The sequence below is a fragment of the Pseudorca crassidens genome, chromosome 7, assembly GCF_039906515.1.
Source record: "Pseudorca crassidens isolate mPseCra1 chromosome 7, mPseCra1.hap1, whole genome shotgun sequence".
Taxonomy (NCBI): Eukaryota; Metazoa; Chordata; class Mammalia; order Artiodactyla; family Delphinidae; genus Pseudorca; species Pseudorca crassidens.
This window is the reverse complement of record NC_090302.1, coordinates 19614683-19736578: the sequence shown is the minus strand read 5'-3', so window position 1 is coordinate 19736578 and position 121896 is coordinate 19614683. Positions and strand designations below refer to the sequence as shown.

General features: G+C 49.4%; 1 protein-coding gene across 4 annotated transcripts; it reads right to left on the bottom strand.

The window, feature by feature from the left end:
• Nucleotides 1-2189: 2189 nt before the first annotated feature.
• On the bottom strand, nt 2190-90964 carry WHRN (whirlin). 4 transcript variants are annotated; one of them, XM_067743548.1, is made up of 13 exons: nt 89478-90964; nt 66452-66670; nt 56647-56772; nt 24500-24702; nt 23378-23414; nt 21997-22209; nt 20991-21200; nt 18170-18202; nt 7828-7899; nt 6056-6593; nt 4001-4182; nt 3359-3481; nt 2190-3071 (listed from the first exon to the last, which is right to left on the bottom strand). In XM_067743548.1, the coding sequence occupies exons 1-13, from the start codon at nt 90096-90098 to the stop codon at nt 2889-2891; spliced, it is 2760 nt and encodes a 919-aa protein (XP_067599649.1). In that variant the 5' UTR covers nt 90099-90964; the 3' UTR covers nt 2190-2888. The 4 variants fall into 4 exon arrangements, with proteins under 4 accessions (XP_067599649.1, XP_067599650.1, XP_067599651.1 ...); XM_067743549.1 differs by having other exon boundaries at nt 4001-4179; XM_067743550.1 differs by lacking the exon at nt 18170-18202.
• Between the last annotated feature and the right edge of the window lie 30932 nt (nt 90965-121896).

Here is a 121896-nt window from a genome sequence, read left to right as displayed (position 1 = left end):
AATTTTTTTAAGCTTAAAGTTCTACTGGGAGGGGAACCCTCATACCCAATGGCCTACAGCCCCGGAGTCAGACCCAGGAATTTCAGAACCAACAGTTGCAGAAACTCATTCTTGTCCTTTTTTCAGAGGACAAACTTGGAAGGGTGGGCAGCAGCTGCCGGGAGCTCCCCGACCCCTGGGGTTGGATGGAGTGGGGAGATGGCTGGTATAAGACACCGGAAGTCACGAGTTCATAGGGCAGGCCAGTAACTGGCCTGAAATTCACACAGCAAGTCAGTAATAGACGAAAACCTCTTGATTCAGAACAGATGCACAAGGACTTGGGCCTGGAAAAGCTGTGGTGTTTATGAGGTCAGATGGCTCCTTTGTTCACCAGCATCCCAACTGCAATCGTCTCCCTGGGGCTGACTCCAAGCCTGGAGTCTGGGCCCACACGCAGCATCCCAGCCTCCACCAGAAGCAAGTAGCAGTATCCCCATTGTATTTATTTCCTGTGGCTTCTGTAACAGATTGCCACCAGTTCATGGTTTAAAACAACACTAATTTGTTCTTACAAAGAGAGGGCTGAAGCCCCAAATCAGTTTCACCTTGCTCAAGTCGAGGTGTTGGCAGGGCAGGTTCCATCCGCAGGCTCGGGGAGAATCCATGTCCTTGCCTTTTTCAGCTTCTTTATAAATGGCCACCTGTATGCCTGGGCTCATGGTCCCTTCCTCCATCTTTGAACTGCATCCCTCCAACCTCTGCTTCCATCATCACAACACCTTTTCCTCTGCTGTGCCAAATCTCCCTCTGCCTTCCTCTGATAAGGACCCTTGTGATTACATCGGGCCCACCCAGATAATCCAGGATAACCTCCCCGTCTAAATGCCTTGATCACATCTCCCTTTGCCATCTAGGTAACACTCACACGCAACAGGAATCTGGATATCTTTGGGAGCCATTACTCAGCCAACCACACCCATTTTCTACATTGGGAACTAGGGTTTAGAAAGGTGAAATCACCTGCCCGTGACCGCACAGGAGTTGGAGTCTGATGCCAGGAGATCTGGGGCCTGACAAAGCCCTCTTGCAGCCGGATGAGGGTTATTCCCTGCAGGGGTACTAGCGCTGGAGAGGAGCATACAGAGTCCCACGGGAGGGGCTGGGGCTTTGGGGGAGACTGGCTGCTTCAGAGGTCCAGCGGAATCCAGGGCTCTGGCCTCAGGTGGTCTCCTTAAGCTGGGGAGGGGACAGGAGCAGCTAAGAGCCAGATGTGGTACAAGTCTGGGGAATCGACTGCCCCCAGCCCACTTCTGGCAGACCCCTGGACACAGGGCTGGACAAAGCAGGGCTTCTCAAAGTGTTCTTGCGCCACAGTAAGACTGGGGTGAAGGAAATGGGCACTGGGGCTGGCAGCGGGGCAGTGTAGCAGACCATTTTTTGGCCCCCTCCCCTCCCCGCTCCCTCCATGGGTTTTTGCTTCTTACACCCACTGCCCTTGGCTCCTGGACCAGCGTGGTCTGCACAGATAGAGGGTGGGAAGTGATTGGGAATTCACCGCCTCCCCCCTCTCCCCCCAGACCTTGTCCAAAGACTGACAACTTGAAAGCCCTGTCCCCTTGCCCTGAGTGGGGACAACTCTAGGCCAAGCTTACACTCCAGTGTCCCCCATGGGATCAGGCTGCCACTGTCCTCCCAGGACTTTGCCTGTAATCACATCCTGCTTGGCTTCCTTTCCTTCCCTTCTGAGTCCCCCATTGCTATACTGGACTCTCCACCACACTTCCTTAATGAATCACCTGCACACACATCACCATCTCAGTCAGTTTCTGGGACCCGCCCTGAGATAGGCCACCTCTCCGTGTTTTAAAACATTCATGCACATGGTGCATTCTGCCTCATAACATAAATGTGCGCTTAAGATATTACTATGGAAGTTTCAGGGGTACAGCGTTACAGTTGAACAACTACATATACCTGTGCGTTTTGAGCTAAAAATACCTGTAAATCACCTTCAAGGACGGTGTTCCAAGGCTGTGGCTGTGGCTCCAGCGCCCCTGCGTACCCGCTGTGTGACCCAGATTGAGCCGGGGGGGGGCGGGGAAAATGTGATATTCTGGGTGACTCCATCTGTCCTACCATCCCCCCTCCACGTCAAGCACTCAAAACGCCAGCCACACAGGCAGGGCACATAGCACGCTGGGTCCTAATCTTGTTCAGATCTCTTTATTGAAAAATTAAAGTCATAAGCTCTGTATATAAATACACTGACGACGCTGGTCACCTGCAAGGCCTCTGGGATAGGCCAGGGGTGTGGCGGGAAGCTGGGGTCCCGGGGTACCCAGGGGTGTGGGGTGGAAATAAATAATAAATACTATGGGGAATGAGGAGCTAGGAGGAACGGGGTGTGAATGGGGGGTGCTCGATACTTATTTGTGGCACTGAAGGTCCTGCAAGATGCTGCCCTGGCTGGGGGCTGTGTCTACGAATTCTCACGTCACTTCACTCCAGACAAAAGCTCGGGCATCTGGGGATGGGCCAGGTCCTAGCTGGCCGGGGAGCAGCAGGGCCTCCACGCAACCCAGAGTTCCAGGCCCTGGGAGGCCTCAGGTGAAGACACAGGCGCTCTGCCCTTCCCCTTAGTTTCTTCCCTTCCTGAGGTCTCATGCTTATACTGAGTGCTTACTGTGTACTGGGCATTGCACCAGACCCCGACCTGACCTTCTGTTTGCCTTGCCCAGCTGTTTTTTCCCGGTTCTGGTCCAGTGGGCCAGGAAGGAGTGGAGGGATGTCTTCCTGCTACCCTGGCCATGCAGCCCCGGCCCCTGAAGGAGCTCAGTAGTGCCAGGAGGGAGGAAGGACCAGGGCCAGGGGCTGGGCAGTGGTGGGAGGCCCTCGGGCCTTGGCCCCTAGAGCATCACATTGAACTCGGTGACCAGGAAGTCGATGTAGTCACGCTCCTTGCTCTTGAAGGCCTCTGCGATGATGCGCGCGGCCTCGCGGTGCTCCTTGCCCCGAAGCGTCACCCCGTTCACTTCCAGGATCACGTGGCCCACCTTGAGCTGCCCGCAGTTGTGGGCTGAGCCGCCTCGCTGCAGGAGTGAGACACAGGGCATGAGCACATGGGGTGCCTGAGGGCTAGGCCAGCCTGGCCTTGACCACCCACCAGGGTAGGCCTGCCACCGCCAACCAGGTAGCCACAATCTGGTGTCCGCTGCCCTGATTAGGAAAACTGTGGCTCAGCGAGAGCAAAGGCGGTATGAGCCTGGGTCTGCCCTTGGGTGCTGGGGCATCTCTGGGCATGGCAAACCCCTGGGATGCTGAGACGGGGACCTTCAGGGGTAGGGAGACGCTGTCGGGCAGGTCCGTGGAGACGTACCTGAATCGTGACGATCCTAGGCAGGGGCTGGCGGGTGTTGGCGCCGCCCTCGATGGCGATGCCCAGGGTGGCTGCACTTTTCTTCACGCGGACCAGGGTGGAGGTGGGCTCCAGGAGTCCGGGCTGAAGGTGTGAGAAAAGAAACCAGTGACAGGCCTCCTGGGTGGACAGGCCTGGCCTGGGGGCTGCACCAGCCATGACAGGCCTCTGGGTCAGCAGGGTGCAGACTCCAGCCCTGTGTCGGGAGCCTGCAGTGTGCTAGCACTAAGCACAGCACTTGGGGTTCTCAGCTCTCTAATTCTGAGGCTCGGGAGCTTAAGGGGCTGGCCCAAGGCTGCCTGGGGGTGACCCCAGGACCTGAACGCAGCCTGACTGCCTCACCACCACATCGTGTCAGAACTGAGCTTGAAGGTCCTTGAGACCCACCTTGAGCACTTGGCTTGTCTGTGTCAGTGGCCAAGGGAGGGCCTTCAGACTCTGAATACAGCCGTCTTTCCAGACACCCACACCCCCCCTCCAGTGACGGGGGGCTCACTACCTCCCCTGTGGTTACTAGTCAAGTTGAACCCTGCTCAGGACGTCCTGTTCTTCACCTGGGGCCGGCCTCCCCCTCCCCCTCTGCACCCCCGGCTCCTCGCTCACCGGTTTGGCGGCCCCCTCGGCGGTCCTCTCGTTCCGAGGCGTCTCCTTGCTACTCCTACTCTTGGTGGACACCACCTGTCTGCCTCGGCCCGGGGCGCTGGCTTCTGCCTCGCCGGCGTCCACGCCACTGTCCTCGCTCAGGGTCTGCCCGCTGTCCGAGAGCTGGGAGAGTGTGGAGGCTGCTGGGAGTGGGGACAGGAGGAGAGGCGTGGTTTACAGCTGGGCTGGTGAGGGCTTCCTGGAGGAGCTGAGCGGCAGGCTGGAAGGCTGGGGATTCTCTGGGGAGAGACTCCCTGCCACCCTCCCACCTACTGAGACCTGCCCTTCCAACTGGGCCTGGCCCCAAAGCCACCACTTCCAGGATGTCCGCTTTGACTGCCCCTGGCATAATGATTAAAACAGAGCTTAGGAGGCAAACCCAGCCCACAGATACGGGCTTTGTTTTGCTTTATTTTGTTTTATTTCTTTTAACTCTCACAGTGTTGTCAATTTTTAATGAAGGGCCAACACATTCGAATTAGGAGATTTCACACAAAAATTAAATTCCAGGCTTCTCGGGAAAAAAAAACGAAGGTCTGCCATGCTTGGTCTGTGCCCCTGCTGACCCCACCTGGCCTGGGCTGAGTGATGGGCACACGCCCTCTGGTTTAACAATCAAACTGAAGCCGCTTCACTATGTGTGTAACGGCTTGGCCCCTGAGATTGAGACACTCTGGAGTCTGGCAGGTGGGGTTTGAATCCTCTCTGACCAGCTGTGCAATCCTGGGCGACTTACACAGCCTCTCTGAGCCTCCATGTTCTTGTTCTAACCCAGGAGCAGCGATGCCTATCCCATGGGGTTATCATAAAGACTAACAGACACGATGTGTTGGGTGAAGCAGCTAGATTGCCTGGCTCCACAATTACATTGTGTCTCAGTTTCTTCATCTGTAAAATGGGGATAATAACAGTCCAGCCTCACAGAGCTGTTGGGAGGATTAGATGAGTTACTAATATCGGCAGGGTCCCTAGAACAGTGTTTCTGGCACACACAGAGTGCTGTACACCTGTTAGCTTTATTATCATGTGTGTCCGGCTCAGTGCCAGGTCTAGAGTGATCCATCTATGATAGCTCAGGTTTCTCTCACCGCATCCTGCCTGCTCTTCCCTTAGCTGCCTTCCGTCAGTGAGCTACTGAATGCAGGGACCCCGCATTCTGCATCCTAGTCTGCCCGCTGCTTGCATACAGCAGGTGCTCAGTAAACGTCCCCTGACCTGGCTGGCCACCTTCCCTGGCCAAGGCTGCCCCGCGCATCACCTTCGCCACAAGATGGCAGCAGAATCCAACAAAACGTACCCAACTCACTAGGAGGGAGGGGGTCCAGGGCCTGCGGAGGGCTCAGCCCTACCGAGTGGAAAGCCAGCTCTGCCATTCCTGCCACCTCCCCAGCTGGACAACCTCTGGAAGCTCAGGGCATGCGGCCTCGGGCTGGCCTCCCAGGTGTCTGGAAGGTCGAGCCCGCACTCTGACCCTGCAGCCCCACGTCAGGAGACCTCCAGGGGTCCAGAGACTGCAATTTCAATGCCCACCTGTCCCCCAGCACCTGCTCTGTGCCTGGCACTGGGGGACAGAGATCACAGAAGCCACCCCTGCCCTGCACAGGCTCAGTCTTCTTGGGGAGACTTGTAGGTGAGTGCAGGATGACCAGGTCTGGGGCCCCTGGAGGAGGAGCCCGACCCTCACAGCCACCTGGCAGGACTGTCACCGTTATCTCCAGTCCCCATGGGAAAGCATGGCAGCCGGTCCACAGTCACACAGCCAGTAACGGCAGAGCGGGGACTCACATTCCCGCCTCTGCCTCCGAAGCCCCTCAGTGTGGGCTTGGGCTCGGGACCCTGTTCCCTGGCCCCCCTGACCCTGAGGGGGCAGGCCTGGGCTCGAAGGCCCCTCACTGGGCGAGCATCTGGCCCCACCTTGGCTGTGCTGATGGGCAGGTCAACGTAGGGGGGACAGGGAGCCCCTAAGATGACACAGCAGCACCCTGAGCCCAGCCCGCCAGGGTCTGCGGTACTCACTGCGTGTCTGGGGCAGCGCCCTCACTTCATTCACGTCGGGCTCGCTGTCTGGGCGGTGCACCTCCACCATGACAAAGTGCTGGTTCGTGCCCGTCTGGTCTGGGTGGCCGGAGGGGGAGGGTGGTGGAAGGCTGCCCCCCGCCAGCGTGGCCTCTGCAGGGGGGCTTTTCAGGTGCGGGGGTGACTGGACCCGCGGGAAGGGGCCAATGGGGTGCTGGTTGACCAGGGCCAGATGGGCGTCCAGCGGCCTCTTGGAGCCGGGGTTGGCCGGGGAGATGGAGGCGTAGATGGGGGAGGAGGGCGAGTCCTGTGTTGAGGAGGCCTCTGGGGTGGGGGAGGTGCCCGCCGGCGGGCTGCGGTTCCGCAGAGCAGAGAAGACGATGCCCGCGTGGGAAGACACGGAGGAAGGCGGCTGGAGGTCCTCTCTGCCCGGCTTCCTCGTCTGGGTGATCAGGTGGTCGTTGCCTTGGGGCAAAGGTGATGGGGGAGGCGGTGGCTTGTAGCTAGGCAGTCCCTTGGAGGTGGACTTGACATCATCCTGCCAAAAGACCCAACAGGAGTAGGAGTCAGAGCCCATCGTGCCTGTTAGCGGGGAGACCTGAGCGCCCCAGTGCACCAGGCCCTGGCTGCAATTCCGTCCCTGCTCTATCAGCTCTTGGCCACGCTGCTCTGAATAATGCAACACCCGAGTGGAAAACTTCTCCCTGCATCTCAGCAGCTGATAAGCATCGGGATCTTGGCGGGAGTCTCTGGGGATGGCATCATTACCTTTGGGAACTGAAGTTCTTGGCATTAGCCAGGGCTTGTCACAGGGCACGGGACTTAATTAGACGCAGGATGCAGAGATGGAAAACAAAAAAGGCCTTTCTTTGGCTTTTCTTTTTAAGGGATTATCATAGCTTCTGGAGACAGGAGGTGTGACAGGACTGATGGGAGAGAGTGGGTAGAAGGTGGACAGACATGGGCTGGGGTGCTGTGTGGCCCTGGGCAAGACACAGCACCTCTCTGAGTGCACCTCTGGACAATGGGGAAAACTGCACCTACCCAGCAGAGTCGTGGCGGGGGTGAGGAGCAGAGTGTGTAATGCATTAGCAAGGGGCCTGTGACCCGGCAGGTGCTTGGTGAGTGGCAGATCCTGTCATCACTATGCCCCCCTCCCTATGCCAGCATCCAAAATTGGCACAGCTCTGATGGCCTTGTGGGCACTGTTCCAAATTCTTTACTTAGTTTAATTAATTTACTCCTTGCCACAAACTTATGGGGTAGTACACTATTATTACCCCCATTTTTACAGATGGGAAAACCGAGGCACAGAGAAGTTAAGAAACTTGCCCAAAGTCACACAGTCAGTGGCAGAGGGTGGCATTTGAGCCCAGGCAGTCTGGCTCCAAAGCCCAGGACATTCAAGAGTTATGTGGGTCAGATCACAAGGCAACGCTACCCAGACTGCTGATGCGCGCGTGTGGGCATGAGGTCACGTTTAATTCCCTTTTCCAGTGCAATCACAGGGCCTCCTTGAGGAGCTCTCGCCACACACTTCATGCTTCAGTACTTGCTATGACAACGTTCAGATAACACATCAAAAGTTCACACCAACTCGGCAAATAGTCAAACAGCCCGACAGCCCTGCCTAAAACCCCCGGAACTAGCTGAGAGCTCACAGCTGAGGGCCTCTGTCTCCTCCCTGTGGCTCTCACCAGGGAGCCAGCCCCCAGGGTCTCAGGCAGACCCGGGAGGGCAAAACACAATGAAAGGGCCAGAGAGGGTCTTACCAGGGAAACGTCTGAGAGGGTGTTCATATTGCCCTGGACGGCCTCCCCAGTCTCCTCCAGGTCCAGAGTGTTCTAGAACAGAGAAGAAAGCCATGTGAGCAAATACAAACTGAGAGGGAAAAACCACTTTGCTCTCTAGGACACCAAACCTACGTGCCCTGAGACACCTTTGTGCTGTGGTTTAAGTTCCTCCTGACCTGCCCCACTCCGTGGGAATTTACTTTACACATTAAAATTAATGTCGATTTCATTTGAAAATCAATTTCAAGGATGTCTGTTTCTTGGAGACTTTCCAAGCCTCTCCTGAACTACCTGCGGATGCTGTGGCGTGGCTCTGGCCTCGACTGGGATTTCCTGTAGCTCAGCCTGTGCTCAACACTCTCAACGCCTCCAAAACCCAAGGGTTCTCTCTCCACTGCTCCCGTCAGGATCCCAGGGAGGTGTGAAAGTGGCAAGATGCAGATGAGAGGCGGATGGGGAAAGTCTCTCTTTTAATGGTTTTGTGCTGTGGGGGAAGGGGGAGAGGGTTACGGTTTCAATGGAGCTTATTTTGCAAAGATGCTCATTTCTTCCTTTCCTGCCTCACCGGAAGCCTAACGCTCCCTCAGGTGACACTGAGCTTCCATCTCCAGCTACCCCGGGACGCCCAGCAGTGCTCCTCTCTAAGCTGGGCTCCTGAGGCCTCAGCAGAGCCACTTCTCTCCACCTCACCGGGCCCAGGATGGCAAGGAGCCTCCACGACCATCACCCGGCTCAACTCTCAAGTTCAGCGACTGATACTGAGCAGTCTCAGTGCTCCAGACCGAGGGCCTGGGGACACAGAGGACGTGAGACACCGCCCCTGCCTTCAATAGCTTAGGGAGAGTGGAGTGGACGCAAATAAGCAAGGAGGAGACTGCACAGGGTGAGGAGGGGTCATCCGGGAAGGCTTCCTGAAGGAGCGAGCACGGCTTACAGCTGGGCAAAGGAAGGAATGATGGGTGTTTCAGAGGGAGGGGTGTGCATGAAGCAGGAAGGATGGAGGATGGTCGAGAATCTTCGGGTGGCTCCACATGAGTTAAGAGCTGCTTAGACCTAAGCCTGAGGGCAGTGGGTCACCATGGAGATGTGGTCAGGTTTGCCTCCTAAGAAGATCCCCTTTGCTCACTTCCTCTCCAGCCACGCTAGAGCCATGCAGGCATGTCAGGGCCTTTACATTTTACACTGGCTGTTCCTTCTGTCTGGAACATGCTTCCCCAGGACTACCCACAAGGCGTGATCTGTTTGCTCACCTCCTTCAAGACCTTACTCAAATATCACCTCCTCAAAAAGGTCCACGCTGACAACCCCCACTAAAATCACAACCCCCACCCCTGCCCTGCTTTATTTTCCTCCTTTGCACTGATCACTATTCTTCAGCCAGCAGCCAGGATGTAATCTTGAAAGGTAAATCAGACAGTGTCTCTCCCCAGCACATAATCCCTCCAGGGTCTTTCCATTTTACGCAGAGGAAATTCCAAACTCTGCCTTCACTGTGCCCTTTCTTGCTACTCTTCCAACAGGATGGGATGGTTCCTGCCTCAGGGCCTTTGCACTCACTGCTCTGCCTGCACTACACTCCTGGCTCACCTTCTCACTTTATTTAGTTCTGACCTTAGTGAGGCCTTCCCTGACCAGCCCTGTTTTCAAACAGCGCCCCTCTCCAACCCCCCCATACCACCTCTGTCTAACCCTTGACCCTGCTTCGTTTTTCTGTGTAAGATTTATCACCACCTGATCGGATACTATTGATTTGCTTATGTTTGTCTCCCCCCTAGGATAACTCCTCAAAGGCAGGACATGTGACTACCTAGTCCCTACTCTATCCTCAGTGTTCAGGATAGTGGCTGCTTGGTAAATATTTACTAAGCAAATTAATTAATCCACGAATCAATCAGTGGGTGAATGAATTAATCAGTGACCCTGGCTGTCACAGGGAGGAGGCCCGAGCAGGCAAAGAATTGAGCAAGGTGGCTACGGTAGGTCACGGAGAGCAGTAACGGTGGCTTGAATGAGGGTGAAGGCAGCAGGTGGGTGGGAGGAGCCCCCTGACCCCATACCCCTAGGGCAGAGGCTACCAAGTCACTCCACACTGACCCCCATCTCAAATGAGCCTCCTGAAGCCTTGAACATTCTGGGTGGGCACAGGGCACGTGGTCAGCCATGGGAATCCACCAACCTACAAGATGCCCCGCCCACCCGGCCCTGAGCCTTTCTCACCCAGGGCTCCTCATCTGGTCCTGTGAAGCCTCCGGGGCAACGTCAGGCCAGGACAACTGCCTTGTTTTATCAACAAAGCTGAGGCTTACGTGCAAACCTCAGCTTCCTGACCTCTCCCGCTCTCTCCAGCACTGTCTCCCGCGCACCACCTCACGGGAAGACGCCCCGACAGCTTTGGTGATGCAAGGATGGGGGGATCCTTGAGGAGGGGAGGCTGCCCTTTCACACACTGATTAGTGGTTCTGGCTTTTCGGAGGTCGCACCCAGCTCTGCTACTCACAGGTGAGTGACGCTGGGCAAACCACTGAACTGCTCTGTGCCTCAGTTTCCTCATCTTTAACATGGGTAAACGGCAGTTCCTCCCTCATGGAGTTGACGCATTAACACCTGAGAGATGCTCAGAACAGAGCCTGGCGCAGTATGAGAGGGGAGCTTATCAGAAGCCTGGAATCTTGCAAATCTGCCCTGGGAACCAAATGGCTACACGACGTGCCCTGGCCCACGTCAGCACTCCGATGGAAAGAAACAGTAATCCTTTCACATACCGCCCCCCTCCTCCAAAAGCGTAATGAGTCCAGTGCTCCCAGGAAACGGTCCAGCTGGGCGACACAGACCACCTAGGATGAAGGTGAATGGCGAGGCAGGTTACGTGCAGTGACTTCCCAAGACTCGGCAGTTACTGCCTTGGCCTCAGCAGGAGGCCCCAAGGGGGTCATGGACCTGGAAGGTGCCTACACCGAAGACAAGAGGGGCTCCCATCACCTCAAATGTAGCCACTGCCACCTGCCCCCAAATTCACCTTGTAGGCTCCCTGGGGGCTTACACGGCAGCCCACGGTTGGACAGAAGCCATGGGATTCTGTCCTGTTCTGGCACATCAGGAGCTTTGAATAGTCATTTAGTTGATCAACAAGCATTGATCAGGCAGCCTTGACTTATGAGGAAAGCTCATGGGGGTAGAAGGTGAGCAGGCCACTGTGTCCCCAACACCCAGCAGAGGGCCAGGCATGAAGGAGCTGCCCACAAACTCTCGTTCGGGATCACTGATGGGGCTGGTGTTGTAATAGGGCCCACGGGAGGGGGCAAGGAAGGGTCCCGATCCTGGCAACTCAGGCATGTTTTGCCGAGCGCTACAGGGAGGGCGTCACTTTCTCTCAGAGAGAAGGACATCGGAGAACTCCAAACTGTGGAGGGCCTACTGCAGGCCAGACCCCTGCTGGATGTTTTCCTTACGTGATCTCATTGATTCTCCCAACGACCCTGCAAGGCAGGCACTCCGACTGTCCCCGCTCACGTCTTTTACACTTAAGCTCAGAGAAGGCAGTGACTTGTCCAAGGCCACAGGGCCATTCTACAGCAGATCAGTTTTCTAACCCATGTCAGGGTGACCCCAAAGCCCGTCAAAGGGCCCCAGGAGGACCCTCTCTGAAACGAGAGAAAGCAGCCATCGCTGGCCCCTGGCCTCAGTCATTCCCTGCTGTTAGCAGCATCCTGGAGCCAAGATGGAAGGAGGGATGGAGAGGTGGGAGGGTGAGGGTGGATCAGGGACAGACATCCGGCCCTGGGAGGAAGGCCTGAAGTGGAGCAAACGGCAGACGGGCTGGAGCCCAGCCCTGCCAGACTCCATCTGCTGAATCCAGACGCTCAGGAGCCCCGAGTCCCCGAGCCATGTTCCTTGTGCATCTGAAATAGCTGCAGACAGCAGGCTAAGAACCCGGGGGATGCGTCAGCAGAAACGCTTCTGGAACAGCCTTCGAGAGGAGGATCAAGGTCGGAGCTCACGAAGGAGCCCGTGCGTCCTGGCCTCCTCCCCACTCCCCTCAGCCCCAGCTGCTTGGGCTGCCCTCCTCCCGCACCCACTGAGGCCAGAGACTAGCTAAGGGTGTAAACCTGGTGGCTCAATTAATCCTGCCGGGTGGGACCCTTCATCAATTCTACAGCTGAGGTGACTGAGGCTCAGAGAGGGGAAGCCACCTGCCCAAGGTCACACAGCAAGGACGGAGCAGGAAGCTGAACCCTATTCAAGGTCTGAGTCTGTTATTCAGACTACTTCCCATGAGAGCCAGGATGCCCTCAAGACCTGCTGCCCTTGCTCCCCCGTCTCCTTCCTCCTCAAATCTGTGGCGGTTCAGAAAATCCCCTTCCTTTCAAAGAGAACTCCTTTTCATCTGAGTTTGCCCAGTCAGGGCTCAGATACCCCAGGGTCTGGTTTGAGGGAACTGTGGGGAGAAAATGAAATGAAATCATAAGGGGCAATCACCTGTGCTTGCCTCTGCCACATGGACTCGTGATCCTGGAAAGGGAGGCCCGTGCGTGGCCCGGGTGCCACCTCAGCAAAATGAGGCCCTCCCTCCCCTCTTTCTCTCCCTTCTCTCCCCTCCCCTCTCTACAGCCCAGTTCCGGGGTTCCTCTGCCCCCACCCTCTCATTACAATGGGAGGGCTCTTACATAAAGGTGCTATTTTCAGCTCTTCATTCTTCTTGCTTCTTTACTCTGATGTCTGGACTACAGGCTCCCCCCACCTCCACCCCAGAATGCACCAGTGGCCTGAGGCTGGGAGTGCCCTCCCCTTTCTGTCAATGGGCAAACTGAGGCACAGAGTCATAAAGGCTTCTGGAAGGTCGGCAGTGGAGGCTGCTGAGAGGAAGAGGACAGCGGGAGAGACAGAAACTAGAGAGGGAGGAGTGAGAATAAGAGGGAAAAAGAGAAGGGAGAAGCCTGGGGAGAAAAGACCAAGAAGAGGAGAGCAAGGGGAGAGAGAGGAAGGGAACTTGAGAGAACAGCAAGAGGCGGTACCCTCTCCAGACCTGGGGAAGAGGAGCTTGTCGCAGCCGGTAGAGCCAGAAAGTCCTGGTGTTCCTGGGGGGCAGGGGGCTGCCCAGAGTGAAGGGGACAGGTCTGGGGGTCCAAAAGGATCAAGTGGCTAGACCCCAGGGTGATGGCCGTGCTGGTGGAGACAGATCATGCTGTCCCAGCCTCTCCGAGCCGGGGCTCGGGTGGAAGTCTGGAAGCTGGAGGGGAGGACAAAGGATAGGACAGCGAGAGAAACAATCCTCAACACAGAGGGCTGGAACCTGCACTCGCTGGCGAGGCTGAGGCCATGGGAACTGGCACTGGGCCTTTTAGCAGCTTGTCCACTCCTGCTACCACGTTTGGCCACCAAACCACAGAAGCAGAAAAGCCCCCGGGAAGATGGTGCACAGAGCCCTCCCGAGAGGCAGGTGTGACTGCCTTGTCCCAGCACAGCCCGTGCTTCCTTCTGCCTCCATGCATCTCCCTCCCAATGGTCTTAGGAAGAGGACGTCATTCAGTGGACAGAGAGGGTGACCCAGAATCTCCGGGTCAGGGACAGAAGAGCCCGTAGGACAGGCACTGGAAAGCAGGGCTCCAGGAAGGAGGCAGAAGCCGGTGAACCTGGCTGGGGGAGAACCCTGCATCTTTTATTTTCATTAACCTCTAACCGAAATGTAGCATCTCCTTCCCTTATGAACGGAGGCAACACAGCCCAGCAGAATCAGCAGCGCCTGTGACACGGTCACGGATCTTTCGTAGCACGTGGCGGAGGCTGCAAAGTCCCATTTATGCTCATCACGGCCTGACAATTACAGCTGTTACCGACCTGCTGTCAGACCTTGTTACTGGGCGTGATGATAAAGAAGCACACGTTTTACCATTTGTTTCCATATTTGAAAAAGGCATTTCATCATCTGTTTCCTTTGTAATCTGTGAGTTTTAGTTTTAAACATTTAAAACTGTTATCCTGAGAACGGGTCCCAGGACTTTGCCAGCTTGCCAGAAGGGTCCGCGGCACAGAAAAGGTGAAGCCCCCCCACCCTACAGTCCTACGTCAGTGTTTAGTCCAGCTCTCCTAGGTTATAGCCGGGCAAACCTGGGCTCTGAGGGGAGCAGGGGCTGGCCATGTTCCAGCAGGCTCTGACCTCCACGGACTTGGTTCTATTTGGTGGAAACAGCTTCCAGCACTCGCAAGTCCCCACACAGGGAGGAGAATGCTCCTCAAAGCACTGGGAGGAATGGTCCTTATTTCAGACACCGGCTGAGGCGAAGCTGCAGCCACCCTGAGGGTCACTAATGCCTCCGGTGAAACTATGGTTCTATGCTCTCGCACCACCCTCTGACCCACTTATCAAAGTGTGAATTATGGAGATGATTTGATTCGAGGCTGCCGTCCTCACTGCCCTTGCTAAGCTTCGTGAGGGTGGGCGCTGTTGTCTCTTGTTCCTGGCTACCAGTGCCCCGCTCAGAGCCTGCATGCGGGAGGTGCTGAGCGAATGCTTGCCACATAAACAAGGAGCGGCAGAATGACTGAGTAAATAGATGGGCTCCTTCCTGCTCCCCCGCTAGGGAAGAACTTGCCCAGAAGAGGACTCCTAAACTCACCCGGGCTGGACCGGAGGCACATGCAGCAGGTGGGATGTGTACCTCTCATCATTTGCTCCCTGTTTCTGGAAAGAGCTGCCTTGACAGTCAGGGGTCTCTGCAGCTGTAGGCGTCTGACACAGGCCTGAGCGCCTCCGCCCTCCTTTGGCCCCGGATGAAGAGGAAAGGCAAGGAGGCCATGGGGAGGAGGCTGACGCTGCCAAGTGCTGACAGCCACGCCCTGCACCCCCTTCTCACCTTACTGCAGGGGAGACGGCAATGGCCTTTAGAGGCAGGGGCCCCACCTCCAGCACCCTTTAGCAAGCCTGGGGAGCCCCTTTCCAGGTACATGAGAGGCCTAGAGTCAGAACCTCTCAAATCCAGGAGGAAGAGGGCTGTGGGTAAGGCCAGGGCAAGTTCCACTGCCACCCCGACCTCAATAGCATCTGCTCCATGGGTACAAGGCTGGCTTTGGCCTTTCAGCCCCTTTTCCTCTGCAGTGCCCTTTGCCAGCCTTTAGAGTACCAACAGAATCGGCTCCTATATAGTCCACACCTGTAAGTCCACCCCTACTCTCAATCTCCACAACAACCTGTAGACGGGCGGCCTTACCAGCCCACTGTACAGATGCAGAAACTGAGGCACCCAAAGCTTAAGTCGCCCGCCCAAGGTGACACGGCTACTAGTTGGGAGAGCCAGCCCTGGTGTGTGGGATTCCAGAGCTTGTGCACTTAAGCCCCTCCCCCACAGGCCTGCTCACACCAGATGAGGAATTCAAGAAATGTCGGGCAGGCCTTTCTTCTTTCACGCAGCTCTCCTGGCCGACATCTTTATGGGAGGGGAATGATACCGTTTGGAGGCAGCCAAAAATTCCCAGGGCTGACTCTCTATTAGACAAATGGAAAATAAACACAATTTGTTGAAGGGGGAAGGCTGCATCTGATTTCCTTTGATCGATTGTGTCTGGTTTGAGGGAAAATGGCTGCAGAATGAGCCACGTTTAGCCTGGGATTGATAACCGTGCAGCGCGATCCAGGGAATTGGGGTTAAACGGGAACCGGCTCCAGCTGGGGCATCCGTCTGCGGCATGTGGGTCACGAGAGCCAGCCGCCCGCCCGCCTGCCCGTCTGAACGCCAGAGCAGAGGACATTTTCCTACGATGTGGGAGGTAACTGTCCAGGAGGCTGGAACGTTAGAAGATGATCCTGGGTGGCCAGGGAATGAGGTTTCATTTCGGTTTCTGCTTCACATTTCCTTGAACTCTGCTCTGTGCCAAGCCCTGGGCTGGCAGTGGGGACACAGACAGGAGAAAAATGAGGTCCCTGTCTGACCCCACCAGCTTCCCCTGTGTCCTGGGGAAGACACTCAGGCAGAGGTTAAAGCAACATGGCGGACATTTTAATGGAGATGTGAAAAGCACGCGTGCGCCACGCGGGAAGGGATTTTGGCCATGAGCAAGAAATGTTTTTGGTTGTTGTCCATCCAGATTGTGGGGCATGTTTGTTACTCAGCATCCCTGCAGCAAAAGCTCACTAATACATGGTGGTGTTGCAGACCAGTGCCTGGCACTTAGCAGCAAATGAATTAATATTATTTTAAGCTCTCTCTCAGGAGGAATGATGCAGCCCTTGTTCAAATACACAGATAAGCGGTGGGAACACAGGGCTGCCATTCCTTGCCGTGCCTCCCCTGGAATATTTTCCAGACTCTCCTGACAAGAGGACTCTCAGAGTTGGAGGAGACTTGGGGGTCTGCCTGCATCGTACAGATGGGGAGACTGAGGCTGACGGTGAGTGAGGGGCTTTCCTGAGGGTGCACTGCGTGGTGGCGCAGAGAGGAGGAAGGGTGTGGGCTCCTGACTCCCCGGATGGGCCTGGTGCCCTGCATTCCTGCATAGAGGGGCTTCCAGGAGGAGGTTTCTGTCCTTGGCTCCGCATGCAGGCAGCATGCGGTGTCCAGTCTGAGACCTGCTGTGGGTGTGGAGGGAGGGTGTTCCCAGGAGACACTGAGGCCAGGGCTGACCAGGCAGCAGGAAGAGCTGGCACCTGCAGAGCCCGTCATCACGTCTCTTAGCAGCTCAGGCTGCACGACCTCCCCAGGCCCTTCCTGGGAATGAACCTGTTCTTGGTTCAAACCCATCCCCGTCTGTTCTCAACAATCAGCGGCATCCTGGTGAACTAAGTCAGATCATGGCAGCCCCTGCTCTAACCTGCCAACGGCTCCCATCTCACTCAGACGCGAAGTCAAAGTCCTCAGCACATAATCCACCACTGCCCTTCCCCTTGCTGACTGCTCCAGCCTCATGGCTTCCGGACTTTGCTCAGACACTCCAGACCTGCTCCCACCTTAGCGCCTTTACATTCGCTGTTCCCTCTGCTGGAAACACTCTTCCCCAGCTGCGGGCAGGACCATCTTCCTCACCTTTTTCAGATCTTACGCAGGCGTCACTTCCTGACCATGCCGCCCCCTCCCCAAGTCCGCTTTCCTGTTTCATTTTTCTCCTTAGCACTTTTTACCGCGCAACATACCGTGCACTTCAGTAATTTATGCGGTTTAGTCTGTCATTCCTGCTCCACCCTAAATTCCCTAATGCAAAGAATTTCTTTGTATTTCTTTCACCACTGTATTCCCAGCACCTAGAACTGGATATAGCACATAGCAATCACTCAATTGATATTTGGTAACAGAAGGAAGAAAAAGAGGGAGAGAGGAGATGATAGATGATAGATAGATAGATAGATAGATAGATAGATAGATAGATAGATAATGCCTAGCAAGCATCTGGTGAGCTGCTTCAGGGAAGAATCACAACCAGACTGCAGTGTTAACAGCTCCAGCTCAGAGGTAAGCAGGCCTGGGTTTGAATCCACATTCCACTGTTCACTAGCTGAGCAATCCTGAACAAGTCACTTCTCTCTAAGCCTCAGTTTTCTTCTCCGTAAAATGAGGATCATAGCAGTACTTGCCACACCTAGTCACGGGGCGGGTCAAAGAAGATACAGTTGGAAAGCATTATCACAGTGTCCTGGAGATGCTTGACAAATGCCAGCCAATATTATAAAGGCCCAAATTATTAATATGGACCAGGCTCTATGCTGAGCACTAGGGATTTGATGGTAACTCCAGACACAGCTGTTGCCCTCAAGCAGCCCACAGTCAAGGCGGGTAACCAGCCAGTCTTGTACAAATTATTGGAATATAATGACACAAGAGCCATAACAGCAAGAAGCCCAAGGGGCTGAAGGAGCCAGAGGCTCAAAGTCACCCTCCTTGCGAGGATCAGGGAAGTCTGCTTGGAAGAGGTGGCATGTGAGCTAAGGGCTGAAGCACACACAGGAGCTAGCCAGGCCATGTGACGTGGGAAGGAGAACACTCCAGACAGACAGATTGTGTGGCATATGTGAAGGCCGAGAGGTCTCTCAACAGCTCCATGGCACAGAAATTATCATCCTCATTTTATAAAACTGAGCTCAGAGAGGTGAAACTACTTCTTGAGGTCACACAGCAAGGAAGTGGCAGAGCTGGATTTGAACAGAGGGCATTCTCACTCCAGAGCCTGAAAAACCTGATGAACTGGCAAACAGGAGAGAGAGTGAGCACCCCGAAGAAGCCCAGCTCCCCACCAGGGCTGGGTGCGGGTGTAAGGAGGTGGGGGGAAGGACCACAGCCCCCTGCCTCTGCCCCAGCTAAGGCACTCCCACAGCCCCCCTTGGCAGGAAGGACAGTACCTCCATCAGGTCTATAAGCCACAGCAGCCGCTCCTGGGGAGGAAGGGTGGGCAAAAGGCAAAAAGAAAAATACATCAAATAAATATTAGGGATGGAGTGGGCACAGCAAACCCCCTTCCCAAACACCCCTCCCCACACACACAAAAAGGCAAAATAAACAAAGAGATTCTCCAAGTCCCTTTTTTCTTTACTTGGGATGCTGTGGGCAAGAATAAAGAAGGGGTGAGGAAACCCCACTGCTACAATCAGCATGGCCTCGTTCTAACTGCCTCCTTGAAGGAAACCAGGGGTTCCTCACTGCTCTGCAGAAATGACACGTGTCCTTAAAAAGGGTCTTCAGGAGATGGTCATGCCCCTGGAGGCAATCCTGGGGCTCTCTAGCAGTTGAGGCTAGGGTCATTATTCCCACTTGGCAGATGGGAAAACTGAGGCTAAGCAAAGGGAAGTGACTTGTCCAAGGTCACACCTGCAACTGAAAGGCAGACCTGAAGGAGGACCCTGTTCAGAAGCCTCGATCAGAGAAGACCCAGATTTCAGGGAGGCCCAGGCCCCGTGGTGGCAGAGAAGCTCAGCGTCTGCAAACTGGAGCCCTGGGCTGTGCGTGTGGAGAGCACCCAGGGGGGATGAAGTTTGGAGGGGCAGTGGCAGGTCCTCAGCCCAGTGCTTTCCAGAAGCCACCAAGTGCCTGCAAGGCCCCGGATACAGGGTGGTTTTTCCGGCCAGGCTGGGACGGGTCAGGAAGAACAGAGGTTTCCTCTGCCCTCGGGCTGTGGGCAGCACGTCTGGGATGTTACTCATCCTTTACTCCTCCCAACCAGCTGCCCCAACGCGAGGAGGGAGATGGAGCCACTGCAGATGGAGGCAGCCTTTCCACGTTGCCTCTCCTGCCTGTACGATGTTCTCTTAGCACCCACCTCCAAGGGCTCGCCCTGGTCTTGGTTAGCCCTGATCTGACATGCCCGAGCTATCCAGTGGGTCTCAGACTCATGGTTATTCCCACTTCAGAAGCTGGGAGACCCCTTCCATCTGTCCCATGAACTCCCTGCTCAAAATCATCCCGTGGCCTTTCTGAAGTCTGCCTTTCCCAGGGTGCTCCAATCCACAGAGAGGGTCTCTCCGGCAGGGCAGGGTCAACTGCCACAGCTGGGGCTCAGATGGCCAGGGTCAGTGCTCCCCAGGTGCAGGAGAGACCCCCGGGCTGGGACAGGGTCATGGGAGGCCAGTGCTGAGCTGGGGCCGGGACCCCTGCCCAGAGCCCTTCCTGGGTATAATAGTTACCCTGAGGCGTCTTAGTGCTGCAGCCTGGCCTGCCATCAGGGCCTCGGGCTGCCGTGGCCAGGGCCACCCAGGGCCTCAGGTGATTTAACCTAAACCTCTTGCCTCCCAGGTTAGAACACACCCCATCCCACCCACTGGATTTCTCATCCCTGATTCTAAAGGGACCATCCCAGAATTAGAGTCGGCAATCCTCCAAGTTTTAGAGCAGTGACTGATGTGAAGCCAACACATGGACATCATCTCGCCAATCTCTGTGGAGTTGGACCCAGAGGGAAATAAACCCTCGGGCCAGGGCCCCCACAGCCTGAAACCAGCTCATCACCTGTGTGCTACATCAGAGCCAAACATGCAGCCCCAGGCAGGAGGCAGCCTCCTCCCTGCCCCAGAAGTGATCTGCTCATCCTGAAGCATGACATCGCCTCCACTGCAGCTGCGTCCAGAGCCAGGAGGAATATGTGGCAGCTTCCTGGTCGCCCCAGGAAGGACGAGGACTCTTGGGGGATGAAGGTGACTTGGGATGGTAGGGATAGGAGGTAGAGGAGTAGAAGTTTCCCCAGAAACTCAGATCCCCAGAGCTAAAAAAAAAAAAAAAAAAAAGCTATATTGGGAGCTGGAGTCCCCAAGGGAAAGGCGCACATGCTCCAGGGCTGTCTCCTGGTGGCTGCAAGCTCACCTCTGCCCACTTACCACCTGTGTCTGCAGGTGGACGTCACTGCACTCTCAGACCTCCTGCTCCCCCAACAGGACAACGAACACAGTCTAACAGAGATTCCACCCGTAAGAGCTCCCAGTTCAGTGTCTGGGAGTAACGGTGTTTAAGGAACCCGACTTCCCCACTCCCTTTCCGCAGCAGAGAGGTGCTGAATGACCGACAGACAGGAAAGGAGAGGATGGGGCCAAGCCGGCTCTCCTGACCTCCAGCTCCGGCTCTCCCGAAGGCACGGACCTTAGTAACTGGCTGTTCCCCATGATGGATAAGAAGGCATTTCCTCTGCCCTTTCCTTGCAAAGGCCTCCCGGGGTTAATCTGCCTCTGAGCATGTTGGGGGCAGAGTGACACCATGAGATGGACCAGATGCTTTTCTAGGGGCTGGCGAGTCTGGGAAAAAGTCAGGCTGGGCTTCGGGGCTCCAGAGAATCAGGAGGGTGTGTCTCAGGGAAGATCCCAGTCACGACCACGACCACGAATGCGCTGTGTGGTCTCTCGTGGCATCCTCGCATGGACTGGCATTATTTTTTCTATTTGTCTCATAACCTGTGTTTTTCACCTTTCTCCCCCAGCCTGCACCCTATCCCCCAGACTCTGGGCGCCTGAGGCAGGGCCACAGCTGCCTTGTTCACCTGCTGGCATGCAGCAGGCCCCCAACCATTAGGAGGTTTTCACAGGTGAAAAGACAGGCTCGGAAAGGCAAGAGCTGGCAAGGGCTCGAATCCCAGCACAGACGCCCAGTGCCGGGATTCGAACCTGGAGGGGTCTCACTCCAAAGCCGTTATCTTAACGCCCCTGCTGGCCAGCATCCGGGGACGGGGCAGGGGCAGCTCACCCTGGCTGAGCTGACAGTGGTGGAGGTGCCGTGGCTGCCCGTGGACGAGCCTGTGTCGCTGCAGGAGACCATGGAGTAGGTGTCCCCGGCCACAGGGCTGGGGGGCTGCCGTGCCTTCATTGACTCGATCTCCCGCCTCAGCACCAGGTGGTCGAAGCGGTCCAGGTCTTGCGGGGAGATGGTACCTCTCACCTCAGACAGGAGCAAGAACTGGAGGCAGGGACAAGGCGGGCACTCAGTGGGGAGCTCCACCAGCAGGTGGGACGGCCCCCTGCCACCCCAAATGACCCGCATGCAAACCTGGCCACTGGCCTCCCCTCCTTCACCCTCGGGGCTCCCCACTGTGCTAGGAGAAAAGTCCAAGCACCTTCGCCTGGAGGCCGGGCCCAGCATCATCTGACCCCTGCCTCCATCTCACCACTTCCTCCCCGGCATCTCAGCCTGCACATACGCCTGCAAGTCCCTGAACAGGAAGCCCCTGGCTGTCCCTTCCCCCTCCTCTCCAAACTGCATTTCCTCTGTTAAGTCTTCCCAAATGTAACCTCCCAGTGGATTTAATCACTTCTTCCTCCATGCAGCTTTTGAACCTCAAACAGACTTCCACTAGAGCAGGGTTCTCAAAGAGGGCAGCATGGCACAGTCACTTGGGGAGCTCGTAAAAATTACTGGTGGCCGGCTCCCATCCACAGAGGTGTGCGGTCAGCCGGCCTGCGGTGGGGCTCGAGCATCGCTCTTTAAGAGCAGTCCAGACGCTCTTAAAGCCGCTGTGTTAGGGCCCCAATCACAGGGGACCTTAACTGACAGTTTCCCCAGGAGTCTGCGGGCTCCCCCAGGGCAGGGTCTCTCTCGGTCACCAGCCTCCGCCTGGGGTTCAGTTTGGGCCTGACTCTTTGTGGGCTCTCAGGAGAGGAGTGGGGGACAGAGGGCGGCAGGGAAGGATGCGGAGACCCTGAGAGCTGAAGCCAGGCACCCCCAGCCCCGCCTTGCCCGAGGAGGTGCGGGTCACCTTGGCATGGGTGTTGAGCAGCTCAAACAGGGCCATGACGAGGGCGTCCACGGACACGCTGCCGCCGCGGTACTCCTCCAGGTAGTAGGCCATGGTGGCATGCTCCCGCGCGCTCAGCAGGTGCCGTGCCTGCGCCTCCAGCAGCACCCGCGTCTGGTTCCCCAGGCTGCTCAGGGTCACCTGGGAGCCGGCCGGCCCCTTGTAAAACCCCAGCTGAAAGACAGCAAGACAGAGGCCTGGGAATTCAGCGCTGCTCTGGAGGCAAATGGCCAGGCCCAGCCAGCAACCCCCCTGCCGAGGGATGGGGTGGGTCCCTCTGAGGTCTCGGCCCGCATGGGAAAGCTGCAGATGTTACCGCTGTGTTCCCAGAGCACGCGGCCTCGTGCAGTTGCAAAGTGCTTTCACGGCTCGTGTAGCACGTTTACATATGTTATCTCATCAGAGCCTTGTCACCATTCAGAGTCGAGCAGTATTATTTTGGTGCCCATTTTACTCTCTAGGTTGAAATATCTTTCTTGGTATGGGGATAATAGTAATTTTATTTCCAAAACATAGCTCAGATCTGCACCCACACACTCCACCCTTCCCGGCACTGCCTCTGCCACCGTCAGCTGTGTCTAAGACGCCATCCGGTCTCCCTCCTTGTCTTTTCTGCCTCTCTCTGTCACCTACACGGAGCTGCTGAGAGGACCTCGTAAAAACACAGATCTCCTCACCTTGCTCCCCTGTTTAAGCCCTTCAGAGGCAACCTATCATTTTAGGTTAGCAGGCCAATCTCCGACACGACCCACTGAGTCCTGTGTGATCTGGCTGTCCCACCAACAAGCCAAGTGTGGCACCTGCCTCAGGGCTCTGGCACATGCAGTGCCCTCTGCCTACGCCATCCCTCTCCTGCTCCTGCCCAGACTTTGATCTCACTAACCTCCACTTCTCGTTCGGTTTACGGCCCAGACACCGTGTCACTACCTCACAGAGTCTTTGCCCTCTCCCTCTGGCCTCTCCCCCAATGTAAACTAGGTGTCTCTGTCATTCTCTCTCATCAGACGCAGCACCTTTCCTGGATGGCACTGAAAGTCTTTTGTGATTAGATACATGTGCAGTTTTGTTTTGTTTTGATGTGTGTCTCCTTCACTGGGGATAACCTCCACCGGGGTGGGGACCTGATCTGTTCCGTTCGTGCCGTTAACCCAGGTGTCCAGGGAGGTACCCAGAACCCGGTGGCACTCACAGACGTGTGTAGGATGGAGGATGGACAGTCAGCGGGCTGACCAAATGAAATGAGATCGTGTCCGTGAGTCTCTCAGCCCCCCTGCCAGGCCCAGAGCTCCCCGCATGGGGAGCTGTGAAGAAGCTGAAGACACCCAGACAGAGAGCAGCCTACCTTGCTGGTCCCCTCTGCTGTGAGATCCCCAGGAAAGCTATGAAGAAAGACAAGCATGTTCAGCCTCATGTCTGAGCGGTTCAAACAGGCACGGGGAAGGGAACAGCTGCTTTGCTGCGGGACGAGCAGAGCTTCGGGAGAACTCTGGCCTGCACTCGCCGGGGCCACTCAAGGGAATATCAACCCCTGGACAGACGGGCAGCTTCTGTCCTCCTGACCGACCATGTGGATGGCATTTCTAAAACCATGCAAGGTGGCATCCTGAGTTGTTTCCAACCCTACAGGGGCCAGGGAGGTAACAAGGAGAGGAGAGACTAGACGGCAACTGCCTCGTGGCCTCAGGGTCAGGCCAACGTTAGGGAGGGTGGGGATGGGGTCAACTGGAGGTGCTGAAGTGCAATGCGCAGGTGCAGCTTGGTTCCCGTCTATTTTCACAAAAAAACGGGGCTCAAGCTGCCAGGATCCCTGATTTTCAAGAAGCAGCCAGAAATCCAGTTTTTTTTCATGGGAAACCAGATGACCTTTTAAATGTTGGTAACTAATTTTTTAAAATGATAATACTGTGCAGGTGAAAGGAAGAGAGGAAGAAGGGAGAAAGAGATGCTCTGGGTGTGTTTGGCTTGGGGGCCACCAGCCAGTCTGAGACTTCTGATGGAAGTCCAAAGGTGACACTTTACATTACTAGCAGCTGCACAGCCACCTGGCAACTGTATCTCACTTTGTGACTCCCAAGGCCCTTTCACCCAAGTGACGCATGGGACCCTCATCCACACACCTGAGACGGGGGCTGGGGTTGTGATTCCCACTCCTCAGACAGAGCAACTGAGGGCCCAAAAGTAAGTTATGTGATTTGCTGGGGGGCAAATAAAGACCGGGAGAGCCGGGTCCTGTGGCTCAGCTTTCCAAGGGAAACCAAGGCCAGGAGGGGACAAGGGATGTGCCCGAGGTCCTGCCCGGCAAACGGAAGGGACCCCGGGGCTGGGACCACAGGCTCTAGGAATCAGCGCAGTCTTCACAGGTCAGGGCATGGTGCATGGCGAAGAGGTGGGAAGGGCTGTTACTGGCTTTCAGAAATGGCCCTGGGGTCCTGGGGCTCAGAGCGAGAGAGCAGGGCAGCCACACCCTGTTGAGTTCGTGGCGGTGTCCCCGATCCGGGAACTGGCAATCCACTTGGTCTTGTCCACGGTGGTTCGGGCACGGGGCAGCCTCCCGACATCCTTCACCGTCAGGATGAGGTGCTGGGATGACTTGAGCAACCTGACCGCTTCGTCGTGCAGGATGTTGAGAAAGCTCTGCCCATTCACCTCCAGAATCTGGTCCCCAACCTGCCAAGACCACAACACAACACAGTCACCTGGGCTGTCTGCAGGACACCGAACGTCAGGGCTTCAGAGCCCCGATCCCAATTCTCCTCCTGGGTAGCCTACCAAGGAGGTCACCGAGCCTCAGAGAGTCTATGCGGGTGCTGGAGGTCATACAGCAGGAGGCTCGAAGAGGTTATGTGAATTCCTGAGGGCCACACAGCAAATCAATAGTAGAACCAACTGTCCAATCCTGATCTTCAACTCATGTTCCTGTCACTGGAAAGGGCCACCTCCCCTCAACTTAGCAATGGCTTTGAGGGATGTGTCTGTGAGATTCCCAAGGGTCCCCTGATCTAGAAAACAAAAGCCATTTCAGAGGCCTGGAGGTGGGTGGAATTGGGGGTAGGATGAGGTGTGAAGGCAGAGTTCCATTATTTTCCTTTTACACTTCTACACTGTTAAAATTTTTTTTTACAAGCATTGTAAATTTTTTTACAAGCTTGTAAAATTTTTACAAGCGTGCATTCTTATATAACCTTAAAGTGTAAACATCATTTTAAGTTACTCAAGAAAAAAGCAATAAATGAGAAAACTAGCCTTCCGTTAAAGGGATAAATATATTGCTTGGATTCTTATGACAAGAAGGCGGTTTGGGGGCTTCCCTGGTGGTGCAGTGGTTAAGAATCCGCCTGCCAATGCAGGGGACACGGGTTCAAGCCCCTGGTCTGGGAAGATCCCACGTGCCGCAAAGCAACTAAGCCCGTGCGCCACAACTACTGAGCCTGCACCCTAGAGCCTGCGAGCCACAACTACTGAGCCCACGTGCCATGACTACTGAGCCCGCATGCCACAATTACTGAAGCCCGCGCACCTAGAGCCCGTGCTCGGCAACAAGAGAAGCCACTGCAATGAGAAGCCCGCGCGCAGCAACGAAGACCCAACGCAGCCAAAAATAAATAAAATAAAATAAATAAATTTTTTAAAAGGCAGTTTTATTTTGTAATGTAAGAACATATTTTTTAATGAAAGGAGTAAAAAACAGAGAGAAAACACTAGCCTTCCAATAAACATAAGTATGTGACAAAACCAGAAGAGGTTGGCTGGGAAGCTCTTGCAGTGTGACCTGGAGCATGTCAGAAGGACGTGCAGCATGTTTAAACTCGGAGGTTCACTGCTTTTCCTCTGTTCACCGATGGGTGACCAGAGGGGGCTGCCCAGGGTCAAAGCCCACCGTGGCCTTGAAGGGCAGCCCCATAATGCCAATTATTTTTTATATTTGTTTATTTATTTATTTATTTGGCTGCGCCGGGTCTTAATTGCAGCACACTGGATCTTCATTGCTGTGTGTGGGATCTTTTAGTGTGGCAGGCAGGCTCCTTAGTTGAGGCTCACAGGCTCCTTAGTTGCGGCTCACCAGCTCCTTAGTTGCAGCACGCATGTGGGATCTAGTTCCTTGACCAGGGATCAAACCCCGGGCCCCCTGCATTGGGAGCGTGGAGTCTTAACCGCTGGACCACCAGGGAAGTCCCCATAATGCCAATTATTCCTGGCCGCTTTTCCTTCTCGCCCCGTCCCAGCCTGCTGATGGCACGTGATCACCCCCAGGGGCGTTTTCCAGCGTTTTTCAAAGCAGAATTTGGAAAAGGTGAGCCAATTGGGAATTTGGAAGAAAAAGAGAATAAGATGTGATGATGAGGCTGAGAACTGAAACCCTGGTCCCCATTTTCTCATCTTTTCTTGAACCCCTCACCTGCTGTTGGGGAGTTTCCAGAACAGAAAGTGGTTACAAATTCAGACTTTCCGACCCTCCTCTGCACCAGCGTTGATGTGCTCAGAGAAGGCCCACTGCATCTTTGCCTCCACAACCCCATTCAACATTTCCTGCACACCTACTACGTGCCAGGCTCTGAGCTGGGGCACCACCCACAGCCAGACAGATCACATCCTGCTCTCAGGGTGCTCAGCGGGCTCCGTTTTGTGCTATAATTGGGTTTTCCCACCAGCCTCTCCACGCTATGTCCCCAAGGCCCGGCACACAGTGGGAATGCAATAAAAATTCATCAAATGAATGAAGAGTCAGACACCAGTCCCTCCATTCCCAGATCCAGGACCATCTCTGCTGCAGCTCAGTGGGGACTAACACATGACACCAGCCCGGGGCCCCAAGTTTCAAACCACTTTTAACCAGATGCTGACTGTATGTCAAGAACCTTGTCTGTCCCTTTACATAGTTTTCCTTATTTAATACCTTCAGTATCCTGCCGAGTAGGTGTCATTGCTCTGCATCTCACCAGAGAGAAGACAGAGGCTCAGAGAGGTTAAGGAAATAGTTTGTGGTCACAGAGCTAGTGAAGAGGACAGCTAGGGTGTAAACCCAGGTCAGGTCCCAAGGCCCTAGTGCTTTCTACTACTGGGCTGCTCTCGGGCTTCAGATCCAGCATGTCCAAAGCCTGCCATTCCTCCCTACACCTGCAGCATCCAGCTCTGAACACCCACCCCCATCATAAACTCTGCCTTTATTCCCTGAGTAGACTCTCCAGGAAGTCTCACCTTCCTCCTCTCCCATCGGTCCCCTAACCTGGGTCCCCACCTGCTCATACCTGAGCTCCTGAGCTGGCATCCTCCTCCGTGCATTAACTTCTAAACTGGCCTCAGACCTAGCACCCGATTAATGTTTCTTCAACTTTTTGCTTTCATGATATCCTTCCTGGCTTAAAAACCTCAACAACCCCTACAATCCAGGAGGCAGCGTAACGCTATGGTTAAGGGTTTCAAAGACCATCAGATTCAGGTCCAAATCCTGGCTCTGCTACTTTCATGCCACATGAGCTCAAGCAAATTCCCCAATGAGCTTTTGTCCCTTAGTTTCCTCTGGTGTAAAATGGGGAATCCTAGCCCAGGATTGCCCTCCAAAATCTCTATAGTCATCAGCATGTGTTTCCCAACGCCACCAGCAATATCAACAAATTTTTTCTCTCTTTCTGCATCTTTGAGCTCCCTAGTTGAGAAACTGGGGTCCCTGAGAACTTAGGCAACCCCAGCTGGTTTCCTTGTAAAGAGCTAGAGGTGAGACCCAACACCCGATTCGGGGCTTGGCACACAGCAAGTGCTCAATAAGTGCTTGTGCACGGAGGTATGGATTTCGCCACTTCCCACTGTGCCTCTCTCCCAGCTGGTGTTCCCCGATGCTGAGAAGCAGAGCTGTGTCAAAGGAGAGCTTCGCAGGCAGGCATTCGGGCATTACTGAGGGCGGAGGGATGCTCTCAAGGCAAGGACGGCCCCCTCGGCCCACATCATCACAGTCTCCCTGAGTAGCGGCTCTACCTCTCCCCTCTGCCCCTGGTTGTCCCCCCACAGATCCGAGCTGGAGCCAGGCTGTACTTTTCATCTGCTGAAGTGCTCTGTTTCCTTAAGTATCCCTCTCAATAGCTTTGGCTTTTGTTAAGCTAAGGAAGTCCATTTCAGTCTTTTCCACACACTTTATTTCATCCCAGCAGTTTAATTAAAGGAAGTAACATCTGAGAGACCAGATAAGTGAGGGCATCCTTTCGTGAGCAAGTCTCTCCCTACAGGTCCAGGCCTGGGGGAAGCAACTCAATTCTACAAGCACCTACCTGGCCCCTCACAGCGAGGCTGGAGAAGCAGGGAATGTCCCAAATATTGCATGGGACGTATGCACACTAAAAAAGGTATTCGCTCTTCAGCTGGAACTCAGATTTAAACGGTGGCCTGTATTTTTATTCGCTAAATCTGGCAACACTGAGGTCGGGGTGTCAGTAGCCTCTGGGGGCAATGGTTCTTGGGGGTGTGTGTACCGATTTAGTGCTATGGTTTCCAAACTTCAGTTACTCTCCCTTCCCTAAGCCGGGCACCTGTTATTTATGCAGTGCTGTGAATCACCGGCACACGTTTACTGCAGCCTCCTCGTAAACATTAACATCCACGAAATCAAAGGTCTGCTGTGCTAATCACATTTCCCCCTAATGTCTGCTGAATAAATCCCTACCCGATCTGTGAGTCAGTGTGGGGTTCATGTGCAATCCACTTGGGGAACAGGTGTGAAGTAGGAGTCACACTCTGGAAACCCCAACTTAATGGGGGGTTACGTGAGCCCATCTTCCCCATCTCTTTCCATCCTCTCCTATCTTTCTTCTTCTTTCAGAGCCTGTTTTAAAACTGAAGCTCTAGACGGGGCTGTCTCCACGCAGCCCTCTGCAGCATCTGAGCTGGTCTGAGTGACTCCCATTTCTGTGTCCAGCTCTCTCTCTCATTCCCTCTACTTGTTGAAAAGCTTCCCGAGGTCCGGGAGCCCTGTCAGAACAGGCGTCTGCACGTTCACTGTCATTCAGAATTCACAAGCCACGTTCAAATAAATCCAGCGTCTCACGTGCTGCTCACAGCAGCCCCAGGCCAGCAGGCTGTGGAGTCCCGTCCCTACGGTCCAACAGAAAGATGCCCGTCGTTCTGAAGCCAGGCAGCCATGACACAGGGGCTGTGCGGTCCTGCACCGCTCAAGTACACTCCTCGTCTGTAAAAGGCACATGATACTGCCCGCCTTTTCCAGGTCTCTGAGAAGCAAGTGGGACCACTCAGCACAGAGCCTGACACTCGAAAGGCTTTCGAGAGATTTTCATTCACTTCCCTTCCAAATGGCGGGGACAGGTTGACATGTCAACTTGCTCAAGGTCATGGTCACACGTGGACGGTGAGCCAGCATTGGAGCCCAGCCTCTGCCCTATTATCCCCCAACCCTGTGCCACCTTTATCCCACACAGTGTCTGGCACGCAGAAGGCATTTAGTAAACGGGAGGGGATTGCAGAGACCCCTCCTCTCTACTCTCCCATGCTCACTTCCACTTACTTCCCCTTTTCCTTTGGTTTGTGCAACGTGAAGTCCAGGTGGAGTGTTTAAAGGTCTTCATCTGGCTCTTCTCCTAAAGCACTCCCCCTCCCACACACACAAAAAATACCTAAGAGCTCTCCGTGTTCATTCATTGAAATGTTACTCTCTCCTTCCCACGGTAGCCAGCTCTGAGTTAGATAACCCGGGCGGGGGAGGGGGAGGGGAGGGCAGATTTAAGGCAAAAAGGAAAAAGGAAAGCGTGGCTACTGTCAGGCCTCCCAAGGTCCCCTACATATGGGGAGACAGACAGCACAGGGACGTGTCAGGGACCACAGAGCGAGGCAACAGCAAAGCCCAGACCCTGAGGCTGATTAACCAAGAAAACACCCACCAGCCCAGAGCTGTCAGGACGCAACCCCCTGGAGAAGGGAGAGACAGGAGCAGAGTGTGACTGAGTGTCTAATATTTGCTCAGCTTTCCGACAGGCGCCGTGGGGAGGACGTAGAAGGATGAACAAATAAAGGAGTCTTTCTTTTATTTGTCACCACGGGCGTCCTATTCATCACCAGTGATGAAGGAGCAGAGGGTGGAGAGCGGGAGTGCTCTTCATTTTAAGGCAGAGGAAAGACTCCTCCAACATCCACAGCCATCGAGTGACAGGCTCGGGTCCGGGATGCTCCGAGGAGAGAGCAAAGGGACTTTAACGAGGACAGGACACTGATTTTCCCCTGAACTTGGCCAGCCAACCACCAGGAAGCAGGAATTCACTCCCCCTGGGTCTGAGGCCCCTGGAGCAGTGGAAAGAGCTCAGCAGGCTTAGGAGTGAGCTGGCCTTGGTAATGACCCCCTCTTACTCCTTAAGAGACTTGGGGAAAATAATGTTACCGCTCTAGGCCTTGCTTCCCTCAAAACGGGATAAGACCAGCATCTGTGAAGAGTGGTACACCAACTAAATGAGAAGCCATTTGCCGTGTGGTTACTGAGCACAGACCCAGGGGTCTTGTCCTCGGGATCTAATTCCAGGCTCTGCCACTTCCCAGCTGTGTGACCTCGGGTAATTTCCCTGCCCTCTCTGTGGCTCAGTTACCTTCTCTGGAAAATGGGAAAAGCATCAGTGCCTACCTCATAGGTCTGAGGATTAAATGAGTTAATACCCTCTCCACTGGATCCCCAGCACCTAAAACAGCACCTGGCACATGGTAGGTGCTCAATGAATATTTATGGAATGAACACATACAAAGCAGATAAAACAGTATCCAGCATACAGTAAGTCCTCAATAAATGTTAGCTGCGTTTTTGAAAACCATGTTTACCCTTAAAGTGACCCTTGGTCACTCACCAACCAAATATTGCAATTCTGCCTCCTCTGAGTCTCTCAAAGCCATACCCTCCGCCTTTCCACCTTCCCTGTCAACACTCACACGTGATGGCCACACCCACGAGGCACATATTTTTATCCCCATCTTACAGATGAGGGGCTGAGGCCAGCAAGTGAAGTGACAAGAGCTGGGATTTGGCCTTCGTTCTGCCAGGCTGCCAAACCTCTGCTCGAACCAGTATTGGCTCCTCCTCGAGGAAAAACCAGCCTATCCTTCCACCTCTGACATGACCTCTCAGGCCCGGGCATTCTGACATGCACACAGTAGGTGCTCCGTTCTTGCCTGCTGCAAGGAACAAACGAGCCCAACGAACCCATGGAAGGATGGCAGCAGGGCTGAGCTCTCACATCAGAGGGAGGCAGGGGAGAAACCTGCCAACCACTCGACCCCTGTGCTGAGCTGGCAGGCAGGAACCCATCCTCTCTGGATGTGCACACCGGTGGGAGCCTTGCTGGGCCAGGGCCTCCTTCTTCACCACCTTCCCAAGACTTTATTGAAATGTGTTTTGCGGCTTCAAATGAGGACCCCGCTGACTGTAGCATTACCACAACGAAAATTCAAATTCTACTGAAGAGTTTTATTGCAATTATGAATCTTTAATAGTCTTCCATGTCAGGTTTAAAACTTTAATGGGCTTGTTTTCTTTCTTGCTTTTTTTTTTTTTTTTTTTTTTGGTGAGCAATGCAGTTTTAATGAGATAACATTAGTTTCTTCCAACAGTTCAGAAGTCAGTAAACCTTGTCTGTATTTTTTTGAAAAAGGTCAAGGTAAATGCTCAGAAGGTTCCTAGAACAAGCAAGCTGTGGGTGAGGGCTGGGTCTGGGTGAGCTCATCACACAACCCTCTCTGGTAAACCTTGCTCTCACAAGGCAGAACCCACTCGGACATGCCACGGATGGAACTGGCGGACCTGGTGCCTTCTGACTTCCTTCTGGTTCCTTCTTCTCACACTAACACGTCCATTGTCAGTCCTTGCTTACTCTATTCAGGACATGGGCAGCCCTCAAAGAAGGCCTGCTCTAACCCCCAGGTCATCAGTGGAAAAACTGAGGCCCAGAGAGGGGAAAGGACTTGCCCAAGGTCATACTCTGAGTCAACGGTGGAATGAGGGCAGAGAAGCCACTCCTGAGCTCTTCTCACAGGACAGTTTGGCTTTCAAGCAAACACATCAGAGCACTTACAACGGTCAAACCCAGGAGGAATAACAGCTATGGAACCCCTTGAGCACCTCGCTCAGGCCAGTGGCCTCGTACAGTTTGGCTCTACACTTAATAAGCACCACCTGAGGCATGGAATGGTCTAGCCTGTTCTATAGATGAGGGCAGTGAGGTTCAGAGAGGTGAAGTCACTTGCCCAAGGACACCCAGCAGTCAAATAGCAGAGCAAGATATGAACCCAGCCCAACTGCTATTCTGAGCCTGACTTGTATCTGCCTGCTCAACATTTCAACTCAGGTGATGCAAAGGCACTCTAAACCAGCACTGTCCGAAAGAACTTTCTGCAGTACCAGCCCCAAAGCTCTCATCATAGCTCGAGACCATGCTGGGCTGTAAGCACTGAGTTCAGGGCCAGAGTCCTGCACCCCCCTTGCATGGCACATGGGAGGCACCCCACCAATGCCTGACAGAATCAGTAACTTGTGAATAAACAATTAGATGAATGGATGAACAAATACACGAACAAGCAAGCTAGTCCCCTTGCCCTTTCTGGTTTCTGTAGACAGGCAAGAGACATTTTCCATTTACGTAAAGGTCTAGTTTGACAAGGCCAGGGCATGGAGGGAGGCTGGGTACTTGCAGCAGCCTGGCTCTGCACTGCAGCAGGGAAAAAACATCCAATTTGTCAATCACAAGTAAGGGAAAGAGGTAAAAACACAAACCACAATTTAGTTTTGGCTGGAATTTCACTCTGGGAAATGGTGCGCATGTATCCAGCCCTTCATTTTGGAAGAGAGAAAACTGGGGTGAGGGGTAGAGAAAATATGTCATGGGTCTGAGGCCTCCTGGTAAGTTGGGGTAAAGCTGGCCTGGAACTAGCCCTCTCACCTGCGTTGTGCTGTTCCACAGACCTGTAAAAATCAGTGAGTTCTCAAGTTCAAGCCTTCATATACACAGAGTGACCAATCAGAAGAGGTAGAGTATATGCTCTGTGCTCTATACTCTACATTTATAATGGTGACAGAAGAGAGAAAACAGGAATCAACTTAACAGGAAATGTGCAACACACATGTGAAGAAAACTTATAACACTCAAAATGGACTCAACAAATAGGAAAAGAAAAAAAAGAGATGGCCTGTTGTTGGAAAGGATTCAGCATCATTAGGATGTTAATTCTCTCTCATTTGAATATTTAACATTATCCCCATAAAAACACAACCAAGCTTTTGTTAGATAAGCTGACATAAAAAGTTCATGTGAAAAAATAAAACTGCACATGGAAGAACCCAATCTGAAAATGTTACATAGTGTATGATTCCAACCACGTGACATTCTGGAAAAGGCGAAACTAGAGACAGTAAAAAGATCAGTGGTTTGCCAGGGGTTTGGGGACGGAATGGCGGGATGAACAGGCAGAACACACAGGATTTTTAGGGCAGTGAAACTATTCCTATGATACTGGAATGGTGGATACATTTCAGTATACATTTGTTGAAACCCATAGAATGTACAATACCAAGAGTGAACCCTAATGTAAACTATGGATTTCAGTTAATAATAATGTATCATAATGTGGCTCATCACTGTAATAAAAGTACCACACTCATGAAAGATGTTAATAATAAGGAAAATTGTGTGTGAAAAGGGTGGATGGAGAAGGGGTATATGAAAACTCTATACTCTCTGCTTAATTTTTTTTAATCAACCTAAAATTACTGTAAAAATGAATCTGTTAATTTTTAATAATAATTTTTAATTAAAAAATCAAACTACGAGAACAGCTATGAAAACCCTGATACGGAATTGCTACAGGAGGAGGTACCAGATGCTAAATCCTGCTCTAAAGCCTCTGCAATTAAACTGTGGGGGACTGACCCGTGAGCAGATGGACAGACAGGGAAACAGGCTAGAAATAGGCCCAAGGACACACAGGAATGTAGTACATGACAAAGGTGGCATCACAAATCATTGTGGTGAAGATGGGCTTTTAATACATAGCACTAGGATAACTATGTAGCCATTTGGAAACAGATAAAATTTGATCCATATCTTATTCTGCACACAAGAATAAATCAGATCTGCATGGAGTTCAGGGCCAGTGTGCTAATCAGAGCTTTAAAAAGAAAAATGTATTTACAAGTATTAAAAGAAAAAAAAGGATAAAATGCTCTATACCTAAGAAAGGTTTTCTAAAGAGACCTCAAATTCAACAGAAGAAAGAACTGGTAATTAAACTAAATGATAATTAAAAAAACTTGCACATTGGGGGAAAAAAAACCTCTATAAGCAAAGTTGAAAGAAAATGACAACCAAGGAGAAAACATTTGTAATACATGTCACAGATAAAGGGCTAGTAAGCCTTAATATATAAAGAATTCTTAAATTTTAGGGGGAAAAGTCCAAAATCTTGACAACAGAAGGATAATAAAAGACACATCCAAGTTACAAGAAGACATAAAAATGGTCCATAAACATATTAAAAGATGTTCAATTTCACTCATAAGAAAATTACAAATTAAGCTACATCAAGATACCCTTTCTCACCTATCAGATAGGAAACAATTAAAAACTTGACAGCACCTGTCGGGCATGCTCAGACAAGGCTGGTGGGAATTCAGGATGGAACAACTCTTATGGAGTGGGATGTTGCAATATTGACCAACTATATATGTATTTACCCTTTGACACAGAAATCCCAACTCTAGAAATTTACCCTGAAGATACACTTCCCAAAGTGACAAAATACATATACATGGAGTTACCCACTGCATCATTGTTTGTAACTGTAAAATACTGAAAACAATCTAAGCTCCCAGACAGAGGACAACAGTTGAATAAAGTACAGCAAAGCCACACAGTGGAGTACTATGCAGGTGTAAAAAAGAATGACAGAGACTTCTGTGCAATGACATGCAGTGACTTCCAGGATGCTAAATGTTTAAAAATTAACTGAAAAAGAATATCTATCGCATACTACCTTTTATATAAGAAAGGCAAAAGAACATATACATGTATCTGCTTATTCTTGCACAAAGAAACAGAAATAAGCCAGAAATTAGCTTATTTAGTTGTCTTGCGAGAAGTGGTGGGGGTGGGTAGAAGGGATGTGCGGGAGAAGTAATACTCTGAGTATGTTTTTTAGGTACAGTTTTGATGTTTTTGTTATTCAAAAAGTAAAATTAAATCAATAAAGATGTGGGGAAACCCTACTGAATTCCAGCAGAAACAAATGAACCTATTTCAAATCAATAACAGAACTAAGGTGAAGGGGAAAAAGGAAATAACCCAAGTAACACAGTACTTTGACTATAAACACTCAGTTTACAGACAAAATGTACTGCAAACAAATCAGAAACACAACTTAGTGGGTTCGTTTTCCAGTGGTATGTATGTGGCAACTGCAAAACTACTTTTGTATCTTGTGCGACTGGGCAAATGATAAATATAATGCACCATCTAGACAAGAACCAAGAACCTCCCTCAGGGCCAGCACTGTGCTAGGTGTTGGGGATACAGTATGTACTGGACTGTATTAGTACCCTATAGCTGCTGTGACAAATTATCACAACCTTAGTGGCTTAAAAGGACATAAATTTATTATCTTACTGTTCTCAAGGTCAGAAATCCAGCATGGGTCTCACTGGACTAAGACTAAGATGTCAGCAGGGCTGAGTTCCTTTCTGGAGGCTCTAAGACACAATCCACTGCCTTGCCTTTTCCAAGCTTCTAGAGGTCACCCACATTCCTTGGCTGTGGCCCCATTCCTCCATCCTCAAAGACAGCATCTTCGTGTTAAATCCTTCTCATACAGTCATCTTCCTTGTTCTCTCTTATTATTCTCTCCTCCACTTTTTTTTTTTTTTTTGCGGTACGCGGGCCTCTCACTGTTGAGGCCTCTCCCGTTGAGGGGCACAGGCTCCGGACGCGCAGGCTCAGCGGCCATGGCTCATGGGCCCAGCCGCTCCACGGCATGTGGGATCTTCCCGGACTGGGGCACGAACCCGTGTCCCCTGCATCGGCAGGCGGACTCTCAACCACTGCGCCACCAGGGAAACTCCTCTCTCCTCCACTTTTAAGGCCTCTTGTGATTACACTGGGCCCACCTGGATAATCCAGAATCATCTCTCTATGTCAAAGTTAGCTGATCAGGAACCTTAATCTCATCTGTAATCTTAACTCCCCTTTGTCATATAACCTAACATATTCACAGGTTCTGGGGATCAGGATGTAGACATCTTTGGGGCTCATTATTCTGCTTACCACATGGGTGGCACTCAAAACACGGTGGCACTCATGGTTAGCCAAAAAGAACCAAACACTAAAAGGCTTTCACCAGCCCATCTGGGTGAGAAAGTGTAACAGGGCATCTGGCATTTTGCCAGCTGGAGCACACTGGTTCAAACTTGCTAAGAAGTATTTGACAAAGTGGTACAAAACTTTTGCAACTCTACTTCTAGGAATTAACCCCAAGAAAATCATCAAGACTATGCAAAACAAAAAGTTTCAAAAATAATTTGGACCCCCCCCCCTTAAATGTCTATGAATGTCTGTGATTCATAGATATACCCTATGGTATATCCATACAGTGATGCTATAAAGTCATAAACAATAATGTTGCAGAATATTTAATGACATATAATTATTTTTTCCAATTAAACTTAAAATTGCATCTAATAGAAATGGGCAAACAGTAAAAAATGGGTATATACACAAATTGTAAAACTCCTGCCTCCCCAAAGCTCCCTTCCCTTAAAAACACGTCTCAGGCCCCCAGACTACTGAAGCCACAGGCCCCAGGACTGAGACGAAGAAGTAACCACCATTATACATATATAATGGAGTACTACTCAGCCATAAAAAAGAACAAAATGTTGCCATTTGTAGCAGCATGGATGGACTTGAAGGGATTTATGCTAAGTGAAATAAGTTGGACAGAGAAAGACAAATCTATGACATCACTTATATATGGAACCTAAAAGATACAACAAACTAGTAAATATAACAAAAAAGAAGCAGACCCACAGACATAGAGAACAAACTAGTGGTTACCAGTGGGGAGAGAGGGGGAGGGGCAATATAGGAGTGGAGGAGTGGAAGGTACACACTATTAGGTATAAGATAGGCTCAAGGATGTATTGTACAACATGGGGAACATAGCCAATATTTTGTAATAACTGTACATGGAGTGTAACCTCTAAAAATTGTATAACTGTAGGGCTTCCCTGGTGGCGCAGTGGTTGAGAGTCCGCCTGCCAATGCAGGGGACACGTGTTCGTGCCCCGGTCCGGGAAGATCCCACATGCCGCGGAGCGGCTGGGCCCGTGAGCCATGGCCGCTGAGCCTGCGCGTCCGGAGTCTGTGCTCCACAACGGGAGAGGCCACAACAGTGAGAGGCCCGCGTACCGCAAAAAAAAAAAAAAAAAAAAAAAATTGTATAACTGTATAATTTTTTCAAAAAAAGTAACCACCATTAACAGTTTCTTGGGCATCCTCCCAGGAACTCTCTTCACATATATAAGTATGTACAAATATACTTCTCTTCTTAAAAAAAAATGGAATCACATAACACCACTCTGTACCTTAATATTTTGCAAAGGTCTTTCTGAAATGGAAAGATGTTATGGAGGATGGCGGAAAGCAAATAGTCTGACCCCAACTTTGCTGAACTATTTTTGTCCATATCCTATGCCCTGTGAGCGTAACACTCTGGAAGGACAGACACCTAGACTGTTGCATGAGGTTTTCCCTTAGTGTAGGATTTTTTACACCTTCTACAGTGGTCATGCTTTACTTGTGAATTCAGGTTTTTTAATGTTATCTTAAAATTGCCCAACGAATGTGGTCTTCAAATGTGTTAAAGAGACTGGGAAGGAATATGCCAAAATGTTCACAGGAGTTGCCTCCGAGAGGTGAATTCCAGGCAATTTTCATTTCAAGCTCTTTATTCATTTTCTCGGCTTTCCAGACTGCATATGAAGACTATATTGTTGAGGGTAAAGAAAATAAATTCAGAAAAGAAATGTAAACATTTGCCAGGGGGCCTGATATAAAGCTAACATCTCCCTTGACATCTGGGGGTCTGGGGAAGAGCGGGCCTGGGTCCTCGGCAGATCTGCTATGCCACCCTGGAGAAGAATCTTTTTTACACCATCCAGTCCAATCCTTGCCTCTTAGTAATCTGGGATAAGTCATCCTCGTCCCTCTCTGGGCTCAGCAGCTTGCTGGCACAGATAGGCTGGGAGGCGATTTAAGCTCTTCTGGAAAGATCCCCTGAGGTTTCTCTCATCTGTTGCTCCTTTTAAAATCTTACTTCAATTGGAAACAACTAAACGCCTGACTTCAAGGGAACGGTTAGGTAAATTATAATTCGGCCAGAAGATGGAGTGTTATCATGCAGCTATTACAAATTGCACTTATGAGAAGTTTTAAATCACGTGGGAAAACGCAAGTGAAAATGTGGGACGCAAAATGGTATATACTGTATAATATCATTGTGTAAAAGTGTACAGAGAAAGGAATAAGAAGCTACATCAAGGTGCTAACAGACGGAAACAACCCAAATGTCCATCAACTCACAAATGGACAAACAAAATACGTTATAGCTACACAACAGAATATTATTTCACTATAAAAAGGAATTTACTGATATCTGCTACAACACTATGTTAAGTGAAAGGAGTCAGACACCAAGGCCACATATTCTATGGTTCACTGATACGAAATGCCCCAAATAGGCAAATCTTTAGAGACAGAAATAGGGAGTGACTGCTAAAAGGGTACAGGAATTTTTTGCAGGAGGTGGGGGAGATGATGAAAATGTTTCAAAATTAGATGCTGGTGATGGTTGTGCAATTCACTGATTTGCATACTTTGAAAGGGTGATTTTTATGGTATGCGAATTATATGTAAAAAAATAAAAGATGTTAACAAAGGTTGTCTTTGGAAGGTAGGACATCTGGGTCCTTCTACTGTCGCATGTTTTTGTGTGTGTATTACATATTGAATCTATTCCTTTAATAGCTGGAAAAAATAAACAAAAAGGAAACGAAGTCCCCCAAAGGGTGTGAGTTAATAGTTCTAGTACACAGCCCCACCCAGGCCTCTGGACTCCCCAGCCTCTGAAAGCTTTGGCCTCCTTCTGTCTGCCTTACAGCAAACAGCTCCTTGATTCTGGAGTGAATGCAATCAGTCCAAGTGCTGTGTGTCTCTCCAGGTTTGTCCAGCCATCGGTGAGGCCTGGGAAAAGCCAGGGTCTCCTTCCGCGCCCCATGCCCCCTCGCCCTGCCTCTCCTCTCGGTCAGCCCCCAGGTTCCCCTCAGCACACCTGTGAGCCCCAGCCCATGTCTCTGTGCCTTTGCTCTTGCTAGTACCTCCCTGAAGATCCGTTCCTTCACTTCTCTACCTGGTATAACTGTCCACAGTCAACACCCCAACCAGCTTACACGAGGGCAGAAAGCACGTGTCTTTTGGCTCCTGCTTTTGCGTGAGGCACACACACACGTTTAGCAAATCTCAGGTGCCTGAGTGAATACCCTGTAAGGCCCAGCTAGGCAGCTACTTCCTCTCTGCAGCCACACTGGCTCTCCTCCCCTGGGCTGATGGCTCCCTCCCGAGGTCCCAGCCCAGGCAGGGGACTGCAGTAGTAACTGCAAGGATTTTGAACCAGCTCTGCTTGGGTTCAAGTCCTGGCTCCACCACTTCCTGGCTGTGTGACCTTGGTTAAGTCATTTAACCTCTCTGAGCCTCACATCCGTGAACAGGGACAAAAACCTTTTTAAAAGGTGGCTGTGAAGGTTTAAAGGAGCTAATATATGTCAAGTGACTGTACATAGTAGATGCTGTGTGTTATTCAAATATTACGTGGCTTTAGTATTAATATGGTGCCTAGCTTGCTATTTACTCCTCCCTCCTCCTCAGTAGACTGAGATTTGAGAACAGTAGCCTGTATCTTTGTCCAGCAGTATCAACAACTTGGAGCTTATGAGAAATGCAGAATCGCAGTCCCCATCCCAAATCTTCCAAGTCTTATACGCTCTCCTAGAACCTTGCCACTCTCCATCAGGAGCTGTAGTGGGTTGAAATGTGTCTCTCCCCCCAAAAAAGTGATGTCCAAGTCCTAACCCCCAGTACCTGTTGAATGTGACCTTATTTGGAGATAAGATCTTTGCAGATGTAATTAAGTTAAGGATCTTGAGATGGGATCATCTTGGATTTAGGGTGGGCCCTAAATCCAATGATTGGCATCCATAGAAGAGGAAGGAGAGAGAGATGTGAGACCCAGAGACATGCAGGGAAGACCAAGTGACGAAGAGGCAGACACTGCAGGGATGCTGCCACAAGCCAGGGAATGGCAGGAACACCACAAGCTGGAAAAGGCAAGGAAGGATCTTCTCCTAGAGCCTTCAGAAGGAGTATGACCCTGTCGACACCTTGATTTGTGGGAGAATAAATTTATGTTGTTTTAAGCCACTAAGGTTGTGACGATCATTTGCTACAATAGCCCTAGGAAACTGATACAGGAAGTAAGAGTTATTTCCTTCCCCTTGAACCTGCCTTCTGAGGCTGGGTCACAAAAAGAATACAGCTCTACTTGTCTCTCTCCCAGGACCCATGCCCTCAGAATCCCTTTCTAAGCCACCACGCTTAGAAGAAGCCCAAACTAGCTCTGTGAGAAGATGGCACAGGGAGGCCCGTGCAGGGAAGAGCTGGGGGCCCCCGGCCAGCAGCCAATGCCAACCTCCAGACATGAGACAAAACAAGCCTCCCAGTGGCTCCGGTGCCCAGACTGAGTCTTCCAGCTGTAACCTGAGGATCACGGAGCCGAGACAAGCTGCCCGGCTGTGGCCTGTCCACTTCCTGATCCGCAGCAAGGCTGAGCAGAATCTGTGGCTATTGCACACCTCTTGGTTTTGGGATAGTTATGAGGCCATAATAACTGCAGCACTTGCTGAATCATAACCTGCACTTGACAAGGTCCCTGATAATTTGTATGCATGGTCAAGTGCCTGAAGCACTGCCCAGCATGGTTACTGACCTCTCTCAAAGCCCGTCACGTGTGCCCTATCCCACAGCAGGGGCTAAGGAAATGCTCGCTGATCACCGTTTCCCTTATGAAACGGCAGAACAGGCTGACCTCAGATCCAGCGAACCATGCACATCCTCGATATACAGGCACCGAACTTGGCATGGCCACACGTGGAGGCAGAGGGCAACTGACGACCCTCCCGTGCCGGTCAGTCGCTGCCCAGCTCCTCGGGCCCTTCCTTTGGCCACCTGGGACAGGGATGATAAGGAGAGCCAGCCCCTGGAAGTCCAGTCTGCCCTCCTGTGGACAGCATGCTCATGGGGGCCATGGGCACCTGAACGAACGCTCTCCCCTTTTGCTGTGACCAGGGCGAGCCACAGCTGGGCTCCTGCTTCACAGTGGCCTCCCTGCAGAAACTAAGTGTTACTCTTTTTGGCAATAGCCTGCCTGGGAGCAATTACTACCCTAGCAGGGGCCCCTTTAAAAGTCAGGAGGTAGGACTAAGCAACTCGGAACGTTTGCAATTTACTAAACACACATTCAGAGGCTAGTTCACAAACCGGGCTAGGAGAGCATGCTATGGAAGGACTGAGAATGTGGCACAGCCGGTGGGAGTGGGGGGGGGGGGCAGAGGCTAAAACTGCCGCCCAGCACGTGCCAGGATTCTCAGGAAAGAAACCACCTTCTGGCTCCTCAGAAAGGGTTCATCATCTGGGCAGATCCATCAGCTACCTGAGAGTTTCAGATGCCATCAAGGACCAGTCTCACCCACGAGCACACACACTCATGTGGATACTGAAGACCACTCACATAACCAGAGCTACCATTTGAGGGGAGCTTATCCTGTGCAGGCACTGGGCTTTACCCGCATTCGCTCACTGAGTCTCGACAACGTGGTACTTAGGACACAGGTGGTGGTGGTGCTGGTATCATTATTTTGACTATTTTTAGAGAACCTGGAATCTATGGGAAGCACAACTCCTCCCGCACAGTCCTTGGAAGGGAAGCAAGATGCCAGCTGGAGGTTCACAGCTCATGGATTCCCACCCAGGAGAAAGAGGTGACCATCACACCCCAGCGAAAGGCAGCCCCAGGGAAAGGCCTGACAGAGAAGGCCCTGCTCCAGCGAGGGGCTTGGGAAGGGAGGCAAAGCCAGTCTTCTAAGGTGGAGCTTGGCAATGATGTGAAAGCTGTCATCCCACCTCTTGCTGAAACAGCCAGGGGACTTTCAAGGCTCCAAGCAATCAGGGGCTGCTCTGCCACAATTCCTCGCAAGCAGGCTCCGTGCAGGGCCCGGGCTGGCATGCCGGTGAGGAACTGAAGGAACAGCCTGGGTTTATTCCATCCCGGTGGGGCCACGCCAGACTGACCCTTCACCGGGGAGGCAGGACCCACAGCGGAAACCACACGGATGGGCATTAGAGCTGAGAGCCAGGCCTGTGACCTTGGCCAGCCCCTTCCTGGCATGTGACCTTGGGCAAATCACTCCCACTTTCGGAGCCTCATTTTTCTCATCCACAAACAGAACCAATCCTATTTACTTACAGGCTTATACTGAAAACCAGAAATAATTTTCTTAAAGCCAGCATATTTTTTTTCTTTTTTTTTAACATCTTTATTGGAGTATAATTGCTTTTTTGTGTGTTTTCAGCCTTTTTTTTTAAATGGGGTATAGTTGTTTTACAGTGTTGTGTCAGATTCAGTCTTAAGGTAGAGACATAACTATGCAACATGACTAATATTTTGATAATCACTTATTGTGTTGTTGGTTCTATTTACCTAGAGCATTCCTACATACATTGCAGGTTAGCAAAGCAAATGTTTCATTGGCCCCAGTCTTCTGCAAAATGTCCTATCATTAATATTGGAGTACAATTGCTTTACAATGTTGTGTTAGTTTCTGCTGTATAACAAAGTGAATCAGCCATATGCATACATATATCCCCATATCCCCTCCCTCCTGCGTCTCCCTCCCGCCCTCCCTATCCTACCCCTCTAGGTGGTCACAAAGCAGCGAGCTGATCTCCCTGTGCTATGCAAAGCCAGCATATTTTGAATACTTTTATCTGTGTTAAGTGCTTTTATAGAGATTCTCTGGCTACATCCCCACAAGTTCCTAAAGGTATTATTTTCCCAGCTTTACAGATGGGGAAACTGAGTCCAGGGAGATAAAGTGATACAGCTGGTAATTATGACTCCAAAGTGTGTGCATTTAACCGCCATGGGACACTGCCTGGTAATGACTCACAGTGCCTGACACAGTGGGTATGAGAAGTGGTTGCCATTGTTATTAGTTTTCCCCAAATAATACTTTCTTGCTGAAGTACAGCTTTAATCATAAATTCTTATTTAGATAATCTTAAAAGTTGAGCTAGGCCCGTGCTCTCCCATGGAGATGGCACACATCCAGTCACCCGGGCCCCAGGTCCCCCTTCTGTCCACAGTAGACACTACTGCGAGAGCCTTAGCTTAGCAAAGTATTCTCTCTGGCGGAACCCAGTCGCAAACACACAAGTACAAACACTTCTGCAGCTACACTAATTAAATGGCCTTGGCACACAAGATAGAGATTATTTGCTGTCCCTGCGAATGGAAAGAGCACTGGGTTTGGAAGCACAGAAACACGGACAAAGCCTTTCTCAATGTAAAATTTAAAAAACCACATTACCGGTCAGAGACATTCTGACTTCTGTGTTCAGCCATCCAGCTGGCAACGGAGGTGAGCACGTGGCCTCAGAGAGCTCTGCATTTGAATTGCCAATTCTCTGCCAGCTAAGAACACGCTTTGGGGCGAGCTGCTTAATCTCACTGAGCCTCAGTCTCTTCATCCATGAAATGGGGATGACAACAATCGGTACCTCCGCGTGGGGCTGCAATGAGGACAGGCGAGATGATCCGTCCTGGGTGGCACTGGGCTGGGAGTGGGCGGTGACTATTAGTGCTTTTGTGCTGTTGTTACTCTGCAGATTTCAGGAATATCGCTGGGTGTGTGGAGGCAGGAGCACACACACCACATACACAGAGAAACAACCCGAAGTCAAGGATTATTCACTCCTCCCTCACCTCCCGGGGGCAGTAAGCGCAAGATGCCCAGTTTGCGTGAGAACCATTTTACAAAGGGACGACCCTCTAAGTCCTGTAAGAGCCACTGCAGTTGGCCAGAGGCGGGGGTATGAGGGAAGGAAGAGGTGGGAACTGGATTTCTGTGACTGAGCTCCAGACCTGCCTGAGTTTCAATCCCAGCTCCTCCACCTACCAGCTGTGTGACCTTGGGCGTATTACTTAACCTCTCTGGGCCTTGATTGCCCATCTCTAAAATGAGGATGATTCTACTGCCTCCTCACAGGGTTGCTGCGAGAATTAAATGACTCAGTGCAGGGACAGCACTCACTAAGCACCCCGGTTGGCACAGAGGGAGCACTCCCCAGATGCTGGTGATTCCTATGATTATTACTGTCAATTAGAAATACTGGAAGACTCCTCCGCCCTAACTTACTTCCTTCTATTATTATTGCTCCTTATTAATATTATTACTACCCTCACACTGCCGTACCTTCTGCCATTTCCACCATACTTTTACTTAAACATATTCTGAACGGCCAGGAGAATCCTCCAGGTTCCAAATCCAAAAGCAGAGTGTGTAGAAACACTGGGCAGGTGTCACGACTGTGCTGATGTCAGAGACCTGAACAGAAGCAGGGAGGGCTGAGGGCCTGGCTGCCAAGGGCCGTCAGTCTGTTTTTTTCCATCACACAAGCTCAGGGTTATAGGGTCTCGTGGCTAACAGGGGACGTCCTGGAGCCAATCCCTACTCCAGTTTCACCACTTCCTTGCCGTGTGATCTTGAGCAAATGACCTCTCTGAGCTTCAGTTCGATCATCTTTAATGAAGTGGATGTACAGTGTCTACGTCAAGAATTGTTTAGGGATTCATTAAGGTGGAACATAAAAGAGCACTTAGCAGGGTGCCGGGCTGGAAAAATCACTCAGTGGATGTTCACTGTCACCTTTCCTCTCACTGACGTTCAGCCAGCACATCACCTGGGGACGCCAGGAGTCTTCGCTGCCTTCTGTCTCCCACTCCCACCCTCCCCATTCAACACGATTTCCATGCAGAGCACACAGGAGACACAAATCCAGGTGCTGCGTCGCGCACGCCTCACTCTGGTCCCCAGATCACCAGCACCTGATGCCCACCTGAATGCCCACGGGCTTGGGGTGCCTGGGGAGGGACATGGCTGCTCACCCCCTCCCTGCCACCTAGCCAGCAAGACTCTCTCCAAATCCTGCTCAAGATGAGAAAATGGACACGCTCAGGAGACATTTTTTCGTTTCTCCTTCTTGTGTTTTCTCTCTAGCGGACCGCAGAGAACATTACAGATACTAAATCGCAGTAGTAAGAAATGATAACAAGATGGCTAAGATACACTTGTGCTACATTTTCGTGCTTCGACTTTTGAGGAGGGCCTTCTCATCGCTCTGAAGTGGCAACAACTTAGTCAAAATCTTAGAAATCAGAGATGCCAGGTTTTGAAGTGAGAAAGGAAGCACTTTTCTAAGAAGCTGATGGTTGGTTCACAAAAGGAACAGAATGAACAAGGGTCCCCAAATCACTGTGTGCACAACAGGCCAAGGAGAAAAAGGTCTGGAAGGACCCGCCAACGGCTGACAGTTGTCACGTCCCGGGCTGGACAGGGGCAGGGGAGGAGGGACTGTCACTGCAAACAGGAGTCAGTGCATGATCTGACTTTTCTACAACCAGCAAGTGTTATGTTTACAATTAGAAAAAAGTTAAGATATTTTTCTTAATATGTATTACACTTGGCTAACTTGGTACCTGCCAGGATTCTCCATTGTAAACTTATTCTTTTCCCTGCATAATTACAAAATATATTGGTAGAGATACTTTGAAACTATGCAAAACATCCTGTTTCTGCTTAAACTTCTGCCCACAATTTAGCTTCCATTGGTGCATCTTGCCTACAGCAATGAATACTGTAACGTAATGTTCTAATGGTGATTTTCTCTTCCCTTATTCCTTCTACATTTTTTCATGGGAATTGTTCCTTAAGGAAGAGTGGTCGCTTCTCCCCCATTGATGTATTTATTCCGTTCTTTATGTAATTACATTAGTATGGATCATGGATACTGTCTTCTCCTTTGGCCATGAGGTGCTCTTTCAGGTTGGCTCTGTACACATCTGATAGGCGGATTGGTTGGTTGATTGATTTGGTAGCACATCTTTGTTTTCTGGTCCCAAAAGATACCCCAGGCTTCTCTGCCCTAGACCTGGAATCTATGACTCCTACAAAGAGCCCTGGTTCCTTTCACTTAGAGAATAGTATTTAGAAACTAAAATCTGAGCGCTAGTTGTACCTATTTTAATTGCGTACAATCCCTCTCAATGGATAGAGTGAGGAATTATATGTGTATGTACTAACTCACGCATATATACACACGTATATTGATTTCTGTATCTATTTATCTGTGGGTAAATGTATACATTGTTTTTTTTTTTTTGTAAATGAGTCCATATCGATACCTCTGACAAGTCCCGCACCACAGGCTTTATTCTATTTTCCCTTTCCTTCCTTGTAACTTTCTCTGAGAGTGAGAAACCTGGCTCTCACTATCTAAAATGTACTTATTTTTTCAAATGAACCCTGTACAAATGAAGTAGTTTCAGAATTCCTAATCCATATCCCTTTGAGAAAAAGAAATCTGCCAAGTGGAGTACAGTGTCTGAGTACAGTTCGTCTTGTCTTTGCCTTAAGTATCGGTAGAAACAATGTTTTTCAAGATTGCTTAGGTCAGCTTCTTCCTTCTCCGTTCCCTTTCAGTGTGGTCACGGGAATCACCTGTAATAGTTAGATTCCTTTGTCTTTATTTGTCTCAGTCTGCTCTCCATCTATCCCCGCGACAACCGGGTTGATTTTTTAAAATTTATATATAACAAAATTACTCTGTGTACAGTTCTGTGGGTTTTGACAAGCGCACAGACTCATGTCTCTATCACTACATGCAACCAGTTTTCCATACAAAACCATTTCCCAGGTCTTTTGCCCATTTTGACAGTTCTTTATACATTTCCAGTGTAAGTCCTTTGTCGCAAATGGGATTAGAAAATATTGACTTCTCCAAGTCTGTGGTGTGTCTTTTCAGTTCTCTTAAAAGTGTGTCTTTCGCAGAGGAAAGTTTTTAATTTTCATAACGTCCATGTTGTCAATTTTTTCTTTTATGGGCCATGCTTTTGGTGTCACATCTAAAAACTCTTTGCCTAATGCAAGATCACACAGATTTTTCTCCTATGTATTCCTTGAAAAACAAATTTTTTTTTAAATTTATTTATTTTGGTTGCACCGGGTTTTAGTTGTGGCACGCAGGATCTTTAGCTGCAGCGTTTGGACTTCTTAGTTGCGGCACGTGGACTCTCAGTTGTGGCATGCACGCTGGATCCAGTTTCCCGACCAGGGATCGAACCTGGGCCCCCTGCATCGGGAGTGTGGAGTCTTACCCACTGGACCACCAAGGAAGTCCCTCTCCCATGTATTCCTGTAGAAGTAGTGCAGTGTTATATTTTACTTTTAGGTCTACGATTTATTTTGAGTTAATTTTCATAGAAGGTGTGAGGTTGAGGTTGAGGTTCGTTTGTTGGCATGCAGACGTCCAATTGTTCCAGCACCATCTGTTGAAAGGACTACCCTTTCTCCAATGAATTACCTTTGCACTTTGCCAAGTCAGTTAAGTATGCTTTTGTGGGTTTATTTCTGAACTCTCTACTCTGTTCCACTGACCTATGTGTCTATCTTTTCACTAATACCGCATCATCTTGTTTACTATAGTTTTATAGTAAGTCTTGAAATCAGGTACTAAGTCCTCTAACAGTGCTCTTTGGTTTCAGAATTGTTTTAGCTCCTCTAGTTTCTTTGCCTTTGCATCACGAAATTTACAGTCAGCTTGTAAGTATCTACAAAAAATCCTGCTGGGATTGGAATTGGGATTGTGTTGAATCTAGATGGAATTAGGGAGAACTGACATATTAATAATATTCAATCTTCTTATCCAGGAACACAGTATATATCTCCATTTATTTATGTCTTTTTTGGAGTTTTCAGTATACAAATACTGCACATATTTTGTTATTTATACTTACTCTAAACTGTATTGTTTTTATTAATATTGAATTCCAGTTGTGCATTGCTAGCATATAGAAATGCAATTGACTTTTATAACCCTCCACCTTGCTAAACTCATTTATTAGTTCTAGGAGTTTTTTTGGTAGATTCTTTGGAATTTTCTATGCAGATGATCAGTCTCTGTAAATAGAGTTTTATTTCTTCTTTTCAGATCTGTATGCCTTTTCTTTCTTTCTATGGACTTATTGCACTGACTACAACTTCTAGTATGATACTGAATAGGAGTGGTGAGGGACGACATTTTTGCCTTATTTCAATCTTAGAGGAAACCTTTTAGTTTTTCACCATTAAATATGTTATCTACAGGTTTGTGAAGATGCCCTTCATTAGGTAATGGAATTTCTCTTGGATTCCTAATTTGATTAGAGTTTTTATCATAAATGGACATAGAATATTGTTAAATGCTTTTTCTGATTACATGGTTTTCTCAGTAACATTGATTTTCAAATGTCACACCAGCCTTGCATTCCTTGGATAAAACCCACTTGGTCACGGTATATTATCCTTTTTATAGATTGCTGGATTTGTTTTTCTAAAATTTTGTTGAGGATTTTCACATCCATGCCCACGAAGAAGAGTGACGTGTAGTTTTCCTGAAATGTGTTTGTTTGTTCTTGGTATTACATAATGCTGGTTTCATAAAATGAGTTGGGAAGCATTCCCTCATCTTTTATTTTCAGGGAGAGGCTGCATAATTTTCTTCCTTAACTACTTGGAAGAGTTCATTAGTGGAAGCATCCGGCCTTGAGTTTTCTTTTTTGGATGGTTTTTAATTATAAATTCAGTTTCTTTGACACACATATAGAACTTTCAGGTTATCTATTTTTCTTTCTTGAGTATTAGTGGTTTGTGTCTTTCAAGAAATTGGTTCATTCATCTAAGAGAATTCATAGGCAGAGAGTTGCTTGTAACATGCCCTTATTATCTAAGTTGTTTTTTTTTTTTTACTGTTAGGAATTATATAAATGTTAAGAGGTAATTTTTGTCATCTTCATGAGGACTGCTGTAAAATCAGCCATAATCACAGATAATACTTTTAAAGGACCCTTACTAAACAAGGCAGTAGCCACACCCTCTTCCCACCAAGAATACAGACGGCAGCCTTGGAGAGTATTCCTGGCTCATTCTCTCCCAGCAGAACTATTTCAGGGACACATAAGGACAGAGTCAGCAGGCAACGTCGAACTGCCAGATGATGGAGGGGCTCTGTCCAGAGGCGTCTGGACCCACCTCTCCATGATCCTCAGCCAGTCCTTCCCCTCCTTCTGGTCCTCAGTCTCCCCCTGTGTAAAATGGGAGGGTTGGAGGCTGGGATCTACGCGTATAGATGGATTCCTGTCACTTATCCTTCATCACAGAAGAGCTGAAGGTGGCACCAAATGCCCACGGGCACCTTGGATGAGCGAACCTCACTGCGGGCCATGGCTGCTACTCAGCTTCTTCAACATGAAGGCAGGAGTCTCTAAGGGAAAGGGTCTGACTGCTCAGGCCCATCCCAGGTAGTTGTAAAAACCACTAACACCTCTCATCAGGATTCATCCCTTAACAAAGCTGCCAGCTCTGTGCCGTGTTCAGGCCAGGATGCAAATGAAGCAGCGGTCAAGATTGGAGCTTTGGAGTCAAAAAGACTATACACTACCCAACGTAAAACAGATAGCTGGTGGGAAGCAGCCGCACAGCACAGGGAGAGCAGCTCCATGCTTTGTGACCATCTAGAGGGGTGGGATAGGGAGGGTGGGAGGGAGACGCAAGAGGGAGGGGATATGGGAACATATGTATATGGATAACTGATTCCCTTTGTTATAAAGCAGAAACTAACGCACCATTGTAAAGCAATTATACTCCAATAAAGATGTTAAAAAAAAAAAAAAAAAGACCTGGCTTGGGGCCTGCCTCAGCTGCAGCCACTAACTCCTTCAATCAAGACACCCACGGTGTCCCAGGCACTGTCTGGGCAGGGAGATAACAGTGTGTAAAGAACACCCAGTCTCTGCCCCATGCTGCTGGGATCTCAGAAAAGAGACAGTCATTAATAAATAATCCCAAATTATGACGGGATTACAAGGTCCCACCTCATGGAGCTGTGGCGAGGGTAAGAGCTGACACGTGGAGATCACCTGCTACTGGGTCAGTGTTCTGCAAAGGATGCCATCCCAGGCTTAGTCTAGAGAAGACCCTGGCAAACGCCAGTCTGCAGAGGGGTCAGCCCAGCCCAGTTGGCTTCTCCAGTTTAGCTGACACACAGCACACATGACAGATCTGCAAAGTAGCGGTTCATCCCCATAGCCACTGAGACACCGAATGTGAAGCAGATGCTCCACGGCCGGCCCCAAGACCACACATAGCACAGAGGTGACCCCAAGGGTGGGGCATTCACGAGAACAGAGATCCTGCCCCAGGGAACCCCAGCCAGAATGGAAGCATGGCTCCCACTGACAGAAACAAAATGGGCCTCCCACCCTGGAATGACCTCAAGGGTGAAGGCCGAGGAGCTGGGCAGGGTCAGGGACAACCACTCTGGGCTTCAGAAGCTTGGTGATTTCTAAGAAGACTAAGTGGCCGTTGTTTCTTTCCTCCGCACTCTTTTGATAGTTAGCCAGTTTAGGGTACCAGGGAGGTGGCAGAGCAAAGCCCATGGCTTTCAGAGGGCTTGAAGGGCTAGGGCCGGATCCCTGTGTGATCCTGAGCAAGGTACTACCCCTCTCTGAGCCTCAGCTGCTCATCTATTAAATGGCATTATTAACGCCCACCGCAGGGTTATTGGAGGGTTAAATAAGAGTGTATCTAAAGCGTTTGGCACAGCGCCCAATTCCCAATAACTGGTTAATGAACAGCAACCGCTACCATTATCGTTAGTTTTAAATGCCTGTCAATTCGGGCTGTCCTTAAAGGAACAGAGTTTTATGGTCCATTCTCTGGTAGGGTTTGCTGGGGGCAGGTGCAAACGAGTAAGAGAGGCCTAGAGATCAATGCCGAAGGGGCAGTCAGCCCCTGCCGGGAGGGTGGGACAGCTCCAAGTTCCATGCGGCCGCCCCCCAGGGCCCCCCCGCCCCGCCGACCCCCCCGGGTGAATACTGGGAAGTGCCTGACCTCCTCCGAGGAGCTTCTCCTCCCAGCAGCGTTGGCTGGACTCACAGGGCCCCTCAGGAGCTAAGGGAGCGGCTGGAAGCCAGGCACAAGGGGAACTATTGCCCCAGGAAAGCTCTGCACGGTGGCGAGGAGCCCTACGTCCAAATAAAGCCTGTTCTTGGCTCTACCGCCCACACGGCCAAGCCCCTTTATTCCATTTCAATACGCCTAATTCCGTGGAAAGTGCGTTGGCGACAAAGAGAATCAATCAGCCCCTGACGCCTGAGTGAGTGCAGGCAGGTGTTAGCATATGCGAGGGACCTTGGAGCAGAAAGTAAAACAGTGGCAGGGAATATAAAATGCTTGACTGCGGTGGGGACTGAAGACGGAAGGGACTTTACTGAAGGCGCGCATTTTACGAGCAAGTAAAGCCTCTGACTGCCTGCAACTGAGAAGCAAACTAGCGTAACTGAGGAACTTCTATGGAATATTTTTCCTCGGCCTTGTTTCAAAATGGAAACTGCTTTTTGTTGCTGTTTCCGTGACTATAAAACTAGTATTTGCTCCATTCAGACACTGTATAAGGATGTAAAGAATAAAATGAGGGGCTTCCCTGGTGGCGCAGTGGTTGAGGGTCCGCCTGCCGATGCAGGGGACGCGGGTTCGTGCCCCGGTCCGGGAAGATCCCACATGCCGCGGAGCGGCTGGGCCCGTGAGCCATGGCCGCTGAGCCTGCGCGTCCGGAGCCTGTGCTCCACAACGGGAGGGGCCCCAACAGTGAGAGGCCCGCGTACCACAAAAAAAGAAAAAAAAAAAAAAAAAAGAATAAAATGAAAATCGTCCATAATCTTCCCACCTCGGGATAACCACGTGTAGACGTTTCTCTGGGCAGATTTTTGTATATGTATACAGTATGCATGCGATCCTGACAGACACGTGGTTTGGCAGTCTGCTTCCCACCCAATAACATACCGTGGACATCCTTCCATATTAATAACTGCAGATCTCAAGCATCATCTTTTCATGGCTGCAGTCTTGGGTGCATTATACACCCTGTGTGATCTGGCTGTTCGCCTCCTCAGCATCACCTGGCACCTTCTCCCTGCCTGGCTTTCTGCGTTTGGCCAACTCTGGTCTTCCTTTGCATCCTGGAACACTTCCTTCTGCTTCAGGGACTCAGCATTTTCTGTCCTTTCTGCCTGAAATTCTTCTTTCCTCTTTCACATAATTAATTTTCTCCTTTTAAATTTCAACTGAAATGTTTCTTTCTCCAGGAAGCCTTCCTGGATATCTACCACCAGACAGAGTTCCATGTACTTTGCCATCCCGGTATTTATCACAATTGTAATTAAACAAACAGTTGTGGAACTTATTCCGCCCTTGTCTTCCCACTAGAAAGTAAGCTCCAGGAGGTCAGGGACTGTGTCTGTCTGGCTCAGCTCAGAAGCCACAGGGCAAGTACAGTGTCTGGCACTCAGGAATCCTTAGTATATATCTGCTGATTAAATGCAAGGAAGGAAAGGAGGGGCAGCCAGGGAGACCCACTGCCTGCATGTAATGCCCACTTCCTTCCTTCCTTCCACACAAAAGAGGGATCTGCCAGCAGGTTACCTACTTTGGCATCTCTCAGTGGGTATGGGAACCTGCAGGTGAAGGAGAACGGATCACGTTCCTGTGCCTGCGCACCCACTGGTGCTCTCAGGCTTGGAAAATGTGCAGATCTAGGAGAAAGCCTCAGAGATCCGCCTGCCCAACCGTTCAACTGCTGACTGTCTGAGCTGGGAGACTGAGGCCCAGAGAGCAGGGGACAAGTCCACCTTCACACAGCTGGTCAGGGCAGGTCCTAGGCCTCCCATTCCCCCCAAACAGGGCAACCCTAGGCTCTGTGAGGCCTGGGTTCAAATCCCAGTTCTGACATGAGAAAGAATTTGGCCTTTATCTCCATGAGGCTTGGTTTCTTCACGAGAAAACTGGAGATGGTAACACCCACATTATCACTGGGAGGCAGTGGAACATGGTGGTTAAGAGCATGGACTTGGATTGAGCAGGTGTGAGTCCAAATCTAGCGCTTCCTAGCTGGCGACCTTGGGCAAGCTGCTTACTATTGTTCTGCCACCTGTCAAAGAGGGAGAAGGACATTCCTTTTTCATATACTGTTGCAAAAATTAGGAAGACAATGTGAAGCATTTAGCGCAGTCCTAAGATAGTAACTGCTCAGTAAGTGGCTAACGCGATAGCAAAGCTACCACCTGTCAGTAATCAGAGGGGGAACGAGAGAAAGAGAGAAACAGAGAGGGAGAGAGAGAGAGAGAGATGCTCAGTCCTCTCCGGCCAGAACCTAGCATGTCATCTCTCTTGCACGCTGCTGCTCCCCGCTCCCGTTTTCTCTTAACATGGATTCAGTAAGAGTGTCTTCACCACCAACAAAGTATGGAACCTGCTCATGCATTTGCTGTCACTGAAGACACTGCTTACATCATCGCACAACATCCTCCCTAAGAAGGACCAGAGGAAAACTGCCCTCAGGCCTCAGGAAGAGGAATAACCAGGCTTCTCCAGCACAGCTGGTCTGTTTTCATCTTACAAACGTCCCTGACCTGCTTCCCTCTTTGTGTTGGCTGCCGGGAAGCTTGGAGTCAAATCTGTGTGCTGCCTGTAGCGGTTTGCAGCCCCATGCGGCGAGTGTTCTCGGAAGGACTCTCACCTCAGCTTTCTCTCTTTCTCTCTGCCTCCAGTTTTCTTCCTTCCAATTTCCTCACTTAATTGTTTAAAACAATCTTTACTGTGTGTCTAGAAACTGACTTGAATCTTTTTTGAAATTTTGGGGAAAATAAATGGAATTAAAAATGCATACAGGCTAAACACAACGTGCTATGCTGAACTGGACTGTATCCTAGAATAGAAAAGGGGCATTAGTGGGAAAACTGGTGAACTCTGAATAAAGTCTGTAGTTTGTTTAACAGTATCGTACCAATGTTAGTTTCTTAGTCTTGACAAATACATCATGGTTATATAAGATGTTAACATTAGAGGAAGCCGGATAAAGAACAAATGGGTAATTTCTTTGCAACTTTTCAGTAAATCTAAAATTAATACAAAATAACAAAGTTATTAACTACAATCTGCATATAGAATACCATGAGATTGTCTCCTTTTGGAGTCCCAACAAGGAATCATCTTTACTCGCTGAGAGCATAGCAAGCCGGAGACCCAGGGCATTTCAGAATCACCTGGAGCCTACCAACATTTGTGGGGCATCTACTCCTCTCCCCACCCCCGCCCAGGCTGGCCTGGTAACCAGCATAGCTCTAGAACCAGAATTCTGATTCCCGGCTTTGCCTCTCACAGCTGTGCAGCTCTCTGAGTCCCAGATACTGCGCCTATAAAATGGGCTAACGGAAGAACTGCTTTCGCAGGAGTGTTGGGAGGTTTAGGTGATTTTATGACATAAAGTGCTTGGGAAAGAGCAGACTGTCTCAGTCAGTCTAGGCTGTAGAACAAAGCACCACGGACTGGATAGCTTAGAGACAACGGACATTTATTTCTTGGAGTTGTGGAGGCTGAATGTCTGAGATCAGGGAGCCAGTGCGGTCAGGTTTTGGGGAGGACCCTCTTCTGCGGTGCAGACTGCCAACTTCCTTCTCATTGTATCCTCCCAAGGCGGAAAGACAGCCAGGGATCTCATTGGGGTCCCTTTTCTAAGAGCACTAATTCCATTCATGAGGCTCTACCTTCATGACCCAATCACCTCCCAAAGGCCACACCTCCTAGGATCATCACTTTGGAGGTTAGGGTTTCAAGGTATGAATTTGGGAGGAACACAAACATTCAGTCCATAACACAGACCCTGAATAATTTTAACCTTTATTTTTAAGGTCACTGTGAGTTTGTTCCTCATTTTTTTCTGAGAAAGAGATGCTATATATTATTATTATCTGGGAGAGGGAAGGGAAACTCAGAGAGGTAGAGGGATTCTCCAAGGTCACACAGCTACTAAAGGAAAAGCAGCAAAGCTGGGATCTGGACTCCAGAGCCAGAGCTCTTCCCATTACGCCGTGTTTCCTAAGAGAACCCCCCGAGCCACGGCATGGAGGATGAGGCTGCAGTCTCATTCCTGTCTCTCTGCCACTCCAGCCTCATCCTTTGTGGCTTGGTGGGGGAAGAGGTCTCCTGACCACCACTCTGATCTGCCATGACCCTTCTTCTCATCCGCAGAGAGAATCCGCTTCCCTCTGTCAGTGGGGCATTCAAGGCCCTTTGTTAGGAAGGCACGACCTCATCTCGTGCCTTCGTTCCCAGCCTCACGTGGCTATAGTTGCCCATCCAGTCACACACGGTCAAACCACATGGCTCCTTCAATCAGACAGCTCCACAGCCCAGCCCATTTACCCAACAGCCTCTCTCGTCCCACAAGATGTGGCTCAAACGCCACCTGTGCCCAGGGTCACTGCTGCTGTGGCATCCCTGCCACCAGGATTTAGCCCCAAAGCATGCTGCCATTTATCTAGGCGACTAGGTGTCCTGAGTCCAGTGCCCTTGTGGACAGTCTCTGCCTCACTCACTGCCACCTCCCCCCCCAAAGCTCTGAGCCAGTTCCTGGCCCTCCCCAGAAGGGGATACAGTGTAGCAGTTAAGACCGTGGGCTTTGGAATTAAGACAATTGGGCTCAAACCCTGCTCTGCAACTGATCAGCTGCATGACCTTGGACAAGTCTGTTTAACCTCTACATGCCTCAGTTTCCCCAACCGGGAAATTCGGGTAATAACATACTACCCCACGGGATAAGGTTCAATGAGATGATATGTGTAATGTCAATTACAGCTGCTGGGTGCGCAGATAGCTAATTGCTGGTTGCTCTGGATCAAACGCCAGCCCCGAGGCTGCCCGGTGCAAACCCACCCCAGCCTGCAGCTTCCTCTCCTCTTCCCTCTCCGAGTACCGCAATCAACCCTGAAGTCGGGGCCATCACAGGCCATCAGCAGTGTTTCCAAAACAGCAGCTGGGCCTGCTGCCCAGCAGCTCGTGGGGGGCTGCCCTGCTCTGCGGACGGCTAGGAGAACTCGGGGCTCGGGAGTGGTGGCGGCTCCTGCTGCCCGCTCTGAGCTCTGAACTAGAGCCGTGCAGCCAGGGGAGGGCTCTCCGCCGGGACAGGTCCTTCGCGTGGGGTGCCGACTGCTCTGCCGGACGTCCCGTTGAAATCAGCTGCACAGGGCTCCACACACAGGTCTTTCCCTCCCTCGCCCCAGCACGTTCAGCCTGGCGCCCCATCCCCTCCCTGGGAGTCAGGGGTCTCTCACCTTGAGCCCGCTGCTTTCCGCTTCAGAGCCCGGGTCCACGCCAGTGATGTAAATGCCCAGGCCGTACTCGGCTCCCCCACGGATGGTGAGGCCCAGGGACCGGCCATCCCCCAGCACCAGGTTCACCTGCAGGAGGGAGGGAAGAGAGTATTCGAGGGCCTGGAGGGCACCAGGAACCTTGGGGGGGCGGCAGGCTAAAGACACCCCCTCCCATACTCTGACGGGCACACCTATTCGGGCCTGCAAGATCTCCTGGAACATTCCAGTTTCTTCCCCAGCTCTGCCCCTGGTTTGCTGGGTGACTTGGGGAAGCCCCTCTCCCCTCCGTGGGTCACAGGTACAAGTGCGGTAAAAGGAAGGCGCTGAGGAGGAGACCTCCAGGGACCCCTCGGGTGCTAACACTCTAGACACTCCAGGTTTTCACGTGTTCCTCACAGCATGGCGGCCACAGACTCTCTAGGCCTCCACTGGCTGCCCTTGACTACACGCCCTTCAGTCAGGGAGTACCCGTCAGGCTGCGGACCCTCCACCCAGCTCCCTCACCTCCTATCCTCCCACCTTCGGATCAAGGCTAAGTCCAGGTGCAGGGCCCCACCACCTGCCACCCCAGGGGTCTCCCGCCTCCCCAGGGGTCTCCTGCTCTGCCATCCATCCTGAGAGGCCACGGCAGTGTCGCTTCAGCAGCCCTTCATTCCACAGACACAGGGAGCGCCCACTAAGGGCAGACCCAGTGCCAGGCCAGGGGATGTGGAGATGACCCAGACACAGGCCTGCTCCCAAGGGCTCAGAGTCCTGAGGGGCAGAGAGACCAGTAAACAAGCCTTCACGGTACCGCGTGATCAGAGCCAGATGGGGTGACTTGCGGACTGTGTGGGTGCAGAGGAGGAAAAATGGTCCCGCCTGGAGGTGCGGGGGATGGGTGGGGAGGGGCTTCCTGGAGAAAGTGACGTCTCTGATGAGATTGGAGGGTGGGCAGGAGCCAGCCAGGCAAGGGTAGGGCAAGGGCAAGACGGGCATTCAGGGTCATGGGACAGCAGGAGGGGAGCACACGTTGCACAGGACCGGAGAAGTGAGGCACTGTGGCCAGGGCAGGGAGCGCCGGGGGTGGGATGGGGGCTGGGGAGGTGGATGACTGGGCAGCAGAGGCTGGAGCAGATTCAGGAAGCCTCAGAATCTATGCAGGAACATGCAGGTTAGGTGTGCCTTGCGTCTGAAAGGGGAACTTACAAAAAGAAGTGGCCAGAACAGCTGCAACCTATCCCAAAGGGACAGAAAACATCCCGCAACAAGTTAAGACCCAGTGACATGTGAGGGGCCTAAAGAGAGCACAGTGTGACCACCCGCAGGAGAGGAAGGGGTGGAGGTCCCGGTGGGCATCAGGGGAGGGCAAATGTCATGGTGTCAGGCAAGCCATCCAACTAGCTTTCTACTTCGGAAAAGTCATTCATCTAAGAGTTATCAGGGGCTCTGCACCAGCCACCAGGAGAAGCTTTTTACATTTATTATCTTCCTTCTTCGACCCCCCCCCGCGGCCAGAGGTCAGCGGGGTGGTGCTGAAGAGGACTGACTCAAGTCCAAACTGACCAGTGGGGGCCCGGCTGTGTGACCTTGGGCAAGTTACTTCACTTCTCTGTGCCTCAGCCTCCTCACCTAGAAAATGAGGATGAAAATAGTGTCTGCCTTATAAGGTTACTCGGGAGAGGATCAAATTGAGAGACAAATGTAGGCTAGGCTCTGGCCCCCGGTAAACGCTCAATAGATGCTAGCCACTGTTGGTGCTACTTTGCACAGGACAAAACCAGACAAGGCCACACAGCCGCAGCTGACACCTACTGGCTGGCAGGCCACTGTCGGGGGAGAGCCCTACACACAGAACGACTCTACGTGGTTTGGTTCTAAGACTGTAGACTCCGCAGCCTGTCAGGGAGGCCCATCCCTGTGGGAGAGTGCCAGGCCGTGCCGCCCAGTGGAGTGGCCCCAGCCCCTTTAGTCTAGAGCCAGCCCCCCACCTCTTCATCAGACACCATGGCCACATTATAAGGAGAGCATCCGTGAGGCCCACAGAAGGCTCAGGGGGACTTGTGAGCAGTCACCCAGAAATGTCAGAGCTCTGGGAACAGCAGGCTCTGGGGACACTTGAAGTCGGACTCGGGAACAACTTCCTAGCCCCCTCCCTCCCCCATTGCAGCTCCAGGGCTGGGATAGGTTTGAGGTGACCTAGGTGCACCCTGGTTCACCCTGGTCCCTCATCACATCCAGGTCTGTGTGTTTGGGAGGTGACAGTGTGGTGGCTGCCTGTGTAGACTCTGAAGCCAGACTGTGGAAGTTCAATCCCGGCAATGACACTCGCTAGGTGTGTAACACTGGGCAAGGTACTTCACCTCTCTGTGCCTCAGTTTGCTCATCTATAAAATGGGGAAACAATCACAGCAACTTTATTGGGTTGTTGTGAGTGATGAACGGGTGTATCTACTTGGAGCACTTAGAATCATGACTGCAGAAGCACTCACACAGCGTCAGCTATTGTTATCATCTTCAAAATGTCCCTCTTGGGCAAGCCATGGCGCTGAGCTTGGGCAGGTATGATCTGGAAAGAATGAGGAAGCCTTCTTCATGCGAGAGAATGAACATGGCCTGCTTCTTAGACCAGGGACAGGCTGTGCGCATGTGAGCCGGTGCTGGTATTCCATCCAGTGCAAACCAAACCCCAACTCCGCACTGGGCACAGATTCAGGGGAGAATCTAACTGGGTCCCTGTCCTCAGAGGAACCCCTGAGCTGGAGTATTGGCTGTTGATGGCTCACAGCTGAGTGCCTGCCAGGACCTGCCTCACCTATGGTCACAGACTCCCTGGAGCAGCTCCCATCCAATGACTAGTTGATGCAGACGAGCGAAAGCCTGACCCCTGCCTCAATTCAGGACAACCTTGCAAGTCACCCCCAGCTCCAGAGCTCCCTTGGGACCAGCCAAGGCCTCTGCAGAGATGGTATCACAGCCTACTCCTCCCTCCGCCCGGTCCTGTATTCCTCATGCCTTTTCTGGTGGGGTTCCCAGGGCATTGCATTGCTGCCGTAATAAATGACCATGGATTTAGGGGCTTAAAACAACACAGATTTATTATCGCAAAGCTCTGGAGGTCAAAAGTCTACAGTGGGTCAACAGGACTGCATTCCTTCTAGAGGTTCTTGGGGAGAACCCATTTTCTTGCCTTTTCTAGCTTCTAGAGGCCACCTGCATTCTTGGGCTCATGGCCCCATCCTTCATCTTCAAAGCCAGCAGTGTAGCATCTTCTGATCTCTCTCTCTCTCTGCTCCTGGCATCACACCACCTTTTTCTGACTCTGACACTCCTGCCTTCTTCTAAGGACACTTGTGATCACATTGGGTCCATCCACATAATCCAGGATAATGTCTGTATCCCAAGGTCCTCATCTTAATCACACCTGGAAAGTCCCTTTGCGTGTAAAGTGACCTGTTCACAGGCTCCAGAGATTAGGAGGTAGACGTCTTTGGGGCATCATTATTCTGTCTACCACAGGCACATTCCTCTTTCAGGGAAATCTTGGTCTCAGAGTCCATTCCTGGGAGCCCAACTACAGGCAGAGCATCCCAGAAATATGACCTCCAAGCCCTGAAGGCCGAAGGGGTCAACCAGGGCAAGGGGAGGGCAAGAACGTGTGCAAAAGCTCAGGAAAATGACAGGGAAAGGCCCCCTGGGATCACTGCAGGGTTCTGTTTTGTGGGAGAGTGGCAGGGAAGGCACTAGCCTGTGTGGGGCAGTGAGCGAGGTCAGCAAGGCTGGGCTTCAAGCAGGGGAGAAAAGGCTCAGATTCGGATTTTAGGAAGACTACTGGGGAGGGCTAGCAGCAGAGGAGGCCAACTTCTGGAGCTCCTTTAAGACAAGGTGTGTGCCTTACAATGCTGGTGGGATGAGGGAAGGTGAGCTTCACACCTGGGGGACGTCAGTGAGGCTGGCTGAGGACAGAGTGGCAGCGCCCACCTCAAACCCGGATGGACCCTTCCTGCAGGCTGTGCTGCTGGGGCATGGAACAAGTCAGGCCTGGCCTGGGGGCCTCACACCAAGGCTCCAGCCCAATTCACTTGGTGGCGTGGGTCAGTCCCTCCCCCATTCCCACCCCAACCTGGTCTCTCCAGCTCTGGGACATGAAGATTCTGGGGGGAGAGAGCAGACAGGAACCCAGGAGCACACAGACGGCTGTGGTCCCCGCCTTTGAATACTAAGGATGAAAACAAGCCCTACTGCCTGCCAGTCACTTCCCCATAAATCCTTCACATGGGAATAAAACGGAGTCTTCACCCCAGGACTGTAATAACAGACCTACCAACAGCAGGGTATCTGCTTCAATCACCTGCTGGAAACTCCACCAGCACTTGGCAGGAAACAAAACTCACCTATGGGAAAGGGCACTAAGCTGTGACAGGCAGCCCGGCACAGTGAAAAGAATACCATTCCCACCAATAATAAGAATATAATGATAACTTACTAAATCAACTGGTTACTAAACGTATTGAGTCCTTCCTAGATCCCAGGCACTGTGCTCAGCACTTTACATGCCTTACTTCGTTGAGCCCTCTTTCCTCCTTTACAGTTTCTCTTATTATACCCATTTTCCAGGTGAGGAAAGTGAGGCCAGAGAGGTGAAATGACACGGCCAAGGTCAAACAGCTGGCAGAGCCCAGGCATTTAATCAGCTCACTGCACTGCCTCCCACAGGCTTGAGTTCGCATCCTGGTTCTACCCTTTACTCCTGGGCAACCCTGGGGCAGGGCCTGTTGCTTTTCTGATCTTCAGTTTCCCCATCAGTGAAATGAGAATTGCACAGCTTGCCCGGCGCAGGCACTGCCATCCCCCTTCCCACCTTTCTCTAGAACCCCAACCCTGTCCAGGAAGCAGCATGAGCACCTCAGGAGATGACATCAATAAACATTTGGGGACAAAAATGATATGAAAGGTACTAGCACCTAGGAAGCATTGGATAAATGATGGTTGTTACTGCAATGAATTACTATGCCCCAGGCACTATCCTCTGTGCACATGGTTTATTGATTCTTGAAACAGCCCCATATGGCTGCTATGACCATCCCCAAACCATGGCTAGGCAAGCTTAAGTGACTCACCCAAGGTTAAGTGACTCACCCAAGGTCACACAGTCAGGGAGTTCTGATACCAGGTGCAATACTGTGATTTATACTAAGAAATATATATTTTGTCTTTGTCTTCGTTCCTGGCACTGAGCTCCTGAAACCTTTGTAAATTCCTAGGTGATAAGAGCACTAAGCGCATCTGTTGTTCTAATGAGGTGACTCTGCTTGGGCTCCTGGAGGGTGGCTGGTCCCCAGAAAGACCAAGCCATGATTAGAAGCTTGGGATTTTCAGCCCCACCCCAATTTCTCCAGAGAGGGAAGAGGGGCTGGAAGTGGAGTTAAATAACTGATCGTGCATGGGACTTCCCTGGTGGTCTAGTGGTAAGGAATCCACCTTGCAATGCAGGGGACGCGGGCTCGATCCCGGGTCAGGGATCCCACATGCCACAGGTAGCAACTAAGATCCCACATGTCGTGGGTAGCAACTAAGCCTGCGTGCCACAACTACTGAGCTTGCGCGCCTCAACTAGAGAGAGAAAACCTGCACACCACAACTAGAGAGAAGCCCACGTGCCACAATGGAGAGTCCGCGCACAACACTGAAGATCCCGCATGCCGCAACTAAGACCCGTCGAGGCCAAAAATAAATAAATAAAATTTTAAAAAATTCATCATGCCTACATGAAGAAGGCTCCATAAAAATCCCAATAGTATGGGGTTCAGAGAGCTTCTGGGTCAGTGAACAGGTGGAGGTACGGGGAGAGAGGTGCACCTGGAGGGGGCATGGAAGCTCTGCGCCCCTTCCCACATAACCTGCCCTGCACATCCCTTCCATCTGGACGTTCATCTGTATCCTTTACCGTATCCTTTTATAATAAACTGGTGCACAGTAAGTAAACTGTTTTCCTGAGTTCTGTGAGGCACTTTAGCAAATTAATCAAAGCTGAGACGGGGTCAGGGGAACCTCTGAGTTACAGCCGATCAGCCGGAAGCACAGCTGATAACCTGGACTTGCAACTGGTATCTGAGGTGGGGACAGGTAGGGGGTTGTTTCACGGGACTGAGTCCTTAACCTGTGGGATTGGATGCTCTCCAGGTAGACAGTGTCAGAATTGAGTTAAATTGTAAGACATCCAGCTGGTGTCGCAGAGAATTGCTTGGTGGGAGACCCCACCCCCCAACCCCACATCTGGTGTCAGAAGCGCTGAGTGTGATGGTAAAGGAGAAACACAGGAAACCTGTAGGTTTTTCTTCAGAGCCGGTCCCAAAGGTTCCTCGCCTTCCATTCCCAGCTGGGCCCCAGCCTGAGCTAAGGGGCAGGCCCCTCCGTATCTCTGTGGCTGCTGAAGGCATGAGCTTGGGGGAGAAGCCGCTGCTGCAGAGGGTCTGCCTGCTCAGCCTGGAGCAGGGCCTTGGGACCGATAAACCACTGAGACTTGCTCACTTGCTCATGGGCCAGTGACCCTGGCAGGGGGCAATAGGGGACTTTGAGCCCTGCATCTTAATTCAGTCTTTCATGTAATAAATACTTACTGAGCACCTCCACTGTGCCAGGCACTGATCCAGGCACTTTGGGCGTACCAGGGCCCAGAACCAAAAGCCTTTACACAGGGTGGGGAGAGGAGGCCCTACCACTGTCTCCATGTTACAGAAGAGGAGATTCAGGCTCAGAGAGGTTATGTAACTTATCCAAGGTCACACAGCTGGCAAGTGGTGGAGCCAGGACTTGAACCCAGGCAGCCTGGTTCCAGTGTCTTACTCTCCCTGCCACGCTGACCCCATACTATCTAACTCCCACAACAGATCTGTTCCAGTTTTTTCATACAGAGGCTGGTGGTTAGCCCAGAATGGAAAGCTGGAACACTGAACAACTCTGCACCCTATTCGCCTCTGACGATGTGGGAGGCGAACGTGATAACCGCTACACTACGGAAACACCTGCCTCTGACGATGTGATGGTGACTTGAGAGCAGACAGGCTTGATTCCCAGAGGCGCTACCTGTGTCCTTCCCTTCTGTTCCTTCCTTCAGCCTCATGGGGTGGTTCTCACACTTCAGTGTGGAGAAGGGCATTCCTAGCAAGGGCTGCAAAACCAGAACCAGCTTCAGTGGACAGCTTAGGAGGTTTTCAAGGGTAATTTTGCTACATGTGATTTTTACATCACTACTGCCCTGAGAACTCATTTCCCTAGAAGGTGTGTTCTCACTGGGGTTGAGGTTAGGATTTTTGAAGTTTGGCACGGGAAGTCTGGGAGTCTGGTCGTGGCTATCTGGAATATTAGCTGAGACCAGGCTGCCGGAGAGAAGAGAATCAGGCCAGGGGGCCAGAAGTGAGGGCTCCAGAGACATTTCCCCCATGCCCTTCCTCAACAGGAAAACGGGGGCTCCATGTTGTGTCAGCAAAAGGAGGAACGGGGTCGGGGTGTGTAGAAGCTTCAGCCTGGAACTATAAAATCTGTGGAGGCTTCTCTGGTGTGGTTCAGGGTATTTCCTGCCTCCTGAGGTATCTGGGTCCTCCCTGGAGCATGATTCCCTTAGCCTTTGCCCTCTACATTCCTATATACGTTACTCTGAGACTCCCCGAGGGCACCTTACACCCTCCCAATCCTCCCACCCACTCAATTCCAGTGGCAGGGTCCTTCTCTCTAAGACTTGAAGATGCCATGCTCATTCCCACCTCAGGGCCTCTGCACATGCTGTCCTTGCTGCCCGGCATTTTCAGTGCTCAGAACGGTACGTGACGGCTCCATCTTCCTCTCTCAGTCTCTGCTCAGAAGTCGTCTCCTCAGAGAGGTTTTCCCCGCCCACCTCATCTGAAGCAGAGCCTCCCTCCCCGCCACTCTCTAACCCACTTCCTGATTTCATTTCCTTCCATCAATCGTCACCACCTTAACTACCTTGCTTATTTATGCTCATTTCTGAATTTTTGTCTCATGCCTCCTATGACTTCCAAACTCACTGGAAGCTTCCCCAGAGCAAGGCTTCATGCCTCTTGCCCATTTCTCCATTCCCACCTCCCATAACAGCGTCGGGCACAGGTGCTCACTAAGTGTGGGCTGACTCGTTCAATGCGTCCTAGTTGCCGCAGTGCCCCCTGAATGTCGGATTTTGCATCTGTAAAATGTGCATAAGGACACCTACCCCATGGGGAAGCCACGAGGATTCAGTGAGATGCTGTAAGCACAGAGCCAGCACATGGTGAGCTCTTACTATTCTAAGTCCATGCCCTATACAGGGAAGAGCTTGAGAAAAAGATAAAGTTCACTACCCACCCTGGAAGGCTGGCCTTGAAAATGACTCAATGCCACAGGCTGTGCCGCTTTCTCAAGATGGCCAGGCGGGGAGGGGGATATGAGCCCAACTCTGCAACCCTGGCCACCTTGAAGAAGCCCAGGCAGGCTCTGACGGTGCGTACGAAGTGGCTACCCCACTGCCTCTTGCCTGGCACAGAAGCCCCCGCCATCTCTGCTGCTTCCTGCATATCGACATTTGAGCAAAGAACACAAAACACATTAAATAAATGTTATGGTCTTATGGACAGGAAAAGAGAGCTGAGAAACAGTCTCCAGAGGGAAGGCGGTTGGCTCAGAGCCCCAAGCTGTGTCAAGGTCTTAAAACACCAGAGACCAAAGTCATGGTCATGCTTTGACCATGGTCATGGTCACACCAAAGTCATGCTTACAGGAATGACTTTCTTGGTCCCAGGAGCAACCATAGGGCGCAATGCAAACAGCACCTGGAGTGAACCTTAAATATCAGGGGGACCACCTCTCAGTCCTTTCTAAAGAAACAGTCATGGTCTCAGGGAGGAAGGCTCTGTAGGGGGCATCTATTGATGCCCCTGGCCGTCTTCTTCAGGTTACAACACCCCATGGTGCTTTGGGCTACAACCCCTCCTCCACCGGCCACAGTCTTGGTGTTTCTGTCAATCAAAGGGCACCTCCCCGCCAGCCAATCAGGTGCTCCCTCCCTGGAATATGAATCTTGAGGGGAAGGATGCAGAGAACAGAAACCATGGGGATCCCTTTCTTCCTGGAGACTGCACCCTGAGTCCCTCAGCTTCAGTTCTGGGGCTGCCCACAGCCTTCCAGTAAATTCTGACTTTGTGGAAGGTGACCAGGACCGGTTTCTGGTTTCTCTTCCTTACAACCTGAGACCCACACTGCAAAGGGCGCCCTGTGGAGCTTGGAGTCCTGGCAGCTGCGTGTGCCCATGGCCTGGGTCTGGACCACTGAGAAGTTTTCAATCATCTCTAGTGTAAATCATCCGAGCTTTCTCTCTTCCTCTTTCCACTCTAGGGGCTACAGGGGGACTAGGCTGCAACCAGAAGGGGGCGGTATCCCAGAGGATGGCAGACGGAGAGCAGAGCTGCCCCATCAGCCTAGATGGTCCCCTTTACTCTGCTATGTGAGGAGCAGATAATCCAGCTTATTTAAACCACGGTATTCGGGCTCTCGTTGCAGCAGCTGAGTGTGAATTACAATAAGCGGTGCATAGGTTAAAACGCAAAGAAGACCCTTCGGTTGGGACTTGAGGGAGAGACGAAGGCCAGAGCCCCTACAGCCCACCCCCCTTCTTCCAGCCTCTAAGAAACTTCCCTGTTCTGGGCTTGGCAAGGAGAATGTGGTCTTCATGGCCAGGCCCCCATTCCCAGCCCTCCACCTCCAGGAGGCCCAGTGAGGCCAAGGCCCAGAGGCTCACCTTTTTCTCATCCCCGCCTTGCAGGAGGTGTAGGGTGCTCCTCCGGTCACCCTCGTGCTGCCGTAGGGTGCTGCCATGGGGTTGGGGCAGGCCCGAGGGCGGAGAGATGCTGCGGCCTTGGGGGTCTACCCAGGTGTAGATATGGTTGGTGACGTAGCCGCCAGGGATGCGCCCCGTTGAGTACACCGACAGCACCAGCTTCTTGGAGCCCTTGAGAGCCTAGAGAGACAGAGACACACAAGTTAGCAGGAAAGGGGACGGTGAGGGATTATCCGGAACTTGCTTCCTCTCAGGCCCCCGTACATGGAGTAGGCGACCAGCTCGTAAATGTCTTCCCTTTACTAGCCCTCAATTTTGTCCTATGGAAATGAGAACACCTGTCTCACCCCACTCCGGCCCCCATCTTGAAGTAGTCCAAACACATGGAATAGGACCCCTCAGCATACCTGTGCAGAACGGAGTTAACAGAGCAGGCCTACAACTGGATCCTTACGAGGGCCTGCTGGGCGGGCCTCTGGGAACTTGCATTCTGAGCGTCCCCACCATTCCCTAACTAATAAGGGCAGCCTGCCGTGCCTGGATTATTTGTGCAAACCACGTGGGGGTCTGGGATGTGGGTACAGACGGAGGTGCCCACCTCTGGTGCTGAGTCTCTAATGAGCATCCCTGGTAGACAACGTTTCACACGTGTTGTTACAACTCAGTGCTGGAGGAATCAAGCCCATCCTGTGTGACTGCACAGAGAGGACTCAGACGCTTCTGCCTGGCTTCCCGCAGACTTTGCCTCGCCTGCTGCTCCTGTGCTCACTGCGCTGTGTATCCTTTTGCTGTAACAAATCTTAGCCACGAGCTCAATCATATGCTGAACCCGTGAGCCCTTATGGAAACTGGGGGTGGTCTTGGTGACCCCGATAAATTACTAGACAAGAGAGTCAAGAGATAAAAATACTGATACTAATGATAGCTTAACAATGATAAAGGGCCTGTATGTATGAGACCCTCGGCTCTGTACCTGCTTTATCTCCTGAAATCCGCATGGAATCCAATTCAGTGGGAGAGGGATTGCATGATTTAGTGGAAGGAAACAAGGGAAATAACCTGCCTGCACAGCTAGTAGGGGGTTCCTTTCGTACGCCAACTAATTTTGAGTGTGCATACCACCTTGACTCAACACTTTCTAGTGTGGGGATGGAAGAGCCACAGGGAGAGGTGAACCCAAACTCTGAGCCCTGGGAGCAGCCATGCTGCTTTCCCATGCTGCACCTGTACTGACATGAAGCCCTTTATTCAGGGAGACGGTCACTTAGCACTGGGATTAACAGCAAACAAACCCCTAAACCTGGGACTCCTGAGCCAATGACAGATAGCACCTGCACGTGGGAAAATTCACACTGCCGTTAAAATCGCATTTTACAATCATTACAGAGTATTTGTAAGGCCACGGATGTGTGATACATTTTAATGTTAAGTGCGGTCAGAAGGATATAAATCCTGTCTTACAGTGTGGTCTCAGTTATGTTAAGAGAAAAATTACACAGGAAAAAAAAAAATGAAACTGAGGAGTAACGTGCCAAGATGCCAGCAGTGTTTCTCTCGGGGTGGCAGAATTCTGGGTGATTATTATTTTGTCCTTCCTGTTTCTCAATATTTTCCAAATGTTCCGGAATGAAGGTATATCGCGTTCAATGCTAGAAAACAGCAACATACATAAAAGGGTGGGGAGGCACTTAGCTCTCTGAATCCGTGGAGCACTGTTCTACTGACCCCCCAGTTCTCTTGGCAGACAAAAGGGGTCAAGGGTGGGGCTTTCAAAGACAGTGGGGAGCCCTGGCTGGGCGGGGCTGCCAGACAAGGACACTGGGCCACAGGACTGGACACTCTGACATCTGAACCTCTTCCAGAGGAGGACGGGCAAGCTGGAGGGATAACGGGTGGAGGGATAACGAGAGGATGGCAGCTCTCCAAAATCCTGCTTGTGAAATAGATTTCTTTTTTTTTTTTTTCTGTACGTGGGCCTCTCACTGTTGCGGCCCCTCCCGTTGCAGAGCACAGGCTCCGGACGCGCAGGCTCAGCGGCCATGGCTCACGGGCCCAGCCGCTCCGCGGCATGTGGGATCTTCCCGGACCGGGGCACGAACCCATGTCCCCTGCATCGGCAGGCGGACTCTCAACCACTGCGCCACCAGGGAAGCCCTGTGAAATAGATTTTTGAGAAGATGAGCAGAGAAAGATTGTACAGTGTTCTTTTCACATTCCTTGGGACTTCCCTGACAGAACAGTTGGGAAAATAAAGCCTCTGTGAAGTTTGAGGTGCAGGATGGAGGAAGCCGTAGACCAAGTGGGCTTCTGCCAGAACCCAGGGCATGAACACCACCTGCAGAAGCCACTGCAGCCTCTGAGCGGTCTTCCGGACCCTCTGCCCTGCCCCCTGCTCCCTCCTCCGTGAAGGCACTGCTGCAGCTCTGATGCTGCTGCAACTGGCCTGCCTCTTCTTTGCTCCCTTCCCTGGACAGACGGTGAGTCTGAGCCCCATCACTCATCAACAAGGGCTGACCCATCCTACTGTGTGCTGGGCCTGGAGAGAGCAAAGTGGGCACATCCTCACGGCACCTACAGCCTGGAGAGAGACAAGGCTCCGTCAGGCGCACAGGAGGTCCTCAGAAAAGCCTGGTTGCCCTGACTGGATGAGAAAGCACATATATGGCCTCCAAAGGAACCAGAGCGTGCACAGGCATCATCCCGCAGCCACCTTCCTCATCTGATCCAGAAGGCTGCGCTGGAATTAGGAACGGGGAAGGCAAGTGGAAAGAATGGACGTTGTGCATTTGGGCAGAACTGGATTTAAGTCGCTTCTGTCACTTGTAGGTCAGGAGCCCTGGGGCCGGCTGCTTCCTCTCTGAAAGCAGCACACGTGGGATGCAGACAATACCCACCTCTCAGGATTGCGTGGGTTAAAGGAAACAGTGTGCTTGAGGGCCAGGCCTCTGCACACAGCGGGGGATCAGCAGGCAGCAGAGCCCACTCGCCTCTCCTCCCAGGAGTGTCCGCATTGAGAAGGGAAACCAGGTGTAGATAAGCATTGTCCAAGGAGTTAAAAAAAAAAAAGAAAAGAAAAGAGGTGTCTGAGAGAATGGAAACCAACGCACAGTGCATGATTTGTATTCTGTATGGCTGGCAGGAGTGGCATTCTCTTGGTCAGTTCTATAAATAGGCAAGCAGCAACCTTGAGAACCGAGAGGATGTTAATGACATTGATGAGAACACCACGGAGAGCTGGCGCCGGAGAGGGCCTGGGAGGTCACTGAGTCTCCCAAGTGCTGCCCGTCCCCAGTGTGGTACAGAAGGGGACACTGGCAACCCGAGATGGGAAGGGACCGAGAGGGTACAGCCCAGACACAGGAGGCCAGCCCTGGACAAGCCTCTTCGCCTCTGCACCTCAGTTTCCCCATCACAAGCCTGTGGGACCAGGAAATCTGACGGCCACTCAAGCCTAGCCCATTCTGGAACCTCTGACATTGGCTCTTTGGGGGGTAAATAGAGGCTTTCCTTGGGTCTTGGAGAGCACGAGTATCATCATCCATCTTTATCTCCCTGGCAAAACTGAAGGAAAAACGAGATTCCTGAGACAGCACTTTCCACATCCAAGCAGGCTCTGGGAATATGGTCTTGGTGCCGTGGCCATTAGAACCCAGAGGGAAGGCCTCCATCCACTGTGCTTTGACTAAACCTTGTGCGTCACGCAGGGAAGGCGAGGAGGGGATGGTCTAGGAATTCAGTTTCTACTTTCTCATTGCCTTCTGGTCTCCTTTTTTTACAAACAATCGCTTGCTTATTTTAAAAGGGGTCACTGAACGGAGGGGTTAATTCCTAAAAAGAGCTGGCTGGTGCTTTCTTGCCCTGACAACCCTTCCGCCTGCCTTCCACACTTACTCACCATTGCTACCTTGATCCCCGAGGCTCAGGCCATCTGGAGGATAGCGTGGTTAGGTGCCCAGGCCATTCATTTCACAGAACTGGTGGCTTCTCTCACTGGCGAGCCTCAGGAGCAAGCAGCCCTACGCAGTAGGGCAAAGTAGAAGGAACTCTGGCTGTGAAACCGAGACCCAGGCATGTCCCTGTTGTGCCCCTGTCCTGCTGGGTGGTCGGGGGCTACGTCCTCCTCTTGCTGGGGCTCGGTTTTGCCAACTGGCAATGAACAGGCTAGAATCTCTGATTGCTAAGGTCCTGCCCCAAGTTAAACATCAATGTCCTCTGGTTCATTGCTGTATTTAGAAGAAAAGAAGTTGCTATCAGGTCCCTGAACCAGATCTTGAACCTGGAGGCTCTGAGGTTCCATATCAATTGGGAGGGACCAAAAGGGTTTAAGAAAACACCAGGAGAGCAGACGGAGCACCTCGGGTGTTGCAGGATGCACCCCCAACTCGGCACTATCATGGGCAGCAGAGGGACCTTCAAAGGGACCTGAGGACTGGGTGGGGACACACTCCAGTGGGACTACAACTGTGTTTCCCTGCTCCTTTTTTTTTTTTTTTTTTTTTGGTACACGGGCCTCTCACTGTTGTGGCCTCTTCCGTTGCGGAGCAACAGGCTCCAGACGCGCAGGCTCAGCGGCCATGGTTCACGGGCCCAGCCGCTCCGCGGCATGTGGGATCTTCCCGGACCGGGGCACGAGCCCGTGTCCCCTGCATCGGCAGGCGGACTCTCAACCGCTGCACAATCAGGGAAGCCTGCTCTTTGTAGGCAGCTGCTCATGTGTGGTAAATCACATCCAAAAGCTACCTTAAAGCAGCCTGCATGCTCTGCCTGTGACTGTGGGTGACTGTCAACCACACCCCTCTCCTGCTACAGCAACCTGCAGAATCAGCCGGTCTCCTGAATCAACTGCTTATAAGCTGTGCCACCTCACAAAAGTTACCAAACCTCTCTGTTCATCTGTTTCCCTTCTGTAAAATGAAGATCCCTTTTCTACTCTCCCTTTAGGTAGAGGAACTCTATCAGCACAGTGCCTGATACTTAAGAATCCAATGAGCTAAGGCTAAAAAAATCCCATGAGATCTAGGGAAAGTCCACGGCAAGCAAGAGCCGTCACCAGAGTCCTCTGCTCCCCTGCGTGTTATCACATGTACTGATGAAACTTGACCGAGGGGCTTAACCAGCATTCCACCAGGTCAGATCACGGAAATCTCGATCTGACCCGGCAGATGGCATGGCTAAGATACGACCCATCACCAGATGACTACTCAGACTGCATGCTATGATTCTAGAACTGTAAACTATATGTGTATGTCTTCAAACTTAATAACTTGCTACGTGGATTAATGCTCTCAGGAGGCAAATCTGCCTCACTCAGCTCTTCAGAGCTGACTCTGACACCCCAAAATCACAGTCCAGGCGATAGAATTCTCTGCTCAGCAGAGGACTGAGAAATAGACTGGAGACAGCTACAATGTGAAGGGACTGGGGGGCAGGGTGTTAGTACAGCAGATGCACACATGCTCCTGTGTTCGAAAACATGCACCAAAGTGCAAGCACAAGGTCACAAGACCATTAGACTATTGTCTGGAGGGACAGATACAAAAGAAGTGTTTCAGAAAAGTCTCGAGTAAGGACATATAATGGTGAGTCATCCAGCTTATTTCAGGGCAAGGTTTTCTCTTCTGGGGAACAGATCACTCAAACTCAGGAAGGGGAGCTGGTCTAAGACCCAGGTTAGTGATGGGGAAGAGAGGGAAGGATGTGCTACCCTGCTCTTCCTGACCCCACCTTGCCTAGTTGGGCTTTGGGTTCAGACTCACTGGGCACCAATCCTGGCTCTGAGGTTGACCTGCTGTGTGGCACAGAGCAAATAACCTAACCTCTCTGTGCCTGTTTCTGCATTTAAAATGCAACTGTTGTAAGGATTATTAAGATAATGTAAACTACCTACATAGTACATAGCACAGAGTAGGCACTAAATGCACATGAATTCCCTTCCTAAGTCTGCCAGCTTCTTCTCCCAAACAAAAGCCCTAGAAATTCTCTAAACCTCCCATCTACATGAATACAAATACATGAGCAACCCTAGCCCCTCCCTCCCAACTTTCCTCCTCTTCAGAAACGTCCTTCTTTCCTTTAATCCACACTTCCTCATATCAGCCCCGCCTTTGACACTCAGCCCTTTTCCCACCACCTCCAAGAAGCCTTCCTAGATAGTGAGTGACTCCCCTTCTCAGAGAGCACCCAGCGCACTTGTATGTTTTTGTTGCCATCTATACTATAGCCTCTGCATCACCTTCATACAGTCTGTCTCTTAGACTACAAGACAAGTTCCTTAAGGCACAATGCATGTTCTGTTTTCTTTATACCCTCCCCCTGTTCCCTCTCCTTCACTTACTTTCCCATTCATTCATTTCATTCATTTGCTCATTCATTCAAGATATTCCCTGGGCTTTCGAGATGCCAGGCAGCCGCCAGGAATTTGTTCAAATGAGGCCACAGAAAGAGCAGTCCACTAGCCTGGGGCTCAGGCAGCCCTGGGTCACCATTCCATGCTTCTGCACACTCACGTGAGCATACACACCTCAGACACACGTGGAATTCGGAGACAGAAGCAGAAGAGGGAATGGTTAAGAGCCGCAGCTCTGAAGCAGGGCTGCAAGGATTCCCATCCTGGCTCTGCTACCCGCCGATGGCAACCCCAGGCAAGTTACTTAGCCAGTCTGTACCCCAGTTTCCCAGGCATAAGACGGGATAATAGTAGTATTATCTTACAGGGCAGTGGTGAGGATTAAATTAGTTAATATAAATAAAGTGTTTAGTGCCTGGAAGATAGGTAAGAGGTACAGAAGGGTTAGGTGTTATTATTATAGAGAACCCAGAGTAGAAGTCTCAATTCACCATCCATGGTAATCACACACAGCTACATTCTGGTGTCTGTCCTTCCCGACTTCTTGTGTGCATTTTACAAACACGTGGATGTTCACACACAAAACTATTGTTGTCTGAGGTTTACACAGGTTGACTCATACTTAAGATTTCATTGATATCTTTTTTTTTTCAGCTAAAAAATATATTTTGAAGCTCTTTCCTCAAAAGATCACCTCTTCCAACACTACATGGCATTCCCTGGCAGAGATGCACAACCACTGAATTCCCACTCCCCTATTGCTGGACATTTATGTTGCTTCTCACTTTTGCCAGCACGAGCAATCTGCGATAACATACTTTTACGTGCATCTTGGTGCACACGTGCATCTAATTCTCTACACCAGAGAAAAGTGGAATCCCTGAGGCAGTGGGCTGTCTTTTTTTCATATGCAACCCTGTCCCTCTCTGTGTAGTTCCTATAACTACCTGCAGGGGGCAGCACTGTGAAACCTGGACCTATAGGAGGCCTGAATGCCCCCCATCTATGGGCGCTGTGGACGAGACTGGGTGAGGGCTGTGCAGCGATCTTTTCCTGAAGCAGAGCTGACTGTGGCGCAGGGATCCATCCTCTTTCATGCCTTCTTCCACAGGCTGCAGAAATCTCCCCGTTTAGGCAAATCTTGGCTCTATCTTCCAATCCCTTCTGGGGACCAAAGTATTATAAAGCATCAAAATAAAAAGGTGGCTGAGGGGGAGGACCCCTCGAGAGTTCCCCCCCCCCCCGAGAGTTTTTAAGTAAAAGGTATACTCACTAGAAAACCATTCCCAGACATAGTTCCACGTCTTCCTAGCTATGAGAGTTCAGGCGAGTTCCTTAAGCCCTCCAAGCCTCAGCTTTCTCACCTGTTAAATGGGGCTACTAATTCCTACCCTTACGGAGCTGTGTGGACAAAATGAGGACAGACAAGGTAATGTACACAAAGCACCTTGCACTGGGCACGGCATATAGCAGGTGCCCAGCAAATGGTGGTTAATATTATTGACAACAGCAAAATTAGTGCAATGACCACGCGTTTTATTCTTCCCACTGCACATATGAAGAAAGAACATCTGGGTGCTGAAGTGTCTTATGTAAGGTCACAGAGAGGATAAGAGGCTGGACTTGGACTTGAATCTTGGCTTCTCCAAACTCATGCATCTCTTACCAGTAGTTCAAGAAGGTTCAAATAACACAAGGGCAATCCCACGTCTTGGCCTCCCAAGATGGACAAGGAGAGGATCTGAAAAGGGAGCGTGGACTTACAGGCTGTAAATAAATGAGAGGCCTTGTACTCTTGAACCCTGAGCTGGTCCCAGGTGCAGCCATAGGCACTGGGAAGACCCTCCCCATTAGCCCCACTTTGAGGGAGGACAGAAATTGGTGTGTGGACTCTCTGCCCCTGTGGCATATTTTAATGTCAAGAGAAAGTAAAGCCCTAATGAACACTCTGTCTTCAGAGCTCCTTCCTCCGCACCACATTTTTGTCTGTGTTAATTATTGCCTCTTACAGGGACCACTAACTGCAACAGCTTTCCAGCCTCCCCTCTCAGCCTTCAAAATTAGTCTCTGCAGGGTGTCTGGACACCCTTTTAAAATGCAAGTGGACCATTCCCTGCCCTGCTCCAAACTCTCCCAGTGCCTCTCAGGCCTGCAGAGCTGACCCTGCTGCACGGCCAGCCTTATCTCCTGCCCTGCCACCTAGCCTTCCTTATAGTATCAAGTGCTCCAAGCTATTTGCACGTGCTGCTCCCGGTTCCTGAAAGTACATATCTCAGCATACTCACTTATATAAGTGATTATTTTATCTTCATCTTTCTCAATAGACAGAGAAGACAGGAAATTCTTCTGGTTTGGTCACAGATGTATCAATAAATATGAAAGATAGGAGATTGTGGGTGATTCCACATAAAATGAGAGACAATGAAAAATGCAATTGAAATTGCCTTCCTCCTGAAATTGACCTCCTTCCTCTTGAAATTGACTGCCAATGAGGAATTTTACCTCTCCTGAAGTACCAATGAGTTCTCTATAGAATCTAAAAAAAATGTATTAATTTCTCTTTTTACCTTGGTTGCTAGGAAGCTCAAAATTCCATTTGAATATGAAATATTCCTATAAAGGCACCACCTCACACATGCCTGTGTGTGTGAACACATGTGTGAGTGCACGCACACACGCGCGCGCACACACACACACACACACACACTACCCTTTTCAACATGGTTTCTGATTCCTCTTTCACGTGTCTCTTTCACGATATGCTTTTTAGGTAAAGTCACTCAGTTATTTTTGAAGTAGGAAGTAATATTAATTACAAATATATTAACAAATAAGTACATGGGATATGTAGAGTTTAAAGACGGTGTTAAATCACACCAGTCACATAGAAGGTGCTCAGTAAAACAACTGTCAAGTGGATGAATGAATGCTAAAGGACATCTCAAGGATTAGACATCTTCTATACGCAGTTGGAAGCAGAGGTATTTTTCACAGACGTATGAAGCAAAAATGAAAGGAGAAAGGTAATTAAACCACTGAGGAAATAATACATGTAGATAAAGGCCAGGGGAGATGGCAGAGAAGTGATGACTAGTTAAGGAGGGTGCGAATATCTGCATCGTTTCTCCTTTTCAGTTTTCTTAATGATGTTTAAACTTGCCTTTAATTGGGAACTTACTAAGTAGATTTTCAAAAATCAACTGTGTATTCCCCTCATTCTCTTTTCTTTATGAGTTTGACCTTCTCCAAAGGCTCAGTGTGAAGATGCAGAAGGAAACCTTTGCTCCAGTGCTGGGAATGCCAGGATCCCAGAGGCTGGAACGGGGACCTGAAATTTCAAAACCTCTGCTCTCCAGTATCTTTGCCCCTAAATGTCCTAGTGAGCTAAGGTTGTGCGAAAAGGAAAAACATGAAGGATCAAAGAGAGGGAAAAAAATGGTGTCCTTGGTGATAATGTCATGAGAAATTTACAAGATAGTGACAGAGTGACCCTCCCTTTGCAAAACAATTCACAAGATGAGGACAGAGCGATTCCAGAAAGATATTGATTCCTTTTTAATGCAATTCTTCAATTATCCACTAAGCCTGGCTTTTAGTCTCTTATAATTTAAGTAAATTACTTTACAAATGTTCTTTTAAATTTTGTCTCTTTTTTCTTTTCTTTTTTCCTTTAAGGAGGAACTAACAAGATTCTAGGAGTCATAAATATAATCACCAGATGCGCCTGAGTGGGTTTGCAATGGACTGCTTTGCTGTCTAGAATTAATGTCCATAGCGCATCCATCCATCAGGAAAATCAGTTTATATCAGTATCATTTTCTCAGTGCACGAGTGGATACATGGATGGGGAGTATTCTCCTTGCTGACTCTCCACATTCCTGTTCGTCATCACTTTCTGTGCATTTTCAGTTAACACGGGGATGGGCTTCCAATTTAATTCACCCTTAGACTGAAGAATCTGAATTCAAGGTGGAGGAATCAACCACCTCCTAACAATCTACCCAGGAGATAAGATAAAGAAAAAGGCTGACGACATGGAGATGTCAAATTCTTGTGATTTAATGGGCAAAAAACATCAAAAAGTTATACACCAAATAAATGTTTTATATATGTATTATATATCTATATATGTATCTAATATATGATATATTCTATACACTATATATATGTATATACAGCTATACAAACAATACACGCAAAGCAGTTCAGCTTCACTGTTTAAATTATGCAAATCAGAGTAGGATACATTTTGTCGATCAGATTGGCAAAAATGGAAAAGAAATACAATATCCAGTGTTGGCAAGGCTGAGGAAAAATGAGGCGTCTTATACATTGCTCATGTTGGGCGAAGGGACTGTAATAAAAACAAACTCTTTCCCAAGAGCACTTTGGCAACATCTACCCAAGCCTTAAAAATCTGCCTACCCCTGAGCCAATGCCACCTCTAGAGAGACAGTCCAAAGAATTATTAGAGATGTGCTTAAAGATTAATGTGCAAGGATGTTTAAAGCAGAAATATGGATAATGTTTTTTTAAAAAAACAGTCCAACAAGAAGAAATTAGTTAAATAAACCATGAACCCCGTTGCTATGTTATATTATGCAATCATTAAAAATCATTTTCGAGAAACATTTATCAAGGTGGGAAGACAGTCCTGATATACATTGTCTGGTGAAAGAGGCAGGATCCATGACTATGTTCAGAGTGGCAGTTTTATAGAGGGTTCCCAGTGCAAATTCACACACATAGGCACACAGGGAACTGAACAGACAGGAATCAAATTGTCCACAGTGACAATTTCTGGGTAGAGGAGATTATCAAGATCTGGGGTATTTTTTCCTTTGTGTTTTTCCGTGGTTTCTAAGTTTTCTAAATTCACGCCGTATCTCTTAGGTCATTAACACACACACACACACACACACACACACACATTTTATTTTTAAAAGCCCAAACAGACTCCTCTACTCCTGTTTCCTATGAACTGAATAAAATGGTCTTTGATTTACCCAGTCTGCAATGGCCACCAGTCTTTTACACAAGGCCGAGGAGACACTGTCCTCATCCTGCCCAGATAGCAGACAGCAAGACAGATTCAAGCCTCCACCATCCAGTGAGATGATTTCGTAAGCCACAGGTTTATCCTAATGGGGGTTGAGTTGAGGTCACAGTTATCTAGTGAGGGAATTTCCACAGACTGCACAAAATAAAATCCTGACCAAGGTCAGGGCATGGTGAGAGAGATAAGAGAGGGGGACAAGGAAAGGAGGCAAGGAGTGCCCTAAGGTTTAGTCAATGACATGCATAGAGCTTTCCCAGGAAGGGGCAGGGCGGCTGTGGCCTGGGTTGTTTGGTTCCTCATGGCTTTTCCTGCCAAATGGAAAAAATTGGGGAAGAAGTGCACATTTACTAAACCCCAGGTCTGGCCAGCACCGTGGCTTACACCCCGCTTCTCAGAAACTGTCAAGAGCTGTGGCCAAGAGCAATGCTTTGGAGGCAGAAAGACCTGGGTTCAAATCGTGTCCTGCGACCTCCCATCTGTGTGCAGGTCACTTCCTCTCCCAGATGCTCAGTGTCCTCTCCCCGGGGCTGTGTGAAGAGTCGGTGTGTGAAGCCCGAGCAGAGTTCCTGGTGGCACACGAAGACCCCCCATGTGGCCATATTTATGAGTGTGCATCTGGCTCTAGAGCCCAGGTTCAAGCACAGAAGGATGTTGCCTCTTTCCGGTGCTGCGGTGATGGATACATTCCCTCAAGTCAACAAAATCTGGGTTTAAATCCTGACTCTGCCACTTTCCATCGTGTGACAACAGGCAAGTGACAAATTCTTTGTAGTTTTGCAAAATGAAGCAAATAAACGTGGTACCTACCTGACAGGGCTGTTGTGATGTTTAAGTGAATTTATATATACAAAGGTTATTACTGTCCACAGAGCAACACAAGACACTAGGAAGTATATACCCTGTGTCACAACAGAGTGAAGGAGGCCACTACCCAGAGGAAGGGGAGGGGAGAAGGGAAGGTTTCTCGCGGATGGGGCAGCTGCATGTGGGCGGCAGGACTGCTGGGAGGATGCCCTGGGGCCATGGATGTCAACGGGTAGAGAGAAACAAAGCCTTGTTTCAGAGGAGGGTGGGTGTTGCTTGTCTGGCCAACTGTGAACTGCACTTGGGAACAGCCGGAGAAAAGGACTGTCTGTGGGTAAAAAGGGATCGGATCATGGGCAGCCCGAACATCAGGGCGAGGAGCTCGGCCTCTGCCCCATGGGCTCCCAGCTCCGATGCGAGGCACTAGGCAGGGCATGGCTGGATCAGACCCAAGTTAAGAAAGTTAACCCTGCTTCCAGGGTGCAGAATGGACTGGGCGGCAGGTGAGCGAGACGGGAGACAGCGAGGAGGCCTCTGAGGTTCGGCAGTGGCAATGGTGCAGGAGGAGTGAGACCTCACCGAGACCCGCTGGGGAGAGGTCAGTCCCAGAGAGTCTAACCCTGCCGGCGCTGGTGCAACCCCCAACGGGGACCATGGAGAAGAGGAGCAGGTCAAGTTACTAACTTGGGAAATGTCCACGATTTGCAGGTGAGTGGAGAGGTACCATCAGAGGGTCAGAGATGAGCCAGGGCAAATAAAGTTGTTGTTAATACTAGAGAAGAGCTGAAATTATACATAAAAATAAATAAATAAACTAACGGGAGGACAGATCCTGTTCAGAGACCACACTGCTAGGAGACGGGTGAAGAGACAGACATTTGGGGGAAGAGGGGAAGGAATTTGTGGGCGATCTGAACATCCTGACCTGCCCAGCAGACTTAAAAATCTCAGGATTTGGAAGGACTCTTGGAAGCGGGAGAGGGTTCAGGAGAGTTGGGGAAAATCTGGGAGAGGTTTGGGGAACCCAAGAAGAAAGAAGAGGGAGGCGGAAGAGAGATGAAGAAAAGCATAAAGGTCATGCTGGGCCCAGACACACCAGAGGACACCACACCCTCCATCCGGGGCCGGGAGGATGGAAATGGCAGAAGGAAAACCCCTCCCCAAGGACTTCTGGGCGGAGTTTCCCTGCCTACATGGGAGGTTAACTTCTGATAGCTGGACCACTTTTCTATTCTTTTCTTTTCTTAATCAGAAACCTCTTAATGAAGCCTAGAACACCATTTCAGAAGTGGTTCAAGTAAATTACAGGGTTTTTTTTTTAAGGTGTGGATGCCCGTGTTGTCAAATCACCACTTTCACCTGCATTAATCGCTTAAATGGGTTCTGGAAACAGCTAACTCCTCGGCCTCCTCGTCAGGACCCCTGGGGCACCCAACAGGGAAGGATGCTGGGGAACAAGGTTGGGCATGCAGCTGATCGGGGGACAAGGCTGTCACACGCTGGCCTCTGGGCCATGCATCTATCTTGCCTCCCGACATTTTTAAGGGAGGTCGGGGCATAAAATTCCACTCAATCCCTGGGCTTGATTACTGCTGTAAAATGAAAATGCAGATGCCAACATCCAGATAGGAGCAATTACATTTTTAAAGAAACTCTGTCTATGTGGGAATATGGATTACATTTAGTAAATGACTGTGCAATTCAAACATCTACAATGGATCAGAAAGCGCCAAGTTCCAGAGTTTTCTTCCAAATGAATTTTTCTTTGTTTTTCAACAGGCACAACGGAAAACTTTCAAAGCCAAGCAAATTCAGTCGATAGCATTTTTCGTTTCAATCCTTTCAGTGGGACCTCTACATCCTTATTTCTCAAACTTTTGATGTGCAACGGCGTCAGTGACCTGTTTGTAAGGACAGGGAACCAGGCTCACCAGTGTGGGAGTCTGAGTCACAGAGAGGCAAAGGGAGTTGCTCAAGGTCCCCGCCAAGTACACTGTCACATGAACCCAGGTCCATCTCCAAAAGTTACCTCTTGGGTACAGACCTCCCTTCCCTTGATTTTCCAATATATCAGCTGACCTTGCACATCTGGAATTGTGCTCCGAAACAGCTAAGGATGGGGACAGGCTCGATCTACCTTTCTGATCAAGTCTTTATGTGGATATAAATGGGGGTGGAGGCAAGGAAAGGAGGCAAGGGGGAAGGGGTGGAATCCAAAAGAAACATGTGCTTCCCAAACCTCAGAGTGGTTAAGACTTGTCTGGGGGTGGGGGCTTGTTAATTTGTGAATCACCACTTTTAAGGCCCCAACACCTGGGTGTCTGGAAACACACTTTTGATGTCACTTTACTATGTTCTTCCCTGTAGCCTGCAGCCTAAAAGTACTGTGAAGAGGACAACCTGGGACTTGTTTATGGGAGGCTCTGCTCTATCTGCTTTGCACTCAAAGTTGAGAGGATGCTGATACTATGAAAACTCAGGTAGAAGGGAAAAATAACTATGAAACTGGCTGCCAGCTGAAGCAGTACCACAGCCAATTCAGCAGAAGGAACACAAATTCTCAGAGCGGGAAGAGGCAAAGGGGCTGGGACTGAAAAGGAAGAAAAAAAAAACGTTTATGCATTCTCAGATAGAGCAGCTTTGAAACATACACGTGATTAGTAGGAACTTGCCCTTCACCTGAAATGTTGAGGTCTCTTGAAACCTGAAGTGTTTCTTCTTTTTTTTTAATAATAAAAAGCCAGAAGATACATCTCACCCGAAATTGGTTCATTGATTGCTGCAGAATGCATAAATGATTCTATTTTGGAATCTCAGACACAGGCTTCTGGGAATGTGATTTTTAAATTAAAAGCAAAGTGACAAATGAAATAACTGAAGGGGTCTCTTAGGGTCAATTTGGGCTGCAGAGTTGGAAAAAGCTATTGCCCAGGGCTTCCCTGGTGGCGCAGTGGTTAGGAATCTGCCTGCCAGTGCAGGGGACATGGGTTCAAGCCCTGGTCCGGGAAGATCCCACATGCCGCGGAGCAACTAAGCCCGTGCGCCACAAGTACTGAGCCTGTGCTCCAGAGCCCGCGAGCCACAACTACTGAGCCCACGTGCCACAGCTACTGAAGCCCGTGCACCTAGAGCCTGTGCTCCACAACAGAAGCCTGCGCACCACAACGAAGAGCAGCCCCCACTCACCACAACTAGAGAAAGCCTGTGTGCAGGAACGAAGACCCAACGCAGCCAAAAATAAAAAGTAAATAATTTTTTTTTTAATTTTTAAAAAATTTTTTTGCGGTACACGGGCCTCTCACTGTTGGGGCCCCTCCCGCCGCGGAGCACAGGCTCCGGATGCGCAGGCTCAGCAGCCGTGGCTCACAGGCCCAGCCGCTCCACGGCACGTGGGATTCTCCTGGACCGGGGCACGAACCCGTGTCCCCCGCATCGGCAGGCGGACTCCCAACCACTGCGCCACCAGGGAAGCCCTAAATAAATTTATTGAAAAAAGAAAAAGAAAAAAACAAAAAGCTATTGCCCACCGTCACAGACCACACTTTTGTTTAAGGTCTTTCACTTAAATGGTATTAGAGGGTTTCCTATTCAGTAGGTTTTCATACCTATTAACACATTTGATCCCTACGGCCATCCTGGGAAGGAGGCAAGTGGGAGGTAGCTCTGCCCATTTCACAGTTCTGAAGCTGAGGTTCAGAGATGTCACGTGATCTGCCCACAGCCACACAACTAGCTTCCTGGTACAGCACACAGTAGAGCCTATGGCTTTCCTTGATTTTTCTATCCAGCACCCAGTACACTGCAACCCACAGACTTTCTTAAGCAATCCCACTCAAGAACCAAGGAATCCTGAAGTCAGCAGCATTGTATTGGGAGTAAGATCATTCCATTCATTCAGCAAATATTTATTTATTAAAACACCTACTGTGTGCCAGGCACTGTGGAGGTGCTGGGGGTGTGTCAGTGAGTAATGCAGGTCAAATTTCAGTTCTCATGGAGCTTACTCGAAGTGGGGAAGGCAGATGATAAACAGTAAAATGTCCTGGTAGTGACAAGTGTGCTGAAGGAAATTAAAGCAGGGTACAAGGATGGAGGAGTTGGGGGGTGGGGGCGATGCTGCTTTGGAGAGGGTGGCAGGGATGCAGATGCATGCAGATGTCACGGCACTTAAAACACTTGGTGGGACCTCTCTGGTGGCGCAGTGGTTGGGAGTCCGCCTGCCAACGCAGGGGACGCGGGTTCAATCCCCGGTCCAGGAAGATCCCATATACCGCGGAGCAACTAAGCCTGCGAGCCACAACTACTGAGCCCGTGCACCACAACTACTGAAACTCGCGCACCTAGAGCCCGTGCTACGCAACACGAGAAGCCACTGCAATGAGAAGCCCGGGCACCACAACGAAGAGTAGCCCCCACTTGCTGCAACTAGAGAAAGCCCACGCGCAGCACCAAAGACCCAATGCGGCCATAAATAAATAAATTTAAGAAAGCAAAAAACAACAACACTTGGTGACCTGTGGCCATGGATGGATCCAAGTCCCCCCTCGTGACTCCCTGAGGGCACGGGCTGTATACTGGTCATCTCTGATTTCCGAGTACAAGCCACAGGCCTGGGTGTGGTAAGTGCTGCGTAGAGCACCAGCGGACAAACGGCTCTGCCTGACGACAGGCTGGACTGAAAGATGCCACTTTCTCTCGACATGTAAGCAGCAGACTCCCCACTTGGTAAAATGAAGCCTTTGGATAGTTTTTAAAAGGCCCCCTGAATGTCAGGCACAAAATGTACCGTCTGCCTGCCTTCCAGCAGGGGGCTGGCATTGCCGTCCAGAAGGACGGGTACATAACCCTGGGGCTGGGTTCCAGGCGGGGAGGTAAGGCAAAAGGGCTACTTAACTCCTAATCCCAAAGGTAACCCTGGGCTAGTCAATTTCACCTCCTTGGGCACAACCCTCCTGACCTCCCTGCCTTCCCTGGAGGGGAGAAAGCACCCAGCATACAGTAGACACACACGAAGTCAGCCTCCTCTCTTCCCAGTAGTGTTCCGGAAAGCAAGGTTAAGACACAAGTGCACCGACCCCATGGTGCTGCCGCCTGCAGCTGATGCCCGAGTGCATGGGAAGCAAATGGAGGGGCTGATTCTTGCTCTTTGCACCCTTTCCACCTGGCCTGCTGTAAAAGTACAATGGAAATGTCTGCAGCACAGGAATCTTGAAAAGGCGGCCCCGCCCTGGGGCGCAATCAGAAGTCTGTGTGAGCTCAACATTAACATCAGATTCTTGCTTGGGGGTTTTTAAAGAAAAAGAAAAAAGGAAGAAATAGAATCGGCTTTGAAAGATTTGTATTGCAGCCTGCAGCTACCTCTAGCCATGAAGTGTCATTCCTTCTAATCAGATTCTCTGGTCCTTGCTGGGCACTAGTCCGGGGTCCCTAGGCCGTGGAGACCAAACACTGCCCTTCCAGGTCATCAAAGAACCTTGCTGGAAAGCCAGTTGGAGCCTAATCCCCAGGAACGCCTGCTTTAGTGCAAAGCCCTTTGAAGGGGGGCGGGGGGGGGGCGGGATTATGACTCAGGAGGAAATGCACATGTGCGGCAAGCACGAGCCGACAGGCAGGCAAGGGGCTGCGTGCACTTGACAGGTGCGTACAGACCGGGTGTCTTGTGGCTGAAGAAAGGCGGAGGTGGGAAGCAGCACCACGCACAAAATCCAATCGGTCGGGGGTTAAAGGATCCTACTTATCTCTGTAGCTCCATCTAAATGATGAACCTACGGCAGGTAATAAACAACTGGGTTTGTCGGGAGGGGGAGGGGGAGAAACAAGAAGCTAGCGCTGGAGTGATTCTACACCTCTTTCCCGTCCAGCTTAAAGGCAGGAGGCAGGAATCTTCTACGATAAAAATATCAATCCTGAAAAAAACAAATAAAGGCATTCTCTTCCACCCTAGAAAATGCTTCTTTGATTTGAACCGTAAATAACCAGGTGAAAGGCACCATCATTTTCTAAAACCTTGAGGATCTGCTTGAGTCAGATAAATACGCAAGACTAAATTAAAGAAATGCACCCTCTCAAGGTACTGCATCACGCTGTGGGCCCAGCAACCAAACATTTATTCAATAAAGGTTTTATTAATAGTGAGCTTTCAACATGTCATTGCTGGCAGGACTCAGAGGACCCAAGAATGAGTGCGGAGCCAGAGGAAAGCCTGTGTGTCCCCACGAACACATTACCCATGGTTTCCAAATTGGAAGACAGGAATGAGACAGGGGAGGAGGAGCTGTGTTTCAGACACAAAGTTGGAAGTGGTAATAATTTGTAATGGCTTCAGCCAACCATGTACAATGGGAAGATGACAAATGTGTCATTTAGAATGTGCCAGACCAAATACAATAACTTATATTTAATACAGACAGATTCTTCCCGGGTTATTATGCAAAGGAAAGGAGGGTGTGATAACTCTAATTAAATGAAAGGGCCAGCCACTGGTTTAAACTTCTGGAACGTTTCAAATTCTAATATGCTCCTTGGATGTACCTGGGAGGATTCAGAGACTGTAATGAAGCCGTTTAATTTTTATCGAGATGAAACACACGCATCCATACACACACATCCCGGCGGCACGTGGATACCCCGCATTCTGCTACCGGAAGAATCAGGGACTCAGAAAGCAAATTCACTCAGAAAGTGAATTTGATTTTGAATGCTCCCAGGGTGGTGCTGGGCATGCCACAGTCCTGTTGTCGTGTTCTCATGTACTCTGGAATGGCACAAGGGTTAGTGTTCTTGGGGTGAGGGACAGCAGTCAAGTTCTTGCCAGCACAGTGTATAAGCCATCAATTTTTTGATTTGGTAGGAGGCTACCCAAGAGTGCCAAGATTCTTGTCTCCCAATCGTTAGCCAACTTTCTTTACTCTGCGATAAACGAAATCAATTCCAAAAGAACAAGAAAACACCGGATTAGACGTTCTAAACGCCTCTGTGTAGTACACACTGAGCAAATCACAGACTGTCTGAACTGGAAGGGACCTTGGGCAGCCCTGGCTCATCCACCCTAGGACCCGTGGAGAGTCAGTGACTGGCCCAAGGTCACACGACAAATGTGCAGCAGAGTCCAACATCCCTGGCCTGTGGACTTCCTGGCCAATTTATCAAGCATTTTTGGCTGAAAATCTTTGAAAGATCTACTTTGTTATTATTATTAGCTTGGCTCCTGTTCGTTCAAGATAGACTTTTCAAAAATCAAACGTTTCAACATAATGCAAATAGTAAATGGCTTGCCTTATCCGCACCTGTCCCTGCTGATTTAGCAAATAGTCTTCAAGAGAGGGATGGGAGCCCCATCAGACAGAGGATAAAATCCTCACTGAATTTGCCCTAACAATGGATACTTGATTTGTCAGAAGAGAAGTGGAAGAACGCTTGTATACTCAATCTCCTCTGTTCACTGAGAGGAGGTGACCCTCTCTGATTCATCAACTCTTAAGGAATTTGATTCCTAAAATTTAATTTTCTTTATACACACACACACCACACACACACACAATTAATCTCTCCTTTGAGAAGCTCAGAGGATCTTTCCCCACTTTCTACCTGCAGAGGAAAAATAAAGATTTCAAGATTGAAAACATATCTCCTCAATACCCAAAACATGGAAACAACCTAAGTGTCTACTGACAGATGAAGGGAGAAAGTAAAGGTGGCACATAATTTACGTACAATGGAATATTATTCAGCCATTTAAAAAAGGAAATCTTGCCATCTGTGACAACACAGATGAACCTGGAGGACATTATACCAAGCAAAATAAGCCAGACGCAGAAGGACAAATACTGCATGATCTCACTTATAAGTGGAATCTAAAAACGTTGACCTCATGAAAGTAGAGAGTAGCATAGTGGTTGCCAGGGTTTGGGGGTGGGGGAAAGGGGAGATACTGGTAAAAATTCCAGTTATAAGATGAGTAGGTTCTAAGGATCTAATGCACAGCACGGTGACTACAGTTAATAATTCTGAACTGTATTCTTAAAATTTGCTAAGCGAGTACGTGTTAAGTGTTCTTATCATGAAAATAAAGTAACTGTGAAGTGATGGATATGTGAATTAGCTTAGTTGTGGTAATCATTTTGCGATATAAAGGTGTATCAAATATCCCATTGTATACCTTAAATACATACAATTTTTACTCGCCAGCTATACTTCAATAAAACTGTGGGAGGAAGCAAAAAATAAACAAATGAAATAAACAAATAAAATTGAAGAAGAAGAAAAAAGAAAACACGTCTCCTACTAAATGCAACGTGATATCCTGGAACAGAAGAAGGACAGAAGCAGAAACACTGGTGCCATTTGAATAAAATCTGAAGTTAAAATCCCTGCACCGTAGCTTATAAAGAGGGGCTGGAAGTGCAGAAATCCCGGTTAAGGGCAGTTTGTATCTCGTAGAGAAGCCGGGGCCTCTTTGGGCTTTCAGTTAAGGGACTTAACACCTTTAATTTTGTGGAAATGTGTCAACAGCTGCAAGTGTTCTAAACTGTCCCTGAAACTCCCGCCCATCCTGCAAGCCCAGGCCCTCCTGAGGCCTCAGAGATGAGGTTCCGCCTCCTCCGTTTTAAATTCCATCCATGGAAAGTCCATCCCCCTTTCTCCCCGGAGTTAAGGTGACACAAAGCGGCACTCGTTTGCCTGTTGCTTCTGGAGGGTCCAAAGGGGTGTGTTCCAGGCTAGTTATGTGTCTGGCATTGGCCGGAAGGAAGAGGGTCACCCGAGAGGCAAGTGTTCCCTCAGCCTGCTCAGGAAAAGTGACAGGGGTAAGGAGCTGCCGGGATCGCACTGGCTCTCACCCATCCAAGGGCAGTTCTCTCCTATCAACACCACCCCGCCCCCCCCCCCCCCCCCCAAGCAAGGGCAGTTCGGCAGCTTCAAAAGCTGTTCCAAGAGAGTTCAGGTCTGACTCTGGAAGCAACAGGAGTAAACACAGGAGCGAAGGCCTGGTGCTGTTCTGAGTCACCGGGTAGCAGCACCTTGGGGTAGTCGAGGGACGTTCAGGGAGAAGATGCAGAGCGCCATCAACGAGATGGGGGAGGGCCAAACGGAAACTCACTACTGAGCAGCTCCAGCCTTAGAGGTGCCGCAGAGTCTGGGGTGGGAACTGAAGGGAGACTCAGTGTTTTGAAAGTCCAGGTTACCTGAGGCCTTTCCCAAGTCTATCACCTTGGATGATTAAGCTACCTGAGTCCTTTTAAACTGCCATGAAAATTGAATCCACGTTTATAAATGACCATTTGGATCAAGTATCTTTCAAGTATAAATGGATCATCTGGGAACTCCAGACCTTTTCGGGTCAAAGGCTAATGGACTATCTCTTTATAAATAGGTGGAATGTCAGGTAACAGGAAGAGATTGGCTGGGGGGAGGAGACAGAGAGGAGGATGCCAGGAAACCCACAAGGAGCTTCGTCCGCTGCACCCCTGAACAATATAAACTCATCCGTCTTTTTTCAGAAGCAGTGAAGAAGTTTCTAAAATCCCCAGGGGCCTCCCTGAGGGGCAGACAGATCAGGAAGCAAATGAGGGAAGCCAAGGTCAGAGGATGGTCATGCCCCAGGTGAACAGTCAGGAAGTGGGTTCAAGATGCACCTGGCCACAGGTCATTAACAGACACAGGAAGTAGCCTGGGGACCTCTGCTGCCTACGCGCTCCCCAGCAGCCTGCAGGCCCTCCGCTGGAGTCCAAAACGCCTGCATAGAGGGGACCCCAGGCAGGGGCGGGTGGTGGGGTGGTGAGAAGCTGGGTCACAGGCAGCCCCAATCCCCTGGGAAGCATTTTCCCTGCAGAAGCAGATTGTGTCACTGTTCCTTTTCCCCAGAACCCTTCACTTCTTGCACACAAAGGTGGTGGTGGTGGTGGAGGTGGAGGTGGTGGTGGTGGTGGTGGTGGTGTGTGTACCCCTGCAAGGGATCCCTGAATCCACACATAAACCAAACGCTCTCCACCTCATACTCCAGTTGATCTGCAATAGCCCTGGGCACGAGACCAGCAAACATGTACATTCCTTTAAACAGCATGATTAAATCCCTAAGAGCTAGTTGTCAGGAGGTTATTTTTCTCAATTAACAGACACAAAAAGTACAACTACTCTCAAGGGGGTGGGGGATTGATTTTTGACATTCAGGCAGATGCCTCCTTCCCAACAAGGTTAGAGACACTTACAGTCCAAGTGAGAACCAGAGGTTATGAGGGGGCAAGTGACGTGTCCCAAGATACATGGCCTGGTTCAATAAACAGCAGGGTCAGGCCAGAACTCTGTGGGTCACCAGACCAGCCTCCCTGGACCACTCTGAAGCTAACAGAACTTTCTTTCAGGGGCAAAAGCCTAGAGAATAATGAGAATAACAACAGCAGAAGGGGAGGTCACCCACTGATAACTGACTATATGCCAAGCAGAGACCTTCTCTCTTTCAATGCTCATAAGAACCCACAGCCTCTTTCGCACTTTGTAATCACACATTTGCCTAAATGTTTGATAATGCCTGTCTCCCACGCACTAGCCTTTATGCCCCATGAAGGCAGGGTCCATGTCCGTTTTGCCCACCACTATATCCCAAGCGCCTGGCATCTATTTGCTCAAAAAACTAGATGTTCCTGTTTTAAAGAAATACTTTTAAGAAAAACGGTACCCAGAAAGGTCAAGCGATTTGCCTAAGGACACACAGCATGGACTTAATGCCAATATGAGGAGCTTCGCCACTCTGTCCCGTACTCACCCCCAAACCAGAGCCCTACCTTGACGGCCTCAGCGTGGGTCACCCGGGCCAGGGATTTGTCGTTGACACGCAGAATCTGGTCCCCGACTTGCAGCCCTTCCTTCTCGGCCAGAGAGCCTGGCTCCACCAGCGACACATAGATGCCCACGCCATGCTCCGAGCCCCCGCGGATGCTGAAGCCCAAGCCCTCGTGGGCCTTGGCGCGCCGCAGGCTCACTAGGCGCACCTCCCCGGGCCCCGCGCCGTCGGGGCCGCCCCAGGTGGGTTGCCTGTAGGAGGAGGTGGCGGGCAGGTAGAGACCCTCGGCAGTGTATTGGTCGAAGAGCAGCTGGTCAGAGCGCGGGATGACCAGCCGCAGCATGGGCAGCAGACGCCGCTTGACCGGGCTGTCCAGCAGCACGCGCAGGGTGCGCACCAGGTCGAAGACGTTGCGGCGCGCGTGGTAGGCGTTCAGACAGTGCGTGAACTGCTCCCGCTCCGCCTCGCTCAGCAGCGCCGTCAGCGCCTGGTGCAGCTGGCGCACGTTGGCAGACAGCAGTCGCAGCCCCGCGCCCCCGCCGCCGCCGCCCGCCCCGGCCGCGGAGCCCAGCGAGCCGGTGGAGGACGAGCTCACCGACAGGCCGTCCAGCTGCGCGTTCATCTCCCCGCCGAGGGCCGGGCGGGCTCGGGGCGCGCGGTGGGGCAGCCGCTGCACTCGCTGGCACTGGCGCGACAGTTGGATCCCCGGGAGCGCGGAGATCGCAGCCGGAGTCTGGGTTTGGGAGCTGGGGGGACGCCGAGACAGGGGCTGGATCCTGGGAGACGCAGAGACGGCTGCCGGAGTCTGGGCTTGGGCGGGGCGGGGGGTGGGCACGGAAACAGTGCCTGAATCCTGGGGGTATCGCGGAGACCAGTGCTAGAGTCCCGGGCGCGCGAAGACGGAGGGGGTCGCGAAACTGGAGTCCTCGGGGCGCAGAGACGGAGGCTGGAGTCCAGAGGACGCGGAGACAGCGGCTGAAGTCCGGGCAAGGCGGAGACGGCGGCGGGGTTCCAAGGGACAAGGAGTTGGCGGCTGGAGCCCTGAGGTCGCGGCTACTGCGGCTGGAGTCCGGGGGGACACGGAGAGAGCAGCTACATTCTGGAGGGCACAGAGACGACGGGTGGCTGCAGTGGGGTGGGGGGGTGCCCAGCAAAGCTGACCGCCCCGTCACACCATGCCCGGGGCTCCCCCAGCCGGGCCGCCCGTTCCTCTCGGGCTGGGGGACCCCAAAGTCATAAGTTGGGGTGGGGGGCGCTCTAGTCCCAGAGCCCCCCGAATCGCAGCTGATGGAGCCGCACGGGCGTCCGGCAGGGGGTGCGGGGCATGTCCGGGGCAGCCCTGGGAGGCAGCAGCCCGGGGACCCCTGCGCCCCCCGAACCCCCGCGCGCAGACGGAGCCGCGCGGCCGCGAGCCGGGACTTTGAGAACTGTTGAGCAGCCCCGGGGCCGATCTTCCAGCGAGTTCCGACGCCGTCGCTCTCGCCAGCCCAGTCTTGGCCCCGCCCCCTTGCCCCTCCCCCTCTCCCGCCCCCTCCCCCCCGCGGGCTCTTCAGGAAATGACGTCCGGCTTCGCGCCTGGCGGTTGCCTGGAGACGGGGTGAAACAGTCCAACCCCAGGGAAGAAAGGGGTGAAAGTGCGGGTAGGGGTGGGAGGATAATGCGAGTCCCCCCCTTCTCCAGCCGCGGGCCGGGGGGGCTGGACCTCAAAAACTGCTTTTCCGCGATCGAAGCCTGTTCGTCAGGATCGCTTTGGTGCACCTAGCAAACTAGCTAATTCACAACTGGGGGGGGCGGGGATTAACCAACTTTTTGACCCTAAAATACTAAATGCTTCAGGCTCAATTTTCACCTTGAAAGCTCGCGGTCCCTTTTTGCACACACTAACATTCAAGTTCCTGTGTTTATGCGGACGATTGTTGGGCACCTACTGTGTGCAAGAAACCGATCTCTTCAAGCATATACTGGTGTCTGCAGGAGCCAACTCCAGTGCAGGGATAGATCAGACTGGACTCCTGCCCGATCTCCAGTAGGTGGGAAAAACGTTTTCACAAATATAAAGTGGACACAACACACACACATGCAGATAAAATAGAAAACTGGAGATATTGGAATAAGGTGGGTGGATTGTATCAATGTCAGGATCAGGGTTGTGATCTTGTCAACACTGGCGGAAACCGAGTGAAGGGTATATGGGATGTCTGTATTATTCCTTACAACTGCATGTGAATCTGCAATTATTTCAAAATAAACGTTTTTTTAAAATGTGTATGAAGTGGGTTGGGAAAAAAGTATTCTATGCCTTCCCATACCAAGACAAATGGGAAGATACTCCAAGGCTGGTTTAGAGACTCTCATCCCCTTCGCCCCCCAATACAATCTAAGGGAAGCCTGTGCTTTTATTCAGAGGTGGCTTTCTAAGGAGCCCAGTAGTGACCTCCACACACACACACACACACACACACACACACACACCCCTACCTCGCACACATCCCCTCCAACCTGAATTGTCTCTCCTAATCTATCTTCTATAGAAAGACATATTTTCCCTACAAATATTCTGGAATTGCCATTCTAGAACCACCTGACTTCTATCTGGGAGAGGGAGAGATGGGGTGTCACCTGAAGGAGTAGGTCTGAGCTGGACCCAGAAGGATGGAGCATTGCTTCATTCATTTACTTATTTGATCACTCTGCATTCACCATTTTCCCATCACCTATTCTGTCCTGGATCTTGTGCTGAGTGTTGGAGACCCCAATTAAAAAAATGAAATCTCTTAGCTCAAGGAAGTTAGTCTAGCAGGGAAGAAAGACCACATAAATTAAGGTAAAAACAAGTATGATAAGTGTTGTAACGGCTGAGACAGACCAGCTTTATGGGAGGAGAAAATGGTAAGGACTTTATCAATCAAAGAGGTGACACCTGAATGAAGGGAATGGATTTTCTTTTTTGGACAATGGGGAAACATGGAGGGATTTTGTACCCTGTTAGCTTAGTGCATTCCCAGAACTGAGGCTAGGAATTGAAGTTATATTATTCTCCCCAGATTGTCAATTCTCTTCTTCATTTCCCTAAAACAGAGCTTGATTAAATTAATGCCCAGTGAACATGTTTGAGAGGGTGTCTTAAACAGCCAGTGTCTTGGACATGCATCTGACAGCTCTGTTACAGCAGTTAATGATGTTTATCTTTCTTTCTCCCTCTTAACTGCCATTGAAGCCTTGACGTAACTAGCCAAAGGTATTTAAGAAAAAAAGCAATCTCCCTCACCCCCAAAATATATTAATGGCAAACCTCAAAATGCCACCAGGCAGGGCTTCATTGTATGCAGTTCAGGTTTTCTGCAAATGTATTTCATGCTAAGCTTTCGCTTACTTTGTGTTCTAATTATAATTATTGTGATTGGCTTGATAAATGCATCCCAGGAGCTAAGATCCCCATTCCCAACATTTTATTTCTGTGCAGAGGATATTTGCAAGAAGGTGTTTTGCTTTAGGCAGCAGAAGCTACTGCTGAACACAGGTCTTAGTTGAAAAAGAAACGTTTCCTTCTGCAAACATCAGAGACCATCTGGGATGCTGTGCTATTGTTTAATGTCATAGAGGCCAATTTGGGGGGCAGACAAGTGCAAGAACATGGAAAAAGAACTCATTGGGGTTTCTTCCAGCCATCTTGCGTGACCTCCTTCGTTATCAGTTTGCACTGGGTCCCTTGGATGCGAGGCAGTGTGTAACTGTGCTCAAACCTCAAGAATCCTATTTCACGTCTGAAGATGTGTTTGTCGTTCAGAAATAAGCTCTTGGAAACCCAAGATGCCTGCGCTTCTGAGGGCTGCACTGCCTCCAGCCTTCAAGACCTGGAAGGAAACCCTGAGTACGTGAGCAGACCTGGCTTTGGTTGCATACTGCCCTCTTCAGAAGGAAAACAGAATTCTCCTGTGTCCGCTGCAGGCTTCCCGTGGCTGTCTTCACCAAAGCCACTTTTAATATAGTCCATTATTGTTACCCAACTCTGGCAAATCAATGCCCTTCTCCTGTGGATACTCCTGGAAACTTGGACTGGAGCAGTTGAAAAGACAGAGGGAAGAAGAGTAAATTGTATTCAACTCAGAAGTGCTTTGTGTTGAACGGGATTTTTGGTGGTTTATTTCTCATGTGCTTTTGCTTTAACCAAGGGACAACATATCGAATTGCACACTGGATATTGGGCAGAAAACCATTATTCCAACCTCAGAACGTCCCTTTACTAGTTGAGAGACCCATGGCAAATGGCTTCCCTGCTCATCTGTAAAATGAAGCTTCTAAACCTTCCCTGCGTCTCCAGAGCACAGCTGTAAATACCACGTCCTGTGCAGTAAGTGAAAGCACGATGCAGCGCATAGGTTCGCCTAACGTTGTTAGTTTCTCCTCTTTTCTATGGAACTTTTTGAAATTCTTTTTCTATTTCATAGTCATTTGGAGCTTCTCCCCTTCCCTCTTATCTACTGGAACGTATCCTGAGAAGACAATAGAGGTTAATTTCATTGGAGATGCATTTCCCATGGGACATATAGAAAAATATAGCTAATGTTTATTGAGTGCCAGACCCTGTTTTAAACATTTGTAAAAATTTTAACTCACTCAGCCTCCCAATTATTCTGTAAAGAGAGATACTACCACCACCACTACCACAACCATCATCATCATTCTGGTAAAACAGACAGAAAACCGAGATGTAGGGACATGACTAACCCCAAGGTTACAGCGGTAGCTGATGAAAGAGTTGGGATTTGAACCCAGGCCATCTGGCTCCAGAGTTCTTACTCAGTCACTGTGCTGTGCAGCCTCTCAGGTGTTTGGTTTGAAGACGCTAAAAGGTACCCTATGCGAGCAACATAAAGACCACATTTCTTGCAAGGTGGGCTGGGCATGTCAGAGTTTAAAAACAAGTCACACACTAATGGCTCCTGGTTGGTAAGCTGACATTCTATGGTGGAGAGAATGAGCAGGGGGTTAATAAAAAGATATCATTGAGAGAGATGGAGATGAAGAGGATTGGGGGACCCCCAGGGCTCTCAGTCTGGACAAAGGAGGAGGACACTCAAAGCCATCTGGTGTAGGGTGTCCTAGGGAGCCTCTCCCAGCTCTGGGATCCCTAAAGAAAGAAGGTTAGCCACTGGAGTTATCACTTCTGCTCCAGTACCACAGCCTATCTCTTCCCTGAAATATCAGTGGGGATGGTATCAGCAGAGAAAAGGAATGCATTCGCCTCTATGACTAGTAGATAACGCAGACAGTATTGGTGGAAGTGCAGGGAGATAAGAGAGAGGCGAGAAAAAGAGAAAGCACAAAAACCTCAGGAGAAGAAGAGAGATACAGGTATTTATCTTAGCCTGGGTATAACCTCCAAAGAGTCTGTCTCATGGTAATGGAGAATCATGTGGTGTTTGTGCTAGAAAGACGTTAGAGCACAGAGTTGATCTCCAGGTTCAGAGCCCATCTCTGAAATTTGTTGCCTGTGTGACCTTGGGCAAGTCATGGAGGGCTTTTGCACCTGAGTGCCCTTACCTGTAAAATGGGGCCAGTGGCACTGCCATTAGTGTTATAATGAATATCAATTGAACTCAGGTATGCAAAGTGCTTATCGCCCTGCCTGGCATGTACCAAGCACTTCCACAAGGCTTGGCATCTGTCTCGGTCAAAGCTCTTACTGCACGGGAGGCTCTCAAGAACAGGACCATAGCTCCTTCACCTCTGTGTTGGGTGCTCAGCTCCAGGACAAGCACATAGTAAGTGCTCAGTAATTACTGTTGAACGCATCCTTAGTTCTCTTCCTCTCCCACCCTTGGTTATGGATAGGACCGTCAAGGCTGGAGAAGGTCATTGTCTGGTCCACAGTCCCAGTGGCAGCTAGAGGTGTCTGTCCCAGGCTTTCTGATTTGTAGCTAAAAGGAAAATTTACTGAATGCTTCCAAAGAGCTAAGCCCTTTACAGGTGTTATTTCTTTTTAATCCTCACAACGGATCCTGTGAAACGGATATTATTATGATCCCCACTTCACAGATGAGGAAACTGAGTGTCTAGGCTATGAAGTGGTTTCCCCAAAGTCTGTGTTGTTAACCCCCCACCACGCTTGCCCACTACATGTTCTCACTGTACCTTGTCTTAAGACAGATGAGATTGCGGCTGACTTCTCTCACACAGCTTTGGGGAAACAGCAAACCCTGATGGCAATAATAAATGGCAGGGAGCTGATCTGTGGGCTGGAAAGAGGCAGAGCGGTGGAATTGACTTTATCAGGAGTGCTTGTGTAATCCGATTGCTACGAAGTCTGGAAGGGCTTCTTTAATCAGAGGATTATATATTAGTTACACAGGGACACTCACTCCACACATCAGCTTGGTTCAGATTAGAGAAGCCCCCAGCAAAAACGTCCTTACCATGCACACATCCACGTGGTTAACTGGGGCATCAATTCATGCCTTCACTCTGTCCATTCACTCATCATTCAAATTTTCCTTAGCTCCTCCTCTGTTCTGCCAGGCAACTGTTCTGGGGATCCAGTAAGGACAAGACCACCATGGTTCCCGCCCTCCTGGAGCAGACATTCGGGAGATGTCGTGTTGTGTGCATCAAACTTACTAATGGGTGGCTGGAGGGGAGCGTGATGAGCCCTGGTGTGAGGGTCCCAGACAAGGCTCCCCAGCTGGCATCCCCTTCTCTGAGCCTTCTTTCAGCATCACAGCAAAGGATCAGTACTGCAGACAGACTTGGTTAAATAATTCCAGCTTATATAACCCTAGAGGAATCGCGTCACCTCTCCGAGCCTCAGTTTCTTCATTTATTAAAAAAAAAAAAAAAGAGCTATAGAAAGGGCTATAAAAAAAAAAGGAATAGTTGGAAGGCTAGTGAAGATAATGCTTGTAAAGCAGGTAGTGCAGTGCCTGGGACCGGGGGAGGTCCGGTCTGCTCTAAGAATTGCTTTCAGAAAATAACTCCTTAGCTTGCCTTGCCTGTATTGATCCTGTAAAACGTTTTGGTTTTTAATAGCCAGGTGCTTTAAATTTCTCGTTAATTGCCTCATTTCCTCACTGCTCCTCAAGCAGACTTTTTGTTTTGTGTGTTTTTATTTTTAACTTCAGTCTTCCCGGATTCTGAAAAAGAACACTGTCCTTGGGATCCTCTGTATATTATTGGCCAAGTCCTTTCTCTCCGTGCCCCAGTCTTGCCATCTGTACAACGAGGGGCTTGGGAGGCAGGGATCAGCAGACTTTTCTAGCTCTAAGAATTAAGTGTTTGTTCCTAGGGCAGAAGAGGAGAAGGGGAGGGGAAGACAAGGACGAGGGGGAGGCATGAAGAGTTTTCTGGGGGTTCTGAGCAGATTTAGGTGTAGAGTTCTGTCTCTGGCTCCACGCTGAATGATGACTCTTCCTCTGACTGGTTTGAGGTTCCTAATGTCTCTTTGCCTCCGGGTTTCAAATAGCAGCTAATGGTCCTAGCTGCCTTTCAGCAGGTTTTGTGATTTTTGCCTTTGACTTTGGCCATCCTCAAAGACACTCGGCAGACATTGTTATTACATTTACTTGGCAAATTGTGTCAAAGAATCTATAACTGTTACAGAAGAATGCCCGCTCTCTGCATTCTTCTTTATTCCTTGGAAATTTGATATGCTTATTGACCATCTATGAAGGTAACAATACATGGCGTTCTAATATCCTAGAATTATAGATTTTTTTAAAATCAAGTGGAGCCTTAAATCATACTCATTCATTCATTCAACAAACATGTATCAGGTGCCTACTATGTGCCAGGCACCATGTGGGGCTGAAAGAGCTGAACTCTAGTCCTTGTTTTCATGGCTTCCATCTACTTGGGAATAATATATAAAGAATAATACTGGCTATGTGTTGTAATAGAATGTATTAGTTATCTATTGCTGTGTAACAAATTATAACAAATTTGGGAGCTTAAACAATGCACATTTATTATCTCATAGTTTCCATGGGTCAGGAGTCTGGGGATCGTCTATCTGGTTCCTCAGCTCAGTATCTCAAAAGACTGCAATCAAGGTGTTGGCAGGGCTGTGTTCTCATTCGAAGGCTTGATTAGGGAAGGATCCACTTTCAAACTCATTCAGTTGATGGCAGAGTTTATCTTTCATGGCAGTGTCATGGAAGACCCCACCATTTTGCTGACTGTTGGCTAGGGGCTGCTCTCTGACTCTAGCTGCCATTCACAGTTTTTCGCCATATGGCCCACACATGGCAGCTGACATCTTCCAAGCTAGCAAGGGAGTCTCTCTCTCTCCAGCCTACTAAGATGGAGTCTTCTATAATGTAAGGTAATCTTAGGAGTGCCATCCCATCATCTTTGTCATAAAAGGTAACCCAATCAAGGGAGTGACACCGTATCGCTTTTCATATACTATTGGTTAGAAGCAAGTCACTGGTTCTGCCCATACTGACGGGGAGGGGATTATAAAAGGGTGTAACTCATTGTGGGGGTCACCTTAGGGTGCGGCCGTCACATAGAAAATGGACAAAGTGTAACAACTGCCCAGAGGAGGAAGCCCTGATTCTTCCAGATGAAGTCAAGAAGGCCTCCTGAAAGAGGGGACATTTGAAGGGTAACGCTGGGAGGGTGAGTAAGGGGTCACCGGGTAGACATGCTGGGAAGGACACTCTAGGAAGAAGCAACAGCATGAACAAAGACACCAAGGCAGGAAAGAGTGCAAATTGTTCAGGGAACTGCAAGGAAGTTCTGCATAGTTGGATTCAGCAAGCTTGTGGCCAGAGATTCGGCTGGAGAAGGGGGTGGGCAGAGGCAAATCATGATGGACATGGAATGCTGAGCTCAACGATTTTGACAGTATCCTCAAAGCAACAGAGAGACATCAATTTGCCAGTGTGGATTCCGATTCTTCCTAGAGGAGCATCTGGCACCTTCTCTAACATTTCTCGAAGATCTACACACTTTTTCATAAAGAATCCTCAGTGAGGGTGGCACTCTTTCAAGGGTATGATAGACACTAGAGCTTGCTAAAAATATGTCTGCACCTCCACGGCGTACCAAACCATAGACTGTTTATATCGGAAGGGACTTTCAAACTTCATGCAGGCCAGTGACTGCCCTTTCTCCTCATGGCAATCTGATGCAGAAAAGTGTGGCAGGCAGCAGAGTCAGACTGAGCGAGGTTCAAATCCTGGTTCTGCCACTCACCTGCTGGTAAGACCTTGAGCAAGTGAGTCACCTCATCCATGAAATGCAGACAGTAAAGAATGCAATGAGGATCCAATGTAATTGTAGATGCCAGGTACTCATCTAGCGTACAGTGTGTGTGTTAGTTTGTTAGGGCTACCGTAACAGAGTGCCATAGACTGAGCGGCTTAAACAACAGAACTTTATTTTCTCACAGTTCTAGAGGCTGAAAGTCTGAGATCAAGGTGTCGGCAGAGTTGTTTCTTTTGTGGCCGCTCTACTTGGCTTGTAGATGGTTGTCTGCTCTGTGTGTCTTCACATGGCCTTCCCTCTGTGTGGGCATGTCTGCGTCCAAATTTCCTCTTCTTATGAGGACACAAATCGTACTGGATTAGGGCTTACCCTAAAGATCTCATTTTAACGCATTTACTTCTTCAACGACCTTGTCTCCAAATATAGTTATGTTCTGTGGTACTGGGCTTAGGATTTCAACATATGAATTTGGGTGGGGGAACACAATTCAGTTCACGATAGTATACTCTCAACTAAGGTTAGATGCTTCTTCCTCTGCGTCTGATTGGTGAAAATCCTTATGTTCCAATTTCAGCTATGATTTCTCAGCCTCTCTTAACTATTCCATGAGAACTAGTTTGTCTCATCAATAACCTTCCAGAAGGACGTGTGTTGACACCTCGCTCTGTAAATAACAATAACAGCTAGATAGTCCGTGATGCTAACCCAACACCACTGAGATATGCCCGACGAATCCATTGAATAACCTTTCCTTAATTTAATCCGATGGCAGTAATTTTCGGGAACACGCCATTACGAGGGAGCAGTGTGATCTCCAGGGCTTCTTGATGCCTAATTAAAAGGCAGCACAGCGAAAAGGAGGCTGCAGTTACATCTCAGAATCACGTTGTCCTGATTTGGGAGTTGGAGGAAAGGAGTTTTTTACTGAACTCTGAGGAGGATGGGAAACTGAAGCCCCAGAATGTGGTCAGGGGAGACTGTGGGAGCCTCTGCTGGTCACGTGGAGAAGGCTCTATGCCTATGTTTTTGCTTGTCAGAATAAGCCAAGGTCATTGCTCTTTCCTTACAGGTGATGGGCCTGAAAGCCTGCCCACGGGCTGAGATGGTCATTGGCTGAGGAATTTCGGGGAAGGCTGATCCGTTTTTAATATTAACTCATTCAGCAGCACCTTCTTATTGAAGATTTATGAGGTGCTGCTGACGGTGGACATAATGTAAAAATAACTGATCATTTATAAATACCTCTAAATCATGGGTTCTTAACTTGGGGCTTGTGCTTCCGTGCATCTGTGAAGTCCCTGGAATTGTGTACATATTTCTTCTGTGTGTGTGTATTGATGTTTCGTTCCTCTAAATTCTCTGGTCTACGAGCCCCAAAGATTAAGACCTCCCTATTCCAAATAATATTTACTTCTATATACTGAGCGCTTACTCTGCATCAGGTACATTACGTTGCTTTCTTCATTTAACACTCATGTCAACTCTCCCATCTTTCTGTATCATCCCTGTTTCATAGACAAGAAAACTGAGGCTGGGAGTCTAAGCCTTCAAGAGGCAGAGCCTGGATTTTGTCCATCCACGCAACAAACACTTATTGAATACACACTAAGCACCATGCATTATTCTAAGAAGCAGGGATGCAGTGGAAAATAAAACAGAAAAAGTCTTTGTTCTCATGGAATTGACATGCTAGGGAGACCTGAACAATCTACTGAGATTACTGCTACTAGATTGAAACATGCTGTTATACTATCTTATTTCTATCTATACGATAGCATGGAACCGTTATCAACTGCCGCAACAATGCTGCATAACAACCAACCACCAAATTTCAGCGGCATCCAATAATAAATACCTCCTCGGGGTCAGGCAGAGGGGTTCTGCTGATCTGAGTCTGCGTGGCTGCTTTGGGCTAGGGTCACATGTGCGTCTGTCAGTCAGCTGACAGATCACCTGGAGTCTGGCTGGCTGTGCTGACCTCAACTGGGATGCCTCTTCTCGGCTCCATGTGGTGGCTCATCCTCCAGTTGGCTGACCTGACCTGGCTGTCTCTCAGCAACGCAAGAGAGAGAGAGAGTGCAGAACCACATTGCCACCACGTTCTGTTGGCAAAGCAAGTCACAAGGCCCGTCCAGATTCAAGGTGCGGGGCGGGGCGGGGGGGGGGGGTTGGGGGGGAAGGGGTTTAGACTCCGCCTCGCAATGAGAAGAACTGCAAAGTCACATTGCAAGGGGCATGGATACAGGGAAGGGAACAACTGGGACTATTCTTGCAATTAATCTACACAAAACAGGCTGTAGTGGGGGGGATAGTGTCCCTCCCACCCCACCAAATTCACGCGCATCCGGAATTTCAGAATGTGACCTTATTTGGAACAAAGGTCTTTGCAGAAGTAATTAAGTTAAAGATCCTGAGATGGAATCATCCTGAAGGTGAGCTCTAAATCCAATAACTAGTGTCCTTATAAGAGAGAAAAGAGGGAGGCTTGGCACCCAGAGGCATGAAAGGAGGCCAGGAGAAGACTAAAGCAGAGGTTGGAGTTAAGCTGACAGCAGCCAAGAATACCACGGGTTGCCAGCAGCCACCAGAATCTAGGAGAAAGGCATGGAATGGATCCTCCCTCAGAGCATCCGGAAGGAACCCACCCAGCCAATGCCTTGATTTGGGGTTTCTGGCCTCCAAACCAGGAGAGAAGAAATTTCTGTCCTTTTAAGCCACTCACTTTGTGGTCATGTGTCACAGCAGGCATAGGAAACTAATACACATGGTTAATAACAATTATTTAAAGTTGCTGTGCTTCAAGCGTTATAGTGTTTGACTCTCCTCATTTTAGAGATGGGAAACTGAAGTTGAAAAGGTATGACGACTTGCTCAGGGTCCTTCCCTAAGACAGGTGGCGGAGGGACTCAAATTCAAGCAGCCTGGTGTGGGCAGGACTTCTCACACTTCGACACGCACAGGAATCTCCCAGGCATCTGTTACAGTGCAGATCTCAGTTGATGAGATGAGATGAGATGGGACCCGGGGTTCTGTGCTTCTCACGGGCTCCCGGGTGATTCCAATGCCATGGTGCCTGGACCCTCACCTGAGCAGCAACAGTGTAGTGGGGGACGGGCACTGGGCACTGAAGATCCAGATTCAGGATTCCATCCTGAGTCCTGGCTCCGCTATTGCCTCACCGTGGACCAGGAGTAAGTGGCTGAATTGCTTCACTTTTCACAGTGGGAGTAAACTGACGATGATCATTCCCACCCACCTCAGATTGAACGAGGTGAGGGGAGGATGAGGGGTGAGCAGTGGAAGTTCATGGAAGGTTTTCAGGGACAATTTCCCTTTCTCTGGGTCTTGGTTTCAGATTCATAGATGCAGTATGGCTCCACAATTAGGAGCAAAACACAGGCCATAGAGTCAGACTGACCTTGGATTAAACCCTGACTCACCTGCTTCTGAAAGCTTCAGTTTCTGTGTCTATAAAATGGACATACACATCTTACCTGCCTTCCTTGTGTGGTCTTCTTGAGGATTCAGTCAGTCAATGCATGTAACGTGATAAGCACAGTGACTTCCACATGGTTAGTCTTCAGTAAATGCCACATAAACATACTAATAATTAATTCAGTTAATATGTTATTGTTATTATTGTTAAATCAAAATGAGATGATGAACTTGGAAGCCCTCTATAAACCTTCAAGACAGCAAACAGAGGTGAAGATAAATGGTCTCAAGGCATGTGAATTCAAATTTGCCCTTTTGACCCCTCTCCTCAGAAAGCTGTTTAGGATGGAGACCACCCAGGGCCCAGCACTGAGCTGCAAGGGCAAGTCCTAGAAAAGGAGGCTTAGCAGTGGATTCCTGTTCCCCTGACCTCTGCTCAAGAAGGGACTTAGACAATTACACTACAATGAGGTGGGTGTTCAGGGAGAAGGTGACCGTGGCACAGAACGGGCACCTAGCCCGACATGGGGGCTGCAAGTCAGGAAAGACTTGCTACAGGAGACAGTGGCTGAGCTGAATCTTTTTTTTTTCTTCTTCTTCTTTTTTTTTTATTGAGCTGAATCTTAAAGGAGAAGTCAGGTGAAGAGAGTTGGTTGGAGAAGGTGCTGTGGAATCGAAGCCAAGCTTCTTCATGCAGTTTAAGGAATGAGTGGGGGTCTGCCGTATTGTGAAGGTGGAGACATGCAAACCTGACCGAGGGTGTCATTTCTTTTGCAGAAACCCCGTTCAACCAATAAAAGTCAGAAAAGAGGTTCCACCTCGTTTGAGAGCAGGGAATTGCTGATTAAAACAACGAGACATCATTTCACACCATCAGATTGGCAAAAATCAAAATATCTGACATTACCAAGTATTGGCAAGAGTATGGTGCAAGAGGTACCGCCTACAGGGCTGGTGGGAGCGTAAATTGGCACGACTGCTGCGGAAGACTACTTGGCAATCTCTAGTAGACTTGAAGACTTGCCCAGTCTATAATCCAGCAGCTCCACAGCTTGACACAGCATGTTCCCCAGAGGAACTCTCGGACTTTTGTACCAAAAGTGTGTCAGTTAGTTTCTGCTGCAGAACAAACCACCCTTAGACAATAATCATTTCTTCAGCTCATACTTCTGTGGGTCACCTGGGCAGTTCCTCTGGTCTGGCCCACCTTGACTGATCTCTGCTGGGCTCTATCATGTAGGACTGGCAGCTCACTCACATACCTGTGGGATCACTGGCTGTTGGCTGGGGTGAAAGGTGTGGCTGGGCCACATGTCTCTTGTCCTCTGGCTCCATGCACGATTAACACCCTTGCCTGGTACAGGGGTGTCCTTAATAAATGGGAGCTGTCGTCACACTTGCCTGCTGAATGAACTGATAACCTGGTTTAGGGAAAGGTAGGCTTAGAGGTTTTATTCTTCTTCTTTCTTTCTTTCTTCTTTTTAATAACAGCTTTATTGGAATATTATTCATGTACCATATAATTCACCCACTTAAAGTTAACAATTCAGTCATTTTGAAATGTATTCACAGAATTGTGACAGCGTCACCACAATCAATTTTAGAACATATGCAATCACCCCAAAAAGAAACTCCATACACTTTGGCCACCGGACCCCCAATCCTCTATCCCCCTGAGCCCTAGGCAACCCCCAATCTACTTTCTGTCCCTAGAGATTTGCTTATTCTAGATAGTTCATATAAATAGAATCAAACAATATGTGGCTTTTGTGACTGGCTTCTTTCACTTAGCACAATGTTTTCCAGGTTCCTCCATGTGATAGCCTATATTAGTACTTCATTCTTTTGTAGCAGAGTCATATTCCGCTGTATGGACAGATTACATTTTTGTTTATCCATGCATCAGTTGAGGTACATTTGGGTTATTTCTACCTTTTGGCTATTATGAATGCTGCTGCTTAGAAAATTCATGTACAGGTTTTTGTGTAAATATATATTTTCATTTCTCTTAGGAGTAGAACTTCTGGGTCATATGGAAACTCCATGTCTAACAGAACTACCAGATTGTTTTCCAGAGAAGCTGCACGAAGCCTTAGGGAGTTTATAGCTCTCAAGTCAGCCTTTTGGGTTCTTCAAGGCTAACACCTGTTCGTGTAACTTTTAGTTCTTTCTTTGCTATTCTCGTTTGTTTTGTTTCTGTGATGGCTTTTTACAAACAAGGATTCAGGTGTGATATGGCTTCAGGTCCACTTCAGTTGACAGTGTTTGGGCAGCTCTGACTATGCCTCCTGCTGGCCTCTGAGGCCCCAACAGGATTTACAGCCAGTGGCTCCCTCGCCTACATGCTTTCATAGGGCTCCTGGGGAATCTTTCTGTTCCCAGTTCTATTTCATTCCTGTTGCCTCTTCTGTAGAGCCTTCCACACCGCCACTCCTCCGCCAGGCCACCGGAGAAAGGCATGGAAGTCATCCAACCAAATCCCATTTCTCGTTGGGGACTGAGGCAGGATGAGGGGGGACAGGGAGGTTGTGATAAAAACATAAGTTGAGGGCTTCCCTGGTGGCGCAGTGGTTGAGAGTCCGCCTGCCGATGCAGGGGACACGGGTTCGTGCCCTGGTCTGGGAAGATCCCACATGCCGCGGAGCGGCTGGGCCCGTGAGCCATGGCCGCTGAGCCTGCACGTCCGGAGCCTGTGCTCCGCAACGGGAGAGGCCGCAGCAGTGAGAGGCCTGCGTACCGCAAAAAAAAAAAAAAAAAAAAAAAAAACCATAAGTTGATAGCAGAATTGAAACAGAAACCCGAGGGTTTTTGTCTTTCTTATTTTTTCTTAGTATAGACGTAACGCATGTTTATTGTATAAAAATTAGAAAATAGATATAATTCAAAAACAATAAAAAACATTTTTTAAAAAGATCACCCATAGTTTTACCACCTACAGAAAACTAATGTTAACGTTTTAGTTTATAACTTTTATTCATTTCATTATTCATTACTTTACTCAGTAAATGTTTATTGCGCATCTACTAATTGCCAAGTACTTTACTAAACCCTGAAGACATTTTTCTTTGCATAAGTATATGTGTAAATATATACATCTTTCCCTACAAAAAACAGGATCACCCTATATATGTACTTTATCATTTGAATTTCTCTATCATTCCTACAATATGTGATAAATCCTTTTCTGTGGCAATACATTATTATTCTTAATGAACGCATAGAATATGCTATGATTTATTTAAGCAATCCCCTATTTTGTACAAGTAGATTATTTTTAACTTCCCCTATTATCAATGTAGCTATAATCATCTTTTTATTTCCTTAGTTCTCCAGATAAATTTGTAGAAATATAACTACTGGGTCAAAAGGTATATTCTTTTTTTAAGGCTGCTATTGGTACACTTTGCCAATTCATTCATCAAAAAACAAAAAACAAAAAAAAACTGTAAACACAGTCTCCCATCATCAGTGTATGAGTGCCTATTACCCACCCCTCAGGAACATCCTACTAAATGCTGGGGAATTTATTCTCTTTATTCTTTTCCAGTGTGAAAAGTAAAAATGGTTTAATTAGTTTCCTAGGGCTGTTCTTACTACAAACCATGTGACTGAAAATAACAGAAACTTATTGTCTCACGGTTCTGGAAGCTAATGTCTAAAATCAAGGTGTTGGCAGGACCCTACTCCCTCTGAAAACTGTCGGGGAATGCTTCCTCCTCTTCCTAGCTTCTGGTGGTTTGCTGGCAATCTTTGGTGTTCCTTGGCTTGCACGGCCTAACTCCAGTCTCTGCCCTCATCATCGTGTGGCTTTCTCCCTGTGTCTCTGTCTTCACAAGGCCATCTTATTATAAGGACACTAGTCATATTGGATTAGGGACCCATCCTACTCCAGTGTGACCTCATCCTAACTGACTGCATCTGCAATGACCTTATTTCCAAATAAGATCGCATTCTGAAGTACGGGGGATTAGGAGTTTTTGGGTTTTCATTTGACATGATTTCTTTTTTTATTGAAGAATAGTTAATTTACAATGTTGCATTAGTTTCAAGTGTACAGCAAAGTGATTCAATTATACACCCCCACACACACACACATATTCTTTCAGATTCTTTTCCATTATTTGGTTATTATAAGACATTGAGTATAGTTCCCTGTGCTATACAGTAGACCCTTGTTGTTTACCTACTTTATATATAGTTGTGTATATATGTTAATCTCAAACTCCTAATTTATCTCTCCCTCCTCACATACTTTTCTGTTGTTGTTTTTTGATTACTGGTAAAATTGAGCATTTTTTTTCATATGTACCTTAGGCCATTTTTCTACAGGGGTGTTTGTCTTTTCCTTATTTATAAAACTGTTTATAGGGCTTCCCTGGTGGCGCAGTGGTTGAGAGTCCGCCTGCCGATGCAGGGGACACGGATTCGTGCCCCAGTCCGCGAAGATCCCTCATGCCGCGGAGCGGCTGGGCCCGTGAGCCATGGCCACTGAGCCTGCGCGTCCAGAGCCTGTGCTCCGCAACGGGAGAAGCTGCAACAGTGAGAGGCCCGCATACCGCAAAAACAAAACAAAACAAACAAAAAAACCTGTTTATATAATAAAAATATTCATACCTAAACCACAGGTTTTTCTTTTTTACTCAAACACAGCAAGATCTGTCCAGACTCTGGGGTATTTGTAAAGTTGCCGGAGTGTGTGTATTGCTCTGGGTGCAGCTCCCTGCCCACCAGCATGGCAAGACAATGCTCTTGGCATAATTCGAACTGGAGGGCATTGTGACTTCAGGGCTTCTGTATTAGTCAAGATAAGTTAGATTGTGCCCCATCAAAAAAAATGACCTCAGGAATCTTGGTGGGTCACAGCACAAAGGTGTGTGTGTATTTCCTGCTCAGACCACGTGTCCACTGCAGGTTGGCTCTGCCCGCAGCACTGCTCCAAGATCCAGGCTGCTGCAGGAGCTCCCATCTGGGACATCAGGATCAGAAAACAAAAACCACTCTCATTTTAACAGAGAGAATTTAATACAGGGATTGTTTTATTGAGTACTAGTGGTATGGAAAGTCAAAGGGAACAGTGGGGTAATACAGAGAGTAACTGCAAGGGAGCAAAGGCCACTTCTGGGTCTTGGGGAGCAAAGGGGAGGGATTGGGGATGGTACAGCCTGTGGCTTGGAGGTGGGGTGGGGAGTGGGTGTTGCTGCTGGCACCTCACGGAGGGGAGGGGGGGGTGTTATGAGGCTGGTTCTGGGAGGGCTGGAACACCTGGAAACTGGAACCAGCTCTTAGTTCAGGAACACGGGCTGTTGCTATGGCAGCACTGACAGGATCAGCAGACAAACAGGAGTGAGCAAGACCCCTCTCCCCTCCTCCAGCCTTGCATCCTCCCTTGAATGCCCACTAATAGTTTCTTAGTTTGAGCAACTATAACAGAATACCATGGACTGGGTGGCTTAACCCACGGAAACTCACTTCTCACAATGTTGGAGGCTGTGCATTCAAATCCGAAAGGCTCATCTCTACAGCACAGCGTGCCTGGTGGTCTCTTTTACCTGGACCAGAGGAGTGTAGACCTTGCATTAAGCCTGGAGAGGCTTTTTTCCCGGTCCCTCTGCCTCATCAGCCTTGAATTCATGTCAGTTCCTCACAATGGCCTTAATTTGAGAATCCACCTTAGTTTTCCACATTGCTGGGACCTTTCTCTCTCTCTTTTTTTTCTAGTCGTAAGCATTTAGTGAAAAGATGGAGGGACCCTATTGGGGGTTGCAAGTCAGTTGCCACTTTTCAGCAATTTCTCGACTCCCAGCCCATGGCTCTAAATTGCCTGGATCCTGGTTTGTAACTTCATTAAGACGTCCTTTCTGTGACTCTCCTAAGAGGTTTGGGGTTGTATGAGTTTCCCTGGGCAGCCATCACAAACTACCACAAGCTTGTGGACGTAACACAACAGAAATGTATTCTCTTACAGTTCTGGAGGCTGGAGATCCAAAATCAAGGTGTTGGCAGGGCCATGCTCCCTTCGAAGGCTCTTGGGAAGAATCCTCCCTTGCCTCTTCCTAGCTTCTGGCGGCTGCCTACAATCCTTGGCGTTCCTTGGCTGGGAACTGCAGCCTTCTGCCTCTGCCTCCATACACACATGACCTTCCTCCTCTGGTCTGAGTGTGGCCTCTCCTCTTCTCATATTAACTTTTTTTTTGGCCACACCGCACAGCACATGGGATCTTAGTTCCCAGACCAAGGATCAAACCAGTGCCCCCTGCAGTGGACGCATGGAGTCTTAACCACTGGACTGTCAGGGAAGTCCCCATATTAACCCCTCTCCTCTTCTTAAAAGGACAGCAGTGATTTGATTTAGGGCACACCCTAAATCCAGGATGATTCCTATCTAGATTTGTAACTAATTACATCTCTGCAAAGAACCTATTTCCGTGTAAAGTCGCCTTCTGAGGTTCCAAGTAGACTTGGATTTGGAGGGATACTATTCAACCCATGTGTGTGCTGCCGGGTGGGTCTCTGCACTTACTCCAAGTGTGAAATCCCTTTGTTGGCTCCGTGGTTTCTTTTGGGGATGCTTCAGAGCACCCTGGCCTCATACCCTAACTCTACAGGGAGGCTCCGTGGTGACAAGAGACAAATGTCTCTCCTGCAGCTGGGTTGTACTAAACCTCAAATCCAAATACTGTAGGATAAGTTAATTAAGGACAAATCTCTTTGCGTTTACAGCATACAAATCCGTGGATGTCTGCAGCAGTTGACTGTACAAAGCCAATTATTTTAAAAAGTGCTCTTAGTTTTCCATATGCTGTGGATTTTCCTCAAAGCAGCAGCCTTGGGCAGCTTTGCGCAGCAAGTCAGTTGAGGCCGGTCAACTGAGTGCTCGGGTAAGTTGTCCTGTTCCCCAGGCTGCACCCAGAGGGAGCATGGTTATCTGCAGACAGAGGGCCCAGAACCACATGGTCCCACCAGACTGTGAGCTCTCTGAGGGCAGAGAACATGTCTTATTCCTTTCTATATACACAGGACAGTTTCCAGCAGACAGCACTTAGTTGACTCCAGTCAGATTTCCCATACACAGACCTTGAGATGAAGATTTGCGGGCGCGTAGGTAGTTCTGGAAGTACTCCCGGGGGAACCCCGTAAAGGAGCAGGGGAAGCAGATAGGGAAGAGGAGGAGGGCCAACAAGCAGGGTGCAGGGCTGCAGGAACCAAGTGCCCAGGGTGCAAAGTGTGTGGAGGTTTGTGCACGAACCTGAGAACAAGGGTCCCCATAAATTCTGCACCCCATTGCCTCACTTGCCTCGCCCTAGCCCCAGCCCTCTGGGCAAGGATGGAATTTCAGACAAAAGCCCTCAGAGGGCAGCTCCAGCCTGATCCTCTGGGGGATGCTGAAGTGTAAACTACACCTCAGTTTTCCTGAGTAGAGGCCAGGGGTCTGGGGCTTTCTGATTCCTGCACTCTGCTGTCATTGGTAAAGTCACCCTGGGGGTTTCGAGGATGTAAATTCCCCAAAAGACCTACAGATGCTGGCTGTCAGAAGAGAAGGCACACCTAAGGAGAGGGTATGGGGCACAGAAAGAATAAGAAGGGATCTGGGCAGGCCACTAATAATGTGGCTCACCAATGTTTGTTGAGTGAATGAATGAAGGAAAGAGAATATTTATGAGTAAATTAACAGTTGAACAAATGAATGAATGCACTAAAAGTTGAGAATGCTCATAAAAATCCTGTCCTTCTACTACCTCTGAGCTCCCACCCCACTCAGCCTGTGGGCTGCGTGGAGCTAATGTTCATTTAAAGCTGGGTGGCAAGCATGGGGGTGGACGTTCTTTTTTTTTTTTTTTGCGGTACGCGGGCCTCTCACTGTTGTGACCTCTCCCGTTGCAGAGCACAGGCTCCGGACGCGCAGGCTCACAGGCCCAGCCGCTCCGCGGCATGTGGGATCTTCCCGGACCAGGGCACGAACCCGCGTCCCCTGCATCGGCAGGCGGACTCTCAACCACTGTGCCACCAGGGAAGCCCAGGGGTGGACGTTCTTATAGCAAAGACCAGGACATTTCCCACCACTGGTGGGTACACAGAATACCCAGTGATGTGATCCAAAAGCTGATGGACATAACACCCCAAAAGAGGGTAGGGCAGAGTGTCCTTCCTTTCCCTGGGAACATCCCCAAGGAAGAGGAAGGGAACGAGGAACGCAGTCGCTGGCTGATTAGTGCCCTGGATGCTGGGCTCTTGTCCTCCCAGTTTCTTGTCCTGCCCATTATTAGGCCTCCCCAAAGCAGCCCGGCATATTGTATCACCGTTTAAATCCCATCACTTCTCCCTGCTGACTCTCATTCCTAAATATTTATTCATCTGATCGCTTAGAAAAATTTCTTGAGTCCCCAGCCTCTGAGACTGGCAGTGCAGAGCGGCAGATAATTCCCATCCTTGCCTGGCTCTCCTGCTGCCAGGCGAGCAGTGGTGGCACCGACAACTCTGGGGGCAACATGAGACATGCAAGCACTGCCCAGCACAGCCCCCTTCACCCGAGAACCACTTTTCCTGTCCACACTCTCACTTTCTGTCAGAGGCATCCTCATTGTTCTGATGACCCAGGCTTAAGACTGAGGGTCATCTATTAATTCATTCAAACACTTACTGAGCACTTACTTTAGACCAAGCCCTGACCCTGCCCTTTAGCTCTATGGTAGGTGATCTGTACATGAGTGCCCATATAGTGCCAGGCATAGAAAAAGCTTTAAATAAATGCTTATTAGATAGAAAAATGGATGGACAGACCCATGGATGGATGGATGGATGGAAGGGTAGAGAGACGGATGGATGCATGGATGGGTTGAATGGTAGACTCTGTTTGCTATGTCTCTTCAGTATCCTGTACACATCCCTTGAGATTAGATGGCACTGAACTTGACCACTCACATTCTCCACCATGGCCATGTGTCCCAGGCCTAGCTAATCAGACTATTCCAAACTTCCAGCTACAGAAATTGGTTTCAGGCGAGGACATGTAACATGAGCTAGATCCGAGTTCTCCCTGGGATTTTTCCGTTGGGGCAAGCAGTAGACAATCTCCCTTCCCTGGGTTGCTAAGCTGCTAGGATACTTACTTAGGGCTGCTGGAGGCTCTTTTACTTGCCACAAGGAGAGAGCCTGACTGAAGGATGGAAGATGAGAGGTGGGAGAAGGGAAAAAGAAAAGGAGAGGAGGAGGAAGAGGAAGACAGATCCTTGGGGACATAGCTTAAGCCCCCCGTGTGGGAAGCCAGTTGAACTCTTAGACTTTCCAGGTACATGAACCAATGGATTCCCTTCCTCTGACTTAAGACAGCGTGAGTTGTGATTCTTCAACTTGTAACCAAGAGAATCTTGTCAGCGCGGAGGGAGTGAATAAGTGAGTGAATGCGTGATTGAATGAATGAATGAGCTCCATAAATATCAAACTAGACAATGTTTTTTTCCTCTCTTGAGAGCTAGACCTGCTAATATAAGGATTTAATTCGGTGTTCCTGGTTTCCACGGGGGCCTGTCTGATTGCTTCTCCTGTGCCCGGTGTTGACTCTAACTCCTGAAATGTAAATGAAAAGTGAAAAGGAGAAAACAGCCCACTAAAATTAATGAATTTCTGGGGCAGGCTTTCAGCTCTGGCTACAGATTCCAGACTCTAGAAATGATTATAAAAGGAGGACTGAAACGAAAACCAATAAAATTAAAAATTCCCCCAAAGTCTTCTTCTCCATCCTCCCACCTCCGTTCAGACCAAAGAAGTGGGAACAGGTGGGAAGGCAAGTCTGTCCATACATACATTTTGTCTCTCCTTCCCTCCCCCCATCTTCCAGAACTCTATCTCCATCCAGAACTTTTCAAGGGCTCCTCAACGATTGACAACAAGCACAGCCTAAGGGTGCATGGAAGGCTTCCCAGTTGAGGGGATGCTTGAGCTGCACCTTGGGGACTGCATCCAGGCCCAGAAAGGTGGGAAGGGCTTCATAGACATGGAAACAGCACAAGTCAAGTCACTGAATGGAAAGTACACGTAATGGGAGTGGCTAGAGATGACTGGAGAAGTTGCAGAGGCCAGCTCACAAAATCCCTCATCAATCCAGAATTTGTGTGTTTCCTTAATTGTCTGATTGTAACTTTCAGAATTTGGTGTTTCTCTAATTGTCCTACATGGAACATCTGTAATGGGAGCTCCCAGGGTGCTTTTAAACAATACTGGTCCCAGGGCCCCACTGCAGATCCACTTAGGAGAGAGTCCGTTGGGGTGAAGTCCTCACGCTGAATTTGCGTCAAGTGCCCCAGTGATTTGGACTCTCACTAAAGTTTACAAACTTCTCCTATAGTTGATGGGAGAGTGTATCAGTTAAGACTGAATCTGACTTCGGTAACAGAAACTGAGATGCAATTACTTAACCAAATAGAGATTTATTTTCCTTGTGTAGGAAAGGAAGTCTGGAGCTTGATGGTCCGAGGGTACTACGGCCGCTCCGCGAGGTCATCAAGAAAACAGGCTTCTTCTACCTTCCTGCTCTACCAACCTTAATGCATGACCTTCATCTCCCTGATGTCAAGATGATTCCTCCTTCTCCACTCATCAATCTGTGAGTCAGACAAAAAGAGGGCAGAGAAAAAGTGCCTTGTACCGCTTAAAGCCGTCCCTTGTTGATCAGGAAAACCATGGCTCCCCTAGAAACCTCCATCTATAGACTTCTGCATACATCTCTTGGACCAGAACCTGGTCATAAAGCTTTGAGAGAGTCTGGAAAGTAAGGGTTTTGTTTGTTTGTTTGAACTGAGCACATTGCTACCCCAAGCAAAATTGGGATCTGTTAGGAGAGAAGGCAACGATTGGGTGTTAAGTTAACAGAAAGAAGATTGTATAGGGATCCATGGAGGGCTTTTCAGCGGGGTAGACCCATGGGTGGATGTCAAACATTCTCTCTGCAGAGTAGAGAATGGGTTGACCTGGACAAGGGAGAAGCAGGAGGACTGGGGAGATGGGGGTGCTGCAGCCCATCAGGTGAGAGAGGACAATTATCTACAGGGGGTCATGGCTGTGGAGGAATTCAGGAAGTACTTAGCAGATGAAACTGACAAGACTTGATTGCATGGGAGCAGAATGGGGGAATGGGCAGGGCAGCAGATGATACAGGGGAAAGCAAAGGGGAAAGGAAACATCAAGGATGTCAGTAAGGTTTTCGGCTTCAATGCCTGGGAGGATGACGCCATTTATCAATGAGTTTGCAGCCACAGGGAGGGGAATATTTAATCTGGGACAAACTGCATTGCCCGGAAATACAAAATCTTAGCCTCTCGGGTGGGAGTTCAAACTCCCAGGGTTTGTGTGATTGTCAAGGAACATAAGGTAAGAAAAGCAGAGGACACAGAGCTTATGTACCCCATGCCGAGCCTGCTTAGGCCTCCAGACAGAAGTAGCACCATTTTGAATTTTTTTTTTTTTGAAACATTGAGACAACAGGGAGCAGAAGCAGAATGCTGTAGCTTCCACCCTCTTTGGGATCCAGGGAGCCACCAAGTGGCTGCCACTGCCTCTGAGGAACCATCTAAGATTCTGTCCTCTGGACTGAAAAAAACAATGAATAATAATAGCTAACACTGAGTGCTGACTTGGAGCAATGTGCTAGGTACGTTACGTATCTCACCTTGTTTCATTCACACAACTGCTCTCTCTCTCCATTTTACAAAAGAGGAAACCAATGAGGAATAAAATGCCTCAGGAAATCAAATGACTTGCCCAAGGACACACAGTCAAAGTCAAAACCAGTAGGTGAACCCAGGTCTGACTCCACAGTTCTAAATCTTAACTGCTATGCAATACAACTTCTTAAACGTCTTCTACAACGAGTTCCAATAATTTATGCCCTTGTCTTATATCCCTATTGAACTGCAGCCATCTGAGAATAGGAGGTTATCTTAGACCTTTTTTTCATAACTGTTGAATAAAGGAATCAATGCAGGTTCCCAATGATGGGCTAGGTTTAATCGCAGACACGCTCCCTGAACATCATGGCTTCTTTCGTACCCCATCAGCCCTAAAACAGCCTTCAGGACCAAACTTGGTCCTTTTTAGTGTACAGATATTTGTGAAAATTCTGTCTGTGACTGTATTGATTTCAGAGATGAAAAGGGGCAAATGAGAGGGACTTCCCTGGTGGCGCAGTGGTTGGGGGTCCGCCTGCCGATGCGGGGAACGCGGGTTCGTGCCCTGGTCCGGGAGGATCCCACATGCGGCGGAGCGGCTGGGCCCGTGAGCCATGGCCGCTGGGCCTGCGCGTCCGGAGCCTGTGCTCCGCAACGGGAGAGGCCAGAGCAGTGAGAGGCCCGCTTAACGCAAAAAAAAAAAAAAAAAAAAAAAAAGGGGCAAATGACTGTTTGTTAATGAACTGAAGGTACCATTATGCAAAACCAGTGTACCAGTGGCCACCGCTGATTTGAGCATGAGAATTTTAGTTCTTAATAACTATAAAACCACTTTTCTTAAACAAGATAAAGCAGTACCAGTGGGCTCCTGCTTGTGTGGGGCATTAATAAGCCCCTGAGACATAAGTCTCTGCAACACTAGGGCAAGATGTGACAGGGGGAGCAGACCCTATTTCTGATGGTTGAAGCAGGTGGGAAGGGAGCGGTCTTATAAGAACACTGAAATGTAGACCTTGTCTGAGGCATGTCCTACTCCTTTAGGTGACACATTGTGACCTGCCTCAAACTGCTGGCTTTCCTCGGGCCTCCAGGAGGAGCCAAGAGGATGCCTGGTCCATAAAAAGTTATAAACACCACATTTGATAACACCCACGTCATCACTCAGGGAAGATGTCTGAAGGCCAGGAGTTGGAAATTAAGGGGATGGAGAGGCTAGGCCACTATTTCCTTCATTTCAACTGCATATCCCAAATAGGTTTCTCTCCTTTTTTTTTTAAATTAATGAATTTATGTATTATTCACTTTTGGTTGCACTGGGTCTTTGTTGCTGTGCGTGGGCTTTCTCTAGTTGCGGGCGAGTGGGGGCCACTCTTCGCTGCAGTGCGCGGGCTTCTCACTGCAGTGGCCTCTCCCGTTGTGGAGCATTGGTTCTAGGTGCGTGGGCCTCAGTAGCTGTGGCACGTGGGCCCAGCAGCTGTGGCTCGCAGACCGTAGAGCACAGGCTCAGCAGATGTGGTGCACAGTCCTAGTTGCTCCGCGGCACATGGGATCTTCCCCAACCAGGGCTCGAACCCTTGTCCCCTGCACTGGCAGGCGGGTTCCCATGACTGCACCACCAGGGAAGCCCGGTTTCTTTCCTTTTTTAAAGAGCTGAGTTCTCTATCTCATTTGCCCATATGGTTAGCCTGGGAAGGATTGGAATCAGCTCTTTCTTTCTTGCCCTGAATTCCTCTTGCTAACTCAGAGACTGACCTCCAGACTCATGAATTAAAGTCTGGTTTGCTCTTCCAAATACGCTTGTTACATTAATTTAGGGGACATAATAAACCCGGAGCGAAGTATGTTTGCTGCAAATGCTGATTTGCTCAATGAGAATATCCATTAGATCTTTGAGGCATAGAAATGACGGCTGTTAAAGATCTCAAAGGTCATTCTAAACCTGCTCCAAAGTACGAGGCTGAGTAGCTATCTGCTGGAGAGGTCTGGGATACAGTAGTAAAGTTACAAATATTTAATACCACTGAAGTGTCAGGTACTCTGCTTGGGACTGAAAATTCAGGAGTTTTACAGATCCCAGAAACCCATCCATACATAATAACAACAACAACAACAACAACTTTAAAAAGAAATCTATTTATTTATTTATTTTTGGCTGCCTTGGGTCTTCGTTGCTGCACGTGGGCTTTCTCTAGTTGTGGCGAGCAGGGGCTACTTTTCATTGCGGTGCGTGGGCTTCTCGCTGTGGTGGCTTCTCTCGTTGCAGAGCCCGGGCTCTAGGCGTGTGGGCTTCACTAGCTGTGGCACGCAGGCTTCAGTAGCTATGGTGCACAGGTTTAGCTGCTCCGCAGCACGTGGGATGTTCCCGAACCAGGGCTCGAACCCGTGTCCCCTGCATTGGCAGGCGGATTCTTAACAACGGCGCCACCAGGGAAGTCCAATAACGATTATTAGTACAACAAAACTGATAGCTTCTACCTATTGAGAAATTACCATGTATTAGACTCATGTATTAAAGCATTTAATCCTTGCAACAGCTCTATGACATGGGCGCTATTTTTATTTGCATTTTATAGGTAAGGAAATTGAGTCTTAGAGAGTTTAAGTAACTTTCCTGGTTTCTACTTCTAGCCAAACTAGAGAAACAGGGATCAGACTTACTTTCCTTCTTGATTAACTGAAAAACCAAACAATAGCTCTCAGGATATTGGCTATCAGTCAACGAAGGACAGTAATCTCTGAGAGATGGGAAACAAAGGAGGTGTCTTATGCACACACCAGCTTTCTGCCTGGAGAAAGTTTCTAGTCTACAATGCTGATGGGGATATGGGGTAGAGCCTGATATCCCCAACTCAGTCTCCTTGAGTTGAGGATACAGAGCTGGGAGTTCAAGAAAGTCAAGGTGGCTAGTGGTTGTAAGGTAAAGTACCAGAGAGAAGGGAGCTTAACAGAGAGAGAACTCTGGTGCCTGTCAGAGGGTCACTCACAAGTCTTCCGTTTACTGACAAGTGCACGTATGTGTGGAAATTGCCAAGACTGAGGAAAGAACCACCTGAAAGAACTAGAGGAACATGGCTGAGAGTTCCCACAAGACTGGAAACAGCCAGAGTGGAAAACTCTCAGAATACATGGGGCATTAGTGAAAGGACTGAAAAGGGTATTGCCTCATTCGCAGAGAAAATTAACACTGACTAAATATTGCTCTGGTCATGCTAAATAAAACATAAAATAAAGCCCTGAAAGGATGAAACTGCTCTCAAGTAACTGAACCACATCCCAGAAAAACAGCTCAAAAATATATTTTAGAAATACATAATGACGACCTGGCCAGATAAAATGGTAAGTGGATGGGCTAAGTGCATACAGTTTAAAAACTATACATTTTTTCTTTTCTGGTTATAAGTGTCCTAAATTAAAATGATCTCTATTCAGATTTGTTTGTTTGTTTAATACAACAATGTTCAGTACACAACACGGTAAAATTTATAATGTCTGGCATCCAATAAAAAAGCAGTAAAGTAAGGAGAAAAATCAATTAAACCTGACCCAGAAATGACGTAGATGATAGAACTAGTAGATAAGGACTTTGAAACCGTCGTTATAACTTTATTCCATATGTTCTAGAAGCTAGAGGAAAGAATAGGCCTGTTACGTAGATACAAGGAAGATACTTAAAAGATCAAAATACCCAGACTGAAGTTCTAAGAGATGAAAACTACAACATCAGAGATAAAAATACATCAGAGGAAATGCTGGCATATTATACATCAGAGAACTTTAGTGAACTTGATGACATTGGGATAGAAAGTATCCAAAACTAAACAAAGAAAATGCAAATCAATCTATTACGACAGAAAGCGGAGCAGTGGTGTTCTGGAAATGAGGGTTACTGGGAGGGGTGGGAGGGGCAGGAGGAAACTTTTGGAGGGGATGGGTGTGTTCATTACCTTGGTGGTGGTGATGGTCTCACATGTGTTTACATATGTCAAAACTTATAAAATTGTATGCTTTGAACATATGCCGTTTATTTTATGACAGTCATACCTCCATAAATCTGTTTTACAAAACAGGTTTCCAGAGGCCATACAGCTAATAGATTGCAGTCTGCCTCCAGGTGCTAAACTCCTAAGCACTACTTTATACCACAAGGTAGATACTATTATTCCCATTTTATAGATCAAAGAGACTCAAAGAGATGATGTGAATTCTCCAAGGTCATGCAGCTGGTAAGTGACAGAGCTAGAAGGTAGACCCATCTCTGTTTTACTCCAAACCAAGGGCTCTTTCTGTCCCATTCTCTCCATTTGGGGTGTTTATTTGCAGTCTGTAGACACCATGCACACAGCCTCTGCTCTCCCCCGGGACTCTGGGTCATCGCCTTCTCACTCCACACCTCTTCCTCCAGATACAAAGCCCCCCATGGACTCCCAGTCTTCACCCATGGATCATTCCTCAGCTGTTCACCTTCTCTACCTGGAAACACGGGAACAAATCAATTTGTAAATGCCTAGAAGAGAACAGGCCCCGAGTAATGGCCAATGCATCTTTGTGAAAGCAAGAGCTTGGTGGGCGCTTGGAAGGAAGCCCCTGCCTGTTTGAAAGAAGTAAGCACTCTGAATTGAGACAAACAGACCAGCAGGCATGCAGCACTTAGCATCTAGAGAATCCTTTCTCCTCTCTCGAGTCTTTACAACTCAGTAAGCTCTGTTTTCTCACTCCCCCCTCCTCCTTTTTTTTAGGTGAGGCAACTGATGGTGAAATTGGTTATGAGGCATGGAAAAACATAAGTAGCTAAGCTTGCATCGAAATTCATCCTTGTTCGGGGAGGGAATTTACTCTGAATTCTAGATCTTATTAAGGTCATGGCACAGTGAACATCTGACCACTTTTTTCAATATATGCATGAAGTTTATACAGTCAGAGCTGTTAGAAACAAAAACAAAAACACCTCCAACCACCTGGTTCCTGGAGTGGGAGGGAGGTTTCTATTCCAATTGGGGGGTTCCAACAGATGGCTGCTATCAAGAATTACACTAAGGAGACCCCTGTACAGAGCAGGGACCACCCCTGACAACTGCTGAGGTCCCTTCCCAATCTGGTGGTCTCTGAACAACAATGGTACTACGGTCAACCTTAGAACATGAGTGCTATCTATATATGAGGATAGGGGTGAAGAGGAATGTCTGCCTATGGCCTGCTCTGTCCCCTGCTCTGACTAATTCAGCATTTCTCAACCACTGGACTGTCTTTCTGAGTGTAATGCAAAGTTTTAATCATTATGTAAAAAAATTTTTGTAATAACTAAGAAAAGATGCCATCGCATATCGCCTGCTGGATGGCATGTTGTTACAAGATGCAGGCAATAGCAGGGCATGCCTCTCCCTGAACTCCAAGGACACATTTCATGTACCTCTGAATTTTGTGAACTACAAATGTTGGATGATATAAAACATATTAATTAAGCTTTCTTTCTGTGGGCAAAATTTGAAATAAAATTCCCCTAAATTGGAAAAAAAAAAAGTGCATCATGTAAAGAATGATCTCCAAACTGGAAAGAGGCTGGGACGATTTGTATTCTGGGTTTATGCTATTGATTTATGGCTGTACCTCTTTAGCAGGTACAGATCCTGACCATTTCCCTTGGTCAGGATCTGTCTTGATTCACGTACTATCTTCAGGAACCATGTCCCTTGCATTGTCCTGTTGAAAGGTAAGAAGCAACATCAAGCCAGCTCCAATGAAATGTTGTATATTTTCTGGAACATGAGGGAACTTGGTCTCTGGAGCAGGTTGGTTCAATGGAAATATTATGTGAACTACATACATAATTTTATTGAGAACCTTTCTAGTAGCCATATTAAAAGAAGTTAAAAGAAACAGGTGAGGACTTCCCTGGTGGCGCAGTGGTTAAGAATCTGACTGCCAATGCAGGGGACATGGGTTCGAGCCCTGATCCGGGAAGATCTCACATGCCGTGGAGCAACTAAGTCCGTGCATCACAACTACTGAGCCTGCGCTCTAGAGCCCTCGAGCCACAACTACTGGGCCCGTGAGCCACAACTACTGAAGCCCACGTGCCTAGAGCCCGAGCTCCGCAACAAGAGAAGCCACCGCAATGAGAAGCCCGTGCACCGCAATGAAGAGTAGCCCCCGCTCACCGCAACTAGAGAAAGCCCACACACAGCAAAGAAGACCCAACGTGGCCAAAAATCAATAAATAAAATAAATAAATTTATTAAAAAAACAAAAACAGGTGAGATAAATTTTAATAATATATTTTATTTAACCCAATACACCCAGATTACGTGTTATCTTAACATGTAGTCAATAGAAAAAATGATTTTTGAGATATTTTACATTCTCTATTTCATACTAAATTTTCAAAATCATGTGTGTATTTTAGTGATAGCACATCTCAATTCAGAATGGCCCCAAGTTCTCAGTAGCCACATGTGGCTACTGACTACTGTATTAGGCTAGAATATATAAGGGGTGGGGTCAGAGCACTAAAGAAGTTTCCTTGGTGAGGGGCATAGTTGCATGGATGGTTCCTTCCAGAAAACAGTATGTTAACTGCCTCCCTTATGCTCTAAAACGTTCTCTGACTCTGGCAACCATTGTACCGTAATTTCTGCTCCCTTCATCTTAGTAGGTCTTTTAACCTCACCAAGTGGCCTGCCCCAAACTCCAGTATTCAAAGACATCTTCTCACACAAGAAGACTGAGAACCACTGGATATAATATTGGACAAGCTACAAGTCCATTAATTACTTTTTGCGATAAACTCCCCATCTGTAGAATGGTGATAGGTAGGAACACCAAGAAGATAAAATGAGGCTGCTGATGTGATGGTATAATTTAATTTTTATTATGGGTGGTTAAGGTTATATTCCTTGGCTATATTGCTGTGCGTATGTCCATGTATAATTTTATATCTCACCCTACCTTTGAAGCAGGTATTTGAACTTAAAGCAAGCAAAAACAAACCTAAACAGATAAACAAACAAAACCCCACATGAACTATATGTATTTATCGAACCTCTAACAAGCCAAATCCAATTTTTTAAAAAAGTTTAACTGCAAATTGAACCACTCTACCCAAAACAACAACAGCGATAAAACAAACAAGACCCAGTGAGTCACTTCTAAGTAGTCTGATACATTTTTGATCTTTCCTGTTTGCTGCCCAACCTCAGTCACAGAGCCAAGTCCAGGTTTGCTACGCCTATCACAGGGCTGCTCTAAGGCATGAGACACCAATACCTGTGGCTCTGGGAGAGGTACTACGGCACCAGCCTAATAATCATTATTTTCTTATGATATGCTGCAGATGCAGTAAGGCTTGTCTGTTCACTTTATAGAATGTGCAGAAAAGGAACCATTTCAGAGGAACTTCCAAGCTGCCAGGACAGGGAAGTCTGTTCCCAAACAGTTATCACAACACATCTGGGTACTCTGATTGAGTACTTGCTTAAAGGAAATTGCACTGAGAATCCATTCAGTAGGCTGTTCCACTCTGTCTTGCTCAGAATCAGATTATTTTCCTTCCATCTGAATGATAGGTTATGATTATGTACCTGAGAAAAGACTTGAAGCTACTGCATGTGGGTGTCATACAATATTTCACTCAATACAGTTTAATGAAGAGCAATCAGAAGAGCTATGTTTAATCTTCTTTGCTTGAACAACCAATGGGCTGTCCAAGTGCTAAGCTGTAAAGAACTGGTCTACTGCCCTCCAATGGAAAATCCATGGGCTTTGAAGTGGGGCATACCTGGTACATATCCTAGTTTTCCTCCTTATATGGTATCTTAGTTTTTCCATCAGTAAACTGGAGATAATGCTGGCTATCCAACAAGAGAGAAAATGAGGTCATAGAAGTAACTTCTTGGCACACAGAGGTGCTCAGTAAATACTTTCCCTTTCCAATTGCCAAGCCAGAATTCTCCAGCCAAACTGATCTTTCAAGTAATTGCTGGATGTCTTTCAACTAGAACAGCAGATGATGAATTTATGGATCCTATATAAATTATGACCAACTTTATTACAGCAGCCCGAGAAAGGCTTCCCACAGGCTGGTAGCCAATGATCAAACCGTTGCCAAACTAGAGGACTTTTCTG

What these genes read in the sequence shown, in the direction of transcription:
- WHRN (XM_067743548.1), bottom strand. Translation starts at nt 90,098, where the DNA reads ATGAACGCGCAGCTGGACGGCCTGTCGGTGAGCTCGTCCTCCACCGGC. An exon ending in ACCGCCACGAACTCAACAGG is followed by an intron (nt 23,415 to 24,499) that starts GTGTGGCTGCCC and finishes CTTTCTTCATAG; the next exon opens with CTTTCCTGGGGATCTCACAG. An exon ending in GGCTTATAGACCTGATGGAG is followed by an intron (nt 7,900 to 18,169) that starts GTACTGTCCTTC and finishes TCTCTGTTCTAG; the next exon opens with AACACTCTGGACCTGGAGGA.